The sequence below is a fragment of the Dendronephthya gigantea genome, unplaced genomic scaffold, assembly GCF_004324835.1.
Source record: "Dendronephthya gigantea isolate DGI-Jeju-01 unplaced genomic scaffold, DenGig_1.0 000029F, whole genome shotgun sequence".
NCBI classification, from domain to species: domain Eukaryota; kingdom Metazoa; phylum Cnidaria; class Anthozoa; order Malacalcyonacea; family Nephtheidae; genus Dendronephthya; species Dendronephthya gigantea.
In genome coordinates, this window is record NW_021163039.1 from 2,106,808 (window position 1) to 2,217,233 (window position 110,426).

Consider the following 110,426-nt stretch of genomic DNA (forward strand, 5'->3'; position numbering starts at 1 on the left):
CTCTGTTCTCGCCACACTCTGGCCCATTAGTGATGATGCAACAAAGGAGTTTATGGAAGCATTATACGGCGAACTGCTTCAGGAAACACCAGTTTGTGAAGCTTTAGAAGGGTAATGAACCTCTTTCAGCAACACGAAAGAGAATATTACCAATCCTTTTTTTTTGGGCTCCATTTATTCTCTATGGAGAGGATGTGATGTTTACAAGGTGCAACATTGAAACGATAAGAGAGAAATCTGACAAAATGTTTTTTGGTTTTGTTGTATTGCCATCTGATGAGCTTACTGGTTCGTTTGAAAATCTTAATCTGCAATAATATATCGTAGTACAGGTTAACGTTGTCTTTTTTGCAGTTTAGTTCTAGGAAGGGCATTTACAGGTTCTGTTTAGAAAAGCTAAATATTTTTTATAGATTTTTCCGTGTTTGCTTATACAAGGGATATTCAAGAATTTCTTCTTTCAAATCGGCAATTAATAGATATTATCACAAATTTAAATGCACTCACAATTAAAAATTGGAAGTTTTCAACAGCATTGTTACATTTCCGTCTATTTTGGGTCATACAAAGGACTAAATAAAGTAAGAAATCCGCGCTTAAGTTGTTTGTTAGTATATATAAATGAGCGTAGCTGCATGTATACAAATTCTGTCAATTATATCTCAGTCATTGCACATAAAGCTAGCTTATATGAAGTTTGCGTGGAATGTACGTTCCGCAAACGCATCAAAATACTTTACATGCACAGCAAAAAATTGATCAGTTTGTCGCATCGGGTGTGAACAATGTTGTGCTGCACCCCATGAACAACTATTTTTAACAATGTTGTTGAATCTTGTAGAACCATCAATCTTGATGCAATTTGTTGACATGATTGGCAACACACGTTGCAATAGTATTGATGGTTCAACAATCATTGCTGACAATCCTGTTCACAGGGTGCAGAACAACATTGTTCACGCCTGTTTTGAATAACTTGCATCAACATGATGATTTTTACCTGTGTATAATCATGTATAATTTGGGGAATGTTTTTACTAAGCCTTGAACGCGCATGATCAAGACGCAATCTTGACCCAACATGTGTAAACAGAAGTATTATTAGCCGAAGTGTTATTATCTTCAATTGGCAGCTATTTTTCCAGTTTTTGACATACCTTAGACAAACTTGTCCTTGTATCGGATGCGATTCTCCACGCAAAGATCTTCTAATAGTTCTCCACAAGATCGTCTGGTTTCAACCGTAAGTATGATGTTTATATTTTAAGTGTAGCTGATCTGTCAAACCTGCTTGGATGTACCGGAATGCTGGTGCTGGTCCAAAAGACCCGAGGAGAGGTTGACAGTCCTTAAACCGATTCGTCAATTTAAAAAATCGAAGAAGCTGGCAAACTGCTACTTATCGCGAGGATAATAAACCACTCGAGTTTCATTTTTGAAAATTATAGTTTCAAAATATTTCACCGGCCTCAAAGATCAAAATCTGAGTGGAAGAACCAAGGTACACTTTCCTAATGTTTCGTTTCGCACTAAGTGAATTGCATGTAGCTAGAGAAATAACAACAACTTAAAATATTTTCGTGAAGCATACCTTGAATTTATGCAATTTATAAAGAAATATTTGGAAGAGTGCAATCTAGCATTGTCCTATTCAACATTTCTTATGATGCTTCAGATATACATGCTTAATTCTGCTCTTCAAGCGAATTAACTAGTTTTCATGGAAAGAAAATTTTTTTTTTACTTTGAACCGATTTTATACAGGAGACAACAACTGACACTGTTTTTTGAATTATTATGCATGGGTTAATTACTTGATTCAAAGCTTTTAATTTATCATGGGTTGATATCCTGATTCAAAGCCTTTAACTTATTATGCGTTAATTACTTGATTCAAGCCTTTGTTTTCCCTTGAACAAAGGATAATAAATAAACAACGAGAACAACGAAAAACGCTAGCTCTGCGGCGTCACATTAAAAAAATATGTCAACAATAATAAATAAGCGAACGAATTTTTCGTTGTTCTCAGCAGCATAAATTAATGTGTTTTTTTAATATATTGAGGCAAGACACTTAGATATTTAAATAAGTGCCATTCAAAAGAGCATGTTTAAAATTTCTAGTGGATGAAAAAACGATAAGGATATTCTAGTTCTATCAATTGTGACATAGCAGTGCACTTAGTTTTCTCTAATGAAACAAAATGACATTCAATAACCTAATGGAAAACAGTAGCCGAATTATACTAGCATTATCACTGGAATGGGAAAGATGATGTAATGGATCGAGTTTTGATGCTTGTGCAAAAAGACCACATCCCAAACTTGGACGCAACCACGCATGGTCTAATTAATTTTGTGAAAAAAAACATTCCGTATTTCCGTGGATATACTTTAAACTCAGACAAAGGTTCTTCGCAAGAAAGTCACGAGTAATGATTCGGGTTTTGATGCTTCGTACAAAAACATCACATCCCAAACTTGGACGCGGCCATTGTCCCATTAGTTTCTCGAAAGTCAGACAAGAGAACATTCCGTATAATTCTTAACGTGAAGATATTTGATTAGTCAGTCAAAAGTTCTATGCAAGGAAATCACCAGTGCATGACACAATCACGAGTTGCAATGAAATTGAATGCCGTGAATCAGTTGTTGTGGAATTGAAACTCTTCGCATGTGCTAGGCGAAAATAAACCAATTAACCCAGGTTTAGCACTAATCCTGGGTTAAATTTAACCGGCTTTTGAACAACCGGCCCCTGGTGTGTATGACGAACAAGTTTTTTCGCCTTGCCAATTTTATTTGCTCGTGTGTACGCGAAAAATTTGACAAATTTTTCTTGACAAGTTTTACGATAATATGAGCCATGATTAAATGAGTATACGACCGAATCTCAATGCAAACAAAAATTGAATCTCAAAACAAACAAAACCTGCTCCATTGGTTCAAAGATATTGTTGCGCAGTTGCCTACAATTCCTTGGGCAATTCCTTGTCAATTCCGTACACACGGGCATTTTTCCTTGTTCAAAATCTGGCATGAGTCGAGACTAGCTTTTGAACAAGGCTCCTTGTCAAGGAAAACTTGCCAATTATTCCACCTGTACGGGCTTAATTGACGTTACGCGTCATCATTGAATATTTATTTTAGAGATTTTTTGTGGGTAGCCACTGCGCATTCGTGGCTAACCACTATGTAGTTGAAAAAGTGTCTGTGGGCATACGCACGTCTGTCGTTAATCTTCGGCTTTCGTCGGATAAACGAAAAGTGACGAACATACTCTTCGTTCGTTTGTCAATACTTTCGGAAAATTTTGTGAATGTTTAGTTTAAAATAGGGAATGGGGAATGCGGGAATGGGGGAATGCGGGAATGGAGAATGCGGGAATGGGGGAATAAGGGAATAGGGGAATAAGGGAATGGGGGAATAAAGGAATGGGGGAAAAAAGGAATGGGGGGATAAGGGGATAAGGGAATGGGGGAATAAGGGAATTGGGGAATAAGGGATGCGGGAATAGGGGAATGCGGGAAGGGGGAATAAGGGAATGGGGGAATAAGGGAATGGGGGGATAAGGGGATGGGGGGATAAGGGAATGGGGGAATAAGGGAATTGGGGAATAAGGGAATGCGGGAATAAGGGAATGAAGGAATACGGGAATGGGGGAATAAGGGAATGGGGGAATGAGGGAACGCAGGAATGGGGGAATAAGAGAAGGAGGGAATAAGGGAATGGGGGACCCGGTGAACGGTGAAACCGTGAACGGTGAAACCGGTGAACGAGTGAGCGGGGGAACCAGGGAATGGGGGAACAGGGGGATTGGGGAACCAGGGAACAGGGTAAAGGTAGAACTATGGACTCATCGAGCAGCTAAACTAATAGTAACAGTCCTGAGCCTGAAAGGAACAACTGTTAGTATATATTAGGTGTGTATACAGTATATATGGCTCTCTGCATCTAGGATGCTACTTACAAATATATTTATTGTTATCAATGCCAACCTGGCAAGTGTTATAATTGTAATTGTGAAACTCAGGCACTCTTGTATTCATTTTACCAAAGTGAAAAATCAAAATATACTTGCTTTTCAGTAAAAATTAAAACTATAAATAAGATAATGGTATTGCATGTTGTGTGCTAGTGTGTTCATTTAGTTGGCATGCAAAATTTCATTTCAATAGTGATATCTATTCAAAATATAATGACAAATGCAACACATATATATGTTATATGGGAATAACATTGCTCAAGAAACTGTTCTGTGTATATAATTTTCATGCATGTTTGCATTTGCTTTCAACAAAATCTATAAATGAACCCACTGGTCGACCCTTAACTAATTAAGGACCGTCATCCTTTATTAGCGGGTTGGGGGCTGAAGAGAAAAGGGTAGGGTAACTGCATGAAAATGAAGCGTTATTAACAATATAAATCCTTTCATCATTTAAATCTGAAACCAGGCATGAACTAGCTGTACAATCCTAAATCATTATACATCAAGTGACTGACATCAGCAATATATAGTCAACATATTGGCTCTTTCCCAGTCAGCATACAAAGCTTAAAATCTTATAAAATCTTTAATGAGTCTCAGTCATTCCTTGCATGGTAGGAAGTCTCAGGCCTATAGTTAGTTCATGAAAACATTATATCAGAAAATATATAATCAAGTATATAATCAAGTAGGGCATTTAGATATTTATTGTAGTACAGGAAGTATTTATGTATTCCAATAAATGTCATAAATGTTGTAATGTTATATGTTATTGTATAATGAAGTAATGTTGTGTAATTGTACTGCCGCTGTACAATGTATTCATATTGGGGAATTATTACATCTTATTGTTGATTAAACATGTGTTCTTAATGCTCGGGAATTTAACATATTTGTTTTGGCGACGAGATGGGATTATGACTACCCTTGGCAAGATCGAAGAGTTCGACATCCGCAGTGGTAAGATTGATCGTTATTTGGAACGTTTGGAACAATATTTCGAAGCAAATGGCATTTCCTCGGACGACGAAGACTCGCACCATAATAAACGTCGCGCCATCTTGATCTCTGTTTTGGGCGCTGAAGCGTACGATATCTTGTTTGATCTTTGCTCTCCTCATTCACCGTCTTCAAGAATTTTGACAACCTAAAGACGATTCTAAAGTCGCATTTTGCTCCGAAGAGACTAACAATTGCCGAACGTTTTCGATTTCACAATTGTAAGCAAAATGAATCGGAAAGTGTATCGGAATTTGCCGCGAATCTTAAGAAGCTAGCTTCCACTTGTGATTTTGGAATATTCCTTCCTGCTGCTCTGCGTGATCGTTTTGTGTGTGGCTTACGCAGCTCAAGCCTGCAAAAGAAGTTGTTGGCCGATGAGCATACCTTTCAACAAGCGCTCAAAGTTGCCTTAAATCATAAAGCTGCTGAGAAAGACGTAGCTGAACTTAACCAAAAAACCCCTCCACAGATCCTGTACACAAGATTAGTCCACCGAGTGCCACCCGCGTTTCCCCACCTCCACCACCGAATAATAACAGGCAGAAATGTCCAAGCTGTGGTGAAGGAGGCCATCGTAGATCCAGTTGTAAGTACCGAAATCTTACTTGTCATTCATGTGGCAAACATGGTCACATTTCTCGTGCTTGCAAGTCACCAAAGTCAGTACACCAAGTCGAAGGAAGCCCTGAAAATGAGGACACTTTCTCTGCATCCCTATATAAGCTTGGTTCAAATAAGCAGGCCATCGTGACATCTGTCGAAGTTCAAGGTCACCCTCTCTTGATGGAAATCGATACAGGGGCCAGTATCTCAATTATTTCTCAGGAAACATATAAGAAACATTTCTCCAACATTCCACTTGTACGCAGTCCCACCAATTTACACACATACACTGGAGGGAACATCCCTGTTTGTGGACAATTCTTAGCAGTGGTAAACTACCAATCCCAACAAGCAAGTCTCCCTCTTACGGTCGTGGGTGGATGTGGACCCTCACTACTAGGTCGTGATTGGCTTCACAAGATTAAGTTAAATTGGCACGAGATTCTGAAGATCGAAGTGTCCTCCCCAGCTATTCCCACCTCTAGCAATCAGCGCCTGCAAGCTGCCATTCAGCGACACCCTGCCATATTTCAACCGGGACTTGGCACACTTAAGGGAATAACAGCCCAACTTGAATTGAAGGATGGTGCCAAGCCGAAGTTCTGTAAATCCCGCCCTGTTCCATATGCCCTGCAGGGCGCAGTGCAAAATGAATACGATCGTTTAGAGCAACAAGGCATCATTGAGAAAATTGAATACAGTGAGTGGGCTACACCCATGGTCCATGTTCCAAAAAGCGATGGTCAAATGCAAACCCGCTCATGTGGTGATTATTCTGTTACCCTCAATCCTTCCCTTAAGGTACCTCAGTACCCCATGCCAGTACCCGAAGATGTTTTCCGACAGTTGAGTGGGGGAAAACTGTTTACCAAATTGGACCTTACCAATGCCTATCAGCAAATGCTGCTAGATCCCAAAAGCCAACAATACGTCACCATCAATACTCACCGTGGCCTCTACAGATACAAGCGCCTTCCTTTTGGCATAGCGTCCTCACCTGCCATTTTTCAGCGCACCATGGAGATAATTCTACAAGGCTTGGAACATGTCACAGTCATTTAGGATGATATTCTAATCACTGGACTGGATGACAGTCACCACCTAAGCAATCTTGAAAAGGTGTTGGAACGCTTAGACAGCTATGGCTTGCGATTGAAATTAGAGAAGTGCAAGTTCATGCAACCATCGGTCATCTACATGGGGGTCGAACTGTCGGCAGAAGGTATCTTACCCACCGAAGAGAAAATTCAGGCAATCAAAGATGCCCCTCCCCCAGAGAACTCCACCCAGCTTCGGGCCTTTTTGGGCATGGTAAACTACTACAGGAAATTTATTCCGAACCTCAGCACCATACTGCAACTCCTCAATCAACTACTGCAAAAAAATCAGCGATGGACATGGACGCAAAGTTGCCAACAAGCATTCAACACGGCCACGGAAGTCCTTTCATCGTCAAAGATCTTAGTACATTTTGACCCAAAGCGGCCCGTCATCTTGGAGTGTGATGCCAGCTAATACGGTGTTGGCGCTGTTATTTCACACAAGTTTCCAAATGGTGATGAGCGCCCCATTGCCTATGCATCCCGCTCCCTCAACCCAGCTGAAAAGAACTACAGCCAAATCACAAGGAAGCTTTTGCCATAATTTTCGGTATAACCAAATTCTACATGTACCTTTATGGGCAAAATTCACACTCTACACTGACCATCAACCATTATTAAAGGGGAAGTCCACCCTGAACATAAATTATGGTGAAATGAAAGGCCTTAATATAAGTAGTTGCTGCGTAAAATATTTTGTCCCAGATCATTTTTGTTAGCGATTTATCGTGCGCTATATACCTTTAAAAATTGCAAATAGAAGCTCGCAATTTTGCCATATTACGGCGGCTCATTAAAGCTCAGCGGTTTGCGGTCGTGACGTCGCTCGAGTGCTTCTATCCGCATCGTGAGTGCTTAATTGTATGGAATTGTTGTTGTGGTTTCTACTCGAAGGACATTTCGTGAAATTTTTACGTATTTTATGGCTTTGTAACTCGGAATTTATCTGTGTCTACGCAGTACTTGTTATTGTCTCACTCTTCTGTCACTGTGGAAAGTCGATACGATATGGGGCAGGATGTTAGAAGATATTAAACATATGACTGTTTACATGATTCTGTACTTGACAACGCTAATACTATAGGAAGCAAAGATATTGATATAAATCGGATTTCTGATCAATGTCGTAAGTTAGTCTGCAGAATGATAAGACTTTCCTGTAATATAATATTGAAATAATGTATGTTTGATCATAATAAAGTGTTTTGACTTTATACCTAGTTGTGTTAATTCGTATTTGTTGTTGCTATCGTTCGTTGAAGTATAAATTTATATGTTATATACCTTTGGAATTTGTTGAAATAATAGTAAAAAATGCCTCATTGCATGGTGCCCAAATGTACTAATGGATGGCGCAAAACTAAGGGAACAGACATATCTTACCATCGTTTACCCACTAACCACATGAAAAAACTTTGGCTTCATCAAATTCGCCGAGATAATCCTCGAGATGCCAAACATTCGTTTGTGTGTAGTGAGCATTTCACACCTGATTGCTATGTTATTCTGCTTTCTGAGAGATTGTGCGGCTAGACGAAGAGAAAGCAATTAAAACCCGACGCGGTTCCAACAATTTTTAAGCACACTGAGAATGCACCAAAGACCCAAACCAGATTATTGAGCGAAAGGCGACGTCGTACTCAAGAAAAAAATGAGGTATAAAATTAAATTAGAAAATATAAATTATGGTTTCAATAGGTAACCAAAGAATAAAATTACACGTATAGTAGTGTGACATTTCTTCCATTTGACTATGTAGATTTTGCAACAATTATTGACAGAAAGATTGAGTGATCATGATAATGATGATGCAGGGACTTCAACTATAAGTTATAACATTAGTTGTGACACTATTGAAGCTTGTCAGAATCAAAATACAGGAACCGATTTCCCCACATACATAAATATCGGAACACAGTGTTGTCTTACATCTAAGGCACTTGTTAATGCTCAAACACAAACTGATGAAAGTTTTCTATTCAACCTTGGTAATACCATTGACCAGCCAGCACCATCTGCACCCACGTTTTTATTAGATCACAACTACTATGCTGATCACCAACATTTTTTTGATATAAAAGCCAAAGAACAGCTGAACACCTTGCCATCCACAGATATTGCATCAACCTCTAATGACAACCAAGACCTTGATGAACCTGGATCTGAAACTAATAGTTATAATAGTTCAATTGATGATCACCAAGATGACGATTATCAGCCTGGCAATGAACCTCTACCAGATGAGATAGATGAAATTGAGCCTGAAACTTCCTTAAATACCTTTTTGCAATCCAAGAATTTTTTAGTTAATGAAAAATCCTTGGAAAAACTTTTTAATTTATGTAATACATGTGGACAGGTCATAATTGAGAAGAAAAAGATAAAAAAAGGAAGCATGGTATCAGTAAAGTCAACTTGCATGCAGGGCCATACAGATGTATGGAACTCACAGCCATATGTTGATGGAACGCCATTGAGCAACCTACTCATACCAGCAGCTGTTATGCTCACTGGAAACACATTTGCACCCATAAATCATTTTGCATCATGCATCAACATGCAGTTAGTAAGTAAAACCACCTTCTATAAAGTACAAAATAAATATGTTATCCCTGTTGTTCACAATACCTGGCACAACCATCAAAAACAACTGTTGCAAAACGTCACCCTTACGAAAATGTTCTATAGAATCCTATAGAATATGCTATAGCATATTCTAAATCCTATAGAATATTCTATAGGACTTCTTATCCTATAGAATATTCCATTGGCATATTCTATAGAATTTACAGATCCTATAGAATATTCTATAGGACTTCTTATCCTATAGCATATTCCATTGTCATATTCTATAGAATTTACAGATCCTATAGGATATTCTATTGTACATAAATTCACATTAAATATCGAATGATATATTCTATAGAACATGCTGTACACAATAATCTATAAAATGTTATACAGAATGTGACTTTATGTAATAATTAAGGCAATTTAAAATATAGCAATTTTACTACACGATTGATATTGGTCGAGAAATGTGTTTTCATCTGTTTAGAAACACAAAAGTTGAATAGCATCATATTCGTGTTTTGTGTGAGGTCCTCTCGACATACTTTTTAAATCTTAATGTTAAAATTTTCCGCAAAAATCATTCGTTTTGTAAGGACAAATCACAAGTATTTTAGACATATCTGTTTCATAATATGCCTGTTCGCAGGTTAGATGGCGGGCGTTTTGCCCAAACAAGGCCGCAAAGTTATGTGGGACTTGTGTAACTGACACGCATAACGCATTATTTTCAAATTGTGAGCGCGTCTTTGTCATTCGTTCAACGTTTTATAACTGATACTGGTAGAATTTAGCGAGTTTTTCTTTCGTATTTGAACATAAAATACGCAGTACTTGAATTTGTCGATGAGGAGTATAGAAGGTTGGTGAAACGCGCTGGATTATGTGAGAAGAATCAGAAGATTCGGATAATTTTGTGAATGGTACATGACTATAGACTAGGATCGTGAGAAAGAAATTGTGTCAAGGCCATCAGAAAATTTCTGAAAGGTTCCATTGACCCATCTACAATTTCAACAATAACATGTGAAGCTAAAGTATTGGAATTAAGTGGTGAGTGTGTTTGTAGTTATATGCTATAGCCTATATGTTTGTGCAGGCAATTAACAAAATTCTCTATACCCTTTATATTGTATATAGAATACTTAATTTTTAATATATCATTCTAAGAGTGAATATAATGTCTCAAGTGTTTAATTTTGCATTTACTATTAAATTTGCAGATTTGCTTATGTCCAAACATCATACTATAAACCAAAGGTCAAAATGGTATAATTATATTTGTAGGTGCCCTTATGTCCCAGTGTCTCAATAACAAAGACTCAACAGAAGGTTTTAAAAGGAAAAGGCAATTAATTTTAAAGGATTTTGTGTACTCAATATTATGGGTATATTGTGGAGCCGGGAGGTTCTGTCCACACACTCCATGACAGGAAAGATCTCCAATGCATTAAAGGAGAAGGATGCCAAGCCACAACTTGACAAGGAAAAAGTCAATGGCATATGTGGTAAGCTGATAACTTATTTCAGTTAGCTAAATATATTGTATACTATTTCATCACTCACAGCATGGTAAGACAAGTCCTGCATTTTTAAATAATTTTTCAATCATATTCCTTAATGTAGAGTATACTTCAAAAAGATATGGTTGTCCTGCATCTGAAGTGTGACAAGTAATGCTAAGAAAATGCTAAAAAGAAGTCCTGCGAAAAATAATGAACTGAGCTACTGGTCAGACAAACACTTTAAAAATATCCAACATATAGAATAATAGACAATAATTAATATTACCAAAATACATTACAAACAAAAGTATTCAATGTTGCACAACTTTTGATGTACTGATACATATATGCCAATATTTCTAATATATATCTTTTTATTCTTGAAGTGATTTTCATCATTGATGTTTTCTCATGGCTAGACATAATATATTGGTAATATTGCACAGAAGAGTGAATAGCACATCTTAATTGTGTAATATTGCAATTGCATGTTCTGTAGAATATGCTACTGTATGTAGCATATCCTATAGCATTCTATAGCATCTTCTATAGCATCTTCTATAGAATCTTCTATAGGATCTTCTATAGAATCTTCTATAGCATCTTCTATAGCATCTTTTATAGCATCTTCTATAGGATCTTCTATAGAATCTTCTATAGGATCTTCTATAGAATCTTCTATAGCATCTTCTATAGCATCTTCTATAGCATCTTCTATAGCATCTTCTATAGCATCTTCTATAGAATCTTCTATTGAATGTTCCATAGAATATCCTATAGAATATTCTATAGAATTAGTGCCAAAATCTTTTAGAATATTCTATAGGATATTCTATAGAATATTTCAATAGAATATTCTATAGAATATTTTCGTAAGGGCAAAGAGTTGAACAAACCTTTGAATGTTGCTGGAGATGGTCGGTGTGACAGCCCAGGGCATTCAGCAAAGTATGGCACCTACTCTCTTATGGATGAAGCTTCTGGAAAGCTGATCGACTTTAGCTTAGTCCAAGTGACAGAAGTTTCATCTTCAAATGCAATGGAATATGAGGGATGCAAAAGGTCTTTGAACAAGCTTATTGGCGAACAAATACCTGTGCGATGCCTTACAACTGACCGACATGTTACGATTACCGCTCGAATGAGGTCGGACTTTCCGAATATTGTCCATCAATATGATGTTTGGCACTTAGCAAAGTCAGTTACAAAGAAATTAACAAAAAAAGCCAAAAAAAAGTGTAATGAAGAATTGCTACCCTGGATCCAGTCAATATCAAACCATTTATGGTGGAGTGTTGCAACATGTGGTGGAGATATTGCTGTGATGATAGAGAAGTGGCTTTCAATCATTCACCATGTTGCAAATAAGCACAGATGGAGGGGTTGCAAGCACTTTAAGAAATGTATGCATCACACATTGAGCAGAAGTGAAAAGAACGAGTGCCATGGCTAAAACCTGGATCTCCTCCACATGTTGCACTTGAAGATGTAGTAAACAACAAAAAGCTACTGAAAGACATGGAGAAACTGACAGAATTTCGTCACACCGGTGCACTGGAAGTCTTCCACTCTCTTATGCTTAAATACGTGCCAAAGAGAAAGCACTTCAGCTACAGAGGTATGTTAGCTCGAACGCAGCTTGCAGCTTTGGATCACAATCACAATTGCAACAGACCACAAGCATTGGTCAAAAGTGGTAAAAACAAGGGACAACAACAGTTCAAGGTAGAAAAACCCAAGGCAAATAAGAGTTGGGTTTGCAAGCCAATAAAGGAGAAGAAAAATTATAATTATCTGTCTTCAATGCTGGCTGATGTGGTGAAAGCAAAGAAACATGGCATTAAAGTTATTAAAGAACCAGCTAAAATGCCAAAACACATTGCAAAGGAGACTAAACCTAGTAAACAGTCTGTGATTGAGAAACACAAATCCAGGATGTCAAAGTGATTGAGACATGGATTTCTTCTTATAAAACATTTCACACTTGTAATTTTTGGAAATATTACTTATAGATCTATATAAACATTTTGTTTAAGAAAAACTACCCCTACTCATTCATCAGCAAAATGAAAACCTTCAAACTCGAAAAATTCTTCTAAGCCAGGGGGACAGAAATGTGCTCTTATACAGCTAACTGCACATGATGGCAAAGGTACTCTAATTTCCTTCCCCAAGGTACCCCAACACCACCTAACAAACTGTCGATAAGCAACATGTCTGTTCCTTTTATGTCCTGGACCTTCAGTTGCTGTTGTTCCATACTGCTGCTTGTAATGATACCAGGCAACTTGAAGAACCCATGGATTCAAACAAACAGATGCAAATGCAGGATTGTCAGTTATACAATTAGGTTTACTCTCTAGCTTGTCTGTCTCAAAAACTTCGTCGTTTTTGTTCATAACCTCAGCTACTTCATGACAGCATACGCATTCTTCAGGACGGTCCATGATTTGACAATGTTCACAGGTACACCTGTAAATAATTTTATACTGTAAGATACAGGAGAGGCACCTTTTACAAGGTTTGAAATACACCTCAATGGTTATTAAAATGCCAATTTAATTAAATTTTATATCCCTAAAAAGAAACAGCTTACCAGTCTGAGCCAATCTATTTTCATCTTCTTCATATTCGCTACTTTCATCGCCGCTATCATCACTTTCCGAGGCAGCCACAATCTCTAGGACAGGCTCGAACTGGTAAGGTTGTAAACCCATTATTTCTCCCTCAGCATACGCATAAGTGTCATCTTCGTCGCTTATACTGCCGCTAGATTTATCACTTTCTTCATCGTCGGTAGTGTGAATATGTTTTACGCCCGACATTGGCTCCATTTGGCAGAGTAAAAGGTAAAAAATTTATACACAATCTCTCAACAATCAACAGTGAACACGGTTTCATGAATAAAAGAAACATTTTATTATGATCAAACATACATTATTTCAATATTATATTACAGGAAAGTCTTATCATTCTGCAGACTAACTTACGACATTGATCAGAAATCCGATTTATATCAATATCTTTGCTTCCTATAGTATTAGCGTTGTCAAGTACAGAATCATGTAAACAGTCATATGTTTAATATCTTCTAACGACCGCAAACCGCTGAGCTTTAATGAGCCGCCGTAATATGGCAAAATTGCGAGCTTCTATTTGCAATTTTTAAAGGCATATAGCGCACGATAAATCGCTAACAAAAATGATCTGGGACAAAATATTTTACACAGCAACTACTTATATTAAGGCCTTTCATTTCACCATAATTTATGTTCAGGGTGGATTTCCCCTTTAAAGATTCTCGCACCTGACTCGGCAACTCCTGTTCTTGCAGCCGCCCGCTTACAGCGTTGGTCCTTACCACTCTCCTCCTATACCTATGATATCAAATTTAAGAAGTCAAAAGACATAGCCAATGCAGATGCTCTTTTCAGGCTCCCTCTTCCCTACACCACAGACAACAGTGTAGAAAACCACCTTTACTATGTTGCAGATCTTCAGTTAACCAACCTTCCAGTTTCTGCCCAGGTCGTTGCCCGTGAAACTGCCCGAGACAAGACGCTTGCCAAGGTACTCACCCTTAATCAAAATGGCTGGTTTGAAGGACCTTGCAAGGATTTCACTCTTCAACCTTTTGCATTACGACGGCACGAACTTTCAACAGAACAACGGTGTATCATGTGGGGTTTTCGCGTGGTTATTCCTCCTTCATTACAGCAGCGCCTCCTTGAAGAGCTCCATGACTAATAATGAAAACTTTATTGATTTTTTCTCTTATACGTACAATTGAAAATCTCTCTTTTAAAGGTAATTTACAATTGGCTACTTGATATATGGAGATAAGATAATGGTTACAATACACAATTACATTACAGAATATTATATATATATAGTTCTTTAGTATGTTAAATATAAAATTAGAATTTCATCAAATCTGGTTTGGACCATTCTTTGTTTCTACAGCAGAAAATATAGTATGTCGATCTAATAGCAATATTAATAATTTTTCGAATAATATATTTTACATGACTTTGATTTGGGTACATTAATTCTAGCATTTTTATGAAAGCAGCAGATTGTTTGTCGAAGACGCCAAGAGCACTGATGGAGAGATTAATGAACTTTACTGACTGAAATTTTTCCTTTTGTTCCACAATTAATTCTTCATATTTGGAGTATTTGCGCTTTATATTATTTCTAAGGTTAGTTTCAAAACCAACGGTAAGTTCCAATACATACAGACAATTGTCCTTAGTCAAGATTAGTAAGTCAGGACGGTAGCTATCACCAGTTATAATGGAAGGATTCAGAAATGAAGGCAGATCGGCGAAAATATCTTGGATTTGTTCTGATTGGAGGTTATTGGCTATAAAATTGAGAATTGAGTCATGTCTCTAGGTAAATCGGTCTAAATAAGAGTTGCAGCCAGCAATAACATGTAACAACGTTTCACGATGAAGGCAAAACGAACATTCAGAAGATGAAGAGATTCCCCATTTCTTCAGGTTATTTCGGGTCGGTAGTGAATTGTTTATATAACGAATTGTGAAGTTAAAAATGTTTCTCGGTAGTTTGGATTGACAGGTTGGCCAAATCGTGTTCACTTGTGATAAAGAGAATTTCGAGATACTGGAGAAGAATGATCCTTGACAGATTTTGAGTTCGTAGTTTGTGTTCATGATTTTCATGAAATGATTTGATTACTTCCTTTGTTGAGCTGTACTGGTCATATTGTATGTTAGTGTGGTTATTCGTCATTTTCCAGAGGTGCTTTATTGGATTCATTACATGATGCTTTTAATGCTGCTCGAATCGTTGTTTGACACTGTATAAATTTTTTTGATGGTGGAATGATGTTGAGACCAAATTTGTTGGTTGTTAAATGCACATTACTCAATGTTCCAGAAATAGGTATTTCAAGCCATTTACGGATATATTGGTTGACGATTGAGTCTAGGTTTTCTGAAATCCAGGTTTGCGAAAGATTTGCTACAGTTAGATGCCAGGAGAGTTTTGATAGAACATATCTGGTGTATATAAGGACTTTGTTTTTCGGATGTAATGGTTTGAGGTCAATTTCTTTCATTATACTAGTTAAGAGGCTGATTAGTTCAGATTTATGTTCATTATTTGTCATTTCAAAATCGAAATATCTACCCAAATAGCAGAACGACTTGCCAAGTTCCGTCGCTGGAATAAGACAACTGTTCATGATTAGTTTGGGAAGATACTGGACAGATTTAGTGAGAGCCTTTTTCATGCCAAATGAACTGCATTTATCTACTCTAATAATCATGTCAGACCAACGACACCATATTGCAAATCGGTCAAGTAGATGCTGATTCTCTGATTGTTGACTTGTGATTACCGCGGCATCATCAGCAAATTGGAACCAGTGGACAGGGTTGAGAAGTTTATGCGAAAAACCAAACTGTTGATATTTCTCAGTTCTAATATGTTGAATAAAAGTGTTGAAGCAAAGGTTAAACAGCAACGGACTAAGACAATCTCCTTGCAAAACACCACGGCCAACGTGTATGAAAGGGGTACTAAATTCGGATGTGATAATTGATGTTCTGAAGTTTGTGTAGAGGCTTTTAATAAGGAGTTGTACATGATCTGGTATGTGTGATAACAAAGTACAGATTGAATCAAATTATGATGCACTTCGCCAAAAGCATTTTTGAGGTCAAGGAGGGTTATTACGAGAGATCTCTGTCTGGTTCTCGCCTGATTTATAATATAAGCCATTTGCGCTGTATGTTCGAATGTTCCTGATATATTGGGAGTGAATCCTTTTTGTATTTTATGTTCAATGAAATTATTGGAAATTAAGTAAGTAAACATTGCGTTGCGAAGACTTGATGTGAATACTTTTAATGGCACTGATTGAAGGGTTATTGGACGAAAATTTTCTGGCGAGATTGTGTCACTTTTCTTGTGGATTAATATTGTGCAAGCCTTCTTCCATTCGTCGGGAACAGATCCTGAAAGCCACACTGCTTCGATTATGTTTGTTAGGTAAGTTCTTAAATATGAACAACGTTTAAAGCAAATAATGGAGAGTTGATCGAGAGGACACGGTGAGCCAGATGTTTTCATCCTACGAATAATGTTGGTCACTTGTTGATATGTCGGTGGTTCAAGGTCGAATTCGGTAATCGGATTAGGTAACAATGGAATCCAGCTTGGTATTTGAAATAGCTTGTTTGGTTTCACTTTAGCTAAGATGTTTTTAAAATACTGGTAACAATCATTCATTCCAAAAGTTGGAAGCATTGACTCATTTCGGTTTATGACGTTCTTTATATATCCCCAAAAATTACGTTCAAAATATTTATCGTGGTTAAACGATTCGTCGGTATTATTAACAGAATATTTATTTGGATTAGTGCTAAGCTTTTGGCGCACGAGACGTGAAACATATTTAATTTCAGGAAGATCAGAATTCGTCGATTTAAGCAATTTCAAAGCTTTCTTTAGATCCTTCACATTGTGATTTTTATACTTTACAATGAGTGTTTTATCCGGTAAGGTTTCTATAAAACCAAAATTTTCGGCGAAGTGGTTGTAGATAGTACTGTTTAGATGTGATATCAAGGTGTTTAAATTGTGGCTTGTGATTGGAGGATTAAACTGTAAGGCAAATTTGAAATACTCATTGGCCGTTAACCATTCGGAATCAGTTTTAGGTAAATTTATACCCCTTTTTAACTCAGGATAATCATCATTTAAGGCATCATTACACACTGAAGAGTTGCCGGTGTTATTCAACTCTCCCACATCGTCATTGTTGCTATCTTCATATTCTTTAGCATCCTCAAGTAATTTGTCATTTAGCCCCAATATGACCCTGCAGCTACGTTGATGCATTTTCAAACCTCGAGCTCCTTTGCATACTTTTCCACAACAGCATTTAACTACTAATCTTTTAGCAACAGATGTAGATGGGGAACTAATAACTGGTTCCAAATTGATATTATATGAAGTTGGTATATCAGAATTAGCATTTAAATTTGCATCATTAATCTTTTCTTTACACCGCCATTGATGCCGACCAAGCGATACAAAATCCTTTCCACAAAACGAACATATCACACAAGACAAAAATAGGTAAAAAATACTAGAACGAATCATTCTTTCAAAGATATTGAATTGGAAATCTATCAAGCATAAATCAAGTAATAAATTTCGATTAAACTGGAGACATGTACGGAACGTGCTACTCCGCTCAATATATATATATATATATATACAGTACTGTGCAAAATATATATATATATATATATATATATATATATATATATATATATATATATATATATATATACAGTACTGTGCAAAAGTTTTAGGCCCCCAGTCAAATTGTCACTTGTTAGTAAAATTCATGGTATTGCAAGACATGCTTAGTAGAAAGACTTGTAGTGGTCTTGCACTTGGTACAGCCACCATGAGAGACCATTATTGCGGCACAATGCCTACTCATTGACCTAACAAGCTTGTTTGTTACATCTGGATCAACAGCCTCACGTGATGCGAAAATGGTCTCTTTCATTCTTCCAGCTGTCGAGATGGGCTTCTATCTGACCTCTTCCTCACTTATTCCCAAAAATGTTCAATGAGGTCTACGTCAACAATCTCTTATAGCCCTGGGCTGGTCAATATCACTTTCTTTCAGGCTCTTTTCTGAATGACATGGTGCCTCCATCTTACTGGAAGATATAATCTCCACCACAAAGCCATCTCATCTATTAGGAAAGTTCTAGATACAAGCCAAACATACCATTTTCCGTATCTAGTCGAAAATTTACGATCTTGGGACTTTCTAAAAGGTGGAGAGAGCTTTGCGGTTGAGACTTTATCTTTGAACAAGATAGGGCACCATGTGACAAAGAAAAAAGCCCCACCGAAAGAAATATCAATCAGTTCAGGGCAACGAAAGAATTCTGACCTAAACCTGTTCGAATATCTCTGGGAATAAGTGAAGAAGAGGTCAGATAGAAGCCCATCTCGACATCTGGAAGAATGAAAGAGACCATTTTCGCATCACGTGAGGCTGTTGATCCAGATGTAACAAACAAGCTTGTTAGGTCAATGACTGGGCATTGTGCCCCAATAATGGTCTCTCATGGTGGCTGTACCAAGTGCAAGACCACTACAAGTCTTTCTACCTAACATGTCCTGCAACACCATGAATTTTACTAACAAGTGACAATTTGACTGGGGGCCTAAAACTTTTGCACAGTACTGAATATAAACGTATATATAAAACACAATGACTATACACAACACAATGTATATATAGCTAAAACACAGTAGACGAGACAATATAAACTGACAAAAGAAATATTGAATAGATTGAGAGAAAAGTAGAATGAATATTGAATAGATTGAGAGAAAAGTAGGACAGGTGAAAAGTCAATAGGTGTAACATATACACTTAACAATGTCAGAACATGAAGAGCAAGAAAAATGTTCAAGATGGTCAACTACATAATTTAAATCACGAAAGAACTTTTTTAGTTTAAACTTGTAGGCCGAAGGGTAGTCATTGACCATTTTTAGGTCATTTGGTTTTAGCCAGCTCAGATTTGACTAAGGGTACCCTTAGATCGATTAAGGAACGTCGAGTATGGACATCATGCATCTCACCAGAGATATGAAACAGATTGCGAAGCTCACTTGATGATGAGCTACGCAGGGTGTTGACAACTAACAGTATTTTTCTCATCTTAATCAAGTTATTGATGGGAATCCAATTAAGTTTACGAATAAGATGGACAGAAGGGGTTGACATACTCTCATCCAAAGTTAACCTTGCAGCTCTTTTTTGAAGTTTTAGCAGCGGATCAATAAGCTCGCGACGTGCATTTCCCCACACAGTGATGCCATATAAGAGATGAGGGTATATAAAGGCATAATAAAACTGAATTCTACACTTCACTGGAAGGGATGGACAAATACGCTTAAATAGATACAGTCGAGAATTTAGCAGTTTGAAGATTTTATCCACTTGGTAGTCCCAAGTAAGATTTTTATCAAGAATTATTCCAAGTAGTTTACCAGAATTAATTTCCTCTATCGTAAATTCCTCGTGTAATATGCTGACACAGTCGAGCATTGGATACTTTCGCTTTGAATATATTTTCATGAATTTGGTTTTACTAAAGTTTAAGGCCATATTGTTATGTCTAGCCCATTGGGAGGTAGTAAACAGATCGGTTGATAATGATGTTTTGATCACTGATAGTTCACTATTATGGGTTAAGAGGGTGGAATCATCAGCGAAAAGTGAGGGATGTGTAGTGTTTAAAAATGTTGGTAGATCATTTATAAATAACAAGACGAGTAACGGACCGAGAATAGATCCTTGGGGGACCCCGGTTTTTATTGTTAAGAGGTCTGACAAATGGTCGTTTACTTGGACTTTTTGAGTTCGCCCTTCTAGGTATGATGTGAACCATTTCAGAGTGAGATCAGTAGCTCCGTATGCGCGGATTTTTTGAAGTAAGATAGTATGATCGACTAAATCAAACGCCTTCGAAAAGTCAAGCATCAGAACTCCATTGATTTCTCCTTTTTCGATATTATTAACAAGATATTCATAAATCATTGTCAATGAAGTTTCGCATGAATGCCCCGGTCTGAACCCATGTTGGTGGTCCGATAGAATTTTATTATCAGTTAGATAAGAGAAGTACGAATTGAACACATGCTTTTCTATGATCTTAGAGAGAATAACTAGAACAGAAATTGGCCTGAAATTTCCTCTTTCATTCTTTTCACCCGATTTATGGATTGGGATTAATTTAGCTTTTTTCCAAAAGGATGGAAAGATACCTGTGGTAAAGCTTTGGTTACAAATATTAGCTATAGAAATTGGTATCATTTTGGCAGGGAGCTTAATGAAGTGAGCAGGGACTCCGTCAAGTCCTGTTGCTTTAGAAGAATTCAATTTATTCAAAGAGTCAGATACTTCCTCAATGGTAATGAGAGGGATACTAAATTGGGTTGGCTTAATCGGCAGAGACAAGGTTGACTGGTTATAGTCAGCATTCTCCCTCATTTCAAATCTATCCAGAATGTTGGTAAAATATTCATTGAAAAGGTTACTGATAGATACTGCATCATTATACATTATATTATCAACAGTTAGACAAAGTGGAGAAGTATCCCTCTTATTAGAGATGGTAGATTTTAAAACACGCCATAACTGTTTAGGATTCCAGGAATTAACATTGAGAAGAGATTGAATATACGAGTGTTTGGCATTCTTGATCAAGTGCACAGTCTTGTTGCGCCAAGACTTTAAATTGATACAAAAGATATTCCTGATCGTTTACCGTGCTATTCCTGGAAATTTTAAGATAATAGTCACGTTTATTTTGAGCGATGCGGATTTCATTAGAAAACCACCCAGGAAGCTTTTTAGTTTTGACTCGTTTTTTGATAAGTGGTGCGTGATTGTTTAACACCGAGAAGAAGTGCTCGTAAAAGAAATCTAATTGATCATCGGGAGAATCATATACTTCTATTAAAACTGAAGGCAGAATGTCAAAATCATTGCAAAACCGCGAGACGTCGAAGCATTTCGTTCTACGGTACGTTATAGTTTGGTGAAATTTTGGGTGCGTAGATAAGCAAGGATTAATCTTTCGCGTTATGAATATGGGGAAGTGGTCACTTAACCCTAGTTCAATTATACCACTTCTTAAAACATTTTCACAGTGAGTCGTATATATGTGATCAATTAGAGTTCCTGCACTAGGTCGAGTTATTGAATTAATTATTTGTTTCAGCTGATACTGCGAAACAAGATGATATAATGGCCTATATTTGCTTTTATCGAGAACATTGCAGTTAAAATCACCAAGTATCAGAATCTCTTTACGTTCTTTATCCGCTATTTCGGGCAAGTACTCAAAATGAGATCTCCACCTTATATTAGTATCCGGTTGGTATATAAAACAAACTAGGATCGGTCGAGAGTTATGAAAAAGGAACTCAATCCATACGTATTCAATTACATGGCAGTCATCGGTGACATGGATATCAAAATGAACATCATAAAGCAGGCCGTGAGGAATATAAATAATAAGGCCACCACCTTTAGAGTTTGGTCGATCTCTCGTAACACAATCAAAGTCATCAATTAATAATTCAGACTCAGTCCATGTAGAATTGAGATGAATTTCGGCAAAGCAAAAGATTATGTTACTTTTTTGTCGACTGATCGTAGCATTGAGAATTAAAAGTTTAATGGCATCAAGCTTATTAGTAATGGCCTGGATATTTAGATAAAAAAATGTTAGGCCCTTAATTGGAATATCGGAAAGAGGGTAATTTATCGGCAAGTTACTGGATATAGAAAAAAAAGGGGTGTCAGCATTGGATGAGAGTATGTCAACATTATCGTTGAGAGAGTGTGTGGCCTGCCTACAGTCATCCTGGCATCGTCAGGATGAAGGCCGTTGCTCGGAGCCACTTCTGGTGGCCGAAACTCGACTCAGACATCGAAAACACAGCCCGCAAATGTCGCCAATGCGTGAATACGCGCAGTGCCCCTCCTGCGGCTCCACTAAATCCTTGGAACTTCCCAAATCGTCCATGGCAACGCGTACACACAGATTTTGCTACCGTTGATGGTAAGCATTACCTCGTCGTAGTCGATGCTCACTCAAAGTGGCCCGAAGTCATTGGCCCCATGCCAACCACCACAGCTGAAGCAACTGCCAATGCCCTACGATCCATATTCTCACGATATGGTGTCCCAGAGGCCATCGTCAGCGATAATGGACCCCTTTTCAGTCCGCTGAATACGAGCGATTTCTAAAAATGAACGGAATTCAGCGTATTCTCGTGGCGCCATACCATCCTTCTTCCAACGGCCAGGCAGAGAGGTTTGTTCAGACCTTCAAGCATTTCATGAAAGCCTCGGATTCAAAGAGTTCAGCTCGACTCCAATTGAAAGTCAATAATTTTTTGCTAACGTATCGCAGCACCCCACGCGCCACCACACATGAAACACCTGCCAAGCTTTTCCTCCAAAGAGAAGTCCGCACCAGACTGTCCTTGGTGAAGCCTGACCTCACTCGCACAGTAGCACACGAACAATCAAAGATGAAAAGTCACTTTGATCAACACACCAAGTCCCGACAGTTCGCGCCCGGTGACAATGTCCTTGCCAAGGACTTTACATCCTCCGAGAGGTGGCAGCCAGCCCAAGTGCTACAACGGAAGTCGATCCGCTCGTATAGTGTTCAGCTGTCAGACGGGAGAGTGTGGAACCGTCACGTTGACCATCTAATTAGAGGCACTCCGAATTCCGACAAGGACAGCAATCCAGATGCAAGTGGCACAGTATCAGGATCCAGGGCGTCCACAGACTAGGTAAGCACAGCAATCAGAAGGGGTCAGAGCAGATAATCCAGGTTCCAGTGATGACTCTAGCTCAAATGCAGTCAGTTCTCCAACCGGTGCAAACATAGACGCCCTGGTGCAAACGAACAGTTAACAAAAACTTCTACTAAATTGCCGGTGACAACTAGATCCGGTCGGGTTATTGAACGGCCCAAAAGACTTACCTAGTCTTATATAGCCAGTGACATAAAATAAGTAACGCTCGAACTCGTCAACACCATGATCTTTAAGACTTGCAAGAGAGGTGTTGTAATGTTATATGTTATTGTATAATGAAGTAATGTTGTGTAATTGTACTGCCGCTGTACAATGTATTCATATTGGGGAATTATTACATCTTATTGTTGATTGCACATGTGTTCTCATTAAATGCTCGGGAATTTAACAATAAAAAGGTAATATACATACATAGTATTCAGTATTGCAATGTTTGCATACCAATTTGAGGTTCATACAGCAGATATCTAGATTTCTTATCAAGTATTTAATAATTATAAAGTGCAAGCACTGCTTATTAGTTATTACATAATTACCAAGTTATTCACAAAATGCACATTGTTGTTTCACTGTAACCAAAAATGTTTCTTTCAACAAAACATATTCATCATAATTATATATTTCCCAAAAAGTTTGTTGTCTAAAATCAGTGGAGAAAACCAATCTAAATATACTAATTTTGAAAAAGCTAGGGTTAAATAGTATATAGGGAAAATACTTTCTGATATAATGTTTTCATATAACTAGCTATAGTATAGGCCTGAGACTTCCTAGTTCCTACCAAGGAATGACTGAGACTCATTAGGATTTTATAAGATTTTAAGCTTTGTATACTGATTGGGAAAGAGCCAATAAATTATGTCACTTGGGGTATAATGATTTAGGATTGTACAGCTATAGTTAATGCCTGGTTTCAGATTTTAATGATGAAAGGATTTATATTGTTAATAATAATTCATTTTCATGCAGTTACCCTACCCTGAGGTGTTAATCTCACAATCATTGTGACAGAGTTTAAAATAAACCCCAGAACCACAATTTCCTGGCTAGGTGTCAAGCAGGATTTTGTTGGATGAACAATAAAGCCCACTTTATCTAATAATACTACTGTGTCCACAACATTATGTACACATAGGTTATATGTTTGACCCTGAAGGTACAAATCGTCAATATGTGCCACAGAAATATGGTTCTGTTTATGTAAATAAGCCAGAAGTGGTTTAAGAATTTTAGTGAATTTTCTTGGGCAACAAGAAAGACCATTTGGTAAACAGGTGAACTCATATGTCCTGCCATCCCATTCAAATCGTAAATATTTTCTATCAGAAGCATGAATAGGTATTGAATAATAAGCATCCTTCAAATCAATACAGGCCATATAACAATTTTTTACCATGAGCTTGGTTATAGTGTTTAGGGAATCCATTTTGAAATGGTGATAGGTCACATACTTGTTAAATTCTTTCAGGTTAAGTATTAACCTAAATGAACCATCCTTTTTTGGATGTAAAAATATACCTGATAGTATCTGATCAGGTTCTGGTCTAACAGGTACTATTACCTGTTTCTGAACTAATTTCACAATCTCCTGATCAATGAGCAACTGCTCATTTTTTAGCCTGATAGAGTTCAAAAGTTTGTGCTGAGTTGGTATCTCATCACATTGGATTCTCATACCAGCAATGTCGGAAAGTATTTCCTTGTCATTGGTAAGGCCTACCCACTTTTTAAAATGGTTAGCCACTTGTCCAGCTGTGAAGTCAAGGCATCTTTGCTGGAGATATTCTACTAAACATGGCACAAAATTTAAAAGTTTACTCACCGAATTTTTAATATCCTGCAATTTCTGCATTATTTCCTCCCTGCCGGTGGCACATTTTTTCTCTTGGCAGGCCGAGTCTGGCCTTTCCAGAAAAAATCTTTCCCTGGTCTTCGGTAAGGGTGACCAGAAGCTCGTTGGCCGCTAGCATTACTTTCCCTGGACATTTGTTTCCTACCACTTTGTCGTGTGATATTGTGTGTCATGGTGTTTCCTATTCTGCATGATTCCTTAGCATCCCGCAGCCGCTTTGGCAGATCATCACCAAACAATAACTTACTGTCCTCATGATCTGCAGAGGAGGAACATATAGACACATATTCCGGTTTAAGCGCTGGGCGTATTTGATCTCTCCTTAATTGGGACAAATTGTGATTCATATGTCCCAGAAGGGCAATAGAATCAACAGATTGAGCTAGCACTGATTTAGAATCAATTTGTTGCCCTGCCAATAAGGTATTGGTCATTTGAAGGTTAGCAAACAGGAGTTTCCTTGCTATTTGTTGAAAATTGCTTAATTGTAAGTCAGTTTTCTTCTTTTGGGAGGAGAGTTGACCCCAAATCTCTGGGTTCACTCTGACCTCAGTAATATCCCTACAATTCTCTGGACTTTTGTATTTTGTAAGTAGTGTCTTAACCTTATCAGAACCTAACTGTTTGCCCCAACGCTTGTTGGCAATATCAGCCAATGGTTGATTGACACTTTCCCCGGTGGGTTCGTCTTCCTCAAGCGCGTTAGCTAAGTCGCGAAGAAGGTCAGAGTCTGGTTGGTCGTTGACCGATTTGTTTTGCCCGGTGAGCAATAAGAGGTCCTCCTCAAGATCATCCTGTTCGCTACCGCTCGCATAAATGCTAACTCGATCATCGTCAATTTGGCGGGAACTCCCTTCATGGGTCTGACGCGTGGTCGAGCCTGTTCAGCCGAGTGCTGACTTTGATTTTGTCGAACTATTCGCCGGTGGCGACTGTGAGCGAGCTCGTTTTCGACCCGTTGGGCTCTTCGAAGAACGTCGTTCTTCATAGATTTGTTGTAGCATGGTAGCCATTTGGCCCATGTTTTCCCCAATAGTCTCTAAAGCCTCGCCAATATCTCTCGACTGAGGAGGAACGGCGGTTGAAGTAGAGGATTCGCCCGCTTCTTGACGTTCGGATGTATGATAATCTCCCCGATTTTCATCACCGTTATGTGTATTTTCCATTCAAAAATTGAACCTAAAAGGCGAACTGGAGACAGAATACTAAATACTTACAAATGTCAAGTGTAACTGTGTAACCACCCGTGAAAACCATAAACAAAGAAGATTTCTTCGACACAAAAATTTTTCACGTTTCGACTTTGGCAAGCGTGCAAGCACTGATTGGCAAGACGCATACGCATCTCATGTGAATCTGTAGTGACGTAGACTGATGACAAAATAGAATTGGACCTAGGGGACAGACAACCTCGTACCCAGGGTCTTTACTCTATTCATGGGGGACAGATTTTCGGCTTTTTTTGCGCGAAATTTTTTTCGATGTTTTTATTATTGTGAAATATTATCGCCGGTGACGCGTAATTCATATTATCGTGTATGTTTATATAAAAAATCGGCAAAAATCTTCTAAAGGCTCGATTTTGACGCTAAAGATATCAAAATAGTCCTGATTTTGTGAACTAAACCACTGCAACCTGTTTTCATTTGCATTTTGGGCAATATTTTAAGGATTAGGCCGCTTTGATGTGCAATATTGAATAATATAAAAAGCACATGCACTTTAAAGTGAATATCTTAGCGAATTGACAACACATCGATTTAAAAAAAACATGTATCCACTGAGGACAATTTCTACGACCAAACGATTGATATAAATAAATTAGACGTTAACGTCTAGTTAATATTGCCGTCCGATCAGATGACATGTCGAAGTGGTTATCTGATTTTAACTTGCGATTCCTGTTCGAATATTTGACCGATTTTAATAAAAATGAGACCACTTTAAAGAAGAAATTGTCCTCAGTGGATACATGTTTTTTTTCTATCGATATGTTGTCAATTCGCTAAGATATTCACTTTAAAGTGCATGTGCTTTTTATATATTATTCAATATTGCACATCAAAGCGGCCTAATCCTTAAAATATTGCCCAAAATGCAAGCGAAAACCGGTTGCAGCGGTTTAGCTCACATATTCAGGACTATTTTGATATCTTTAGCGTCAAAATCGAGCGTTTAGAAGATTTTTGCCGATTTTTTATATAAACATACATTGATGATATGAATTATCGCGTCACCGGAATAATATTTCACAATAATAAAAACATCGAAAAAATTTCGGGCAAAAAAAAGCCGAAAATCTGCCCCATAGGTCCAATTTTACGTCAGAAATCGATTTCTGGGGTCAAATTTACCCTAGGGGGAGGGCATTAGGGAGTTTTGTCACATTTTCCAACCGCATGACAACGTTCCAAGCATGCCGTAAGCACGCGCTTAGCAACAATTATCGCTTAGAACTTATAAAATGCTATTTCTCCGATTCTTTTGCACATCCTACCCTAACAATTACTCAGAATTATAACAGGATGATAGTATGTAGAATTCAGACATTTTAAAGACAACACAGAACAAAAAAAGCGAGTAAATACTGAATTTCTAAACCGATGATAGTTAATATTCACTCTTTTCAAAACAAAACGAAACAAGACGGTTGCTAAGTATTCACTTGAGCAAAGAGTTTCTATTTCCGACGTTTCGGTTAGCATTGGAAAGTTTACTTCTCGTACAGCAAATATATACTACAATATCAATTATTTGACATGACTTGTGCAAGCCAAGCAAACGTAAACTCACGATCTCATATATATGTGTGTCATCTGTGTCATGCTGCGCAATCGTTCCTTTTATGTGTACTTGACGTTGCCTCGTCATCACGACACGAGAAACTGAGGGTTTTCCTTGCGTCGTGGTATATGTAACAATATGTATAATTCAAAATATCAGTTATGCTGACGAAAACCAAAATTTTAATTTAGCCAATCGCACGCTTGCAAACGTTTGCTAGTTCCCAGTTTTAACTCGTCTTAAACTCGCGCATGCGCATAACTTACAAAAACGCACAACGTCCATGACATAATGGCGGAAAACTTTGATTTCGCATTTGCATTCCCCGTCGTAATTAAAATCTCCGGGCGGAATTAGTACCCTCGCCTGGTGCTTTGCACCGGCTCGGGGATTAAAACATTTTTGTCAAATGCTGGACACTTTTTTGGTGTATAAACCTTTCAGTACACTTTCCGCAACGCAATAAGTGACCCAGCCTATTGTTTTTACGCTTGACTTCTCCCCTTCGATGACATATTGATCATAATCTTGTTCCTCCTTGGCTCACAATGCTCGTCAAACTTCGCAAATAATACATATATCCGCTTCAGCCTCTGTAGACTTCATAATATAATAAATGTATTGGCCGTCTTATCAGATCGCATACCGGAACGCCGCACATGTTTAATCTAAGGTATAACTCATTAGAATGCAAGTATAAATAGCGAATATATTACAGGGTCACGATATTCTTGCTCATTTTTATCGTTTTACTTCAAAGTTCTAATGTCAGTAACTCTTTAAAATATCTCGCCCGATGATAATTAATATTTACTGTTTCAAAGACAAAAAACAAGACGGTTACTCGGCGCTATAATCAAGCTAACGAGTTTATATCCGTGATATTTCGGTTATCATTAGAAAGTTTAACTCTCGTGACTTGTGAAAACCAAGCACAGGTAGTGGCATGCTCTGTGATTCAATTTTTAGGCCTTGGTCAATCGGTCGTAACATTTCGTCGCAACATTACGCAATATGGTTGGCATATGTTGCAAGATGTTATATAATCATATTTGACCATGCATGCAAACCGTACCATCATCTTTAACATGTTACATGCCAACCTAATCACACGAAAACTTTGCGATCGCGTGTATGTGTCGCATTTGTAAATTTGTTAAAGCAATTGCAAATTGGATATTTGTTTTCAATTGATGTTTCGCTACTTACTTATAGTTTTTCTGAAGACTGCGCACGTGTTCAAGTGCAGAAAGTTCAGGAAGGTGAACATTACGTACACACTAAACTTCCGAGTGCATGTTGGGTTTGGACAAACATCTTGATCAATATAATCACGAGTATTTCGACGGTTAATTCAATGATCAATTCATCAGAGGAATGAAAAGCGGATTGTTCTGAAGCAATTTTGTTCCTAGAAAGTATACTACAAGGCATAATGGCTTCGTTTTATAAATAATTTTCAGATTTGTCGAATATTGTCGTTAAAAGTGTTCACATGTAAAGGCACCCATCCTAAGCATTATATCTTCTATATTTTATTTAGCCTAAAGAAGGAAACTTCAAGCTGGAAAAGGTAGAGTATGAAGAAAAAGAATCCGAGCAACAAGGTTGAAGGCTTTTAGAAACAGCCACCACCAGCAGTTGTAATCAAGTAAGCATTGCTATTGAAAATCGCGAATAAAAATATATTGTCCTTAATTAATTAAGGGACCATTAAAACACGATTAACCATCTGAAAAGCTTAGCATTGACATTGCTTCTGGTGCTCGCTTAGCCATGGCAGATCTCGCTTCAGAGGTGCAAAACAGTATCGATGTGGGCAAAGCTTACATGAATTTAGGTCATTATGACCAGGCTATCGATTGTTTCAAAAAATCCTTACAGATGGCAACGGCAATCCGCAACCAATATGGTATAGTTCATGCTAATATGTATTTAGCAGATGTTTACGAAAGATTAAAAGACTATGAAAAAGCTATTAGCTGTTTGCGGAAAGTAAGCTCAGAAATTAGCACGGCCACTAATTTGGGAATAGCAATAAGCGATCAAAGGCGAATAGCAGATATCAATTGTAATTTAGGCATTTTTTGCAGTGAACTAAAAAGAAATGAAGAGGCAATTCAATGTTTCGAAGAAATGTTAAGACTTATGACCGCCATTGGCGACCAAAAAGGAATAGCTGAGAGTAATAGCCGTTTAGGCAGAATCTACTTAAATCTAAGTGAATATGAAAAGGCATCTGCTTATTTTAAACACGCTTTAAACATATATATTTTCATTAATGACAAAAATGGAATTAAAGATATCAGCAACGAATTGGGCCGTGTTCACTGCTCTTTAGGTGAACACAGCAAAGCCATCGAATGTCACAGAAAATCTTTAGAGATAGCAAAGACGGTCCATGACCAAGCAGGTATGGCACGAGCTAATTTTAGTTTGAGCGTTGCTCACCAAGGATTAAAAGACTATGAAAAGGCTATTATCTGTTTGAAAGACAGTTTAGAAATTGGCATGACCATTAAGGATAAGTTAGTAATGGCAGTAAACAATGGACAGTTAGCTATTATTTATAATTGTTTAGAAAAGTGTGAAATCGCAATTGAGTATTGTAAGAAAACATTAGAATTGGGAACAGAAATTGGTGATCAAGGAATAATAGCTGACGCAAAATGCACTTTAGGCAAATCTAACTTTCGACTAGGAAGAAACGACGAGGCACTTCTCTGTTTCGAAGAAATGTTAAGGCTTATGACCGCTATTGGCGACCAGAATGGGATAGCTGAAGCTAATATGTATTTAGGTAAAGTTTATCAAAGAATGAAAGACTATGAAAAGGCAATTAGCTTTTTGAAAGTCAGCTTAGAAATTAGCACGGCCATTAGTGATCAGCCATCAATGGCAGAACAGAATAGAAGTCTAGGAGATATTTATTTATGTGTAGAAAAGTGGGAAATCGCAATTGACTATTATAAGAAAACATTAGAATTGGGAATAGCAATAAGAGATCAAAGGGAAAATCCAAATGTCAATTGTAACTTAGGTATTTGTTACAGTAAACTAAATCGAAATCAAGATGCAGTGCAATCTTACGAAGAAATGATAAGACTTACGACCGCCATTGGCGACCAAAAAGGAATAGCTGAGAGTAATCGCCGTTTGGGAAGAATGTATTTGATTCTAAGTGAATATGAAAACGCATCTGCTTATTTTAAAAACGCTTTAAACATATATAATACCATTGGTGACAAAAATGGAATTAAAGATATCAGCAACGATTTGGGCCATGTTCACGTGAATTTAGGTGAATACAGCAAGGCCATCGACTGTTTCAGACAATCTATAGAGATGGCAAACACGGTCGGTGACAAAGCAGGTATAGCACGAGCCAATTGTGACTTGTTTTTTATTTACCAAAGATTAGGGGAGGATGAAAAGGCCAATAGCTATTTGGAAGACAGCCTCGAAATTGGCACGGCCATTGGAGATCAGGAAATAATGGCAAAAATCAATTTCAGTTTAGGTTCTACTTCTTTCAAAAATAAGGATGAAATTGCAATTACCTATTACGAGAAAGCATTAAAATTTTTCATGGCAGAAGGCGATCAAACGTTAATAACCTCGAGCAATATCGGTTTGGGATCTTGCTATCTCTCACTAGGAAAATTTGATAAGGCTTTGACTTATTATAAAGAGGGTTTAAAATTAGCCAAAACAACTGGAATGCCATTAGAGATAGCAGAAGCGAATAGACACATCGGTGTTATATATAGGCTGTTGGGTGATAATGAAAAAGCCATTGAACATGGTACAAAAAGTTTACAAATAAGCACTGACATTGGCCATTCGTACCTGACAGCGTATAGTTATGAGGATCTTGCAGATGCTCATCTGCGTTTAGGAGAATACAAAGTTGCATCATCATATTTAGTAAAATCTATTAAATTATGTGATGAGCTGTTCCAAAATACGGTTCCAGATGAAAACAAACTCTCCTTCACAAGTACTTTTTATAGAACGCATAGAGCTTTAATGAGTTGTTTTGTTTCTTTGGGGTGCATAGAATCCGGATTATTAGTGACTGATCTGGGTAGAGCTAAAGAGCTCCATTTTTCTATTGAGAGAAAACAAAATTTAGATACAGAATTGTTTGATTACGCACAATCTATATGGAGCAAAATTGAGAATGGGGAGGAAAATCGGGAAATAGAGCGAATACAGAACTCTCTCCAGGTAAAAAATGGTGAAACTTCAATAGTGCTATTTGCTTTTGAGTTGGATGGAAGTTCTTTGAATGTTTGGGTTTTGAATAGTGATGTCACCTGTAGGTGGTTAATGTCAGATGCAGAATTCGATCTGTTGATGCCCCTGATGAGTGGGTTTTTCACAATGACAAGTGTGAATGTCAATCGGGATTCATCATTCTTTAAACTTAATTCACTTGCAAATGAAAATATTTTTGAGAGTCACATGATCTCACCGCCAACCAAGTCGTGTAAAGGAAATAAGCTTCAAAACGTGCACGAAAAGAATTCGGGCGCAGATAATCTCAGCCCTGAAACTATTCTAAAACAACTATTCAATCGCCTCATTCAACCAATAAGAGATGCCGTCAAAGGAAATAAGCTCATAGTTGTTCCTGACGGGCCACTGTTTTTTATTCCCTTTTGTTCGTTGATTGATGAAAACGGGAGGTATTTATCTCAGAGTTACAGCATTCAAGTAACGCCCTCATTACACACTCTGACGTTTACCAAAGAACAACCCGATCACTCTGACCTCGGTTTTGCGTTGTTTGTTGGTAATCCAAAAGTTTCTTTGCATGGCACAGATTTCACACCTACTGACCTACCTAAGGCAGCTGAGGAAGTTGTAAGTCTTTCGAAGCTCTTCACAGCAAGGCCTCTCGTAAAAGCTGAAGCAAAAAAACAGGTTGTTCTCGGACTTCTAAGCGGTGCTAGTATAATTCATATTGCTGCTCATGGTGAACCGAAGAAAGGTGAAATAATGCTTGCTCCTGACCTTTCTTTAAATGAACCATCTTCTTCTCCTCCTAATCAAGATTCCTATCTCCTCACACAGAACGATATTACGAGTATTTCATTGCACGCTCGCTTGGTCGTCCTATGCTGTTGTCACACAGGGCAAGGTAAGATTTCTTCAGAAGGTGTCATAGGTATAGCTCGGTCTTTTCTTGCTGCCGGAGCTCGCTCTGTTCTCGCCACACTCTGGCCCATTAGTGATGATGCAACAAAGGAGTTTATGGAAGCATTCTACGGCGAACTGCTTCAGGAAACACTAGTTTGTGAAGCTCTAAGAAGGGTAATGAACCTCTTTCAGCAACACGAAAGAGAAGATTACCGTTCCATTTTAATTTGGGCTCCATTTACTGTCTATGGAGAGGATGTGATGTTTTCAAAAGGCGACATTGAAACGATCAGAGAAAAATCCAGCGAAACTCTACCCGAGTGTGGTTTTGCGTTGTTTGTTGGTAACCCAACGTCAGACTTGCCTCGAGCTACTGAGGAGGTGAATTGTCTCTCACAGCTTTTCACAACTAAACCCTTCGTGGAGGGCGAAGCAAGAAAAGAGGTTTTGCTGGGACTCTTGAGCGGGGCAAGTATTATCCATATTTCTGCCCATATTGAACCTAAGCAATGTGCAATAATGCTTTCTCCATGTCTCTCTTCGAATCAAGGTTCTCTGACTCTTCCCAAACAGGATGACTTTTTCACGCAACAGGATGTTCAGAACATTTCTCTGAAAGGTAGCTTGGTTGTTTTATGCCTGAGTCATTCTGAGCAAGACGAAATCTCTCCAGAAGGTGTTGAAACTTTAGCTTTGTCTTTTCTTGCAGCCGGAGCTCGCTCTGTTCTTACCACACTAAGGCACAGTGATGATGATGCAACAACGGAGTTTATAAAAGCATTTTATAGTCACTTACTGCATGAATCTTCAGTCAGGGAGGCGCTAGAGAAGACAAAGGAACTCTTTGAAAAGCGCGATGAAGAGGCGTACCGATCATTTGTAGGTGGGGCTCCGTTTACAATTTACGGGGAAGATCTGATGTTTCAAAAACATGATGTTGAAACGATAAAAGAGAAATCTCGCAAAATGTTTTCTGATTTTGTTGTATTACCACCATTAACTGAGCTTACTGGCTCGTTTGAAAATCTTCATGTACAAAATAGATTTTAGTATAGGTTATCGTCGCGTATTCTGTAGTTTAGTGTAAGGAAGGGTATTTACAAGTTCTGTTTGGGTTTATTGGACAGATATCCGTACATTGGGTAGATTTCTCAGTCTTTGCTTATCCAAAAGAGATATTCACCCTTCAGCGTGGATAAACACAAGATTAACTTAGAACTAAAAAATGCATGGTTCTGATTGTAGAAAAGAGCGTAAGTGTTTAAAAATTATATTTCATTCATCGCATGAAGCGCCAAGTTGTGTAAAAATTTAAATCCGCGTTGCGCTAACGTGCCAAGATGGTTCTTGACTTGTTTTCATTAAGCCTTAATTTATGTTTTCATTAAGCCTTAATCGTGCATATATAGACACAGTTTTGACCAAAAGAAGTAATAACTGACATGTATCTGTAATTTTTCACAACAATTAGCAGCTATTTTTCAGTGTTTGATGTGTGTTAAAAAATCAGTGATTCCATCACACGCTGTTCTCCACGAAAGATCTTCTCGTTACGTTCCAGGCGTAAGTATTAATATTCAAACTTTAACGTTCTATAGTTTATAAACCGTTCGAAAATCGAAGATGCTTCCAAGCTGCTGCTTATTCTGTGGATCATGCGACTCTGAATTTGTTTTTAAAAATTACAAAACATTATACTGGCCAGCGATGTTATTAAAACAAGCTGGTAGAACCAACGTGCACTTTCTTCAAACTTCTTTTTGAACCAATTCATTTAATGGCAGGAAAACACAAAAAATTAAAATATAATCTGAAAGAAGACAAGGTATGCATGCGCTGACCAAAATATTGAAGAAAAATGATTTGGAAGAATGCAAACAAACAAACATTGTCATGAATAAGTTAATTGGCGTGCAGGTACACCACGTAAGAATAATAAATACTTACGTGGTGTACCTATATACAAGCTAATTTACTTATTTGATGTCACGATGCTAAAGTACAAGAATATTATAAACATTGTCCTATTCAACACTTCTTAGATAAACAAACTAGTACCGTGTGTAGGATTTTACCCTACAATACACCGGCATCTTTGTTGTCGAAATTCTGAAAAATACTTTGAGAATGCAGCGTCCATGAAATAAAAAAATCTGTATTTAATAACATATTTTGCTAATACTTTTCGCCGTTTGCGTAGACAGCAGCTTTACTGCAGCTGTTCTGTAAAACACTATGGGAGACTTGAATTCAGAATATGCATTTTCCTAAAAAAGTTTACTTTTAATGGAGGATAATCAGAAATTGCTCAAGAACAATGAAAAAACCTTACTCAGCAGCGCTTGAGAAACCATAATAATGGAAATGACAGCGAAAAATATTTCGTTGTTCTGAGCATAATATCAATTAGCTTATTGCTTTTTTTAATGTTAGGTATCTGACATTCAATACAGTAATTTTAATTTTTTTTATTGCATGAAAAATCTATCAATAAATTGTAAGATAGCACAGCACCTAGTTTTCTTTAAAGAAAATACGACCATTAAACTACAACCAACATTCCATAATCGGGTGGAAGACAGCATCAGAGTTGCATTGGTATATTACACTGAGAATCAACGAGTGTCATGAAATGATTCGAATTTTGATGTCTCATACAAAAACACCACATCCCAAACTTGGAAGCAGCCAGAGTTTATTTATTAGTCGTACGAAAATCTGCCAAGGACACATTCCGTATTAGATTGGAGTTACTTAAAACTCGTATTGTACACAATTATTCAAACGCTCTTCGCAAGTTCACAATCACAAGTTGCCATTAAATGAAATACCGTGAATTGTGCTGGGGAAACTCGGCGCAAATGCACATTCCTAACAAAACATAAATACTGTTGTCGTGAAAATACGTAAACCAAGAGCGACGATGTTTGAAGAAATTAACTTAAACTCGAGAACGAAAAACGGTGAAATTTCTGTATTTGTGCAAAATGCAGAATGATATAAGCTGAAAGATAGAAGACTAAACAAGATAATTAGGCTCATCGATGGCTACCATCTGGTGAGCAGTGATTGTGTGTTAATATGATCAATATGAATCTCTATTGCTTACAACGATTCCAACATGACTTTCTCGGAGGATGCAAAATAACTTCAACCACGAAGCAATGAGAATACTATAAATAGATTTATGGTCCAAAGGGTGTTGGTTTAAAGCTCGTAGATCATTAACTGGATAATTGTGGTTTTATTCAAACGGTAGATAATTCACAAGAGATATGCAAATTGCGTCGAAGATTCTATGTTGCGTTGTAAGAAACTACGAGGAGATGATGATCCACAAGATGGTTATACGGAATGTTGGTCATAATTTCAGTAGAGACACACAGAGTTAAGCTTAGCTGAACAAATAATTTTTGCAAGTCACAGTCGTGCCAGTGAAATTGTTCCTATATAATTTACACATCAGTTTATTTGCTCGTTAATAAATAAAACTTTCCAATCTCACTGTAAATTATCGAAAAAGCCAAAATCATCTGTACCTTATCTTGCACCTTATTCGGGTACAATTGAAAAATCACAAAAATCTTATCAGAATAAGGTACTCAGTGCCGAAAACTCCCAGACTAAATGATTTGTTTTGCAAATGAATTAAATTAAGCTACAATACTTTTAGAACACTTTCATTACCACGGCTGTAGCTTGGCATGATCTTTAACTTCCTACCATTGGTGGCGATATCTTGATTATCCTCCATTTGTTCACGTGATAACACTTTATTTTATGCATTTCTCATAATGCGACTTCTGTCAGACACAGGAACAAATAGTAATTTAATTAACGTATTCACTATAAATATCACTTCACATAGTAAATATTTTAGCATAAAATCGAGACTTTATAATAGACCAAAGTATCCTTGGTTATTAATAATTAGTAAATGCATGAACATCAATCTTAGTTAACATTTTACCTTTTAGTCGTATTTGATTGTCTCTCAAAGACACCATTTTAATATTTACCCATGTATGCTATTTCAATATTTATAATATACTGGGTTTTAAGAATCAAATTGTTTATTTTAAGAGTCAATGTCTTTACATTTTAGGCAAAGTTAATCAAGGTTTTTATGTTTGATTTCAATATTTTCAGATTAAGTTTTTTAATATTAATCTGTGACAAGACATGAGTGCATGAAATGAGTGAATGAGTGAAATATTGCTATTGACTGCAAGGAAAATTAATATAACTTCGTGAACAATAATTTGCAAATAATAATTCCGAAGCAATGGCGGGGCATGAATTGTGCTCGGATATTTACAGAAAATCAAAATATCAAGTTTATCTTAATTGTTTAAGGCTCATTAATTGGGTTTACAAAACGTTGTATTCAGGAAGAGTTTTCTGCCTTATACTTCCTTCACCAACACCCTTCCTGAGAGGTTGCTCGCTCTCTGTACTTACGATATTTTACTTTCGTAGAAAGGTAAGTATTCACGTTTTGTATTCTGTTGTCTGTGTGCCGGTTACAAAATTTGCACTGCTTTTTCGTCTCCTAATTAGCAGTTGTTTTGAGATTTATCATGCAGCTGCTCTGCTTTCTAGCTCAATATTTCATTTTGAAATCTTTCATCCTCGAGATACTGATCTCGAGTAGGCGACGTCAATCTAACATGCTCGGAATTATTCTCCATGAGACCGTTGATATGGCAAGTGAATACATGCCATCTGATATTTAAGAAAAAAATAAGAATGAATTTTATAAATGCTACACAACAAATCTAAGAATATAGCTAAATTAATGCCAAACAACTTGTGAGCAAATTAATTGAAAAAATCAAGCTTCTTAGAGTTTTGATCGTTCATTGCTTGGCATATTGCGAGATCAATCAGTCACAACAGAGCATATTTTGCTTTCTTCCTCAAAGCACATTTCACTCTTTTCTCCTGAGCTCTTACGCTGTACACCTGACATTATCTGACATATCCAATGTGAATGATTTAACACTAGCCAGTTTTCCATTCGGTTCTTTTCGTTCGTTTTCAACATTCTAACGATCCTTTGCAGCCATAAACGTCTGCTTGCTTTTCTAAGAATTCTGTCTCATGAATTCCTCTATTTCCTTTTAATATAAAAATCCTAATATGAAAAACCATCTTAATATAAAAAATTCTTCTATACCGGATTGCAATCCACGAGAACGTGTAAAAAGCAAGTAAGATATTAAGTAATACTTTATTGTATCGTGGTTATGCTGATGGTAATTCTTTTTAAAGTTGAGACCGTATAAAAATGCGAATATGAAGCATTACGCTTTCGCATAGGATGAAACCGCAGTACTATGGTACGTGTGCTAAAAAAACTATCATGGTAAATAAAAATCACTGAAATCGAGCTGCACGGCTTGCACGAATATAAGGTTGCTCGGAGCATTCCTATATCAGATTGTAGGGATAACGAACTACCGCCACAGGTATGATAAGCAATATATTATATTTCTACCTTTACAAAGAGCGTGCGTTTCTATAAATACTTTTATATCTGCACGTATACAATGCATGATGCCGTCTTAATTATATAATAGCCCAACTTATGATCTAGGTATTAACAAGGAGGAAATTAATCACCACAGGCGGGTACAGCTGAAAAGAACATACTGCAATTAGTATAATCGCCAAGTTTGGCTGCAAAATGTCATGTAGTACGGAAAATATAGCCATGCGAACTGCGAAGTAGGCAATTTTTAAATACTATGCTTGCAGTACAAAAGTGGCGGAAGTGTTAAATACACTCTTCTGACCATAATACAAAAGTACACGTTGAATGTTTGCTAACTTCGTTTGGCTTATCTTCGGTATATTATTATATTATAATATTTCGCAGCTAAACTTAGCAAGTTTTGTACGCCCTTTTCGGATATTCCCTTCTTGTCGCCTAAATCTAAAGTTGGTCCTAATTCCAAGGGCTAAATTTTCAAGCGAAATATTTCGCCTGCTTCTTTTGAATTGTGAGCAATGAAGCAGATATAATTTATTCAAGTGGTCGAAATTCAAAAGAAACAGGCGAAATATTTCGCATTTCGCCGAGAAAAACCGCCCGTGGAATTAGGCCCTTACGCAAGTGGTCTATTACAACGATAACTTCTATCAGAATGCAAATATTTACTTCGCTCCCACGAAACCACGTAATATGACACGCTTGCGGTTGGTGCCCAATGGAATGTGCTTGGTTAATGGTTACAGAGTGTTGCGCAGACACTAGCTCATTGTTTAGTTTTAGAATATTAACGAATGTTTTGTGCAATTGTCTGCACTGTATTCGGTGGTAAAAACTTTCTTACTTGGAAAGGAAGGATAAATTTTGCCCAAGGTATCTTGGTCGCGTACATTCTTATTAAAGTGCAAGATTTCAAACCATAAGTTGCGGTCGGCCGGATTGGTACGAGTAAGACAATATGATAAACAATAAGCGTCTCTTGTATTAAACATGACAAACGATTGACGCAATTAAATTTTCAAGTCGGTTTTCCCTCAGTATGAATGAAAAGCAATTTAGAATCCAAATAGTTTTGCTAAATTTTTCTCCTTTTACTTTGTATACCAGCGATTCTTTCAAATATTTCGACCAATAAATAATGATATGCATGCACTGTCTCCAAGACTAAATGAAAACAAGACGGTTGCTAAGCGTTGTACTCGAGCTAACGAGCTCCTATCGATGTTTCGGCTATCAATCATATTGACTCTACTGCATACGGCAATCTTATGTGAAATCGTTGGAAATCTGTCTTGAAAATTTCTTCAATGTCAAAGTAAAGCAAACAATATTGATATCAAACTCGCGGTGAGTGAGTGAGAAGAACTTATGCTTGACATGTTCTGCAAATTGCACTTTGTGCATAAATCTACGATACTGCGTCATTACAAATAAACATGGCACGATAGACTGTGCTTTTCTCTTGCATGGCTTTGTTAAATATGTCGTACTCAATGTATCCACATTTCACACAATAATCTCTTCCGTATTTAATCACATATTTGAGGATCTTTGCCACTCGAGTACAAATCTATCAACTTGCATTATATGACATTCAATTTTCATGAATAATAAATTGAATCGAATAACGTATGTGGCTACACCCTTTAATAAGTTGACTTAAGAGTTAATCTTTCTGAACTTTCAGCACGTAAACAGTCTTCAGAGAAACTAAACTAAGTAACTAAACATTCCAAAATCCTTTTACGACTTTCGTCATGCGGTCTCATGTTACAACACATTATAATTATCGCATTGACGTCCCCAGCTCTTTTGGCTCAATTTTTTCGAGCTTCAGTGTCTATCAATTTACTATACAATTCTTCGTTGACTACATTTAATAAAGCCCCGGTCAAACGAGAATGAGAATTGATGAGAGTTGAGAAGCGAGAGTTGATCATGCAGATCATAGAGTAAAAATAAGCGAGGCTACTATACCGGTGTCTAATCCTCTAGTTGTTAAGACAACTAATTTTGCTTGACTTAATGACTGATGAATAATGTTCAGATTTACTTCAAAATCCAAACGTGTTTAGACGAACTTTCCACCAACTAAACTGCAAAGGGCCCATCATAGCGAGGCTGCTATACCTAAGGCTAGTCTCAGTATAAAAGAGACCAAATGCTTTGGGCCTGGTTATATAAAATTCCTAACTTCGTCTGAGGTAGTTTATTCGCACGGTTAAAGGAACTTCCTTGACTAACTAACTGCCGCTGAAAGTTAACTACCTTTCTTCGGCCGGCGACAATCGTCGTAGGCATATGTTCACATGTAAAGACGTCCATCTTAATAAAAATTATATAATTTCAGACTAAGGAAGGCAACTTTATGCTGAAAAAGATAGAGCAGAAAAAGAATCCGAGCCACAATTAAGGTATTGAATATAAAAACCGTTCATAGAAAAAGTCACCACCAGTTGTAATCACGAAATATATAATTGCGTGCTAAGAAACACTACCTGATTGTTTTTTTCTTTGGTGTGATTATAAGAAGAGAAATCAGTATTATAAAATATTTCATATTCAGGACTTAGGAAAGATATAGAAAACACGCAAATGCATTAAATGCTAAAATAAGCTTGCTCAACAATGGCAGATCGTGCTTCAGGAAGAAATGAAGAGGTACTTCGCAGTATCGATTTGGGCCGTACTCAGGTGAATTTAGGTGACTATACCAAGGCAATCGATTATTTCCGAAAATCTTTACAGATGGCAAAGGCGGTCGATGACCAAGCAGGTTTGGCAGAAGCCAATTTCTATATGGGTGATGTTTACCAAAAATTAGAACACTATGAAAATGCCGTCAGCTGTTTGAAAGACAGCTTAGATATTAGCACGACTATAGGCAATGAATTATTAATGGCAGAAAGCAATAGCGCTTTAGGTAGTATTTATGGGAGTTGTTTAAAAAAGTGGGAAATTGCAATTGAATATTATAATGCAGAATTAGGGTTGGGAGCAACCATTGGTGATCAAAAGCAGATAGCAAAGGTCAATTGCAATTTGGGCGTTTGTTACCATGAACTAGAAAGAAATGTAGATGCAGTTCAATGTTACAAAGAAATGTTAAAACTTATGAGTGCGATTGGCGACCAGAAAGAAATAGCTGAGAGCAATAGCCGATTAGGCGAAATCTATTTTGGTTCCAGTGACTATGAAAAGGCATTTGTTTATTTTAAACAAGCATTAAACATATATAACGCTCTTGATGACAAAAATGGAATCAAAGATATCAGTATCAATTTGGGCCGTGTTCACTTAAACTTAGATCAATATAGCGAGACCATCGACTGTTACGGAAAATCTTTAGAGATGGCAAAGAGGGTTGGTGACCAAGCAGGTATAGCACGAGCCAATTGTCATTTGAATTGTGTTTACCAAAGATTAAGAGAGTATGAAAAGGCCAAAAGCTATTTGGAAGACAGCTTTATAATCGGCACGGCCATTGGTGATAAGTCAGTAATGGCACAAATCAACTTCAGTTCAGGTAATATTTTTAGTTCTTTCAAAAAGTATGAAACTGCAATTGATTATTATGAGAAAGCATTAGAATTTTACACAGCAGAAGGCGATCAAAGCTCAGTAGCCAGGATCAATAACAGCTTGGGATCTTGTTACATTTTACTAGGAAATTTTGATGCCGCTTTGATTTATCACAAAAAGAGTTTAAACTTAGCCAATACGACTAAAAATCCATCAGCGATAGCACAAGCCAATAGACACATCGGTGTTGTATATAGACTGTTGGGTGATAATGAAAAAGCGATTGAACATGGTAAAAAAAGTTTAGAAATAAGCACTGTTATTGGCGAGTCGCTTCTGATATCATATAGTTTCACATGTCTTGCAGATGTTCATCGGGGTTAGGAGAATATAAGTTGCATCAAACATATTTAGTAAAATCATGATAGAGTACTTGAAAAGCTGTTCCAAAATTCAGTTCCAGATGAAAACAAACTCTCCTTCACAGGAATATACTCTAGCACCCATAGAGATTTAACTAGTTGCTTTGTTTCTCTGGACCGCTATGAATCCGGACTATTAGTGACTGATCTGGGTAGAGCTAAAGAGCTCCATTTTTATATTGAAAGAAAACAAAATTATTTAGATACAGAGTTGTTCCCTAACGCACAATCTGTATGGAATAAAATCGAGAACGGGGAGGAGAATCTAGAAATAGAGCGAATACAGAAGATTCTTCGGGTAGAAAGGGATGAAACATCAGTTGTGTTATTTTCCTTTGAAAGTGAAAGTTCTCTGAATGTTTGGGTTTTGAATAGTGATGTCACCTTTAAGCGCCTGATGTCAAATGAAGCATTGAATACATTGGAGTCCCTGATGACTCAGTTTTCCACAAATACAAGTGTCAATATCAATCGAGATTCTTCATTTTTTAAACTTGATTCACTTGCGAATGAACATAGTTTTCATAGTCACATGATCTCACCGTCAACCAAGCCGTGTAAAGGAAAAAAGCTTAAAACCTTGCACGCAAAAAATCCGAGCGACGATCATTTCAGTGAAGCTATTTTAAAAAAACTTTTCGATCTTCTCATTCAACCAATAAGAGATGCCGTAAAAGGAAATAAGCTCATTATTGTTCCTGACATGCAATTGTTCTTTATTCCCTTTTCTTCATTGATTGATGAAAATGGGAGGTATTTATCTCAGAGTTACAGCATTCAAGTAACGCCCTCATTACACACTCTGACGTTTACGAAAGAACAACCGCATGACTCTGACCCCGGTTTTGCGTTGTTTGTTGGTAATCCCAAAGTTAGGAATGCTTCTTTGCATGGCACAGATTTCACATCTGCTGACCTACCAAAAGCAACTGAGGAAGTTGCAAGTCTTTCCAAGCTCTTCACAGCAAGGCCTCTCGTAAAAGCTGAAGCAAAAAAACAGGTTATTCTCGGACTTTTAAGTGGTGCTAGTATAATTCATATTGCTGCTCATGGTGAACCGAAGAGAGGTGAAATAATGCTTGCTTCTGACCTTTCCTTAAATGAACCATCTTCTTCTCTTCCTAATCCAGATTCCTATCTCCTCACACAGAAGGATATTACGAGTATTTCATTGCGAGCTCGCTTGGTTGTCCTATGCTGTTGTCACACAGGGCAAGGTGAGATTTCTTCAGAAGGTATCATAGGTATAGCTAGGTCTTTTCTTGCTGCTGGAGCTCGCTCTGTTCTCGCCACACTCTGGCCCATTTGTGATGACGCAACAAAGGAGTTTATGGAAGCATTCTACAACGAACTGCTTCAGGAAACACCAGTTTGTGAAGCTTTAAGAAGAGTAATGAACCTCTTTCAGCTACACGAAAGAGAATATTACCGATCCTTTTTTATTTGGGCTCCATTTACTCTCTATGGAGAGGATGTGACGTTTAAAAAAGGCGACATTGAAAGGATCAGAGAGAAATCCAGTGAAACTCTACCCGAATGTGGTTTTGCGTTATTTGTTGGTAATCCAACATCAGACTTGCCTAAAGCCACTGAGGAGGTTAATTCTCTTTCAAAGCTTTTCAAAGCAAAGGCTCTCGTGGAAGGCGAAGCCAAAAAACAGGTTTTGCTGGGACTTTTGAGCGGGGCAAGTATTATCCATATTTCTGCACATATTCAAGCTAAGCAATGCGCAATAATGCTTTCTCCATGTGTCTCCTCGAATCAAGGTTCTTCCACTCAGGATCTTTTAACGCAACAGGATGTTCAGGGCCTTTCTTTGAAAGCTGTCTTGGTTGTTTTATGCCTAAGTCACTCTGAGCAAGACGAAGTCTCTCCAGAAGGTGTTGAAACTTTAGCTCTGTCTTTTCTTGCAGCCGGAGCTCGCTCTGTTCTTTCCACACTAAGGCACAGTGATGATGATGCAACAACGGAGTTTATGAAAACACTTTATAATCACTTGCTGCATGAATCATCAATCAGGGAGGCGCTAGAGAAGACAAAGAAATTCTTTGAAAAGCGCGATGATGAGGCGTACCGATCCTTTGTAGGTCGTTCTCCGTTTACAATCTACGGAGAAGATGTGGTCTTTCAAAAACATGACATTGAAACGATAAGAGAGAAATCTTTTTCTTCTGGTTTTTGTTGTATTACCATATGATGAGGTTACTGGTTCGTTTGAAAATCTTAACATGCAAGATAAACCATAGTGTAGGTGATGGTTGTTTAATTCTTTTGTCCTCGCTTATACAAAAAAAGTCAGAAAAAAGTAAAAAAAAGGGAGAGTATACCGGCTGTAAAATTTTATATAAAATTATAAATTTTACTTAATCATGTAATCATGCACTTAGGTTTGTATGAAATTCAAAATGTGAATTGCTAACGTATCCAAATAGTTCGCAACCATAGTGTAATTACCTCAACCGGAGAATATGTAATCATCTGGGTTTTATGTTTGTGTAGGTGACTTAAGTGTAAATAAATAAATACTAAGTGTATTTATACCAAATTTTGTGAGTGAATTTCTCTATCGGCCTTTGAAGAATTGGTTAAAATTTCGTTGAATTTGGTTATAGATTTTCCACTTTCTACGGCTCTCCAAATGCCCTTGTACAAACAGAAGTAGCTACTAAATTTATGTGAAATTTCTTCTGACCACAGTTAACAGTTTTTTTCCAGACTTTGCATGGTGTGTGTTAGACAACAAGCGATTAATCCTATGGCGTGAGGATCACCACGCAAAGATCTTTCTGGTTTCTGGTGTAAGTATATAATTCAACCTTCAACTAAGATTTAGTTTAGTAAACCTCCTTGAATGCAGGTGCATAGGAACCACGCCCGCGAAACTCTACTCTTGCGGTAAAGACGAGAGATTTTCTTGTTGCATCATCACATAGCTGATAAACCAATTCATGAATTGGAAAATCGAAGAGGCTGCCATGCTGCATGCTACTTTATCTGGATCATGTTTGACTACAATTCAATGCATTTTTCAAAAATTACCTAATGTCTTTTTCAACATTTCAAAGATAAACGAAATTGTCTCGTGCGTGAAATTTTTGCCGCAGTTTCTGCTCAATACCATACAATGGTATAAATAATAATCAATGTTTACGAGGGCAATGGTAAAGAATATTTTCACGAGGTGAAAGATGGATAATTCCATTCATCGAGGAGAATTATTTGTTTTATACAACACCAAAAAAAACACCAAAAAGATTTAATGTTATTGAAAAAAAAGTTTGTGTTTATTAGTAATTCCATTTTCGGATTCGTGTGTTATCAAATGTGTGCAAGTACGATACGATTAATGCTGTGAGTGATTGAATTTTGTGAAAAAGCAACTGTGCATTGACAAAAACTTGCACGTCTTTACGCTGCAATGGAAACATTAATTGCACTGTTAGTAAAAAGAAAAAATTTTATCTAATGCCACGCAACCACAAACACTGAACCAATTGAAAGACATAAAATGAATGAGGTACTATTAAATAACTTTCAATGGAGGATAATGAAAAAATGCTTGTGAACAACGCTAGCTCTTCGCTTCTTCATATTAAGAAGAATTTGATTACTCGTTTCATAATCCCAGAAGTTAATATTCCTCTCGAGTAAACAAATTTTTCGTTGTTCTCAGCAGTGTCGATTGCTCAATTTCTGCATACCTCGGGAAGGTCCTGGGGTGCAACTCCAAATATGGATCTAATATTAGTGAGAAGTAGCTATTACTCGCTATAAATTGTGACAAAGCACAGTGCTTAGTTATCTTAAGTGAAAAAACATTGACCTTTAACCAACATTCTATAACCTGGTGGAAAAACAATATCCTGATTCATTGGCATATCACAAGAATAAGAAAGAAGAAGTATGATAATTATAATGATTCGAGTCTTCGTGCCTTGTACAAAGGCCACGTCCCAAATTAGCAAGCAGTGATTTTCTAACTGGTCACGCGAAAACATTCCGTAAGATTTGAAGATATTTTAAACTTTAAGAAAATCAGTCAAAAGAACTTCGGAAGAAAATCACAAGTAACATAATCACGAGTTGCAAAGCAATGGAAAGTTGCCAAGTTTCTGTGGAAAACTTTGCGGATGTGTACGTTTTAACGGGATACAAAATAATGTGGACACCGAAACACCTAAATTAAGAACGAGGAAGTTACATGAATTAAAAACAAGAACTAGACGTACGTAAAAAAGGAAAAGAGACGCGTGATTACGTAAGATGCAGAAAGATAAGGTGGAAGATGAAAGCCAAACTATAATGATCAATATTTACCATGTCGTTTACAGTGACTGCAGTAAAAGTGTATACTGATCTCTTTCGCCCAAGATTATAACATGCCTCTTTTAAAATTGAAAATGACGCACGTCTTATAGAAAAGCAATGGCAATACTATAAATGAATTAAAAGGATATGAGTTTATAACGTGTATATATTTACAACTCGATCATCGTGATTATATTCGAACAGTATTTCTCGTGGAAAAGGTGGCATATTCTCTCATGAACTTCACACCCTGAAGCGATGGAAACTATCAAAAAGGATACGTACAGTCCACAAGATGGTTATAGGGAATGTTGGTAATAATCTAAGTAGACATATAGGAATTAGCATAGCCTATATTAATGATACGCAAGCCGTTGTAATGGAAGTGTTCTTATATATAAATCTATTAGTTTATTAATTTACTATTTTGAAACCTCACTGTACATTTGATAAACGACCTCAACATGCTAATTAAGCACTAATTTAAGCACTCGTAATAAAGTTATTCGAAGTGAGAAGTTGATCAGTTAAACTAAAGGTAAAACGTCGCGATACAACCAAGAAAGAATATATCAAAAGATCAGGAACACTTTCATTACCACAGCAGCTGCAATACTCCACGATATTTAGCTTCCTACATAACACTACTGCTGAGCTCTGCATTATCCTCCATTATACGATATTTTCATTTTTTCATATTTCATTACCACATTACTTTTATTGAATACAAAAGTATGAAATAGTATAATCAAAAGTAGTTATTATCATTTAACAAATTAGTAATATCTTAGCATAAAATTGGGACTTTAGAAAACCAATGAATTAGATTCGATTTTAGCCGATTATTAAAATTTAAATTAGTCATAAATCGGTCGTAAATGAGTGAAAAAATAATTGATTTCTTTGTCTATTTTTAGTCGTATTGTATATCGATATAGCATCACCGTAAAAAGTGTAATCATCCATATAATATTATTCGAATAATTACAATATATTGTTGTTTCAAGAATCAAAATAGTTGCTTTGATGATTATATTTATAATGGACAAATGAATGCCGACACCCATTTACAATATCTTCAAAACACAGCCGCGGTTTTCTGTCTGACAAATCCGCTTTGCTAATAATATATAAACAAGCTATCGTTTGTTTGATTAACGTGTTTGATAATGCCATCAACGTGTTATATTTCAGTTCCAACGTAACCAAATTTGGTGTTTAAAGTGAGGCGCTATTAAATAACGAAGCAGTGTGTACAAATAACACCAAAGATGCTGGCCTACTACGTTGAACGCGATTTTCATTAAAATCGGTTCCAAAAATGTGCTTTTTTAAGGCTAACAATAGCACTTGTTTAGATTAACTACACAACTGTGACTAAACGGTGTGAGGTTAAGCACTGATATTGATTGATTAAAGGGAAATACAAACGATAAGGGTAAAGCAGAAGCCAGGTCTTGCATAAAAAAATTATAATTGAATTTGCATGTCTCCAGCCAATTTATTTTCTTAAGTGTACTCTGATCCATCATTTTCAGATGTTTTATCACAGATGAAAAGAACATTGTTAAAGATAAAATATTGTGCTGGAAAGTCGTCATCTATATCTCACCTATATCTTAACTTATCTTAACCTCGAAGCAGTTATTTAGCTTATATATCCGTGGATTTTTGGAAAAAAACACCGGCACACCTTTGTTTTAAATCATTTTGTACTGTTTACAGATAATTTGTGTAGTTTTGAGACTAGTGACTGGGAGGTAGATGAACACTCGTTACGTTTCAAAACTAAGATTATGCATGCGCAGCTAAGATTACGTGGCACAGCGGTGACTTCCAGATGACAAAGCGTTCATGAGTTCCGGAAACTTGAGAGACGCGAGCAGAGAAATTACTGAATAATATGTAAATGGCTACATAAATTATGCCATATGTACGCACGGCGTTTCTATTTTTCAATATTTTCTCTTCCGACTCACTCAATTACTAATACTATGTTTTGATTCCATACTTTATAAAGCGCAAAGTGGCTATTTTTTCACCTGGTAGTTTTTGGCGATCGCATCATTTTTGATTCGATTTATGCATCATATAAATACTGAATTCCCCCGGGTAGAAATACAGTCTTTAATTGCGCATACATACAGTGTGTTAAAGAAATCGTACACCACTTGAGTTCAAGTTGTGCACGTATTCTTTGTTGTTTTTTATTATTCTGTACGTGCAGCATTAAAACTATCTGTACAGCAGATAGTTTAAGGTTTATCGCTGCCGTTCAGAGAGAAAAAATTGCTGGTCAATAAATAAAGCGAGGGAGCATATACCTAACCTAGTATACCCGAGCAAACAAATTTTGAAATGACAAAATTTGACAACACCAGTCGAATAGTTACATTTCGCAGATAACTTCGAAGAATTCGCTACTGCATTTTGCAAAGATTATTATGTACCTGTACCAAGAATACCCGTTTAAACTGGTTGAAGGTTTCATCAGTTGGGATGAGTTCAGGCAGCACAGCCTCGTCATTGTGTAGAATTTCCTCATTCCACCAGCGCATATGGAATGGTGCCAAAGCAGTTTTGTTTCCTTCCAACACCAAGGTGAGAATTAAACCACCTGTTAATTTTCAATATTCTGTATTTATTATGTAATTTCAGCTGCATGTGCTCACCATCCAAAAAACTTTTTTCGATGGAACTTGCATTTAAAAATGAATTATTATTTATTAGACTCTTGTGCCCAGACTTTGCACGCCAAAAACGTGAAACCAAAAGAGTGCGAAAATAAAATAAAAAATGTCTTTAAATGTATAATAAAACAATTATATTGGATTTGGTTTTTCCATGAAATCAAGAATTATTCTGACATGGATCAATGTTACCAGCAAAATGACCTCCGTCAAATGTTATCCGCATTATTGGCATTAGCAAATTGTCAATCACATATAGGAGTCCATTATTAAATACAAGAAGTTGTGATTATGCAATCACATTATATAAATTATAAAGGTGATTCTAGCTATAAGACTAATCCTAATCCTGAAACAAATCCCAACCCTAATCTTAAATCAGTATGTCTACTTTGTAAAGCCATTCCTCTATCCAGGAAAGGAAAACATTAATGACAATTAAGATTTCTCTGTTGAAGGTAAATTTTGGAGTTTGAACATTCCAATGTGTTCTTAAGGTAGCTAATATATAGAACTCGTTTTTTATATTAAAAAAACACAGTACTTAGAGAAAAGAAAGGTCAAGGTAATTTGCATATTTACATCCGAATAAGGCAGCCTAAGGTTGATTAAGCTCTGATAACTCTTCACCTAATTATTTTTAGGATGGATTGAATACATCCCTACTTAATTTTATCTTTGCTCAGCCTATTGTAAATATATATACAAAGCCGAGCACATACAATTTTGCTAATTGACTGAATTTAGCAGTGCTGTGTCAATTAATTGATCAAGTGCAATGTAAGTAGGGCATATTGTTTATTAACTCTTGTTATGAGTACAAAAGAATTACACAAGAAGAGTATATATCATAAGCAATACACCAACTATATTTCATTGCCATTTGTGGGATTGATGCATTTATTAAATATATTAATTGTGATAAAATAATTTAATTTTGGATTTTGCAATCTTAGCAGGAGTAAACTTAAATATAGGTCATTTAATAAATAATAAATTAAGTGCAAGACTTATTTGACAAAGACAAGAAGTGAAGAAGATTAGTGAACATACCTGTTAAAACAAGTTCTGACTGTCCTGCCCAGGCTGTTTGATCACATGAAAGGATAGCATTCTGTTTGTTGCATGTCTTTTGTATCTGAAGCTTGCATAATGATAAAAGATTCTATTTGCTGTTAGATTTTATTTCACATCACATGCACGTGCGAGAACAAATTCAAAATTATGGCGGCAATCACACTTCCACCTGGTTGAAATTCCTTAAAATGCAAGTCAAAAGTCTAAAGTTCCTTAACTTCAGTAAAATTTGCCTGAAACTGTGGGCGGATCTAGGGGTTGCCAGATGCATCAGTCTGACCGTCTTTCATCTGCGTAATTTAAGCGTTTCCGATTAGCTGGTTAAGCCTAAGGGCTAACACTGGTTCCTCATTGGCATGCTTAATCTTTGGGGGGGGGTTGACTGATTGACTCATTTATTCGCCCATTTTAAGCTTTCCGATTGGCTGGTGAATGCCAAATACTGATTTTTATTGCTTTGCTTTATTTGTCTTAAAGGAAAAAATATATCTTGTTCAGTAAATAAGGAATATTAAAAATTTCTGGATGTTCGACAGCGGATGTTTTTTAAAATCTGTTGGATTCTACGACTCCGATCGCTCCATTTATACCAATTTATATTTTTATTTTACAAAATGGCGTTTAATTTTAACGATTTCAGGTTCCTACAAAGCCCAATACAGATCTTTGTTAGGAAGTTCACGCTACAAATAGCGAATATGTCCGCCCTAGCTAGAATATGTCGAATACCTTTCAGACTCAGTAATTGTCGAGTATTGATATATGGATAATTCCGTTGCCTCGTGTGCTCGTCAAAATGAGAAATCTACTGAGATAAGGTAAAGTTTCATGTCGATGTTCACGTAAACAATACTCCTTTAACCTATAGTCCCATGAAAATCATGGTTTATTCGCAATAACCAATGAAAATCATGGTTTATTCGCAATAACCCATGAAAATCATGGTTTATTCGCAATAACCCATGCAAATCATGGTTTATTCGCAATAACCCATGAAAATCATGGTTTATTCGCAATAACCCATGAAAATCATGGTTTATTCAAAATGACAGCCTGGCTAGAGCGAAGCTTTGATCTTCAATGCAGCAATCAATGAACTCAGATTGTATAATGGTATTAAAAGTGTTAGAGAGTTTATGTTCGTGTTTTGTCTACAAATAAACGCACTTGCTGAGCATACAATGAACTCGAAATTTCAAGATTGATAAAGATATTTTGTAAAAAGCGAGCAAGCGAGGTTAATAAAATGTTTATTATATTGCTTAAGGTATGTATTTGCACTTGAGAGTTGAGACAAACAAGACTGAATGCCAACCTCGTTCCCAGGGTCTTCTGTGTTCAAGCCGCGGTACAACGCAACGAAGAGTTTCTTCGTTGAAGAGTTCGTATTAGTAGCCCAGGTACGCATTTGATAAAAACAAAAACAAAATATTTAATTATTTAGTTTACCAAAACTGTCTGGAGACGTCTTATTAAATTTTCTCTTGAGCATTTATTTGTGCTTTTTTCATTCAGAATTTCTTTGTTTTTCATCTCGTAATTGATCCCCGGTAGCGCTGGTTGATTACGGGAAAGTAATGGACCACTGAAAATTCTTCTCAGCCAATCACTGAGCTCCATTTCGATTCGCCGGAAGTGACGCTTGCCATATAATAATACAGGATATTCGGTATGCAGGATGTCCCAAAAAACATGCACCACGGCGAGGAAGCACGATTAATTGCAATTTTTCAACAGATTGGTTTAGGTAAATAATAACCTTTGTAATTTTACTACAACAAGGTATATATTCGAACCAGCGAATTATATTTTATCAGTGTGGAAGCATTACAATAAAGTTCCATTAAACTCAACTTCCGCTTTGCGATGTTATTTGCATAAGTTACAACGAGTCATTGTAAATATTATAAAAGAAGCAATGAACGTGAGTTTCAGAACTTTGAAACGCTTGTTCCTATACATAATTCGCTATGGCAAGGAATGCGATTTGCCACTTGCCGATGTTGCGAAAATCTTGCGAAAATACAGCGGAAATAAGGTATGAAACTGGGAATTTCAGAAATTTTCCAATTTCGTATAATATCAGTTGACATTTATTAATTACATTCGACTGTATTTCATATATATTGGTGTGTTATCCTGGTATTATTAAATAGGAATTCGTACACGTGTTTTCACGAAGGTATTTTGTGTTATTTCTACACATGCATTCTCGTAAAGTATAATTTTTATAATGCAATCCAGAATTTCTCACGAAACCCAGTTCACATTACACTCAATTTGTCGAGCCGACACAGCTAAAATATATTGGTAGCCTGGAGTGAAATTGGGTACGGACACCAAATTTAGCCGTGCCGTGCCAATAAATTGAGTGCCGTGTCAGTGGGGCTTGAGATGGACGATGAGCGGCGTCGCGTCTGCATGTAAAATATCAAACTTCTCGATGCTCGATTCTCGATTCAAATTCTTTATTAGTTATCTGTTACTACTTGTAACCTGCTTTACAATACCCTGAATCATTGTTATTCCATGTGCTCTGTAAAATGTGCCTCATGCATCCGCTGCATGCGCTGGCTTCAAAGCAGTGGTGCATGTAGCCAGCACGATATATATATATATATAATTAATATATAGCCAGGAACAGTTGATGGAAAAGTGAGCCAACTATCGCAGTTCTCCGCTGGAATCGAACCTACGCTTTTGCGATGCAGGTACAATGCTCCTAAGAATTTACCTGTATTTAAAAGCCCGTTTTCATAAACGAAAAACTTTTTCTTGTCATTTTACCTTCCCCTAAATATTTTATCTCATTTTTGTCGATTTGTTTTGAATCTCTGGGCACTGCACTTTAAAAAAGGGTTTTCACTTATTCTTCATCACTCCAGAGCAAAACTGTACCCTTTTTGTTTTTGCTACTCACTGTATATTGAGCTGATATAGCGTGGGTATATATCCCGACCAATCAGATTGTAGAATAGCCCATACACAGGGGTAGCTATATGTAATTGCTGATGAATAAGTTCTCGCTCCGTTGGCGTTCGTGGGTCTGAAAGATTGGAGCTGGGGACGACGAATGATTGTCAAAATCGGCCGTGTATCAACAAAACTTCCTCTGAAATAGCCAACTGAAGGGAAAAATTCCTTGTAAGTTGCATTTCAAAATCTTCTGTGCTGGCTGGCATTTCTCGCCGTTCCGTGGAAAATATTTATCTTGCCTAAATATTTATCACACCTAATAATTATAACGATTTTTTAATATTTTATATAGATTTATATTATTTATTAACTATTTAGAGGAATTATGTAGACAAATATGTCAAACGAAACGGAATCACGCGTTTAGAAAGTGCACGGGAACTGGAAAATTATTTGTGGTAAAAAGAGTGCACAATAGCTGTTTTATGATGAATTTTTCGTAGTTTGTTCCCAACCCCGTATTTATACTAACAGACGGGATACCTCAATTATGCGGATAATTCGTGTTAACGGATGATTCGTCTGTTTGCTCGTGTTTACACACAAACGGACTAGAAAGCGAACTATCTTTCGCTTGCCCGAGTTCGTCACCGATTATTCGTAGCTATAATTATATAGTTAGTATAAATCGGGCCAACATTGCTGCCCAAAGCTTTCGATTGATTATAATAGTTTTTCTTGTTTGAATCTCGAGTGAATTGCTTTCATAATTTCATTTAAGAGCTTCCACAATACGAAAACGTTGCAATTGCTGAAGTTTCATCGAAAGAAATTTACGGTAAAAACAGTCGGAGGCAAATATTTCGTGGAAGCCATATCTCCATTGAAGTTGTGCGATCGTTTCATGTTTTCGCTTACGAAAGGACGCTGTAATCGTCGTCCGTGCAACAAGTTACATATATGTCGTTGGTTTTTAGAAGGGTCGTGTCATTTGGGAAAGGAATGCACGAGACCCCATGGATTAAAACATGGTGTTAGGAAACATTTGTTGAAACAACACAACATGGATAATTTGACATCGGTTATTTTGAAGAAGTTGTTTCAAAGAGCTTTAAAAAAACTAAAAACTAAACATGCAGCAAAAATGTTGGGTCCCAGGAGTTGCGGGCTTTATCGCAAGGGTAATACATGCAAAGAAGGAGATAAATGTAAATTTTTACATGTCTGTAAAGACTTTATTGATGGTATTTGTATGTCTGAAGTTGATTGCGGTCTGTGCCACAGTTTCGAGACGAAGCACGCCAGAAAAGTGTTGGCCTCTCATAATTTGAAGCATCTTCGCAATGAAGAGGAAATTATTTCTGTTCTAAGAAGCAACGTGAAGCCATCATCTGTAAAGACACCGCAGCCCAGAACGTCTAATAAAAAGCCAAAGCAAACTTCGCTGGATAAAAAACTATTTTCGCATTTGATTTCCCATGGTCATGAATGTCGTTTGCCATATCCTGACGTTGAAAATTTTTTGCGAGGATTAACTGAAGATAAGGTAAAGGGGTTAGGTTTTTTGGAAGTTTAGGTTTATAGGTTTTTTTAGGTGTTTTTTGCCTTTTTCGTCTCTTTCGTCTTTTCTTTCGCTTGTTCGTTTCATCTCACACATGGGCTTTAAATTCTTTTCAATGCCAAGTGCATGACAATCTCAAATATTGATTGTCTTTAATAGCAAGGAGGAATTTCGTTTCAGACCAATTACCAAATTTTTGTACATTTTCATAACCCAATCAGAATTCGTAAATATCGCGACTACATTATTTACCATTTTACGTGAAGGATAAAAATTTAGATTGATTCGCTGAATTATCCTAAAAATGTAAATAAATGTTTTGATTGGTTTAAAACGAAATTCCTTCATGTTGTTTTTAAACGAAATTCTTTCATGTTTTTTTTTCATCTTTCACAAGCTCAGTAATACGTATATATAGTTTCCGGTCTATATTTTACCTTCTCCTTATATTTTACCGTAAGACTATCAACTGACGTGTTATGAATCTGTATATCACCCCCCAAATATCAAGGTCTATATGCCGGTACTTACGCCATATTACGCACGAAGTATTTTCTCTTTGAACGCCTCTTAAGGCGGATTTCCGCTTACAGAAAAATCGTTCGCTAGCGAAATATTTTCATATTTTCTTTTGAATTTTCACAGCATAAACCTTTAGTCCCTAATTTGTTAACCGGAAATCACGAAGTTCGTAACATAAAGATATAACCGTTGATACGTAATGACGATATCTCAATAAATAACTCGCAACAGCGACTAGGAATTGATGATATTATTTCACTTAAGGGCTTTGACAGTATGAAAACGTTGCAGTTACTAAAGTCCCATCGAGAGGAATTCACACTAAAAAGAGTTGAAGACGAATATTTCGTGGAAACTAAATCATCATTAAAGTTATGCGATCGATTCATGTTCCCGTCACGGAATGGCCGTTGTGATCAGCGTCCATGCGACAAATTACATTTATGTCGTGGGTTTTTGGAAGACTCGTGTGATTCAGGAAGAGAATGTGAGAGACCTCATAGCTTCAGCAATTGTGAGACTAAAAACTTACTGATTCAGCACAATTTAGATAATTTGACATCGGTTAATTTGAAGAAGCTGTTTCAAAAGGCCTTGAAAAACGATAAAGATAGATATTCAGCCAAGAGGTTTGGTCCCAGAAGATGTGGGCTTTATCGCAAGGAAAGTACATGCCCAGCAGGAGATAAGTGTAATTTTTTACACGTCTGTACAGACTATATTAAAGGCGTCTGTATGTCTGAAGATGATTGCGGTCTGTGCCACAGTTTTGAGACGATGAATGCTAAAAGAGTCTTGGCCGCTCATGATTTAAAGCATCTTCGCAATGAAGAAGAAATTCTCTCTTTCCTAAGAAGAAATATGGAACCGTTAATGGGAAAAGAATCTCAGCCTCGAACGTCTAGTGCCAATGAAAACGTTGTGCAAACGCCCTTGGAAGTAAAACTGTTCTCGCATTTGATTTTAAATTGCGATAAATTTCGTTTACCATTCGCTGATGTGGTGAAATGCTTGCAAGAATATACCGGAGATGAGGTAACGCAGTTGAATTTTTCAAATAGAAATTTGAGTTATTCATGTATAGAATAAGACATTTATAGGTATTAAGTATATACTATATGTAATGTTTACAACACGACCGGCCGTGTTGTTTTGAATATAGGCTATATTTCTAATCAATAAGATTTGAATAAATATGCAAGTCAGTTACAAACACTGGTGGTTGTATTTTTCCGATACAACCACAACTGTTTGTAACTGATTTGCGCTATTTTATTATACGCACTCTTACTAGTATATATATAAACACTTTTTAAATTGTTCGTTACATATGCTATATCCATGCATCCCAAACTCTCAGGGTAAACATTAAGATATGACTTAGGCCGCATTATGGTAAAGTTTGAGGTAAATATAGTTACTAGAAATGTATTAAAAGTATATCTAAGTTTGCGTTACTTTCCTTTGTCCCATAAAATTTGCATTTCTTAGTGTAACATTGTCACACTTTAGAAATTATTATCAATCAGTTCCAACACCCAAAAATTATATATTCCTGATGCTGCCAAATCTCAATTGATGAAAACGATAGTATTTGCTTTATAGAATAATGGATTTACAGAGGCATAGTTGACTAAAAAGTTTTGAATTCATTCATTCACGTGCACCAATTGCAACTGTGATTTATTCTCTTCTATTTTAAGGAATACGACGCGGAGAAGACCCAGACGTTCGTCAAATCCAATCCTCAGAGGTTTACTGTTCAAACAATCAAGGGTAAGCAGTATATTGGAGTCACGACTTCGCTAGAATTGTGCGACTCGTTCATGTTTCCACACTCCAACCAAAAGTGCTCTCCTGATTCTTGCGCGAAGCTGCATGTATGTCGATTTTTCTTGGAAGAAAAATGTGATTTCGGGAAAAGATGTAGAAAACCGCACGGATTTGATAATAAAAAAGCTCTAGAATTGCTTGTACAGCACAAGTTGGATAACCTCTCTTCAGATGTCCTGAAGATGCTTTTTCAAAAGGTTTTGAAACAACACAAGATTAATTACAGAAGAAGCCATCCTAGTGTTAATGCCAGTAAACAACCTGCAAGGCGCAGTACCGAAACCACGCCTAAATTCCCTACTCCAAACAAACCCAATAAAGAACCACCAGAACGAGACAGACAGTGCAATCTTTGAGTGGATGGTAATTATACTTTTTACCCAATACTGTATCGATCTGGAATAGTGAGGAAATACCTCTTTATTCGAATATTTTGTTTTAGCGTTCTTTCTTTACAAGGTGCTTTCTTTACAAAGGTACACTCTTTTGAAATGTTTTTGTTGAAAAGGCTATAGTGGCTTGTGTGAAACGGTTCTGGGTATAACAATGGTAACCTGGTAGTAAATAAAGCGCTTTTTGCCAATTGAACACAACCTTCAGTTGATGTACTTCATAAGACGTCATAGGTGTCAATATAGGTTCTGACAAGACACAGTTTGAGACTCTATTTAATAACTTTGTATTCCATTTACTTACTTAAGACGTAATAATGTATAGTATACTATATATTTTAATAGAAGCTGTCACAATATCCTTGAAAAGGACAGGTGGTCTGTTAGAGTCTTGCTAAAAAGGAGGTTATATAGCCAGACTTTCCCGACTGCGCGTTAGCTACAATGCCGGTGGCATTCTATGTTTTTAAATTTGTCTTTCATCAAATAACATCGTCAATGTTTTTGTTTGTCATCTAAAATGGCACAAGCATATAAACACGATATAAGGCGTTGAAGTAGTTAAACAGTATACGGAAGGCGTTAAATAGTAAAAAAAACTGTTCAATTATATCCTGTCGTCCCCTTTGAACAAATTTTCCAAAATTTTAGCAATTTTTTGTCTAATATTCCGTATATAAGAGGATTAATCGAGCACGATCCAACAACTCTTAAAATAATAGCTAAATGCCATGTCCACGGATGCTTCAGCAGTATACTAGTTTGCTCGGCAAGCTCCAAAACGAAATACACAGAGATGGGAAGATTTCCAACTGCATAGCAAAGAATGGTGCCGAAACAAACAAGGAAAGTTCGATGGTTTTTAATATAGTTCACGATTTTTAAGGACGCGCGAGAATTACTTTGTGCCACTGCATTCGAACCTAAGCTCTTCAAGTATTTGTTTTGGTTCACGAGTGTCCGATATACTTTAGAATACAACACAGCCATGACTACTGTCGGAACAGAATAAAGGAATATTAGGTACACATAGCAGAGCTCTGTATAGATCGTATGAGCGGAGAAGTCCTTCCTCAGAAAACATAGCGTTGTACGTACTCCGTAGCCAGGGATGAAGCCAAGAAAGTATCCTAAAGCGCAAAAGGTTTTTAATTTCCCTCCGCTAATGTCTGGCTTTAATGGATATACTGTAGCGTAATAACGAAGAATTGAAATCATTAACATCATATATACTCCTGCGAGATGAAAGATAGATCTGATCTCAAAAGAAAGACAATAGGTTTTGGTAAGCTCTCTTTCACCAAGAAAGACCTGTTGTCTGACATAGGTGCAAATGAATACAACCAGCCATCCCAGATCACAGACAGCAAGGTGTAAAACAAGAAGGTAGTAGTTGTTCTTCAAAAGTCTTCTTTGTCTTAATATAGAGATGATGACCAACATGTTGCCGAGAATTCCAAATACAATAACTGAAGTCAAACAATATTTGTACGCAGCTGTAGTTTCCATCGTTTCAGTTTGTCATTAAAATTTTGAAATGATTCATTTGCGTACAGTACATTTGCGGTCATATACGGTGTTCATGATATATATATTAGGAAATCGACTTCCTGTGACCGTGTTTTCATTGACCAATCAATTTTTGCCTTTTTTTGGCAATTCGTATTGGGCAATAAGGAAGGAAGTCATTTATTGATCTGTCATATTTAGATTTTATTCATGAACCAACCTTACTGGTCAATGAACAGGGGTTAAGTAAACAACAGTCATGTTAGCTAATGAAGTTCTTGCTGAAGAGCTTTCGCGACGCTTTTATTGTTGCTGCCGTAAACATCTTTAAGCAATATCAATGACGACATATTCCAGATGTATTCTACCAATAAAAAGTTAACACGTAATGCCCACACCAGACGCGTCACTCGTAAAAGTAAGCAAAGTTATTTAGGTAATGTCACCATTTATTAAACGCTGAAGGGAAATGAATTAATTATTACTCCGGCGTCAGCGACGGAGTTAAAAATTCGCCTCGGTTTTGTTTTGTTTTTGTTTTTTTCTTAGTGTGTAATGGCGCGAAATATACTAGTGTGTATGTGTGTGTGTGTTTGTCTGTGAGCACGATAACTAAAAAAATAGCGAACATATTCGTACAAAATTTTAGGAATGCATTTCCCGTCGGCAAAGAAAGAAGTGATTAAAATTTGGTTGAATTTAGTTAAAAATTGAACGAGAAATGAACAAAAGTTTGTCTTGCTTTTCCCGGTCAATTAAGAAAAACTCACTGAATGCGTAATGAGGCGCATAATTAGGACGTGTATTATGGCTTAGTAACACGGGCGGAGGTATGCAGTCTCCGAATGCCCTCTAGTATTATTATGTCTTACCCAAGTTAATATAAGCTATGGATGATTTAATAAACCGCCTTTTGAATGTTAGATTTGTTTTCAAAAATTATAAGATTTCAAACATAAGAACTCGCAACCCAAAAGAACTTTAAAACGATTAGAAAGTATATAATATGCATTCGAAATGAACAATCCCTAGTACCTTGAGAACTGTTATGATTATGTTATAAAATAATTATCTGGACTATCTTTAAAAATTTGTATTGGATTTCAAACTACGCACGAAAAAGATAATACACATGTGAATGCATTCATAAATTTCTGAACTTATTTAAGAGTAATACGCGAACTATACTAACATGGCAGTCCCCATAACCAAAGCAGGTTGCCTGTGGGAGTCATGCAAAAAAGGAGTTTATTCAGATTTTCACTCCTAAATTTTCCCTCCTAAAGCGCTTTTTGCCGATTGCACACTACCTTCCATTGATGTACTTGATAAGACGTCATGAGAGTCAGTATAGGATTCCGACAATAAGACACAGGTTCAAACTGTATTTAACAACTCTATTCCATTTACTTATTTAAGACGTAATAATATACTATATTTTAATAGAGGCTCTCACGATCTCCTTAAAAAGAACAGGTGGTCCGTTAGACTCATGTTAAAAAGGAGCTTATATAGCCAGACTTTCCTGGCTGCACGCCGGCTACAATGCCCGTAGCATTCTATGTTTTTGAATTTCTCTTTCAAATAACATCGTCAATGTTTTTGTTTGTCATCTAAAATGGTACAAGCCAATAAATACGATATAAGGCGTTGAAGTAGTTCAACAGTATACAGAAGGCGGTAACAGTATACAGAACTGTTCAATTATTGTTCCTCCCCTTTGAACAAATTCTCCAAAATTTAAGCAATTTTTTGTCTAATATTCCGTATATAAGAGGATTAATCGAACACGATCCAGCAACTCTTAAAATAAGAGCTAAATGCCAAGTCCACCGATGCTTCTGTAGTATACTAGCTTGCTCGGCAACGTGCAAAACAAAATACACAGAGATGAGAAGATTTCCAAATGCGTAGCAAAGAATGGTACCGACACAAACAAGGAAAGTTCGATGGTTTTTAATATAGTTCACAATTTTTAAGGACGCGCGAGAATTACTTTGTGCCCCTGCATTCGAACCTAAGCTTTTCAAGTATTTGTTTTGGTTCACGAGTGCCCGATATACTTTAGAATACAACACAGCCATGACTACTGTCGGAACAGAATAAAGGAATACTAGGTACGCATAGTAGAGCTCTGTATAGATCGTATGAGTGGACAAGTTCTTATTTAAAAAACATAGCGGTGTACGTACTCCGTAGCCAGCGATGAAGCCAATAAAGTATCCTAAACCGCAAACAGTTTTTAATTTTCGTCCGCTAATGTCTGGCTTCAATGGATATACTGTAGCGTAATAACGAAGAATTGAGATCATTAACATCATATATACTCCTGCGATATGAAAGATAGATCTGATCTCAAAAGAAAAACAATAGGTTTTCGTATTAAGCTCTCCAAGAAAGATTTCTTGTCTGACATAAGTGCAAATGAATACAACCAGCCATCCCAGATCACAGACGGCAAGGTGTAAAACAAAAAAGTAGTAGTGGTTCTTCAAAAGTCTTCTTTGTCTTAATATAGAGATGATGACCAAAATGTTGCCGAGAATTCCAAATACAATAACTGAAGTCAAACAATATTTGTACGCAGCTGTAGTTTCCATCGTTTCAGTTTGTCATTAAAATTTTGAAATTATTCATTTGCGTACAGTACATTTGCGGTCATATACGGTGTTCATCATATATATATTAGGAAAACGACTTCCTGTGACCGTGTTTTCATTGACCAATCAATTTTTGCCTTTTTTTGGCAACTCGTATTGGGCAATGAGGAAGGAAGTCATTTATTGATGTGTCAAATTTAGGTTTGTTTCATGCATGAACCAACCTTACTGGTCAATGAACGAGGGTTAAGTAAACAACAGTCATGTTAGCTAATGAACTGCTTGCTGAAGAGCTTTCGCAACGCTTTTATTGTTGCTGCCGTAAACATCTTTAAGCAATATCAATGACGACATATTCCAGATGTATTCTACCAATAAGAAGTGAACACGTAATGCCCACACGAGATGCGGCACTCGTAAAAGTAAGCAAAGTTCTTTAAGTAATGCCACCGTTTATTAAACGCTGAAGGGAAATAAATTAATTATTACTCCGGCGTCAGCGACGGAGTTAAAAATTCGCCTCGGTTTTGTTTTGCAAGCGTGTAATGGCTCGAAATATACTAGTATTTGAAATGTGTATGTGATCGCATTTATCTACTCCCTGTCTTGTCTCTAAAGAATTGTGGTGCACAGCTTTGGCTAATTCTCCGATGTGCGATTCGATTTTGCTCGCATGATACGGCAATTCCTCCAAGAGGAACGAATAAACCGTTCTTTTGATGCTGTTCGATTAATTTTAGATTGAATTGGGGTAAGAACATATTTAGTACATGTAGATTCTGGTCCTATTTTAATAATACCGCTGCTATTTCGCCGTTTAACAAGATGTGGCCGTGTATGGGCGCGTTGACATGTCGTAGTTTGCACAGGATTGAAAATTTAATATATAAGCGCGAATTCCAAAGGCAAAGTGTAAGACAAAGTGAACGTATCATACGGCTTATTTACATTTTTGAACAATTGAACTTCTATACTTTTCAAAGTACGATGTGCTTCTGATTTTCGCGATCGAACAACATTTAGGTTCGCAATTAAGGCATCTAAATGAAAATGAACTGTATTGTTTATGTTCAGAAGCTTTATATTGAAGACTGGTATGTGCGCGGCACGCCGGAGTTAATGCCAGAACAGGCGTCTTGTTTATACTATCATGTCTTACCCAAGTTTATATAGGCTATGGATGATTTAATGAACCGCCTTTTGAATGCTAGATTTGTTTTCAAAAATTTATAAGATTTCAAAGATAAAAACTCGCAACCGAAAAGAACTGTAAAACGAAGAGAAAGTGTAATATGCATTCGAAATGAACAATCCCTAGTACCTTGAGAACTGTTATGATTATGTTATAAAATAATTATATGGACTATCTTTATAAAAAATTGTATTGGATTTCAAACTACGCATGAAAAAGATGATACGCATTCATAAATTTCTAAACTTATTTAAGAGTAATACGCGAACTATACTAACATGGCAGTCCCCATAACCAAAGCAGGTTGCCTGTGGGAGTCATGCAAAAAAGGAGTTTATTCAGATTTTCACTCCTAAATTTTCCCTCCTAAAGCGCTTTTTGCCGATTGCACACTACCTTCCATTGATATACTTGATAAGACGTCATGAGAGTCAGTATAGGATTCCGACAATAAGACACAGGTTGAAACTGTATTTAACAACTCTACTGATTCCATTTACTTATTTAAGACGTAATAATATACTATATTTTAATAGAGGCTCTCACGATCTCCTTAAAAAGGACAGGTGGTCCGTTAGACTCATGTTAAAAATGAGCTTATATAGCCAGACTTTCCCGGCTGCACACCGGCTACAATGCCGGTAGCATTCTATATTTTTGAATTTATCTTTCAAATAACATCGTCAATGTTTTTGTTTGTCATCTAAAATGGTACAAGCCAATAAACACGATATAAGGCGTTGAAGTAGTTCAACAGTATACAGAAGGCGGTAACAGAACTGCTCAATTATTCTCTCGTCCCCTTTGAACAAATTTTCCAAAATTTTAGCAATTTTTTGTCTAATATTCCGTATATAAGAGGATTAATCGAACACGATCCAGCAACTCTTAAAATAAGAGCTAAATGCCAAGTCCACGGATGCTTCTGTAGTATACTAGCTTGCTTGGCAACATGGAAACAAAAATATACAGAGATGGGAAGATTTCCAACTCCATAACAAAGAGTGGTGCCGACACAAAATAGGAAAGTTCGATGGTTTTTAATATAGTTCACGATTTTTAAGGGCGCGCGAGAATTACTTTGTGCCACTGCATTCGAACCTAGGCTCTTCAAGTATTTGTTTTGATTCACGAGAGCCCGATATACTTTAGAATACAACACAGCCATGACTACTGTCGGAACAGAATAAGGGAATATTAGGTACGCAAAGTAGAGCTCTGTATACATCGTATGAGTGGAGAAGTCCTTATTTAGAAAACACAGCGATGTACGTACTCCGTAGCCAGCGATGAAGCCAAGAAAGTATCCTAAACTGCAAACAGTTTTTATTTTCCGTCCGCTTATGTCTGGCTTTAATGGATATACTGTAGCGTAATAACGAAGAATTGAAATCATTAACATATATACTCCTGCGAGATGGAAGATAGATGTTATCTCAAAAGAAAGACAATAGGTTTTCGTTTTAAGATCTTTTTCACCGCCATTAAGAATGACTTCTTGTCTGACATAAGTCCAAATGAATACTACCAGCCATCCCAGATCACAGACGGCAAGGTGTAAAACAAGAAAGTAGTAGTGGTTCTTCAAAAGTCTTCTTTGTCTTAATATAAAGATGATAACCAAAATGTTGCCGAGAATTCCAAATACAATGACTGAAGTGAAAGAATATTTGTACGCAGCTGTAATCTCCATCGTTTCAGTTTGTCTTTCAAATTTGGAAATGATTATTTGCGTACATTTGCGGTTATACATACAGAGTTTATGATATACATATATATTAGGAAATCGACTTCCTGTATCCGTGTTTTCATTAACCAATCAATTTTTGCCATTTTTTTGGCAATTCTTATTGGGCAATGAAGCAGGAAATCATTTACTGATCAGTTAAATTTACATTTGTTTCATGAACCAACCTTATACTGTTCAATGAACAGGAATTAAGTAAACAACAGAGTGATGTTAGCTAATGAAGTGCTTGCAGAAGAGCTTTCGCGACGCTTCTATTGTTGCGACTGTAAACATCTTTAAGCAATATCAATGACGAAATATTCCAGATGTATTCTACCAATTAGAAGTTAACACGTAATGCCCATAGCAGACTCGGCACTCGTAAAAGTAAGCAGAGTTCTTTCAGTAATGTCACTGTTTAAACGCTGAAGGCAAATAAATTAATTATTTATAATCATTATGATGTCTTACGCACGTTTATATACGATATGGATGATTTAATAAACCGCCTTTTGAATGTTAGATTTGTTTTCAAAAATTTATTACAAAATAAAAACTCGCAACCCAAAAGAACTTTAAAACGAATAGAAAGTATAATATGCATGTGAAATGAACATTCCCTAGTACCTTAAGAACTGTTATAATAATGTTATAAAATAATTATATGGACTATCTTTAACAATTTGCCGTATTGGATTTCAAACTACTCATAAAAAAGATAATAGAAGTAGTAATGTCTCGGACCTATAGTGGGATTTTTTGCTGACGTAATCATTTTTTATTGTGGGATGACGTCACATTCATAAAGACACGTGTTGTTTTGAATTTGAATTAATGATTTATAATGACGTCACACATAGTGATTATAATGACGTCATGTAATAAAGAACGTGTTTTTAAATCATGTCATAAAACACGTGTTTTTAAAATTATATGTGGATAATATATGAGAGATCCCTTTTTTTCAACCAGTAACCACGAAACGCAGTCGCTGGCTTTCGGGCATCCAAAAATTTCCAGGTTTATGCACGGGATGTCCAGTTTTGTGAGTAATTCTTTCTCAATGCACCCCCTTTGTATGCTATAGTGCTATTTTCGTCAAATTTAATGTTTTCGTATAATGATTTTACGATTCCATCAATTTCATACGCTTCATGAATTGCGGTGCCGAGGGGTCCTTTGAACGGAAGTTTTTGAATAATTATGTTTTGTTAAATACCGACATTCCTTTTTTTCGTTTTCAGTCAAATTTCCCCATTTATATGGGATTTTAAAGAAGAACGATTGTGCGTTCTCATCTTTAATTTTCATGAGGCCTAATTCTTTGCAATAAAATGTTTTTTGAATGTGAAAACCATTATATTAGACGAACGATTTTTTCCATCTTTATATTTACGTGTGTTTTTAAAAGTGGCTGTGCATGTTTTTATAAGTTTTACCGTGAGATTATGACACCTGTTTTTATTATTGGATTGCGATGGGATAATGACACGTGTTTTTATTATTCGAATGCGATGGAATAATGACACGTGTTTTTATTATTCGAATGCGATGGGATAATGACACGTGTTTTTATTATCCAATCACATATGCAGCTTTTAAAAAGTTGTTTTAAAAATTTTGTTCGTACGCAACGATTGGTTCATTTGTTATCCTGTTTTTTGCTATAAAAATTATCGATTCAGAGTGTACGAGATCAAACATCGACAAGTTATGGGGCGAAAAAGAAGCGACTTGGATAAGAATTATCGCGAGAGACTAAGAAAGAGAAGGATAAGAGACCAAGAGAAATTCAACGCACCGCTTAACTGCTGGGTTCGGAGAAGATATCCGAACATATTTTCCGAATATTCAAGAGTGTTTCATGAAATAACAGCTGCAAATCCGTCCGTCAGAGATATTACAAAAACACAAGACTGGAATTTGAAAGTGTCCCGCGGGGACATATTAAAAGGTTGGGGTTTTTTTGTTTGTTTTTGTTTTTAAATGTTGTTGTTGTTTTATGAATGATATTTAATTTTGCTTTAGTTTTTACTTTTGCCTTTAGATATCACTTCAGTACAAAAAGCAATTGTGGAAGTCGACGGGACAATTAAGATCGAAGACGGGTTTGCTCGCGAAATATCGCATCTTGAAGAGGACATTTGCGGAACTACATATATAGAAGAAGAGGTTATTCAAGAGTCGATTATTGAAGAGCCGGAACAAGTACCCGATCCTCTAGAAGACATTAAAAAGTATTGATGTTTTGAATTCGATTCGTAACATTACTTATACTTTCCATGATGTTATAATAAATAAAACCATAAATAAAAACACACGCTTTTATGATATTATCTACAATAATTTTAAAAATACGTTTTATCACATGATGTCATTAACCATTATGATTTAAAAACACGTGCCTCATAACATGACGTCATAGCAAAAATCCTACTATAGGTCCGGGGTGACGTCATCCCCCACTATAAAAATGATATGTCAGCAAAAAATCCCACTATAGGTCCGGGACATTACTACTAATACACATTCATAAATTTCTAAACTTATTTAAGAGTAATACGCACAAACGAACTAGAAGGCGAACTATCTTTCGTTGCCCGAGTTCGTCTAGACGGATTATTTGTCTCTATAGCTAGTTTAAATTGGGCCAACATTGCTGCCCCAAGCTTTCGATTGACTAAGAATGCTAGAAGTGTCTTGGCCGCTCATGCTTTAGCATCTTCGCAATGACGAAGAAATTTTCTCTATTCAAAGAACATGAAACCGTTAATTGTAAATGAATCTCAGCCTCGAACGTCTAATGCTAATGAAAACGTTGTGCAAACGCATTTGAAATTAAAACTGTTCTCCTTTTGATTTTACATCGCGATAAATTTCGTTCAACATTCGCTGATGTGGTGAAATGCTTGCAAGAATATACCATGTAGAGGTGAAGTAACGCAGTTGAATTTTTTCAAAATGAAATTAATATTTTACTTATTAAATGCATAGAATAGGACTTTTATAGGTATTAAGTATATACTATGTAATGTTTACAACACGATCGGCCGTGTTGTATTGAATATAGGCTATATTTGTAATCAATAAGATTTTAATAAATATGCAAGTCAGTTACAAACACTGGTGGTTGAATATTTCCGATACAACCAGTAGTGTTTGTAACTGATTTGCATATTATACGCATGCACTATTTGTATAAACACTTTGTACTAACGTATCAAATTGTTCGTTACATATGCTATATCCATCGCAAACCCTCACGTTAGATATTAAGATATGATTTAGGCTGCACTATGGTAAAGTTTGCGTTTGCGGTAAATATGGTTATTAGAAATATATTAAAAATAAATTTAAGTTTGCGTTACTTTCCTTTGTCCCATAAAATTTGCATGTCTAAGTGTAACATTGTCACACGTTTGGAAATTATTATCAATCAGTTGGAACACCCCAAAATTATATTATATTCCTGATGCTGCCAAATCTCAATTGATGAGAACGATAGTATTTGCTTTATGGAACTAATGGGATGTATAGAGGTACAGCTGACTTGAACGTTTGTTCAAAATGTTTGGAATTCATTCATTCACGTGCACTTATTGCAACTGTTATTTATTCTCTCTTATTTTAAGCAATACGACGTGGAGAAGACTTTCGTCGACTCCAATTCTGGAAAGTTTACTGTTCAAACAATCAAGGGTAAGCAGTATATTGGAGTCAAGACTTCGCTAGAATTGTGCGACTCGTTCATGTTTCCACACTCCAACCAAAAGTGCTCTCCTGATTCCTGCGCGAAGCTGCATGTATGTCGATTTTTCTTGGAAGAAAAATGTGATTTCGGGAAAAGATAAAAAACCGCATGGATTTGATAATCAAAAAGCTCTAGAATTTATATAAAATTTATTCGAACATTACTATAAATACATAATAAATCGATATCATATACTTTTATAAAGCATGCACAATACAAGAAAAAATATAAAATTACGCATATAAACTTAAATATAAACTAGAGAAAACTACTTTATCTAATATTAGAGTTCCATTCCGACAACGAGATATCTGTAGTTGAAGGAATGTTTAGGGTTCTCCAGGAACGACTACCACGAAAACACACAACCCTAGCGCGAAGAAGAGCGAAAGCTATCTTCTTACGTAACCAGTTGAGAACGATAGAGGTGCTACAGTTCTTTTTCTCAGCCAGTTTGCCTGCTAGGAACGAGAGCAAGTGAGAAGTCTCCCTTCCACATCCCCCATAGGCACTAAAAACGACTGGGGTGAAGGAGCCATGTTCAACTTCAACAATTCTTTGATTATACAGACGTTTCTTCACACGTTCGTTGGCGTTAAACGAGCTGGTAAGAGTCTGGCGGCGATGTGTCGAAGCATAAGGATTAAACACCCTGACATCAAAAGCTCTAGAATTGCTTGTACAGCACAAGTTGGATGACCTCTCTTCGGATGTCCTGAAGATGCTATTTCAAAAGGTTTTGAAACAACACAAGATTAATTACAGAAGAAGCCATCCTAGTGTTAATGCCAGCAAACAACCTGCAAGGCGAAGTACTGAAACCACGCCTTTAATTCCTTATTCCGAACAAACCCATTGAAGAACAGGTGGAACGCACAGGTGGTCTTTTAGAGTCGTACTAAAAAGGAGGTTATAGTCAGACTTTCCCGGCTGAACGGCGGCTACAATCTCGATAGTATTATATGTTTTTAAATTTATCTTTCAAATAACATCGTCAATGCTTTACTTTGTGATCTAAAATGGTACAAGGCAATAAATACGATATAAGGCGTTGAAGTTAGTTAACAGTATAGAGAAGGCGTTGAACAGTATACAATTATTCAACATCTGCGACATGGTGATTTGCATATAAACTAATACGCATTTAACTTTCAACAATAATGGCCTTTGACTTTCGCTATAAAATACATATAGCAAAAGTACAACTCCTGAAATTGTCGTTACCCTGGATGTTGCCCACTGTCTGCCGACCTCTGGATCAATAGAACAGCCATTTTACAACGCTTTGATGATCGAATTACTTACCTTGGGGGATACTACGTTCCGCCAACTGACTGTGTTCAAATGTGTACATACGGTTCGTATGGTTGAACTGCCTGATGAGACTGATAATATTTTTTAAGGGTGATTGCAGAAATAATCCGGACCGTACAGAAAAATTTATATCAGGAATACGAAAGACAATATCTTTAACAAAATTTCATGGTATATTACACGTCAATTCATCAACAATCCGAATCGAAATGTTCCGGCGTATGAATGTGAACGATTTTATAAGTTCGTTGAGAGAACACGGCCAGATTTTAAGCAATATATTTTTAATTTCGCAGACTGCAGAAGTACCCAAGGTAAAAGATTCGGTTACTAAAACGTTTCTAAACAGCTGTTCTATCGATCTAGTGTTCGGCCAGCAGTGCTCCATGCAAGTCTGTGCCTGTGGCTCTGACGTTACGACGTTTTATATTTTCACTCACAATGTATTTTGTAGTAAACTGGAAGGCCATTATGTATGGATTAAATGCAAATTAGCGCAAAAAGCCAGCGACAGCCATTTTGTCACCAATTTCTGGTAATGGCCTCCTTTGTCTTTGAACAAATTTTCCAAAATTTTAGCAATTTTTTGTCTAATATTCCGTATATAAGAGGATTAATCGAACACGATCCAGCAACTCTTAAAATAATAGCCAAATGCCATGTCCACGGATGTTTCAGGAGTATACTTGTTTGCTCGGCAACCTCCAAAACGAAATACACAGAGATGGGAAGATTTCCAACTGCATAGCAAAGAATGGTGCCGACACAAACAAGAAAAGTTCGATGGTTTTTAATATAGTTAACGATTTTTAAGGACGCGCGAGAATTACTTTGTGCCACTGCATTCGAACCAATTAAGCTCTTCAAATATTTGTTTTGGTTCACGAGTGCCCGATATACTTTAGAATACAACACAGCCATGACTACTGTCGGAACATAATAAATGAATATTAGGTACGCATAGTAGAGCTCTGTATACATCGTCTGAGCGGGGAAGTTCTTCTTTAGAAAACATAGCGGTGTACGTACTCCGTAGCCAACGATGAAGCCAAGAAAATATCCTAAACCGCAAACAGTGTTTAATTTCCGTCCGCTGATGTCTGGTCTGAATGGATATACTGTAGCGTAATAACGAAGAATTGAAATCATTAACATCATATATACTCCTGTGATATGAAAGATAGATCTGATCTCAAAAGAAAAACAATAGGTTTTCGTATTAAACTCTCCAAGAAAGATTTCTTGTCTGACATAAGTGCAAATAAATACAACCAGCCATCCCAGATCACAGACGGCAAGGTGTAAAACAAGAAGGTAGTAGTTGTTCTTCAAAAGTCTTCTTTGTCTTAATATAGAGATTATGACCAAAATGTTACCGAAAATTCCAAATACAGCAACTGAAATAAAAGAATATTTATACGCAGGTGTAGTCTCCATCGTTTTAGTTTGTCTTTAAAATTTTGAAATAATTATTTGCGTACATTTGCGGGTGTAGACGCGGAGTACATGTTATAATGTTATATACATTAGGAAACCGACTTCCTGTAAGTTACGTGTTTTCATTGCCCTTTTTTTGCAATTCGTATTTCGCAATAAAGCAGGAAGTCATTCATTGACCGGTTAATTTTAGACCTGACTGGTCAATGAACAGGAAGTACACAAAAGAGTGATGTAGGCTAATGAACTGCTTGCTGAAGAGCTTTCGCAACGCTTCTATTGTTGCTGCCGTAAACATCTTTAAGCAATATCAATGATGACATATATCAGATGTACTCTACTAATTAGAAATTAACACGTAATGACCATACCAGACGCGGCACTTGTAAAGGTAAAGGGAGTTCTTTAAGAAATGTCACCGTTTAAACGCTGAAGGCAAATCAATTAATTATATTTATATTATGTCTTACGGAAGTTTATATAGGCTGTGGATGCCATACGAAATCACCTTAATTTGAAGGTTAGATTTGTTTTCTAAAATTTACTACAAGATAAAAACTTTCAACCGAAAAGAACTTTAAAACGAATAGAAAGTATAATATGCATGGAAAATGAAGTATTCCAACAAGACACAGGTTGAAACTGTATTTAACAACTTTGTATTCCATTTACTTATTTAAGACGTAATCCCCGGTCTAGCAGGTGCGGAGCATAGTGCGAGGGTACTAATTCCGCCCGGAGATTAGGAATTACACCCGGGTATTGTCACGAAACATAGCGGATTCGAAAGTTGTCAAAATTCTTTGTCATGGACGTTGGATATTTTGTTAGTTATGCGCATGCGCGAAATTTAAATGAATGGAAACAGTTAATAAGCTCAGCAACTTTCTGATTTGCAGCGGATACGTCAGCAATTTAACTGCAAAAAGCGTCAGCAATTTAGGTATGCATGAAAACATGGAGTCGGAGTTCCGGAGTACGGAGTCCCGGAGTGAAGTGTCCAAAACTTTAAAACACGGAGTGGTAAAAACACGCAGTGGACGTAAAAACACGGAGTGGACGTAAAAACACAGAGTCCACGTAAAAACACGGTTTTACTCAATATTTTTATTCTACTATGTGGACTGTGGTTGCAGGTATTCAGATCCTGTGGAGATGGCTATGCCCTCATTGCAGGGGTGTTGGAGGGTGCCTTTTGAAGATGAGATGATTGGCAATGTGGCAATGATGATGATCATTTCCCCGGCACGCTCCCATGCCGCGCTTTATATAATTTCACTAACGGGAATACACGTGGGATTGAATACCTCCCTTTCTCACAAAATCACCACACATTGCATGGGGATGTTTTATGGAACCAATCAATTCAGAGAACAGAAACCAATCGATTCAGGGATTAGCCCCCAATAGCAAACCAACAGCCCACTACATACGGATAAACAGCATGCTCATGTATATTTGGACTTCACCATCATCACCGATCTCGCCACGAATTAACGTCACACTATTTCCGCTCATTACCACAAATCACATATGCGAGCACGTCGTTCCAAGACCTGCTAGCGGGTTAGAAACGTGCTTTCCCTAGTTATGCTTGGAACCTGATGAATTATAACTACAGTTTTCAACGAAAAACAAACGAAAGGTACTTGACCAGAATGGCAAGAAGCCAAAAAACCGGCATTCATTCTGGCCAAGGCATCTCACGCGTTTCCATATTGCACCTGGGTTTTGCTAAACAACAAACACATATTCGTAGCATTTCATAAATATAATTTTCAAATCCACAATATTATGTATTCTACAACTCCTATAACGGAATCATATCAAATGTTACCAATCGTCAATCTTCATCATTGCCGCATTGCCAATCATCTCATCCTCAAAAGGCAACCTCCGTCACCCCTGCAATTAGGGCATAGCCATCGATGTAGCCATATTATTGCAGATAAGTTGGGGAAATGACGATAGTTTATATAGAAAGCTTTTTTAATTACGGATAGAGTATCCAACACAGGCCCTGCTTACTGGATTCTTATGATCACGACATCAAATCTAGGCATGTCGAAGCGAGTTTTACCCAAAATACTTATATGATAGCATGACTGTTTCTTACATGATGTGCCAAATGAAAAAGTTTGGGAGACATATTGTAAAACAAATGACAAATTGTAAACTGATGACTGATGTCATGACCGTGTGACTCACGAAATCATTTGTCATTTGATATCATCCCATGTATACATATGTCAGTGGACAAGAACTCTGCCCTGGTCAGTAAAACACTTCTACAGATCGAAATACTTCGTACTGAATCGCTCTATATATATATTTTAAAATTATATCTCAACTGTAAATCATCCAATCACAAAGCTCGATTTGTACCACGTGATCAGTAAATTAATCATGGAGTTCCATCGAATTTTTTCACATTATGCTGTAAAAGTCGAATACCCCGCTGCAGCGGGGTATTCGACTTCGAATACCCCGCTGCAGCGGGGTATTCGGGTTTGCGTGTACCACGCGTGGATGCCTCGCACACGACTCGAGGTTGTCAACAATTTCAAAATGGAGGCAAAAGAAGCCATTTCACCCAGCTTTTGCGCTGCCTACACGTTTTTTCGATATAATATATAATTTATAGACCTGGAGCGAGGGGAATTCGACGAAATATTACCCCCTCGGGAAGATATAATTCCCCTCCCTCCAGGTCTATAAATGATAAGTATCTCTCCAGTTTGTGTATGGTGGCTGTTATTTGTTCACGAACGTTTTTGTCATACATTTGCCAAATTGTGTTTAAACATAAATATTCGTTCGATTTCCAAGATTCGCAAGAATTTCAAAATTTTCCCGTATTCAAGCTATTGGCTATTCCACATAGATTTTTATTTTCGCTTTTTTCTTTTTTTATACATGTTTTGAATGATCTGCTAGTACATTAATTTGTACAAATTGTCTATTCAGTACTTGCCCTCTTCGACTTGCCCTCACTACCCTCATATTAGGGAGCTTTAGCAGCAAGTATGAGTACGAATACGAGATTAGATACACCCTGTATACATACTACTGGGATGTACAGATTAACTACATTTAAACCTCGTAAATGTCTACTACGGATCGGCATCTGATCGACAAAGCAGTCTTTGCAGACGGTACATGCACATAGATCCATCGTGATCCACATAGGAGGATACTAATACCGTATTTGAGTTTTGTACTTTATACTGGATTTGAGATAATTAATATGACAAATGTATATGACCAATTAATAAGCATGAAAAATTTTTCATACACGGGTTAAAGAAGGAACTTTTGCATCTTTGCACATAGCTTGGGAGAGTAAAACTTGAAACCCATCTCCTTAAACAATACTTTGGTTATAAATGTCAAATATTTTGACATAGATAACCACGCTGTTTTATGGTCCAATGCTTGTCCTATGTAAATTTGCAAGCATATTTCGTGCTCATATGCAAACATTAAACAATATAACCATGCTTTTGTTATAAAATCAAATATTTAGACATGGATAGCCACCCAGGCTGTTTTAATAGTCAAATGCTTGTCCTATGTAAAGTTACAAGCATGTTTCGTGCTCATATACAAACATTAACAATCAAATCATGCTTTGATTAAGATGTCAAATATTTTGACATGACTAACCACGCTGTTTTAATGTCAAATGCTTGTCCTATGTTGCTGTGAGCAGTGAGTGAAAAAGGACCGCAGTGAGTGAAAAAGGACACTTTACGATTATTAATCATACTTAAACGCTATTGGAAAACGATAAAAAGTTAAATTTAGTATAAAGAAACCCCGCGCAGTCGCAGTGAACAAATATGAATCCCACAATCACCACATATACGCAATAAGCCTTCTGCTTTTGGAGTCGCATCCACTGTGTAACACACCAATCTATCAGTTCTCTCCTGTTCTGTTTCGAGAAAAGAGGCTCCTCTTGCAAGTCTGACTAGGGCGCCATAGTTTCTCGCCGCAGGCATTTTGCATATCCTAAGCGGAAGGATTCAATTACAAAAGGGATTTTTTTCATTATGAACTTGAAAAAAAGGTTTAAGTAAAATAAAAATACCGTCAATCATCCCTAGAGCAAAAAGTCTAGGGGTGACAACAATGGTCTCGCAACTTCCAATGAATCCTGCATGGTAAAAGTGTTTAATCTTCACGTAAAAGAGAAGATTTAGATAAGTTAGAAAAATATGGCTGTTGATATCAATATCCGTTGGCCCAGTGGTGAAGACAATCGTCGTGTTAATACTTCGCGAGCCCATAAATATCGTGCTAAATGTCGATTTACGTGACAATATTTTTTTATGTTAACGGAGATTAGAGTAATTTAATATCTGTTGCCTGATATATTGGAGTACAATTTCAGCTGTTAAATTAGTTCCGAATTTGAAACATTCTAATGAATCTACCAAATGAAATACTTTTTACCTGAAATTTCAATTTGCGACCTGTGAAATCAGACTTGACTTCATTCATCGTAAACAATCATACCGTGACCATTAGCTTCGCCTGGGCCACATAATTATAACTAGCTTATGGTAAGGTATTGCTCCTTTGCTCAAGGGATCCTTTGCACCTGTGATCTTTTAGCCTCAACAGAAAAGTATTGATATTAGATTAAAGCTACGAATATAAGGTACAGTTATGTGCCTTTTAGATAAGAACATAAATGAGTCAAAATAAACTGATTGACATCATAAATAATTTCCATAAATTATCAATCCTTCGAAAAAAGGTTTAATAAAATGAGATAGTGTCGTAATTCACCTCAAGTTCCGCTGGTCTAGTGGTGAGGCAATGTTCTCCCGGGTTCCAAACTAAGGGTTCGAATCCTACCATAACCATTTTCACTATGAACTACCTGAAACACGTAAAGTAAATTAAATAAACACAACCGTTCAGCACAAGATATTGTAAGTCTAGTCGAGAAGACAATGGTCCCTCAATTGGTATATCGATGGTTCGAATCCTACCATAACCGTTTTTCATTACGAACTTCGTGAAAAGGATAAAGTAAATTAAATAACCATAGCAGTTCAGCCCAAGATCTCATAGTGCAGTGGCATAGACAATGGCCTCCCAGGTGGTAAGTCGATGGTTCGAATCCGTGTGTACCTGTTTTTCATTATATTCTTCGAAGAAAGGATAAAGTAAATAAAGTAACCATAGTCGTTCAACAAAAGATCCAGTGGGTCTAGTGGCGAAGATTATTGTCTACCAAGTCGTGAATCGATGGTTCGAATCCTACCATAACCGTTTTTATTACGAATTTCGTGGAAAGGATAAAGTAAATGAAATAACCACAGCCGTTTAGCAGAATATCTTGTAGTCTAGTGGTCAAGATGTTTGTCCCATGTGTCGACAGTCAAAGGTTCGAATCTCGTTTTAGATGAAAATTTTCGTTATTAATAAAATATGGTAAGGCTATGGTGAATAAGTTGGTGTAGGCTTCCAACAATCACCAGTTAGCCTTGTGGTAAAATCGTGGATTATCAAGCACAAGATCGAGGTACCAAGAACAGTATGGTATGTTTCTCATGGCGGTGGAAAGAAAAAAAAAGAAAAAAATGGTAGGTATGTGGTTCGGTGGAGGTTTGTACTCGGTTAATCTTTGCAAATCAAAGTTAATCTTTAGGGAAATTTAGGGAAATCAGGGGATAGATATGGTGAATGAGGGGTATATGAGTACAAAAAGACTTAGTAATTGGGCGGTCGAGGCTCCCGGGGCAAGGGGGAGGGTATATGTGAGAAAACAGTATATAAAATGTTTAAGTCTTTTTGTACTCATTTAAACCTCTTTACCCCTATTTATCCTCCTATTTACACCTATCTATCCCTACTTTTTCCTATCCTCACATATCCCCAACTATCCCCTAACACAATTAAATGTTTGAAGAAAGCTTGCTTTGAAAGTCAGGAAAGCCGGGGGAAAGAGAACCCCCCTCAGTCTACTCCTCGCCCAAGGCGAGGGCATATTCGCCCTCTCGCACTACTCCTCTCACACTCACAAATTCTCACTTTATTACCTTGTTGATCTTTTTCGGTTTATCCAGGGCTTGAACCATCGACTGTGTACATCGCAGATCATCGTCTTGACCACTACAACGCCAGTTCTTGTGGTGAAAGCCTACAGTTTTTTATTTTACTGAATCCTTTTTTGGAAGGATCTTTGATGAAATAGAAGAAAAAAACATTCCCATCTGGGAATCGAACCTCCACCTTTAAACTCGTAGAGCATTGCTTTCACCAGTAGACCGCATGCACTCGCGGTGAAAGGCGATACCTTTTTATATTACTGAATACATTCTGGGTATGGATCTCAAATGAAACTAAGAATTTAGATGAGTTATTTTAATGTTCATGATATTTGTTCTCGTCTTAAACGCACACAACTGTGTGGCTTGTAACTTAAATATCGCTAAAATACCACATACAGTTATGAAGTGCCTTAAAGCGCTAACTTCAGAGTAAGTTATCTATATGCAGACGAAGTGAAGCTAATGGTTACGGTGCAATTGTTTTGTAGTTTTAATAAAGTGAAGTCAACATAAAGTACAAGAATTAAAAATGCATTTCAAAATAGGTTTAAATGAAAAAAAGTACAAGAATTAAGAATAACAGAATTCATATTAGGGACCGAAAACTCATCTTGGACAAGATGAGGTAAAAACCCGTCTGAATATGAATTGGGATGTGGATAAATTTATACGTATGATGGGTTGGGTAATGAGTAATCATTACGATAATAATAATGTTTTGTCCTTGACCGCGCTGATATTTTACATATTTGTCTGTTTTATCTGTCTAAATGCATGCAAATTTAAAACGAGATTCTCTTCCAGACGGGATCCAGTCCAAACTTATCCGTCTGTTAAGACGGCAAAGTTAGACGGGAAAATTCGGACGAGAAACCCGTCTGTAGGGTTCACATCAGACGAGTTTCCCGTCTTCGATGAGTTTCCCGTCTTTGATGAGTTTCAATCAATAATTATGAATCGTTGCCCTAATATTGTAGAGCTGCTGTTTGTTTGTTTGTTACCGCGGTTTTCAATGCGGAAATTGCGCTTTTAAACTGAACGTCTTTTTTCTTAGCGTATTTTATATTGGACGAATCTGCTAGACAAGCTGGTATTTCGACTCTTTATACAACAGAGTCTTGAGATAATAAGTTCATTTCTGTTTAACTGGATATTTGCTTCAATTGCGATTTCAGATGTAATCTACGAGAGTACGAGGTGCATGCTTGTTGCTCAGATTATACGTGTCATACACATTGAAATACATTCTTATTTCTTCTACTTTTTTTTTGAAAACCTTTTTTGAAATGCATAGACCATAGTTAATTCTTGTACTTTACTTTGACTTCAGTCATTAAAAATACAAAACAATTGCACCGTAACCATTTGCTTCACTTCGGCCGCATATAACTAACTTACTCTTAATAAAATAGTGATTTAAGCGCTTAATAACTGTATGTGATATTTTAGCGACATTTAAGTTACAAGTCAAGAATAAGATACAGTTTTGTGCGTTTTAGACGAGAAAAAAATCATGAACATTAAAGCTCATTTACTCATTTAAATTGTTAGTTTCATTTGAGATCCATACCCAAAATGTATTTAGTAATATAAAAAGGTATCGCCTTTCACCGCGAGTTCATGCGGTCTACTGGTGAAAGCAGTGCTCTACGAGTTTAAAGGCGGAGGTTCCAGTCCAAGATGGGAATGTTTTTTTCTTCTATTTCATCAAAGATCCTTCCAAAAAAGGATTCAGTAAAATAAAAAACTGCAAGCTTTCACCACAAAAACTGGCGGTGTAGTGGTGAAGACGATGATCTGCGAAGTATATAGTCAATGGTTCAAGCCCTGGATAAACCGAAAAAGAACAAGGTAATAAAGTGAGAATTTGTGAGTGTGAGAGGAGTAGTGCGAGAGGGCGAATATGCCCTCGCCTTGGGCGAGGAGTAGACTGAGGGGGGTTCTCTTTCCCCCGGCTTTCCTGACTTTCAAAGCAAGCTTTCTTCAAACATTTAATTGTGTTAGGGGATAGTTGGGGATATGTGAGGATAGGAAAAAGTAGGGATAGATAGGAGTAAATAGGAGGATAAATAGGGGTAAAGAGGTTTAAATGAGTACAAAAAGACTTAAACATTTTATATACTGTTTTCTCACATATACCCTCCCCCTTGCCCTGGGGCCGCCCAATTACTAAGTCTTTTTGTACTCATATACCCCTCATTCACCATATCTATCCCCTGATTTCCCTAGATTTCCCTAAAGATTAACTTTGATTTGCAAAGATTAACCGAGTACAAACCTCCACCGAGCCACATACCCACCATTTTTTTTTTTTTTTTCTTTCCACCGCCATGAGAAACATACCATACTGTTCTTGGTACCTCGATCTTGTGCTTGATAGTCCACGATTTTACCACAAGGCTAACTGGTGATTGTTGCAAGCCTACACCAACTTATTCACCATAACCATACCATATTTTATTAATAACGAAAATTTTCATCTAAAACGAGATTCGAACCTTTGACTGTCGCCACATGGGACTAACATCTTGACCAGTAGACTATAAGTTCTTTTGCTAAACGGCTATGGTTATTTCATTTACTTTACCTTTTCATGAAATTCATAATGAAAAACGGTTATGGTAGGATTCGAACCATCGATTTACCACTTGGGAGACCATTGTCTTCTCCACTGGATTACAAGATCTTGAACAGGACGCCTGTGGTTATTTAATTTACTCTAACCTTTTCACGAAGTTCATAATGAAAAAGGGTTATGGCAGGATTCGAACCATCGATGTACCAATCGTGGACCATAGTTTTCTCCACTAGACTACAAGATCTTGTGCTGAATGGCTGTGGTTATTTAATTTACTTTGTTTTTCAGGAAGTTCATAATGAAAAACGGTTATGTTAGGATTCCAGCCCTCGGTTTGAAACCAGGGAGAACATTGCCTCCCCACTAGACCAACAGAACTTGTGGCAATTTACGACACTATCTCATTTTATTAAACCTTTTTTCGAAGGATTGATAATTTATGTAAATTATTAATGATGTCAATGAGTTTATTTTGACTAATTTTATGTTCTTGTCTAAGAGGCACATAACGGTACCTTATATTCGTGGCTTTAACCTAATATCAATCATTTTGTGTTGACGCTAAAATATCACAGGTATGGATTCACATTACCATAATTACCAGGTGAAGCTAATGGTCACGGTGCGATTGTTTACGGTCAATGAAGTCAAGGCTTATTTCACAGGTCGCACATTTAACTATTGAAAGTTTTTTTTCCGCCATGGAGTGGAAGGGGAGCAGACTAAATGATCTGTTAAAACATCATTTCATACTATATTGCTAAAAAAACTAAAAAAACTAAATTAGTGTTTAGTTTCTATTTTAAAAAGTTTCATGTGTCCAGATTCGGGTATAATTTAACGGATAAAAGCAAATTCTCAGCGAATATGTTTACAAATATCGTAAATTCTATATTAAAGTATTGCAGATCACCGTCCACACGTGACATTTATTTTGAAGAAACAGCTAACAATATTTTGCTGTCTATGTGTCTATAAACATCTCCTTAACTTCAAGATATAGCTTGTACTAGTTTCGAAATGAAGAAAAACGTCAAATGTTCTCTGTTTATTTGTTATCACGCCATAATGTATTGCATCTTTATTGCCATTCTTATGTCAAATCTAGCGCGTACTATATCAAACATATTTGTTTATTTTAACAGCTGACTAACATCCTACCTTGGCAGACGCATCTTTCCAAACGCATTTTTTGTGCTTTGTGATAGGGCTTTCTTGCACAGCTTCTTCGTAGACTAATGGATTTCTATGCAATAAAATCTTAAACGCACTAAAACCACAAAGGACTCGACATAATTGTGTTGCAGGAAAACCGGCGGTTATTGGTTCGAAAATTACTTAATTGTTCTTCTGAGAGACTGAGAGTTGGTACAGCTGTACTTTAAAATACAACGCAGCTTTTCAGATTTAGTTTTAAAACGTGTCACGTTTCATTCCACTGTATAAAATTATTAACTTTTTTTTAGTTATACAATAAACTTGACACTCATTAACGTAGCTAACCTATCTTTAAGTTAATGTAAATACTCGAGAAGGCGAAAAGGGCTTTCGGAAATTCACTCTCAATATTATTATTTTCTTCTCTTTTTATACACCATGGCATGATTGGGAATGCAGTGACCCAATATCAAGGCTAAATGTTTCATTGCTTCGAGAAATTATTATCGCCTAGGCTGTAACTTTGGTTTATAGCTATACTGCTCATTGCCTATAAAGTTTGTTAAACCACTTTGAAAAACAATTTTTACACAGCTAGCCTGGCCGATCGACAAATGTAAACATTCAAATAGGGTTTGTTATAACTGGTTAAATTGTAAAATTAACGTTTAGTCTTGCTTAGAGAAAATCTTTTACTACTGGGTGCATAAAAAATCACAACACTGAATATTCATGAAGATCAATCGTTTGTGCTTGTCGCTATTTAGACCTTCCTGTGCGCGCAGGGTGCGAATTAGGTTATATGAAACATACATATTAAAACATCAACATAACTATATAAAATGTGCATCGAGTAATAAATTGTTTCCACTGACTAAGATTTTAAAGGAGTGAGAATAAACTTTTCGCCATCCAGTGATTTGTTGTCCTGTTCCACGAAAACAGAAACTGTTGGAATTTTTGATTTGGTAGGGCTGGTTTCAGTTGTTGCAACAGTTAAAGCTACACAAAGTAATGAGAAAGAAATGACCGAATCTATAACGAAGCATCTGTTCATTCATTAATACATCTATTGAAACAAAATTTAAAATTTAACTGTCTATAGTTGTAATTAATTTTAGCAAGTTGCTATTCAGCTATATATGAAAAGGAGTTTAAATAAAACGCGTTTCATTAAAACACGAAGTAGTTCCATCCTGAAGTATCCTATCATGTCCTGCACTCAAAAAACCTGTTATCCCGTTATCCAAAAAACTGTTTATTGCCCGAAAAAGCTTAATTAATGTTACTTATTCTTCTCTTTGTATTTCAGATTTTTTCTCTTATCCCAATATCTTTCTTCTTAGTTCATTTAAATTTACTTTAATGGGTCGTTTTATTACTTACCGACATTGGCATTGGTGTCTCTTGCATTTCTGGCTTTCTTTACACTGCTAATTGCGTCATGAATCTGGAAAAAAGTAGCAAGTAATTTCTTCATGCGAAAAAGGTATAAATTATTTTTAGTTTTTGCACGATAAGTTAGATAAGTGGTTTCAGAAAATCCAACTCACAAGATTTTCTACGGGTCCTATGGGGAACACGAAAATTCAAATTCAAAAGCCTGAATAAAGTTCAGTCTATATAAGGTGAATGCAGTTACTAAAGAATGTTATTTATCATAGTTGTATGGAATACAAAAAGCCTGGTACTAGTTTATCATTGATTTGAGTTCTGAGTATATAAAACTTTAAGGTTCAAACCTGGTGTAAAATATGACTGTATGGTGATAATTCAAATCATACCTTTTTATTTATCAGCACGTGAAAAACGAATATCATTAGGCCTTGGAGAGAGTTAAATATCGCGAAAAGATATTTAAAGAAAATTGCATCACGATTGAACACCAACAAAGCAAACACCCAGGTTAGTCCAAGTATTGGAAGAAGGATGGCTGAACCTTTGACGCCAATTTTTGCTTTTCTCAGCTTTGTGTCAGCTTCTGAATGAGCGGTTCTTATTTGGCCGGAGGATAAAGCATTTCTTAACGCCAAAACGAAAATAACCAAGTTGATCTAGAGAAAAAAACTATCATTAATAGGACGTAAATGGTATCCAGAATTGTTACCATCGCATTTTAAAAGAAACAGGGAATACCTGTATTTATTAGGGACGGATCATACTTAGAGAGTATTAGTTGTGTCAATGGACCAATTTCCTGTTCAGATTAATTTAAAACAAGGAATATTCATCAGTACAGATGGAAAAAAAATCCATAAAATTTTGGTTGTGAAATATTGTGAAAAATATAGTGATGCAGATTTGGCTCACTTTGGAACGCGGTAACGCTTTTCCCCGGCAATATTAGTAGCCTATATAAAATTTAACTTCCGACGGTGATATTTTTCGTATTGTTGAACATTCGGCGATAAATTTTGGGATGGTTTTGGACCGAATAATTCGCCCAGTTCACTCTTTCCGCATAGGAAAATTTGTATTTTTATGCTTCGGAAATGAATGACTAACGACTTGCATAGCGGTAATAAAACGTGCACCATTATGATATCACTGGCATCTAATTCTGACACAATTTCTCAAGCATGCATGTATTCAAGAAAATAATTGTCGAACATCTTTTAATACAGTTCACGTTTGGTTCCGTATAGGAGCAGTATCCAAAATACCAATCTTCATTGTGTTGTACAGTTTTGTTACATTTTGTTTGACCACGCGATAAGATTGAATTATATCACCAATAAAGCAGCATTGTGCATTTAATAAGATCTGTGAAAAGCATGGATTCCTAAACGATGACTTTCTTTTAATCGTCTTTTATCAGGAATATACTGTGTGGAGAATTGGCTCTTACACTCACCAGTAAGACCACGATTATTGTACAGACAAATGTCCAAAACAACGCACCATCACCACGGCACCAGCAGGCACGATCGGTTATAAAATCTTTTCGATCATTTGCACCGACTAATATAGGGACAAGGACAACCGGAACTCCTATACAAGAATAACTAATGGCATTATTGAGCAAAAGTATTGAGGAAAACAGTTTCCGCCCACCTCTAGACTTTCCGACACCTTTGACCGAGATTGCGTAAAATACTTCTACCAATGAATAGGATTTTTAAAAAAATTGGAAACTACAGCTTACCCCAACCAATCACGTAGAACGCTTTCAGGTGTTTACCTCCCAAAGCCAAGCCCGAGTACACGTTTACGAGTTGTAAATAAATGATGATTCCTTCGCAAAACATCCAGCCAAAAATAGCGAGTATGAAGAAATAAAGTAGTATGGAGATAACTATGCAAAATGTCTAAAAGTGAATAAAAAACAGGATTGGTGAATGATAGTTAACATTGCCTGCATGCAAAAAGGCCAAATGAAAAAAAAATATATAGAACTAAAAGAACCTCATTTTCCTGCGCTGGTCCAGCTATGATAGCAAATATATCCGTCAATCCAATCGCAACACAGAGGTTTAAGAGGACCTGGGATGGAATATTGGTCTTGACTTTCTTATGAAGACTCTTCCAGAGTAAAGCGTATGTTGCTATGGTTAGTAACACTCCAACCAATGATATTGAACAGCCTATGGTAGATATTACCTCCAAAGCCTTTCTCTCAGCTTTGCTTAGCTTAAACAAATATATTTACATGATAAATATACGGAAAGAAATACGCAATGGTGATGAGTGGAGTGCAAAGTCTAGGAAGATCTTGTATGAATGTAATTTTCAATTTTTAACTTCGGGAGAAAATCGTTGCATCTGGTCAAATTCGTGAGCCGATTCTACAAATTATTAGGGGGTGGGGCGAGGGGAGAATTTTTATTTATTTATTTATTTACACTCTTCGCCATGTTTGGCTGGTGAGCCCTACAGAGTTTAACTCCAGTTATAGGGCCCCTTGCTTAGAATACAATTATACTAAATAGTAATAACATTATTCAAATTAACAATCTTCACATTTATTTGAATCTTACCAAATTTCTTGAAATGTCTATTGTAGCAAATGCTGTGAGGTGGTTACATTTACATATCGAGCGATTTCTGCCTGACTGGTCTTCGACTCTAATACAACCATCTGTCTTCCATCTATTTTCACGTGACTCTGGTATCCAGTATGCGCATTTTCCATCGTCATTCTGAAAGTTAAAAATCAGGATCTCATCAAAAAGGTTATTTCCCGTGATTTTATTTGTCATATTATCTGGTTAATTACAAGTAATGACGATATATCGTTGAATTTTATATGGCTTTTCACAATCCTCCATTTCCATTGGTTGACGAGCGGACCGCCAAACCTATATGCGATCCATTGTCCGTATATTCTGTATCTGGACCAGTATCCCGGATGTCTCAAGCAGCTCACCCAAATAATAAACCGATTGTTAACCTCGCTTGTTCGGTCTGTACTGTGAAATATCAAACCGAGGTTTTTTCGCAGGGATTTTGGCGACCATTTAACTTTAAAAAATATTTTTTCACCTTTCCATTTGTGTCCCAAATGATCTGCACAGGCTGGGTAAACTTTAACATCTTTGACTGAGGTCGGACACTTGCAGTGATTATCGTACTGTTTACTATCGCATAATCATTGCTGGTGTAAAAATTCTGTCCAAGAAGGAAATTTAATGTATTGTACCAAACGACCACAGCAAGACTGCCAGATTCTTTAGGGATTGCATCAGGCGAGATGATGAAGGATGCATTGGGGAAATTTGAACGTCTGTCCTCAAGCGACAATTTGCCTGTGTTTTCCATGTATCTGACTCGTAACTGCACGTTTGAAGCGTTTTGACTAATGGAACCATTCGTGTTGTTTCTTATTTCTTCTCCATATTGGAGTCCGTAATTTTCTAACGTTGTTACAAGATCTGGAATGACATTTCTATCCTAGAATAAGAATATTATTTTACAGTTGAGAAGAAAAATCGACTTTCGACGAGGTGATAACGACGACAAAAGTATCCCTAAAATCTATGAAGAACAATCAGGATCGCGTGTATGACCTTTCAATATAGAAGATGCTGTGAGAACTTTGTAAACACAAAAGTTCAAACTGACAAACTTATTATTCTTCGATAATAAGTATTTTCGTTAGTCTGTTGATCCATTTCAACAACAAACTCACCGAAATATTTTTCCATGATTTATCATTTCTCTCATCCAATATATTGCTAGCAGGTTCTAATACTTTAAGGCTGCCATCAGAAATATTTAAGTTTACGATCTTTTGAAGTATTTTAACCGTGTCACTAAGAATTTGTTTGTCAGCGCCGTTTTCTGCTCCCACAACTTTATCAAGGTCTGTGAGCTCTGTCAGATTCTTTATAATATCTTGTGCACCTTCTCTCCGTACTTCATCTGATATATTCTTATTATAAAGTTCGTTCACCTAAAAATTGAATTAACCAGTTTAGAAAAAGTGGGATTTTAGAGGATTTTACAGTACGCTTCACTTGTCTAAGACAGTAATAGGTATTGCGTATCACTGATTTCTTCCACAATTTAGTGCAGGGTCGAAGTATTGAAATTATGCAGAGGAAACATGGGTCGAACCGTGAAAAAGAGCAGATGACGGAATTTGACTACAATATTTATTTCTATCTGCAACCTAGGGGAATGTCTTTTAAGACCAATCAAAATGCATAAATATTGACTACTTCGCGTAAAAGGTACCTTATTTAACATTTTACAAGAAGTATTTAACATTCAATCATTCTGATTGACTTAGCCAGAAAAATAATAACAAATATCCTGATTAGTTTAAATCCCTGCTCGCAACCCTAATTCAGTAATCTTTCAGCCATCTTGGATCCTTGTATTCGCCAAGATGACAAAGGTCGCCAGTGAAGAACAATGTAGTTTCATTGGTTCGTGTTGTGATCTAAAAGACTTATTCCAGAAAGCAATAGACTGAACAAAAAGGAGACTAAAAGTAAAACTGAAACTACAGCATGTATTTGCCATAAAACCACAGAAGTCTGTAATAAAAAATGAAGAATATCTATAAATTAGCTTCCTCTACTACGTTTACTGGTTTATATCAAAATACATCTTACCAGATTGTTTAGTTTCCCAATCTCAGCCATGATTTTCGATTTTGTTAACATTCCTAAATAGTTATATGTTAAAATCAGCACTTTAATAAAGATCACCGCATATCAATTATATTGTTCTCATGCATTTGTTAGGCAGGGGAGTTGATTTTTTTAGTCTCCGCATATTTCGAGAGATCTTTCGTTCTATGTTATACTTGAATTGAAATATCGAATTAATTACTTATCACAAATTGGCTAAGAATAATTGTACAAAACTATTGCTTGTGCGGAAGTTGACCAATGGCATTAATTCCGATTAGTTAAGTTTAAAGAAAAGTGCCATCAAAATTCACTCCTATCAATGCATCTTACGTTTTTGACATACGAAGGGAAGCCTATTAGAACATGTCACATCATTCCACTTTCCATCTTTTTGCATTTCAACACAGTCTTCACTTCCTCCCAAATTATTTGGTTCGTCTTGGTCCCAATTCCTATAAGTTGCTGGGTAATTATCAGGATAACACCACGAGCTACCACCACATCTCTTCAAACCAATCCACAATTTACCATTCCCTCTGAATGTTGAATCGATAAAATCGTTAACATCATCTCCGTCAATACGGAGAAGTTGGGCGCCCATTTTTTTGCATTCATCATTTGCATCGTTCCAGTTCAACGAAAGGTAGGGTTCGGAAGGCCGAAAGTACGTGTAACAAAAATCAGAGTTTTCCTTCTCATCCGAACACACTATAGAGAAAAGAAGATCTTACACAATAATTTTGGGATAAAAAATTAATAGATAAGTACAATCGTTTATTCCTATAACGCAGAACCTTTTTTCAGCAAAAAAAATTCAGAAAATTTCAGCGATTGAATTTCAAATTTCTTGGAGAGAAAACTTTATGAAAGAAAGGTGTGCGAGGAGAAGAGCAAATTGAGCAAATTATGACTGGTCGAACGTCTTTCATGATTTCATGATACAGATGCAATAAAAAATCATATCCTTGGGATTAAAATCAATTACTAATACAAAACTTTCTACACTATCAGACGGCTTTGATAACCGAACTTCTAGGTACGTGAAGACGCAAATACCCAAGAGGTCTCTTTGTAAGCTATACAATTCGCCAAAAATATGTAAAATGTAGCAAACAACAAAAAATCGCAGGATTGTAAGCAGTAATATTTTTATAAAATCAATACTGTTCGTCTTTTCTGCCGCTGTCGAAGGTAGTCTGTAAACAGTACGTGTTTTAAAACATCTCGGCTCCGTGGGTGGTCGTTTAGTGGTCGTAAAATTTGCATGAATATTCTCAGACACTCCTTATGCACATGCTGAGCTAATCATGTTGCTAAATATGGCTGGTTTTAATATCACATAATTTGCCGTTTCTCAGATGTCGTAATTCGTTGTAATTCGGTGTTGTATGAAAACTGAATTACAACAAATTCAAAACGAATGACGACATGTGAATTACAATGGTATTTGTTTAATATTTGACCAAGTTATCGTTTTTTAGTGTCAAATAATTAACTATTCATGCTTCGAAATTAGCATCAAGATCATAGAAATCGAGTGCAGTTCCCTCCCTATTGACCCGTGTATCAAGCGATATGACAGGAACGGAACACCAACGATATACTTACAAACAGTCAATCGTGATTAATAATTCAAGAACAACATTGAAATGGTGGCAGCTAGATCGATACGGCTTAAGAACGTATAAAAATAATTACATAACAAATGAGATATACATGCGATTTAGTTACGCGAGTAAATTATATCAAATATAGCGGATATTGACAGCAATGAGGCTTTGTCTGTCAATCGAAGTCTTACCTTGGCAGATGCTCGAGTTGAAACGAACTAAAAATATCATGAAAACTAGCAGAAATCGGTGTCTTTCAGACATCTTTTGTGGCCTAAACTTCCCTACTTTGCTTCAAACAAAGACTGCTTGAGAGTCATCGAACCGAGACCAGAGGGTATTTTAAATCACAAAGAAAACAATCTAGGACTTGAAATACTGCATAACAACATCGATTGCAGGAAAGCAGTAATCGTTTTAAAGGACATGTACAGTTGCCTGACTCTGATACTCAAAATTCTGTATATTTTATACAGAATATTGTTATGATACAGGAAGGCGATATTTAGGAATATTTCACTTCTTTTATACACCCTATATACAAACACGTTTATTAATTTGTCGTCAAGTATCTGCTATTGTCATTGAATGCTATTTATTGTCTTCTACGTACAAAAATCTTAACAATGATCGAGAGGCACTTAAACGTAGCTAATGCATGCTCTCATCATATATTATGTATACTAGAAGGCGACTAAGTGGTTCCGTAAAACCACTGATAGGCTGGTATTCAACGTGTTTATGGGCCTCAACAGACTAGGCATTTAGTTGTCGATTTATTTATGATCGACAACTAAAAGCTATCAACAGCCAAATAAGTCCGATAAAGGATTCCACACACTGGAGCTCAAAATAATGCTGATTTAGCAACCAAAATGGCGTGGAGATTGAAAGTAGTCGACATCTAAAACAAAAGTTTTCACACACTAGAAAAACGTGTTTGTGTTTGTCGCTATTTAGACCTTCCCGTGCGCGCAGGGTGCGAATTAGGTTATATGAAACATACATATTAAAACGTCAACATAACTAAATATAATTTGCATCGAGTAATAAATTGTTTCCACTGACTAAGATTTCGAAGGAGTGAGAATAAACTTTTCGCCATCCAGTGATTTGTTGTCCTCTTCCACGAAAACAGAAACTGTTGGAATTTTTGATTTGGTAGAGCTGGTTTCAGTTGTTGCAACAGTTAAAGCTACACAAAGTAATTAAAAAGAAATCAACGAATCAATAACGAAGCATCTGTTCATTCAAACAAAATTTAAAATTTAAATATCTAGTTGCTATTAATTTTAGTAAGTTGCTATTCAGCTATATGAATAAGAGTTTAAATAAAACGCGTTTCATTAAAACACGAAGTAGTTCCATCCTGAAGTATCCTATCATGTCCTGCACTCGGAAAAAGGGTGCAGGACATCCTTTTCCAAAAAACTGTTTATTGCTTGAAAAAGCTTAATTAATGTTAATCATTCCTCGCTTGGTATTTCAGATTTTTTCTCTATCCCAATATCTTTCCTCCTAATCCGTTTAAAATTTATTTTAATGAGTCGTTTTATTACTTACCGACATTGGCATTGGTGTCCCTTGCATTTCTGGCATCACGTGATTTCTTTACACTGCTGATTGCGTCATGAACCTGGAAAAAAGTAGCAAGTAATTTCTTCATGCGAAAAAGGTATTAATTATTCTTAGTTTTTGCACGATAAGTTGAATAAGTGGTGTCAGAAAATCCAATTTACAAGATTCTCTACGGGTCCTATAGGAACGCACGAAAATTCAAATTCAAATGCCTGAATGCAGTGCAGTCTAAGGTGAACGCAGTTACTAAAGAGTGTTATTTCTCACAATATATCAAATACAAAAAGCCCGGTACTAATTTATCACTTAGTTGAATTCTGAGAATATAAAACTTTATAAAACTTTAAGGTTCAAACCTTGTGTAAAATAAGACTGTATGGTGATAATTGAAACCATACCTTTTTATTTATCAGCACGTGAAAAACGAATATCATTAGGCCTTGGAGAGAGTTAAATATCGCGAAAAGATATTTAAAGAAAATTGCATCACGATTGAACACCAACAAAGCAAACACCCAGGTTAGTCCAAGTATTGGAAGAAGGATGGCTGAACCTTTGACGCCAATTTTTGCTTTTCTCAGCTTTGTGTCAGCTTCTGAATGAGCGGTTCTTATTTGGCTGGAGGATAAAGCATTTCTTAACGCCAAAACGAAAATAACCAAGTTGATCTAGAGAAAAAAACTATCATTAATACCAATAGCGTAGCCAGCCTGACGACTTAGTCATGCTATGCAAATTTTATGTTATTGACATTATTAATTCGAAATAAATAGTGTTCAGAATTATTACCATCGCATTCTAAAAGAAACAGGGAATACCTCTATTTATTAGGGACGGATCATACTTAAAGAATATTAGTTGTGTCAATGGACCAATTTCCTATTCAGATTAATTTAAAACAAGAAATATTCATCAGTATAGATGGAAAGAAATCCCTAAAAGTTTGGTTGTGAAATATTGTGAAAAATATAGCGGTGCAAATTTGGTTAACTTTGGAACGTGGTAACGTTTTCACCCTCAATATTAGTAGCCTATACAAAATTTAACTTCCCATGGCGATGTTTTTCGTATTGTTGAACATTCGGCAACAAAATTAAAACTTTCCGATTTCACGATCAATTTTGGGGTGGTTTCGGACTGAATAATTCGCCCAGTTCACACTTTCCGCATAGGAAAATTTGTATTTTTATGTTTCAGAAATGAATGACTAACGACTTGCATATAGCGGTAATAAAACGTGCGCCATTTTGATATCACTGGCATCTAATTCTGACACAATTTCTCAATCATGCATGTATTCAAGAAAGTAATTGTCGAACATCTTTTAATACAGTTCTTGTTTGGTTCCGTATAGAAGTAGTATACAAAGTACCAATCTTCACTGCGTTGTACAGTTTTGTTACATTTTGTTTGACCACGCGATAAGATTGAATTATATCACCAATAAAGCAGCATTGTGCATTTAATAAGATCTGTGAAAAGCATGGATAACGATATCTTGCGAGATTCTTAAACGATGATTTTCTTTTAATCATCTTTTATCAGGAATATACTGTGTGGAGAATTGCCTTTTATACTCACCAGTAAGACCACGACTATCGTACAGACAAATGTCCAAAACAACGGACCATCACCACGGCACCAGCAGGCACGATCGGTTATAAAATCTTTTCGCTCATTTGCACCGACTAATATAGGGACAAGGACAACCGGAACTCCTATACAAGAATAACTAATGGCATTATTGAGCAAAAAAGTATTGAGCAAAACAGTTTTGTTAGACTATATAGACTATATAAAACGAAATTCTAATTCGCGATCAGATGACTAGGTAACACTTTGGAATAAGATTCAAAATTCGGGGGACGGCGATACACCCGTCATTTTTAAACCGGATTGGTCAAAACTAATGTCGTGTCAAATTGCCGCCCACCTCTAGACTTTCTGACACCTTTGACCGAGATTGCGTAAAATACTTCTACCAATGAATAGGATTTTTAAAAAAATTGGAAACTACAGCTTACCCCAACCAATCACGTAGAAGGCCTTTAGGTGTTTACCTCCCAAAGCCAAGCCCGAGTACACGTTTACGAGTTGTAAATAAATGATGATTCCTTCGCAAAACATCCAGCCAAAAATAGCGAGTATGAAGAAATAAAGTAGTATGGAGATAACTATGCAAAATGTCTAAAAGCGAAAAAAAAAACAGGATTGGTGCATGATATATACTTTACATTGCCTGCATGCAAACAGGCCAAACGAAAAAAAATATTTAGAACTAAAAGAACCTCATTTTTCTGCGCTGGTCCAGCTATGATAGCAAATATATCCGTCATTCCAATCGCAACACAGAGGTTTAAGAGGACCTGGGATGGAATATTTGTCTTGACATTCTTATGAAGATTCTTCCAGAGTAAAGCGTATGTTGCTATCGTTAGCAACACTCCAACCAACGATATTGAACAGCCTATGGTAGATATTACCTCCAAAGCCTTTCTCTCAGCTTTGCTTAGCTTAAAGAAATAGATTTACATGATAAATATATGGAAAGAAATACGCAATTTTAATGGTCATGAGTGGAGTGCAAAGTCTGGGAAGATCCTGTTTGAATGTAATTTTCAATTTGCATGTGTAGGAAACCCAGTGGCGTAGCCAGCACCGATAATTTAGGGGGCCATATTCATATATTCCTGTTAACAGACTGTAAAGACAATGGATTTGAAAAGAAATTAACCCTGCGTATCACGAATATATGAATATGGGCCCCCCAATTATCGTTCTGGCTACGCTACTGAGGAAACCGTGTTCACCGTTGCATCTGGTCAACTTCGTGAGCCGAATCTATAAATCATTACGGGAGGGGGATTTCGAGTTAACAATCTCTACATTTATTTGAATCTTACCAAATTTCTTGAAATGTCGATTGTAGCAAATGCTGTAAGGTGGTTGCACTCACATATCAAGCGATTTCTTCCTGACTGATCTTCGACTTTAATACAACCATCTGTCTTCCACCTATTTTCACCCGACTCTGGTATCCAGTATGCGCATTTTTCATCGTTATTCTAAAAGTTAAAACCAGGATGCTATCGAAAAGTTTATTTCCCGTGATCTTATTACGTCATATATCTGGATAATTACCAGTAATGACAATCGCCATGAAATGACAAATTTATGGACGTGAATATTGGCGTAAATATGGTTGATTTTTATATGGCTTTTTAAAATCTTCCATTCTCATTGGTTGATGAGCGTTTCGCAAAGCCCATATTCGCACTGTGGTCGGTATATTCCGTGTCTGGACCAGAATCCCGAATGTCTCAAGCAGTTTAGCCATATAATAAACCGATTGATTGTTGAGCTCTCTTAATTGTTCGATCGGTACGGTGAAATATCAACCGAGGTTTTTTCGCAGGCATTTTAGCGACCATTTAACTTTAAAAAATAGATTTTTTTACCTTTCCATTTGTGTCCCAAATGATCTGCACAGGCTGGGTAAAATTTGGCATCTTTGACTGAGGTCGGACACTTGCAGTGATTATCTTATTGTTTACTATCGCAGAATCATCGCTGGTGTGAAATTTCTCCCCAAGAAAGGAATTTAATGTCTTGTACCAAACGACCACAGCAAGACTTCCAGACTTATTAGAGAATGCGTCAGACGAGATGATAAAGGATGCATTGGGGAAATTTGAACGTCTGTCCACAAGCGTAAAATTTCCTGTGTTTTCCATGTATCTGACTCGTAACTGTACGTTTGAAGCGTTTTGACTTATGGAACCATTCGTGTTGTTTCTTATTTCCTTTCCATTTTGGTGTCCGTAATTTTCCAACGTTGTTACTAGATCTGGAATTACATTTCTTTTCTAGAATAAGCATATTTACGGTTGAGAGGAAAATCTACCAGGTGATAACAACTCAATCAGCTCTAAAATCAATCGACAGTTAGAATAACCAGGATAGCATGCATGACCTTTGCATACAGATACTGCGAGAACTTTGAAAACATCGAAAACACAAGTTCTGAAACTGTTATTGCTCGATAATAAAGTACTTTCGTTAGTCTGGTGATCTCTTTCAACAGCAAACTCACCGAAATATGTTTCCATGATTTATCATTTCTCTCATCCAATATATTGCTGGCAGGCTCTAATATTTTAAGGCTGCCATCAGAAATATTTAAGTTTACGATTTTTCGAAGTATTTCAACAGTGTTACTAAGAATTTGTTTGTCAGCGCCATTTTCTCCTCCCGCCACTTTATCAAGATCTGTGAGCTCTGTCAGTTCCTTTATAATCTCTTGTGCACGTTCTTTTCGTACTTCATTTGATATTTCCTCACTATAAAGTTCGTCCACCTATAAAAAATTGAATTACCCAGTTTAGAAAAGTGTGGGATTTTAGAGGATCTTACAGTACGCTTCATATGTCTAAAAAAGTAATAGTTCCTGCGTATCACTGCTTTCTTCCATAGTTTAGTGCATGGTCGAAGTATTGAAAGTGAGGAGAGATAACATGGGCCGAACCGTGAAAAAGAGCAGATGGCAGAATTCGACTACAATATTTATTTCTATCTGCAACCCAGGGGATATTCTTTTAAGACCAATTACAAATTTCGTTTACATTTTCAGAAAACAGTCAAAATGCATAAATATTGACTACTTCCCGTAAAAGGCACCTAATATAACATTTTAAATGAAGTATTTACATTCAAGCATTCTGATTGGCTTAGCCTGAAAAATAGTAACAAATACACTGATTAGTTTGAATCCTCATTCGCAACCCTAATTAAGTAATCTGTCAGCCATCTTGGATCCTTGTATTCGCCAAGATGGCGAGGGTCGCCAGTGAAGACAGTGTAGTTTCATTAGTTCGTGTTGTGATCTAAAAGACTTATTCAAGAAAGCGAAAGACTGAACAAAGACGAGACTAAAATTACAACCGAAACCACAGTATGCATTAGCCATACAACCACAGAAGTTTGTAATAGAAAGGGAAATATATGTCTAAATTAGCTTTCCCTACAACGTTTAACCATAGACAATCCAGAAGACAGGGACTGGAAACGCTATTGTTTTCGCGTGCGCTCTCCATGATACGGCCGGCATATTTTGCGGGCTCATGTAGAACTCCATTTTCGAAAACAATAATGGAGACACTTCTCAGCAAAAAGACAACGCACGCAGTTATTTGGTGATTTGTAGCTTCAAAAACGCAAAGAATATGTTGGTAAAAGCAATAAGTTAACAGTTTATTGTTTTTTGTTTAAACTATCTTCAAATGGGGCTCTAAAACTTGCCCAAAAGTCATTTACTAGGCACATATTTCGAGGAAAACAATGGCGACACTCGGTTTAGCAAAAAATACAATGCACGCAGTTTTTTATGATAATTTCACTTTTTTAATATAAGACGATGTTGGAAAATGCGATAAGTGCACAGTTAGTTGATTTATTGTGTGAAATATATAAAAACGACCCTCTGAAAGTGGGTCAAAGTGATTTTATAGGGTCCCAACTAGTTACATATTCTACGAGAACAAAAAAGTGACATTTTGACATCAAAACACGACGCATGAAGTTATTGGCGATTCTTAGCTTTTCAAGCGCAAAAAGAGGCTGAAAAAGGTAATAGATGTATACCCTGTATTATTTTGTTTACACAATGTAAGACAAAGTTTCTCAATTTATCAAAATTGTAGTTACGGTGTACAAATTAATGGTGCATACATGGCGGTCCTTTTGTGGTAGAGACTGAAAAAGGTTCTTACTGTCGGGCTCACACACTAGTCTGCATGTAGTTACAAGTTGCAGTCGCTGTCCTAATGCATTCTTTTGTAATATAAGATGCTATTTTTATGTTGTCAAAGAAAATTTATAGTTTTAATTTCAAGTTACAGGGTCCCAAAAAACTACCTAGCTTTTACGTGCGTATATTTTTGATGCAAACACTTTTGGAACTGAAACTATGAGCCCTGTTTACACTCAAGATGAAAAATGATAACGCACTTACCTTGAAAATGTATCTGACTTAAAGGTCAGGTAGAAATATAGTATTTATATTTAAAAAATCCTTCAAAATATGCAAACTTTTGCTGGATCTACTTTGCATTATTTTTTCTGAATAAAGAGCCCGGTTGCGTAGCAACTTAAAAATTGACGTGATAAAGCCATATCACGGATGGCGCGTCAGCATTATAAGTGTTTTAGCTTGCGTTTCCAGTCCCTGTCTTCTGGATTGTCTATGGTTTAACTGATTTATATAAAATATACATCTTACCTGCTTGTTTAGTTCCCCTATCTTCGCAATGATTTCCTTTTGTGTTATCATGTCTAAATAGTTATATGTTGAGCTCAGCACTTTAATAAAGTTCTCATGCATTTGTTAGGCGGTGGAAATGATTTTTTAGTCTCCGCGTATTTCGAGAGATCCTTCATTCTATGTTATACTTGAATTGAAATATCAAATTATATATAACAAATTAATTGTACAAAACTATTATTTTGTGCGGAAGTTGACCAATGGCATTAATTCGCATTAGTTAAGTGTAAAGAAATTTAAATTGCCAATAAAGCCAAAGTGCCATAAAAATTCACTCCTATCAATGCATCCTACGTTTTTCACATACGAAAGATTTCGTATGATAACATGGTACATCATTCCACTTTCCATCTTTTTGCATTGCAACACAGTCTTCAATTCCTCCGAAATTACTTGGTTCGTCCTCGTCCCAATTGCTATAGGCTGCCGTGTAATTATTAAAATAACACCACGAGCTACCACATTTCTTCAAACCAATCCACAATTCAGCATTTACAGACTCTCTGAATGTTGAATTGATAAAATCGTTAAGTTCATCTCCGTCAATGGTCACAAGTTGCGCGTTCATTTTTTTGCATTCGGCATCTGCATCGTCCCAGTTCAACTGGCGTTTGGGATCGGAAGGCGAAATGTACGTGTAGCAGAAGTCAGACTCTATCTTGTCACCCGAACACACTATAGAAAGGAACAACTTACTCCATAATATTGCAATTTTAATCAAAATATAATTAAGTAGAATTCCTTATTCTTTATCGCAGAACCTGTGAAATTTCAGCAATCAAATTTCAAATTTCTTGGAGAGAAAATTTTATGAAAGAAAGATGTGGCAGGTAGAAAAGGGTTGGAGGAAATAACTGGTCGAACTTCCTCAAGTACTTTTGTATATTAATTGCGTGCTCCTTTTGTAGGTTAGCACTATTTTCCATCTAGCAAACCACCCTTTCATTTTTGGAGAGTGGCATGGGTCGAGCTAATTTTCGCGCTAAAACTTAAAAATATTCTCAAAAAAATATTTGACGCGTTCATTATCCGCATAATATTCTGGCTGATTGACAGCATATCTTTCAGCATATAAGTTTTAAACACAAACTTATAATTTACCTTTATAAATCTATAATTACAAGACGTTTTAAACAGTCCTTCATTAGTGTCATCTTTGGTTCATTCAAAATATGTAGTGTAAACATATGACGCTATAATAATACATTACGCCTGTGAATGTGTTAGATTTGGATTCTTCAACTCTTTTTCTCCAAAAAAGTATCAGTCTATCAGAGAGCTCTATATATTGTTAAGAGATGATCTATTTGATTGTTAATAACGAGTTTAAATTAAGCTGCGAAGATACACAGTGTTTTTGTCCAAAGACATCTAAAAACAAGCCGCTATATCAAGTGCTTACGTCAGCTTGTCTAACGTCATAACGACAAGTTGACACTAATTTAAATGTTCAATTACAATAAAATAACTGTTCTCAACAATATAAAGATATTCTACCGGGTGTCCCAAAAGAAACTTTGCATATTTGAAATCATACAACGTAAAAATTATAAAAGCTATATAGTGCTAGAATAAACCCCATTGAATGTAGAAAGAGCTAACTTAGATTTTAATATCTTACATTTAATTTTCGGTGATCTATTGTCGCCCCAATCGAAATTCAAAGTTGAACTACCGTTTTTGAAAATAAAGAAAATTAGCATAAATCGGCACATCAAATTAGATTTAGTTGGTTAATTGTTTTTATTCTTGCTAAAATAATACCCCTTTTATATGTACAAAAACTAATTTATTCATCAGGAAAAACGTGTTTTGGGGCCTGATTGTACCTATGTGCTCTAGAGATCATGGCATCAAAAGGTTTTTGGATCGTTTCTTGATCCAAGGATTCGCAGGCAGAATTCGCAGAAACGATTGCTTCGTGGAATTGTATAAGAATTAAGTAATGAAACTTGAATAATTATTGTAGTATTTACTTTGTTCCTGAGAATAATTTTAGTGCCATTTTTTAGACTAAGTTTGCAATGGAAAAGCAATTAAATTTGAAACAACTGTAGTTAAAATACCATAAAAATTTACAGGATCCGAAACAGCAATATTTTTATAAAATGAATACTGCTCGTCTTTCATGTCGCAGTCAAGGGCAGTCTTCCGTACACGGTACGTATTTGAAAAAAATCTTAGCTTCGTGGGTGGTCGTTAAGTGGTCGTGAAGTTTGACCGATTGCTAAATATGGCTGGTTTTTATATGACATAATTTGCCGTTAAGCCGGTTTTCCACTAGCGATATTTTTCGCGCTAAGCGACATTTTACTTTTGTTTCAGAGCTCTCAACTGCAACCATCTGGAACAAATTGCTCAAATACAAAGGAATAAAGTCGCTTCGCGCGAAAAATATCGCTAATGGAAAACCGGCTTTATTTCCATGTCGTAATTCGTTGTAACTCGGTGTTGTGCGAAATCCGATACATGAAAACCGAATTACAAAAAATTGACCATCAATGACGACATGTGAATTACTATTATGTGAAATTAAAGCATGCAGGCATAACTACGTGTGAAGCGGAACGAGCTAATCAAAGTGACTCTGTAAAAGAAGAATAAATTATCGTGATATTCAGAACTGTGCTAAAACAATTATCACAACCCTGACCAGCATTTGTTCAGTAATAGTTCATCAAATTATCGCTTTCTAGTGCCAAATAATTATTTAGACTGCTTGGTATCAAGATTATAGAAATCAAAGTGTCATGCTGTTCCGCAGTCATTCAGTTGAGCCGTGTCGCCAAGCCCTATCGTAGGAACGGAACACCAACGATACTTAATACAAACATGCAATCCAGATCAATAATTTAAGAACAACATTGATATGGTGGCAGCTAGATCGATACGGCTTGTGTATAAAAATAATTACATAACAAATGAGATATACATGCGACGTAGCCATGCGAATAAATTATATCATATAGCTATAGCAAATATTTACAGGTATGAAGCTTTGTCACACAACAACTGTCAGTCCATCCCTTACCTTGGCAGATGCACGAGTTGAGACTAAGTAAACAAGCTATGAAGACAAGCAGGAATCGGTGTTTAACTACCATTTTTGATTTATTGTGTGCCAATTAAACTTCCGTACTTTGCTTCTATAGACTATACACAGGCTGCTTGAGACTCATCGAACCGAGACCCGAAGGTATTGTATACAAATCACAAAGAAAATAATGTCTCGGTCCTTTACTTGCGATGCACTGCGCAAAAATATCGATTCCAGGAAAACAGTCTTCGTTTCAAAGAACGTGTACAGTTAATCTGATATCCAAAATTCTGTATATATTGCAGCAACTCCTGCTTATACATAATATTATTATGAAACAGAAAGCGAATATTCATAAATATTTCACTTCGTTTACACTCCCGGCCGATCTTGTCTAAAAGTACATACGAGTGATCACGAGTGACCACGAGTGACAACGAGTGACCACGGATGACCACGAATGACCACAAGTGATTTTTTTGGATTGGCTATCTATAAAATTGGAGTATAAAATTAAAACCAAATCTTAAATCAAGCAAGCTTTCCCTATTTTTCGTTTTAACTGTTCTCCAATTTTATAGATAGCCAACCTAAAAAAATCACTTGTGGTCATTCGTGGTCATCCGTGGTCACTCGTGGTCATCCGTGGACACTCGTGGTCACTCGTATGTACTTTTAGACAAGATCCTCCCGGCCTGTATGCAACACGTTCATTAACTTGTCATCACCTCTCTGCTATTGTCATTGAATACTATAATGAATGTTTAGGAGTGGTAAGAATATTTTCACGAGGTGAGAAATGTTAATAAATTGCGACCACGGTCCACGGTTGCGAGAAGCATTTTGACGGATGGGATTCATTTAAAGCTTAAAGACTAAAGAGTGCTATGGAAAATTGTGTAGTACAATTGCACTCTGGAGAGTGCACAATGGAACGCACATTTCTATTCAATATCACATGACCATCATCAACCAATTAAACGATCTAATATTATACAGTGTACAGGGTGTCTCAAAAAAACGCAACACTTAAATATGCAAGAATATTATTATTGTTCGGGTTTGCACCATAGTTCAGCTAAAATTACTTTTAGCATTTCAAATGAAGGATTAAGAGCCATTTTCAATTCCCAGAGGTGCTTATGTATTGCGCTTCAGAGCTGTATTAATGTTCTTGCATATTTTAAGTGTTGCGTTTTTTTAGACACCCTGTATTACACACAACGTTATCCCAACGTTGACTAAAGGTTGTATTTTGGTTAAGTCGTGACTAAACCTTGTTACAACGTTCTCACAACGTTTTTATTGTTCTATCATTTTAGACCACGTTGTATCAACGTTGGTTGAACGTTGGATTCATCCTGGCAATCACGTTTATCTGATCGTTATATTCTGACGTTGCAGTAACGTTTGTGTTAACGTTTGACCTACAGGCGATATTGTTCGTTGTAACAACGTTACATTGCCACGTTGTGGCAACGTTGGTTGAAAGTTGAGATTAACGTTCGCATATAATATGATGTCAATTATAAGTGTATTGCATCGTAATATTGTATTATTACCTAATTAATTATAGAAAAATTTACATCATTCAATAATAGAACAGGCTAGTTACTAAAGTCGCTGACGCAGCCTTGTTTCGAAACACGTTTATAGTTTAACAACTTCGTTTTCCGATTTTTCAGGCTTTCAAAGGTTGGTCTTAACGACGCTAGTCAGCTAGCACCTTTCTTAGGTGTTTATAACTATTTCACAACGACACGCTTTTTAAATATAGCAATAGCATTTCATACATTTTTGAATAATGAGCCCTATAAAAGTATATACGAGGGGAAAAGGTCACGACTTATTTTTCCTCGTATATAAATAAATGGCTTGCACGTCAAACCATTCACGTGCACGTCTTTTCTATGTGTTTACGATGACGTGTTGTGTTTCTCTCACTCAGGGGTAGAATTGCATTGCAAGTTGCAAGGAAAGTTTCATAGCGTAACACCGTATTTCGGCTACGTTCACACGAGACAGGACGAACTTGGCACCGTGCTCGAATTAGTCTGTTTGAAGTGTTTACTGACGCAAATACCCAAGAGGTCTCGTTGTAAGCTATGCAATTCGCGAAAAATATATATGAAATGTTGCAAACAATAAAATATCGCAGGATTGGAAGCAGTAATATTTTTATCAAATTAATACTGTTCGTCTTTTCTGCTGCAGTCAAAGGTAGTCTGTACACAGTACGTATTTGAAAACATCTCCGCCCGTGGGTGGTCGTTGAGTAGTTGTGAAATTTGCATGAATATTCGCAGAAACTCCTTATGCACATGCTGAGCTAATCATGTTGCTAAATATGGCTGGTTTTTATATCACATCATTTGCCGTTATTCAGATGTCGTAATTCGTTGTAATTCGGTGTTGTATGAAAACCGAATTACAACAAATTCAAAACGAATGAAGACATGTGAATTACAATGGTATTTGTTTAATATTTGACCAAGTTATCGTTTTTTAGTGTCAAAAAATTATTCATGCTTAGCATCAAGATCATAGAAATCGAAAGTGTCATGCAGTTCTGTATTGACGCGTGTATCAAGACATATGACAGGAACGGGACACCAAACAAACTGAAATAGTTGCAGCACTGAAATAGTTGCAGCTAGATCGATACGGCTTAAGAGCGTATAAAAATAATTACATAACAAATGAGATTTACATGCGATTTAGTTACGCGAATAATTTATATCAAATATAGCGGATATTGACAGCAATGAGGCTTTGCCACACAACAACTGTCAATCAGTCTTACCTTGGCAGATAAACGAGTTGAAACGAACTAGAAATATCATAAAAACTAGCAGAAATCGGTGTTTAACTCCCATTTTTCATCTATTGTGTGAAAAACTTCCCTACTTTGCTTAAAACAAAGGCGCTCGCGTTGGCGACGGTGTGTCTCGGCGTTGATGCTTAAAATGTAAACATTTTGTTCGCGACGCCCGTTTAATTATTGAAAGCTTTTTTCCGCCATTGAGAGGGAGGGGAGCAAACTACGTGATCTGTTAAAAAACATGCATCGGCTTTCATCGTTATTACATAATCTTTCAAACTATGTGGCTAAAGAAACTAAAAAAAACTAAATTCGTGTTTAGTTTCATCTTTAGGGTCCAGATTTGGGTATAATTTAACGGATAAAAGCAAATTCTCAGCGGGTATGTTTACAAATGGCGTAACGCAACATTTATTATGTCCACACGACATTTATTTTGAACAACCAGCTAACAATATTTTGCTTTCTATGTCTCTATAAACATCTCCTTAACTTCAAGATATAGTTTGTACTAGTTTCGAAACGAAGAAAAACGTCAAATGTTCTCTGTTTATTTGTTATCACGCCATAATGTATTGCATCTTTATTGCCATGCTTATGTCAAATCTAGCGCGTACTATATCAAACATATATTTGTTTATTTTAACAGCTGACTGAAATCCTGCCTTGGCAGACGCATCTTTCCAAACGCATTTTTTTTGCTTTGTGACAGGGCTTGCTTGTACAGCTTCTTCGTAGACCAATGGATTTCTATGCAATAAAATCTTAAACGCACTAAAACCACAAAGGACTCGACATAATTGTGTTGCAGGAAAACCGGCGGTTATTGGTTCGAAAATTACTTAATTGTTCTTCTGAGAGACCGAGAGTCGTGTACAGCTGTACTTTAAAATACAACCCAGCTTTTCAGGTTTAGTTTTAAAACGTGTCACGTTTCATTCCACTGTATAAAATTATTAACTTTTTTTAGTTATACAATAAACTTGACACCCATAAACGTAGCTAACCTATCTTAATGTAAATGACTTGAGAAGGCGAAAAGGTCGTTCGGAAATTCACTCACATTTCACAATATTATTATTTTCTTCTCTTTTTATACACCATTGCATGATTGGGAATGCAGTGACCCAATATTAAGGCTAAATGTTTCATTGTTGCGAGAAATCATTATCGCCTAGGCTGTAACTTTGGTTTATATACTGCTCATTGCCTATAATTATAAAGTTTGTTAAACCACTTTGAAAAACAATTTTTACACAGGTAGCCTGGCCGATCGACAAATGTAAACATTCAAATAGGGTTTGTTATAACTGGTTAAATTGTAAAACTAACGTTTAGTTTTACTTACAAAAAATCTTTTACTACTATAGGTGCATAAAAAACACTACACTGAATACTCATGATGATCAATAATCGTTTGTGTTTGTCGCTATTTAGACCTTCCTGTGCGCGCAGGGTGCGAATTAGGTTATATGAAACATACATATTAAAACGTCAACATAACTATATAAAATGTGATCGAGTAATAAATTGTTTCCACTCACTAAGATCTTAAAGGAGTGAGAATGAACTTTTCGCCATTCAGTGATTTGTTGTCCTGTTCCACGAAAACAGAGACTGTTGGAATTTTTGATTTGGTAGAGCTGGTTACAGTTGTTGCAACAGTTAAAGCTACACAAAGTAATTGGAAAGAAATGACGGAATCAATACCGAAGCATCTGTTCATTCATTAATATACTCATTCAAACAAAATTTAAAATTTAGATATCTAGTTGCTATTAATTTTATTAAGTTGCTATTCAGCTATATGAATAAGAGTTTAAATAAAACGTGTTTCATTAAAACACGAAGTAGTTCCATCCTGAAGTATCCTATCAGATCCTGCACTCGGAAAAAGGGCCACGTTAAACTAAAAACTGCTTTATTGCCGAAAAAGCGTAATTAATGCTACTCATTCTTCTCTTGGTATTTCAGATTTTTTCTTTTATCCCAATATCTTTCTTCTTAATCTACTAAAAAAATTATTTTAATGAGTCGTTTTATTACTTACCGACTTTGGCATTGGTGTCCCTTGCATTTCTGGCTTTCTTTACACTGCTGATTGCGTCATGAACCTGAAAAAAAGTAGCAAGTAATTTTTTCATGCGAAAGAGGTATAAAATATTCTTAGTTTTTGCAAGTTGAATAAGTGGTTTCAGAAAATCCAACTCACAAGATATTCTACGGGTCTTATAGGGACACACGAAAATTTAAATTCAAATGCCTGAATGCAGTCTAAACTGAACGCAGTTAATAGAGGGTGTTTAACAAAGTGCATGGTATTAAATACAAAAAGCCTGCTACTAATTTATCACTGAGTTGAGTTCTGAGTATATAAAGGTTCAAACCTTGTGTAAAAATATGAAATATGACTCTATGGTGATAATTCAAACCATACCTTTTTATTTATCAGCACGTGAAAAACGAATATCATTAGGCCTTGGAGAGAGTTAAATATCCCGAAAAGACATTTAAAGAAAATTGCATCACGATTGAACACCAACAAAGCAAACACCCAGGTTAGTCCAAGTATTGGAAAAAGGATGGCTGAACCTTTGACACCAATTTTTGCTTTTCTCAGCTTTGTGTCAGCTTCTGAATGAGCGGTTCTTATTTGGCTGGAGGATAAAGCACTTCTTAACGCCAGAACGAAAATAACAAAGTTGATCTAGAGAAAAAAAACTGTCATAAGGATATCTTGCGAGTAATCCTAAACGATGATTTTCTTTTAATCGTCTTTTATCAGGAATATACTGTGTGGAGAATTGCCTCTTACACTCACCAGTATGACCAGGATTATTGTACAGACAAATGTCCAAAACAACGCACCATCACCACGGCACCAGCAGGCACGATCGGTTATAAAATCTTTTCGATCATTTGCACCGACTAATATAGGGACAAGGACAACCGGAACTCCTAAACAAGAATAACTAATGGCATTATTGAGCAAAAGTATTGAGCAAAACAGTTTTGTTAGACTATATCGACTATATAAGACGAAAATTCTAATTCGCGATCAGATGACTAGGTAACACTTTGAAATAAATTAGGGGGACGCCGATACACCCGTCATTTTAAAACTGCAAGTCATTTGTAAAGGCGATTGGTCAAAACTAATGTCGTGTGAAATTACCGCCCACCTATAGACTTTCCGACACCTTTGACCGAGGTAATGAGAGATAAAATTGAATAAAATACTTCTACAAAAGAATAGGATTTTTAAAAAAATTGGAAACTACAGCTTACCCCAACCAATCACGTAGAAGGCCTTCAGGTGTTTACCTCCCAAAGCCAAGCCTGAATACACGTTTACGAGTTGTAAATAAATGACGATTCCTTCGCAAAACATCCAGCCAAAAATAGCGAGTATGAAGAAATAAAGTAGTATGGAGATAACTATGCAAAATGTCTAAAATTGAAAAAAAAACAGGATTGATGCATGATAGTTTACATTGCCTGCATGCAAACAGGCCAAATGAAAAAAATTAGAACTAAAAGAACCTCATTTTTCTGCGCTGGTCCAGCTACGATAGCAAATATATCTGTCATTCCAATCGCAACACAGAGATTTAAGAGGACCTGGGATGGAATATTGGTCTTGACATTCTTATGAAGACTCTTCCAGAGTAAAGCGTATGTTGCTATGGTTAGCAACACTCCAACTAATGATATTGAACAGCCAATGGTAGATATTACCTCCAAAGCCTTTCTCTCAGCTTTGCTTAGCTTAAACAAATAGATTTACATGATAAATATACGGAAACAAATACGCAATTTTAATGGTCATGAGTGGCGTGCAAAGTCTGGGAAGATCCTGTTTGAATGTAATTTTCAATTTTTATCTGTAGGAGAAAATTGTTCACCGTTGCATCTGGTCAAATTCGTGAGCCGAATCTATAAATCATTAGGTGAGGGGGATTTCAAGTTAACAATCTCTATATTTATTTGAACCTTACCAAATTTCTTGAAATGTCGATTGTAGCAAATGCTGTGAGGTGGTTGCACTCACATATCAAGCGATTTCTGCCTGACTGGTCTTCGACTTTGATACAGCCATCTGTCTTCCACCTATTTTCACCCGACTCTGGTATCCAGTATGCGCATTTTTCATCGTTATTCTAAAAGTTAAAATCAGGATGCCATCGAAAAGTTTATTTCCCGTGATCTTATTACGTCATATATCTGGTTAATTACTAGTAATGACAATCGCCATGAAATGACAAATTTATGGGCGTGAATATTGGCGTAAGTATGGTTGATTTTTATATGGCTTTTCGAAATCCTCCATTCTCATTGGTTGACGAGCGTTCCGCAAAACCCATATTCGCACTGTGGTCCGTATATTCCGTATCTGGACCAGAGTCCCGAATGTGTCAAGCAGTTCAGCCATATAATAAACCGGTTAATTGTTGACCAGCCGACTGTTCGGTCTGTACTGTGAAATATCAAACGGAGTTTTTTTCGCAGGGATTTTAGCGACCATCTAACTTTAAAAAAATATTTTTTTACCTTTCCATTTCCGTCCCAAATGATCTGCACAGGCTGGGTAAAACTTAGCATCTTTGACTGAGGTCGGACACTTGCAGTGATTATCTTATTGTTTACTTTCACATGATCATCGCTGGTGTGAAATTTCTCTCCAAGAAATGAATTTAATGTCTTGTACCACACGACAACAGCAAGACTTCCAGATTCTTCAGGGATTGTATCAGACGAGATGATTAAGGATGCATTGGGGAAATTTGTACGTCTGTCCACAAGCGTAAAATTCCCTGTGTTTTCCATGTATCTGACTCGTAACTGTACGTTTGAACTGTTTTGACTTATGGAACCATTCGTGTTGTTTCTTATCTCCTCCCCATATTGGAGTCCATAATTTTCCAACGTTGTTACCAGATCTGGAATTACATTTCTATCCTAGAATAAGAATATTTACGGTTGGGAGGAAAATCTACCAGGTAATAACGACGACTCAATTAACTCTAAAATCAATCGACAGTTAGAATAACCAGGATAGCGTGCATGACCTTTGCATACAGATGTTGCGAGAACTTTGAAAACACCGAAAACACAAGTTCTCAAACTGTTATTGCTCGATAATAAAGTATTTTTGTTAGTCTGTTGATCTCTTTCAACAGGAAACTCACCGAAATATTTTTCTATGATTTATCATTTCTCTCATCCAATATATTGCTGGCAGGCTCTAATATTTTAAGGCTGCCATCAGAAATATTTAAGTTTACGATTTTTCGAAGTATATCAACTGTGTAACTAAGAATTTTTGTATCAGCGCCATTCTCTCCTACCGCCACTTTATCAAGATCTGTGAACTCTGTCAGTTCGTTTATAATCTCATGTGCACGTTCTTTTCGTACTTCATCTGATACTTCCTCACTATAAAGTTCGTCAACCTAAAAATTGAATTACCCAGTTTAGAAAAAGTGGGATTTTAGAGGATTTTACAGTACGCTTAACTTGTTTAAAACAGTAATAGTTCTTGCGTTCCACTGATTTCCTCCAGTTTAGTGCAGGGTCGATCGAAGTATTGGAAATGAGTAGAGGGAACACGGGCCGAACCGTGAAAAAGAGCAGATGACAGAATTCGACTACAATATTTATTTCTATCGGCAACCCAGGGGATATTCTTTTAAGACCAATTAGCAAATTTGTTTATATTTTTAGGAAACAGTCAAAATGCTTAAATATTTACTACTTCCCGTAAAAGGTACCTTATTTAACATTTTACAGGACGTATTTAACACTTAACCATTCTGATTGACTTAGCCTGAAAAATAGCGACAAATATAATTCAGTAATCTGTCAGCCAACTTGGATCCTTGTATTTGCCAAGATGACGAGGGTCGCCAGTGAAGACGGTGTAGTTTCATTAGTTTGTATTGTGATCTAAAAGACTTATTCGAAAAATTGAAAGACTGAACAAAAACGAGACTAAAAGTAAAACCGAAACTGCAGTATGCATTTGCCATAAAATCACAGAAGTCTGTATTAAAAAATGAAGTATATGTCTAAATTAGCTTCCCCTACTACGTTTAACTGATTTATAATTATGAAAAATACATCTTACCTTATTGTTTAGTTTCCCAATCTTAGCGATTATTTTCGATTGCGTTATCATATCTAAATAGTTATATGTTTAACTGAGCATTTGCTATTGTCGTCGATAGCTGTATGCACTTGTTAGGCGGTGGAAATGATTTTTTTAGTTTCCACATATTTCGAGAGATCCTTCATTTTATGTTATACTTGAATTGAAATATCGAATTAAATGCACAAATTGACTAAGAATAATTCTACAAAACTATTGTTTGTGCGGAAGTTGACAATTAGTTAAGGTTAAGTTTAAAGAAAATTTCAAAGTGCCTTCAAAATTAACTCTATCAATGCATCTTACGTTTTTCACATACAAAGGATTTCTTATGAGAACATGGTACATCATTCCACCTTCCATCTTTGCGCATTTCAACACAGTCTTCCCTTCCTCCCAAATTATTTGGTTCGTCTTTCTGCCAATTGCTATAAGTTGCGTTGTAATTATTCAAATAACACCACAACATATTACATCTCTTCAAACCAATCCACAATTTAGCATTTGGAGACTCTCTGAATGTTAAATTGATAAAACCGTTAAGTTCATCTCCATCAATACTGACAAGTTGCGCGCCCATTTTTTTGCATTCAGCATCTGCATCGTTCCAGTCCAACTGAGTTTTGGGATACGAAATGTACGTGTAGCAAAAGTCAGATTCTTCCTTGTCACCCGGGCACACTATAGAAAGGAACAGCTTACGCAATAATATTGGAACTTTAATCAAAATATAATTTAGTAGAATTGCTTATTCCTTATCGCTGGACATGTGAAATTTCAGCAATCAAATTTCTTGGAGAGAAAATTTTATGAAAGAGAGATGTGTGAGGTAATTTTTGAGAAAAGGGATTGAGCAAATAACTGATCGAGCTTCTTTCATGAATTCATGAGACCAATATTACTAATACACAGCCTTCTACACTATCAGATGGCTTCCAACAGAACAGAGGACTCGTGGTGGTAAGCTAAACAATTCCCCCAAAGTATATGAATTCCCCAAATTTGCATGACAGGATCCGAAACAGCAATATTTTTATAAAATGAGTACTGTTCGTCTTTCATGTCGCAGTCAAGGGCATAGTCTTCTGTACACGGTACGTATTTGAAAAAAATCTCAGCTTCGTGGGTGGTCGTTGAGTGGTCGTGAAGTTTTACATATTAGATGCATGCCGAGATAATGTTGCTAAATATGGCTGGGTTTTTTATGACATAATTTGCCGTTATTCACAAGTCGTAATTCGTTGTAACTCGGTGCTGTGCGAAATCCGATATATGAAAACCGAATTACGAAAAATTGACAATCAATGACGACATGTGAATTACTATTATGTCATATTAAGACTACGTTTACACTACTCCGGATCGGTCTGAAAACGGTGCAAAAAACGGGGTTGCGTTTAAACTGCACCGGAGCGGGTTTTTTTCCAAAAAGTCACCTTTGCCGTAGCGACACGACCACACTTTCTAAGACTACAGTTTACACAGCTCCGGAGCGAGAAAGTGACGGCAGAATTTGACTGCGTTTACACTGCTCCGTTTGAATTCCGATACTGTCTCGTAAGCGTTTACACACAAGCGTTCTTCGCTGTCAACAATGAACAATCGTAAATTCTTCGCGGTAAATTGCGCCATTTCTTTCTGAAACATTTCTTGACGTTTATATCTGTAGTCGTGGGTCGCAAAAACAATGAAAACAATACCGCCGATAGCGAGAAAGGTGCTTGTTGATAAATTGTTCGAGAATTGTTCGCTATATTGAATTGCGGCAACAACGCGCCAGGCATTGTGGC

At 36.5% G+C, this 110,426-nt stretch overlaps 9 protein-coding genes across 11 annotated transcripts; 5 read left to right on the forward strand and 4 right to left on the reverse strand.

The window, feature by feature from the left end:
• The first annotated feature begins 3,680 nt into the window (after positions 1-3,680).
• On the forward strand, positions 3,681-6,658 carry LOC114523966 (uncharacterized protein K02A2.6-like). The gene is made up of 2 exons (XM_028545034.1): positions 3,681-3,912; positions 5,463-6,658. The coding sequence occupies exons 1-2, from the start codon at positions 3,681-3,683 to the stop codon at positions 6,656-6,658; spliced, it is 1,428 nt and encodes a 475-aa protein (XP_028400835.1).
• Positions 6,659-12,823: 6,165 nt separating this feature from the next.
• On the reverse strand, positions 12,824-13,606 carry LOC114523967. The gene is made up of 2 exons (XM_028545036.1): positions 13,362-13,606; positions 12,824-13,244 (listed from the first exon to the last, which is right to left on the reverse strand). The coding sequence occupies exons 1-2, from the start codon at positions 13,604-13,606 to the stop codon at positions 12,824-12,826; spliced, it is 666 nt and encodes a 221-aa protein (XP_028400837.1).
• Positions 13,607-22,607: 9,001 nt separating this feature from the next.
• LOC114523968 (uncharacterized protein K02A2.6-like) lies at positions 22,608-23,162 on the forward strand. The gene has a single exon (XM_028545037.1). The coding sequence runs from the start codon at positions 22,608-22,610 to the stop codon at positions 23,160-23,162; it is 555 nt and encodes a 184-aa protein (XP_028400838.1).
• Positions 23,163-23,522: 360 nt separating this feature from the next.
• Positions 23,523-34,748, forward strand: LOC114524024 (tetratricopeptide repeat protein 28-like). Of its 2 annotated transcripts, XM_028545133.1 has the most exons (3): positions 23,523-23,587; positions 29,369-31,198; positions 32,654-34,748. In XM_028545133.1, the coding sequence occupies exons 2-3, from the start codon at positions 29,602-29,604 to the stop codon at positions 34,018-34,020; spliced, it is 2,964 nt and encodes a 987-aa protein (XP_028400934.1). In that variant the 5' UTR covers positions 23,523-23,587; positions 29,369-29,601; the 3' UTR covers positions 34,021-34,748. The 2 variants fall into 2 exon arrangements, with proteins under 2 accessions (XP_028400934.1, XP_028400933.1); XM_028545132.1 differs by having other exon boundaries at positions 29,369-34,748.
• A 3,602-nt stretch (positions 34,749-38,350) lies between these two features.
• Positions 38,351-42,370, forward strand: LOC114523969 (tetratricopeptide repeat protein 28-like). The gene is made up of 2 exons (XM_028545038.1): positions 38,351-38,441; positions 40,815-42,370. The coding sequence occupies exon 2, from the start codon at positions 41,093-41,095 to the stop codon at positions 42,368-42,370; it is 1,278 nt and encodes a 425-aa protein (XP_028400839.1). The 5' UTR covers positions 38,351-38,441; positions 40,815-41,092.
• A 51-nt stretch (positions 42,371-42,421) lies between these two features.
• LOC114524025 (tetratricopeptide repeat protein 28-like) lies at positions 42,422-45,980 on the forward strand. Its single transcript, XM_028545134.1, has one exon. The coding sequence runs from the start codon at positions 42,806-42,808 to the stop codon at positions 44,603-44,605; it is 1,800 nt and encodes a 599-aa protein (XP_028400935.1). The 5' UTR covers positions 42,422-42,805; the 3' UTR covers positions 44,606-45,980.
• A 34,769-nt stretch (positions 45,981-80,749) lies between these two features.
• On the reverse strand, positions 80,750-89,030 carry LOC114524076 (adhesion G protein-coupled receptor L3-like). Its single transcript, XM_028545191.1, has 12 exons — positions 88,925-89,030; positions 87,454-87,831; positions 87,103-87,155; positions 86,172-86,435; positions 85,526-85,933; positions 85,021-85,182; positions 84,449-84,673; positions 84,189-84,351; positions 83,898-84,034; positions 82,828-83,097; positions 82,430-82,493; positions 80,750-82,045 (listed from the first exon to the last, which is right to left on the reverse strand). Exons 1-12 carry the CDS (start codon positions 88,995-88,997, stop codon positions 81,918-81,920), a joined length of 2,325 nt encoding a protein of 774 aa, XP_028400992.1. The 5' UTR covers positions 88,998-89,030; the 3' UTR covers positions 80,750-81,917.
• A 206-nt stretch (positions 89,031-89,236) lies between these two features.
• On the reverse strand, positions 89,237-100,045 carry LOC114524075 (adhesion G protein-coupled receptor L3-like). 2 transcript variants are annotated; one of them, XM_028545189.1, is made up of 12 exons: positions 99,662-100,045; positions 96,925-97,305; positions 96,589-96,641; positions 94,405-94,668; positions 93,770-94,177; positions 93,215-93,376; positions 92,600-92,824; positions 92,336-92,498; positions 91,893-92,029; positions 90,710-90,979; positions 90,297-90,369; positions 89,237-89,928 (listed from the first exon to the last, which is right to left on the reverse strand). In XM_028545189.1, exons 1-12 carry the CDS (start codon positions 99,732-99,734, stop codon positions 89,801-89,803), a joined length of 2,337 nt encoding a protein of 778 aa, XP_028400990.1. In that variant the 5' UTR covers positions 99,735-100,045; the 3' UTR covers positions 89,237-89,800. The 2 variants fall into 2 exon arrangements, with proteins under 2 accessions (XP_028400990.1, XP_028400991.1); XM_028545190.1 differs by lacking the exon at positions 99,662-100,045 and adding an exon at positions 99,459-99,516.
• A 3,986-nt stretch (positions 100,046-104,031) lies between these two features.
• On the reverse strand, positions 104,032-109,216 carry LOC114523971 (latrophilin-like protein LAT-2). The gene is made up of 11 exons (XM_028545042.1): positions 108,943-109,216; positions 108,616-108,668; positions 107,837-107,941; positions 107,040-107,447; positions 106,487-106,648; positions 106,032-106,256; positions 105,777-105,939; positions 105,310-105,446; positions 104,926-105,195; positions 104,539-104,602; positions 104,032-104,159 (listed from the first exon to the last, which is right to left on the reverse strand). The coding sequence occupies exons 1-11, from the start codon at positions 109,214-109,216 to the stop codon at positions 104,032-104,034; spliced, it is 1,989 nt and encodes a 662-aa protein (XP_028400843.1).
• Between the last annotated feature and the right edge of the window lie 1,210 nt (positions 109,217-110,426).

Excerpts from the sequence above, each read along its gene's own strand:
- LOC114523966 (XM_028545034.1), top strand. The coding sequence starts at position 3,681 with ATGAGGGAACGCAGGAATGGGGGAATAAGAGAAGGAGGGAATAAGGGA. Across the intron at positions 3,913-5,462 it reads CCTGAAAGGAACAACTGTTA|ATCCTGTACACAAGATTAGT; the intron begins GTATATATTAGG and ends ACCCCTCCACAG.
- LOC114523967 (XM_028545036.1), bottom strand. The coding sequence starts at position 13,606 with ATGGAGCCAATGTCGGGCGTAAAACATATTCACACTACCGACGATGAA. Across the intron at positions 13,245-13,361 it reads TTGGCTCAGACTGGTAAGCT|GTGTACCTGTGAACATTGTC; the intron begins GTTTCTTTTTAG and ends AATTATTTACAG.
- LOC114523968 (XM_028545037.1), top strand. The coding sequence starts at position 22,608 with ATGAACGGAATTCAGCGTATTCTCGTGGCGCCATACCATCCTTCTTCC.
- LOC114524024 (XM_028545132.1), top strand. The coding sequence starts at position 29,602 with ATGGCAGATCTCGCTTCAGAGGTGCAAAACAGTATCGATGTGGGCAAA.
- LOC114523969 (XM_028545038.1), top strand. The coding sequence starts at position 41,093 with ATGGCAGATCGTGCTTCAGGAAGAAATGAAGAGGTACTTCGCAGTATC.
- LOC114524025 (XM_028545134.1), top strand. The coding sequence starts at position 42,806 with ATGTCAAATGAAGCATTGAATACATTGGAGTCCCTGATGACTCAGTTT.
- LOC114524076 (XM_028545191.1), bottom strand. The coding sequence starts at position 88,997 with ATGTCTGAAAGACACCGATTTCTGCTAGTTTTCATGATATTTTTAGTT. Across the intron at positions 87,156-87,453 it reads TCCCTTCGTATGTCAAAAAC|GAATGTTAACAAAATCGAAA; the intron begins GTAAGATGCATT and ends ATAACTATTTAG. Across the intron at positions 85,934-86,171 it reads AATCATGGAAAAATATTTCG|GATAGAAATGTCATTCCAGA; the intron begins GTGAGTTTGTTG and ends TTCTTATTCTAG.
- LOC114524075 (XM_028545189.1), bottom strand. The coding sequence starts at position 99,734 with ATGGTAGTTAAACACCGATTCCTGCTTGTCTTCATAGCTTGTTTACTT. Across the intron at positions 94,178-94,404 it reads AATCATGGAAACATATTTCG|AAAAGAAATGTAATTCCAGA; the intron begins GTGAGTTTGCTG and ends TGCTTATTCTAG. Across the intron at positions 90,370-90,709 it reads ACGTGCTGATAAATAAAAAG|GTTCATGACGCAATCAGCAG; the intron begins GTATGGTTTCAA and ends ACTTTTTTCCAG.
- LOC114523971 (XM_028545042.1), bottom strand. The coding sequence starts at position 109,216 with ATGGGCGCGCAACTTGTCAGTATTGATGGAGATGAACTTAACGGTTTT. Across the intron at positions 108,669-108,942 it reads ATCCTTTGTATGTGAAAAAC|ATATGATAACGCAATCGAAA; the intron begins GTAAGATGCATT and ends ATAACTATTTAG. Across the intron at positions 105,196-105,309 it reads CAATAATCCTGGTCATACTG|ATCAACTTTGTTATTTTCGT; the intron begins GTGAGTGTAAGA and ends TTTTTTCTCTAG.